At 39.7% G+C, this 118,251-nt stretch overlaps 5 protein-coding genes across 5 annotated transcripts; 3 read left to right on the plus strand and 2 right to left on the minus strand.

The window, feature by feature from the left end:
- Positions 1-956: 956 nt before the first annotated feature.
- aldh1a2 (aldehyde dehydrogenase 1 family, member A2) lies at positions 957-22,720 on the minus strand. Its single transcript, XM_079665536.1, has 13 exons — positions 22,529-22,720; positions 14,043-14,147; positions 13,398-13,538; positions 12,850-12,979; positions 11,055-11,116; positions 10,235-10,363; positions 8,690-8,803; positions 5,964-6,066; positions 4,666-4,850; positions 4,410-4,574; positions 3,488-3,645; positions 2,154-2,228; positions 957-1,912 (listed from the first exon to the last, which is right to left on the minus strand). The coding sequence occupies exons 1-13, from the start codon at positions 22,643-22,645 to the stop codon at positions 1,840-1,842; spliced, it is 1,557 nt and encodes a 518-aa protein (XP_079521662.1). The 5' UTR covers positions 22,646-22,720; the 3' UTR covers positions 957-1,839.
- Positions 22,721-25,856: 3,136 nt separating this feature from the next.
- Positions 25,857-37,124, plus strand: aqp9b (aquaporin 9b). The gene is made up of 6 exons (XM_079666234.1): positions 25,857-26,036; positions 26,853-26,979; positions 30,175-30,312; positions 30,499-30,617; positions 31,519-31,736; positions 34,854-37,124. The coding sequence occupies exons 1-6, from the start codon at positions 25,935-25,937 to the stop codon at positions 35,014-35,016; spliced, it is 867 nt and encodes a 288-aa protein (XP_079522360.1). The 5' UTR covers positions 25,857-25,934; the 3' UTR covers positions 35,017-37,124.
- A 2,201-nt stretch (positions 37,125-39,325) lies between these two features.
- Positions 39,326-50,543, plus strand: lipca (lipase, hepatic a). Its single transcript, XM_079662553.1, has 9 exons — positions 39,326-39,616; positions 41,320-41,504; positions 45,565-45,744; positions 46,285-46,402; positions 46,513-46,746; positions 47,768-48,010; positions 48,181-48,295; positions 48,693-48,911; positions 49,924-50,543. The coding sequence occupies exons 1-9, from the start codon at positions 39,538-39,540 to the stop codon at positions 50,054-50,056; spliced, it is 1,506 nt and encodes a 501-aa protein (XP_079518679.1). The 5' UTR covers positions 39,326-39,537; the 3' UTR covers positions 50,057-50,543.
- Positions 50,544-50,777: 234 nt separating this feature from the next.
- Positions 50,778-75,743, minus strand: adam10a (ADAM metallopeptidase domain 10a). The gene is made up of 16 exons (XM_079666123.1): positions 75,515-75,743; positions 70,301-70,451; positions 64,345-64,463; positions 63,547-63,699; positions 60,244-60,344; positions 59,811-59,969; positions 59,196-59,288; positions 58,777-58,960; positions 56,104-56,267; positions 55,792-55,975; positions 55,555-55,705; positions 55,251-55,434; positions 55,056-55,167; positions 54,682-54,902; positions 54,452-54,578; positions 50,778-53,706 (listed from the first exon to the last, which is right to left on the minus strand). Exons 1-16 carry the CDS (start codon positions 75,564-75,566, stop codon positions 53,582-53,584), a joined length of 2,280 nt encoding a protein of 759 aa, XP_079522249.1. The 5' UTR covers positions 75,567-75,743; the 3' UTR covers positions 50,778-53,581.
- Positions 75,744-79,562: 3,819 nt separating this feature from the next.
- On the plus strand, positions 79,563-102,800 carry mindy2 (MINDY lysine 48 deubiquitinase 2). The gene is made up of 9 exons (XM_079663970.1): positions 79,563-80,786; positions 81,401-81,458; positions 84,485-84,549; positions 92,038-92,196; positions 93,092-93,194; positions 94,836-94,978; positions 96,520-96,693; positions 97,658-97,831; positions 98,608-102,800. The coding sequence occupies exons 1-9, from the start codon at positions 79,884-79,886 to the stop codon at positions 98,869-98,871; spliced, it is 2,043 nt and encodes a 680-aa protein (XP_079520096.1). The 5' UTR covers positions 79,563-79,883; the 3' UTR covers positions 98,872-102,800.
- The last annotated feature ends 15,451 nt before the right edge of the window (positions 102,801-118,251 follow it).

A 118,251-nucleotide genomic window follows, 5' to 3' on the forward strand; every position in this document is an offset into this window, starting at 1 on the left:
TACTTACTTTCTCAGATCTTTGAGATCGACAGCCCTAAATGAAATATGTCGTCAGCCTAAATGATCACGTGACCTATTGTCCCACTCTTTTATTTTACAGTATTGTTCATTTTAAGCAATGGCTTTTGCAGAGTCTACATTTAGACACCAGGGCAGTCACTATAGGGTTCAAGGTCATGTATGTATATTTCAGCAATCTCAAATGTCAGAAGATATTAAGCAACGACTGGTTGTGAAAGCTCGTCCCACTCCCTTCCCTTCCTCTGTTGGTCATGACCCTCGACAACTCATCAGTCTTGTTTGAGTTACCTAAAATACACTGAAACCCTACTTTTTTACTTCTTTAGAACAACCATGTTTCGTAAAGTCTCACCATTGCTTCATGTTTTGTATGGATCGCCAATATTTGATTTTTGTTTTGTATCTGTTCATAGCACTCTTTAGTTAAAAAAAAGAAGAAGTTTTTGCTGTTTTTTCTATCATTTTTGTTTAGAATCAGAATCAAGTTTATTGCAAGGTACGTTTAAACATACAAGGAATTTGCTTTGGTATCTGGTTTAATGTCTATTTTACTTCATTCATGTGAACCTTTTATGCTGTTGTCTTTGCCAGGACTCTACTCTAAAAGTGATTTTGAATCCCAATAGGAATATTCCTGGTAACTTAAACATTAAAGGAAACATCTACCTGCCCAGTAGGTGGCGCTAAACGCTGTCTGAGATTTTATAGCCACTCACTATTTATATATTTATTTCAGTGCAACTTCAGCTTACAATGTTTTCCACATGGACAAATGGTTTATTTCCAAATCAACTACCAGTAACACAATAATAGTTTTGTATGACCCAGGTATAGGACATTTAGTGGATATGAACCAACAAATGGGGCTCCTTAATCAAAATGTGTGTGTAAATAGTGTGAACACTTAGGACAAGGAAACAAACAGAAAGAAACCATTTTCAAGGAAAAAAAGATTTTAATGAAAAAAAACTATGGTCATTTTATAATTTTATATCATATGATTGTATAAACATAAACATAGATGGACATCAATGAAAATCAGTTACATAATGTTTAAAATACATCTACTCCTCTTTTAGCAGGTGAGAGTAAAATGCTTTTAAGAGGTTAAAATCTTCACGTTTACAGTGAAAGGTTGACATACAGTGTTAAGTCATACAAGCTAAAATATAAACAAAGACAATTAGAAATCCATTTTAGTTATGAATTAACATTTCATCCATTTAAATCTGAGGCTGACAACATCAGTGGTCCTGAATGAGCTGACATGCTTGCATAAATTCTACCAAGAAAATGACAAATGAGGTTTTCTGAATGATCTTACCGCACAGTACAAAGAAAAACTGCCTCCCAACACATGACAAGTTGCTAGTAAAGGGTTGATTGCAAGTGCAGCGACTGAGTCTCTGAGCATCCAGCATCTTGGGGGGGGGGGGGGGGGGAGGTTTGGCGGCTGGGAGGGGGTGTTGTTATTGGGGTTTGCAGTCAGAGCAGTCTCCCCATCGTCTCTGTGAGTGCTTTAGTGTAGTTAGTGGAGGAGGTATACATTACAGGGGTACAGTTCAGTGGTGGTCAGTAAGACTGGAGACAGTCCACAAACTCAAGGGAGGGAGGCTGGGGGGGGGGGGGGGGGGGGGGGATCGGCTGACTTTCCGTGGCGAGCGATGCAGAGTTGATAGAGGAACTGGGAGGGCAGCAAGTGGTCACAGCCTGAAGTTACCCAAGAGATAACTAGTTTGGATGGTTAATATGGTTTGCCACTGTGGACGTGCCGACGAGTGATGAGGAAGACCTCCTCCCGAGAGAAGGGTGGGTGCTTTAAGAGTTCTTGGAGACCATCTTCATCGTGATGGTCTTCAGTTCTGAGTACTCTTTCAAGCCGCTTTCTCCCCTGAAAACAGAAAAAAAGTCACAATGCCGCTCGTTTTGTTACTAAACTATATCATGCTGACAGCAGCACTGAAATATAGTGTATACACTGCTAGAAGAATATTGCAATATGCTCTTAAAATAAGATATATGGGATGTTAAGCAATTTTGGAAAGTAGGTTTTCAAAACACACAAGTCAGTATTAGTAATATTGTGGTTAATGTGTGTATATTCAGTGGGCAGGCAGTCAAGTCATACTCACAATTCACGTCCATTGCCAGACATTTTATATCCTCCAAATGGACACTGTGTGCTCAGAGCGTTGAAGCAGTTTATCCTGGGGAATAAACAAAACATTGATCACTATTGTGCTTTTGACTTTTGTGGTTTGCTATTGTAATATTTTGTAGCAAAATCTTAATGCCGTCTGATAATAAGTCTGATTTATTGTCATTTTTGTAGCTATTCATGAAACCTTCTGGATTAAACAACATAATTCCCTTATTGTTTAATAAACACAGCTGAGGGTTGTCAGGCTGAGTATTTGGTAATTTATTAGCTGCTTCAGCCTGGGAAGGAAAGAGTGAAGCTGAGGTAGATTGGAAGTTGTAAAATGTTGGGATTGGTGAAGTTAATATGAATACCATTTAAAAAAAAAAAAAGCAAACTGAGTAAATTTAACAAAGATTGATTAAAGTAATTGTTAAATGAGAAAATGGATTCTACTCTTATGTCTGTATAGTAGTTATGAAGCTACCCACCAGCAGCAGAAAGCTAAGCATAGACACAAACACTGGAAAGAGCTAGTCCATCCAAAGGCAACCAAAACATCAACACCTCCAATGCTCACTTATTAAAACATTAAAAATCATTTTATTAAACTATATAAAGTCATATCTATAAGGAAACCGTTCCTGGTTGTCTACGGTCGATGCCAAAAGTCTCTACGTTGCAAAGATTCGTCGCTGTGGTCGGTATCAGAAGTGAGGTAATATTTCATAGAACAAGCAGGATGTCAAAGAAGAAAATAAGGTAAGAAAAAGGTTTTCATCTTTCTCGAAGAACACAATCCTCAACAGAGGAAGAAAATTGGGTGATGATTGGGCGGCATCAAGAATGAAGGACAAGGCAGAAAAATGTTTCCTCAGCATGCAGAGAAATGCAGTCAAGTATGACAAGTGGTGAGAAACTCTTGGCAGATGCTGTATGTTCGCAATAACTCTACTCCTACTCATAGCCATCTGCAGGTAATTACAAGAGAAACAAAACAGGTTTAGGTAAACTCAAGAACTAACATTTTATGACCATTTCATTTACACAAATGATAAAATTAGGGGTGTCAGTTTACATTTACATTGTGCGTTGCTGTCTTGCCCTGGCACGTTGCTATTGGTATGTTTTTATCTCAAATGTCTGAGCTGAGGGAAAGAAGTGAAAAAAAGGAAGAAAAACATTTCTTTGTGGTCTGTGTAATGATAGTGAAGTGGCACATTGCCAGTTTACAGTTTATGGATACCAGAGTCTGAAATGGTTGATACTTCCCACATGAAAAATATTACTGATTGCAGCTAAAGAAACACAGCAGATGAAACTCACCAGACAGTGCCAGCCTGCATGGCTGTGGAAATGGTCATGGCTTTGTTGATGTTGCTGGTGAATACAGCCGCAACCAAACCGTACTCTGTGTTGTTGGCTCTCTCGATCACTTCCTCGATTGTTTTGAACTTCATGATCTGCTGGACTGGGCCGAAAATCTGCCAAAAAAATATGAATTTGGTTCATTTATAAACCTTATTTCTATGTTTTAACTGTATATAGTGTATAACTGGTCACCTATACAGAGGTGTGAAGATTAGGATTGTGTTTACAAACAATTGTCTTACACTTGAATTATATGATTTTTTTAATCTGGTGGGAAGTAACATGCATACAGTTTAATCAAGGGCTGCACAAACTTGAGGTAGTTGTAGTTTACAACATTATTATATTATGCTACTTTATATCTACTTTTCAGAGGGAATTACTGGATACATTTATAAAATAGATTAAGTTACTACTAGATACAGATGATTCAATGTTTTATAGCATGGAATACTATACAAATTGTTTTAAGACATACTATACTCACTTTCTAGGACATGTTTATCAAATACATTACTGAGACTTTTTTGACATTTTATTTGAATTGTCATAAATGTAGTGACGTAAAATGGGCAATTGCAGTTGAAATAGCGTAACTGGAATAGTAAAGTAAAGGCACATCAAAATTGTAATTGCAGTACAGCACTTGAGTAAATTAACTTAGTAATTTATACCCCGGAAAAATATGATTAATTATTATGAATGAATAAACAATATAATAAAATGAGTATATTTTGCTGATAATATGTACTAGTAGTTTTACTTTTGTACAGTTGTTACTGCAGGTCATTGACTTGAAGGGAGGACGTAATATTCACAGAGGTACATGCATTAGTTTTGCAGGAGATATAAAAATCCCTGTTCTTCATCACCGTACCTCTTCTCTGGCGATGCGCATGTCGTCCCTCACGTTAGAGAAAACAGTCGGCTCGATGAAGAACCCTTTCACGCCCAGAGCTTTGCCTCCGCACTCCATCTTGGCTCCTTCACTGATGCCGCTCTGGATGAACTCCAACACACGATTCTGCTGCTCCCGACTGATCTGTGGAGGAGGAGGACGGACGACATCATAAGAGAGGCCAGGACAGAGAAAAGGAAGAAGACACAGCTTTACAGTAGATCTGTTGACTTACCTGTGGACCCTGCTCAGTGGTGGGATCAAAGGGGCTGCCGACTGTCCTCCTCTTGGCTCTCTCCACACTCCTCCGGACAAATTCATCATAAATGGGCTCTTCCACATAGATGCGAGAGCCGGCCGTGCAGCACTGGCCTGCGTTGAAAAACACGCCCTGGTGGGCCTCTTCCACAGCCAAGTCCACTGGAGGAAAGGGGATTTTAGTTAATCAATAGCTGCATGAAACAGTTTGTTCATTAATAATGCTACACCATGGGAAACATTTATTTTACAGGTTAATAATTAAATAAGAATACTTAAGTCTTTTTCGAAGGTGAAGTATTAAGAACTTTAGGTTAACATAAAGTGTAATCATCACATCTACATGTAAAACATCATTTTGTAAAAAGGAAAACGTGTGTAGTATAGTGTTACAACATTTCCCTAAATATTTATTGGAGCTATCCTGTGCAAATCTGATACCTGACACCTGAGAGACAGGACCCTGCTGTTGCGCACGAAGGGTTAACGGACCCCCGTGATTTATGGGTCTCGGCTGTAGCACCCGACTGAGTCAGGGTCCATTCTCCTGATTTACAGGCCTTAGGGAGCCCCTCTCACGGCTGCTGAAAGCATTTGAAAGCCTCGGCACCCCCAGTTTGGTGAGCCACTTAGAATTCATATGAAACCCATCCATCCACAGGTTTTCACAGCACTACAAAGCTTCTGAGCATTGTAAGACTCACAGTCCATGTGTGTTAATCCACAGACTGGAGGTCCTGAGAATGGGACACACGACTAAAAAAAAACAGTGATAGTGAAGAACCACCAGCCGTGCCAAAAGTATGCGGACCCAGTTTTACTGAAAGTACTGCATGACAAGTAAAAGTCCAGACTCTAAAATGTAAATGTTAGAAGTATTATATGCAAATGTTCTGAGTTTCCCCAAACTTTTTTTTTTTTTTAAGTATTACATTATTGTAAAATATGAATATTCAGTTTTTATCAGTAACACACATAATCTTATAATTTGTCTTATATCATATCATGTGTTACATATATTAAAAGTAGCTTGTGTGTTGTATAATTATTATATTGGAGTAAAAAGAACAATTTTCCCCCTGAAATGTACTGAAGTAGAGGTAGGAGTATCATAAAATATAAATACTCAAGTAAAGTAAAAGTGTATCAAGACAGTACTGACGTACAATATTTGAGCGAACGTCTTTAGTTACGTCCTCCAACTGCGAACCACCTATTGAGGGTAAATGTATCTCTGAATAAAGAGATACATTTAAAAAAAACTTTAAAACGTACAATCAGCATCTGCAAAGATGATGTTGGGGTTCTTTCCTCCCAGCTCCAGCGTCACTTTCTTCAGGTTGCTCTTCCCAGCTGCTTCTTGGATCAGCTTGCCGACCTGGTGAAGGAAACAGTTCTTGGGTTTACTCACAGAAATGCAGGCCCGTGGCCAGATCAGTAAATCAGCTGGAGTCATTAAAAAGCTTAAAGAGGTTGGTTAGCTCCAAACAGGGAATGCTCCGGTAGGCCAACTGAAACATGAGTTCTGCAAACACACAGAATGAATATCTATTACAGGTTTTTGGAGACAGCAACAGGAAAATAAAATGCTGTTTCAGCCGGGAACAGCATCTGATTTCTAATGAAGGGCAGGAAGAAGCAACCACAAGGCGTGTGTGTGGGGATGTGACTATCTGAGGGTGATTTCAAATGGGTCTGGTATGTCAATATGGAAGACCACAAGGGACTCGCTGTGGTTTATCTTTATCTTCCTATCATCCCTATTTCTACTTAATACGACCTAAACAGAATGAAGAATAATAAATAAAGGTTCAAGAACAGCACAAGGTCACTAAAGGGAATTCCATATGTAAGTCATCTTATACATAACAGGGTTTTTGTCAGTTTTAACTCTTTAACAGTAAATCATGTATACTTTTTATTTTTGGTGAACATTTTCAAAAGCATGCTCCAAGTTTATACATTAGTTTCTATGGTTCCTGGGAGCCATTGATTTTCAATTTATTGGAATGAAAATAAATGAGCTCAGCTGACGAGTGAGTCAGTGAGTGTGAATATGTTCCCTAACAATCACTATGTGTAGGTGTAAGGTGAATATCCTGAGGTTACAGAGTGATTAATAACACAACTCATTATTTTATCTTTATTCATCATATGTTGAGTTTTTCAAACTTACTTTCATAATGACGTCATTTTTATTTCAATCAAGATTTTTTTTCCTAATGTTTTCATGAGGCTCATGAGTACAACTGCTTTAACTTCAATTTTTTTAGTGTTGTGAAATAATGTATTATCTCAAAAGATAACAACAAGCCTGAGAAACTTCACACACCCCCCTTTAAAACCCCAACACCCTAAACAAGTATTCATCTTCCTGTTACTCATACAGCCCGTTTTATTTTCCGAGAGAACTGACAAGATAAAGTGGAAAAATCCCCTCTCAGTTTTCAACAGAAAATAACCCCACCTCCAGCTTGGAAAAAGACTCTCTCACTATCGTATCTAGTGTCTGACAGGCTTTAAGATACAGAAAAGCACAGACTATAAGAGAATCAAATGCAGTGCTGCGGCTGGTATAGAAAAAATACTTGGCTTGGTTTCAATGATTCTGAATCGTTTGGTCTGTCTTTGATGAGAATCACAAAGTGGCTGACTAAGGGAGGGTTAGCGTGTGTTTACTCAGTGGTAAAGGAAACACGCTGGGCTGCGAGACACTCCTCCATGTGCAGTCACAGCCACATGTGAGTCAGTACGAGGATGAGCTGTGGTCCTAAAATCCACCTGTAGCTTCACCACTACCAGTAAGAAGATGCGGTGGTGGTGAGTATCCCCCCCGCCCCCCTCCCCCCTCCACTCCAACCCTCTGCTACTAGAGCGTGGTGACTCACTGTCTGGGCATCGGCATTCTCTTACAGCACTGGCTCATTCTCTCAGTAATTGACTCCAGATCACATGAAACAACAGGAAAACTAGTAAAAAAAAAAGCTGAGCCACTCACAAAGGAAATGTTCAATCAAGACGAGATGATAAAACAAAGAAGATGTTTGTGTAAGAAGGTGCATTTGTGTCAGTTTGCGTGCACACACTGATTGGGTGTGTCTGACTGTGTAAAGGGATTGGAATAAAAAAATGTTTGTTTTATGTTATACTTTGCTGGAAAATCATAAAGACAGATACGAGACATACACAGGATAATATATGTTCCTCCTCATTGTGTCCAATTCTGATTCTGCTGTCTAATTCCTTACGCTCTTTTTTTGGCTCATCAGATCCTGTATATACCTGTGAAGGTTATTGAAGATTACTCAAAACATATAAACACACCGCCAGAGTCGAGGCAGGAATCTCCAGAACACCACAAGGCTAATCCGAGCATTACATAAACCTGGCTCATTCATCAAAGATACATAAGAAGTACATGCTCACATCACAACGTAAATTCTACCGGAGGGGCTAGCTTGCAGTTTGGAATAACAGATATTTATAAATGATCTGCAGTAAAATAATCTGCTGTCACTCTGGCTGCTCTCTCTGGCCTGAGGAATGCATTCAGACCGCAACACCTCTGAGCTCTCAACACCTAACATGGTTCGTCCATGATGATTAAGCTTTCCATTAACTGCTCCCCTGTTCTGCAGAGATACAATGATTTATCCGGATAGTAAGTTAAATGGAAGGTGCGTTAATACTGCAGAGACAGCGAGGGAAACAGAAGAGCGGCAGTGTTTTCACAGAGATGTGTTTGTATACTTTCAACGGCGCAAATATGTGCATGTGTGCCAGATAAAATCAAAGCCCCCCGTCATGAGTAGTAATGACAGGGCGCACAGTTAATGTAAAACCCCATTTGTTTGTCATTTAAACTTCAATGCATGCACACAACATACTCTAATTAGCCGGCCTGTTCTTATGGTCTGCACATGTTGGTCACTGTGTCCCTTGTGACAGAACTAAGCAATAGGCAGCTGTTGTTGTAAGCCACGTTATTAGAGAAAGCGTACCTTGGTTGATCCTGTGAAAGCCACTTTGTCTATGCCCATGTGCGAAGAAATCGCAGCTCCTGCCGTTGGCCCGAATCCTGGCAAAATATTGATGACTCCCGGTGGAAACCCAGCCTGTCAAAACAATGAGAGGAAACAAGCTTTAGTTGAGATGACAGCAAAGCCAAGCAAAACTGCAGGCGGTGTGGGGGAATCCGGACGCAACCCAGGGTCTGACCAGCTGAGAACGGAGAGAACATCAAAAAGAAGAAGGCAACAGACAGATAGTCTCCAGAAAGAGACGAGGCCAGAGAGGGCAGGGGGGGAGAGCGGGAGGATGTAGACACTGAGATATTTACAGAGTGATTACGTTTTAATACATAAACATGTTATGATAATTTGTTCCTATCCTTTACATAAGCATGTGTACATCTGGAACTTGAAAGGAACTCACTTCCTCTGTTGCTTTCAATAGTGATGACGTTATGGTTCAACTCCATAAATCAATAAGTCTTATTACATGTTGGCTTGACTTAACTGTACTCTAAATGCAGCTCTGTTGTGTTTTAATCTCTGCTTTGTCTTCCATTGGTCTCTGGAAACGTGTTAGCGCTGATATTCAATCTCCTATTGACTTCTAAGGTTGCTGATTGCAAATGTATTTTTAATTTAAAGAATTGAGGTACCGTAGCTTTAATTTTTGATCACATACAAATTCAAAAGCACGTCAGTACCTACAACATTAAGTGAACACTGTTCTCTATTAGCACATTCAGTCTGTGACTACTATCCAACATTGTGGTAGGGTCTGAATTACTTAAGTTTAAGACTGGCACGGATGTTTATTCCCAATCAGCCACTTGTAATTTTTGGTTTTAACAGTAAGGCAAAAATGAAGCTAAATAGCTCAGTAGCCAACTATTTGTAATAGTAATACAATTCTGGTTGTTTTGGTATATTTCTCAGTCTTTTAATAAGATTTTCACAAGATTAGTTTGTTCATGAATTTAACATCTTTTTTTAATCTCAACAACTATAAAAACTGTTCATAGTCACACATTTACACATACTATCTTGAGCAACCAGAGCACTGCTTCTTTAAAGATATGTTGGGTTTTAAAGTGCAATTTGTTCATGTTGAAAGGGCCACAAACAAATATAATGGCTTTTATGTTATTGGAAGAGCACCAAATCTTTCTACATTCTAAATAAAACGCTGCGAAAGGATGATAAACGTTAGTTTGTTTTTTATTTAGATTGACTTTAACTATAGCAAACGCATTGTTTGATGCTAATCTTAGGCTGAAAATTAGGATTACAGACTCTGGAAAAATGTGCCAGAAAAACCAGTGACAGTTTGTCAAACATCTGTTCTTTATCGCCCTGTGGTTATGTTAATGACGGATTATCCAAATAAAGTGTTGGCCAGATTCACAGTGAACAATGTGTACTTGGCGAACTGAAGCCGTTAACTGATTCTGATATTGGGAGTATTAACATAAGACTGGCCAAAAGAAATTTGGCAGGCTGCCTCATAAACATGTGTGGTTGGATTCTGTCATTTACCTCTTTGACGAGAGCTGCCATGTAGAGGCAGGTGAGCGGTGTCTGCTCAGCAGGTTTCAGGACAACAGTATTTCCACATGCGATAGCTGGACCCAACTTCCATGCTGTCATCATCAGAGGGAAGTTCCACTGTGAGGCACACACACACAAACACACACATTTAGAAAAAAGACATCATGCATCTGACTGACACACTGGGTGGTCACAAGTCAAGCTCAATAATTCATCGCTCTTTAGTCACTTACTCTCATTTTCACTCTGTCTAAACATAGTCAAGTGAGAAAATGTTCTCGGCACTTGTACAGTATTTTCTCTTCCCACAGTATTCTGAGAAAGCCGGGAAATTGCAACACATGTGCAATAGCCCCATATCACTGTACAAAACACAGGCCTGTGTTATTTCTGCTTTACACAGGAGCCCATGGGGCTCAACGCAGAACCACACGCTTTCTGCACTCTTGCACAATCAACAGTGTCTCTTTCTCCTTGATCTTTCCTCTCTTTTCTCACAGTTCTTCTCCTCAAACACACTTTGTTAAATCCCTTAGCTCACTCTTTTGCTTCTCACTTCTCGTTCTCTATTAGTCAAACTCACTGGCCCCGTCATTTTGGGGGCTTACCACAGGATTTACACGAATAAACAGTGTCTGTCAGGGAATTACTGGAAAATGAAAATTGAAATTCAACGAATAGGCCAGAGGAACAACCAACGACAGCTCTTTTAAACTCAGCCAATTCATTGTTGTATGTTATTTTGTTCAAACCTTTATGTCCATTTGTCTCAATCATGCACGTCACTCGTAGGAAGGGTTATACTCACAGGGATAATTTGTCCACAAACTCCAATGGGCTCATATCTGGTAAATGATATATACTCTCCATCTGTGCAGGAACACACGTGCCGCACACACACAGACACAGACACACATACAGACACAGACACAGACACACACACACAATCATACACACACAAAAAAAAACAGAGAGCAGGGTTATTCATTTCTAGCTTTAGTAGTTTAAAGCTTGTAATTGCCTGAAAGACATGAAAAATGTCACCACCTGATACCCCCGGTGTTGTTGACTCAACATGTTAATTTGTAAATGAATCCACACGCAACATTCCTGGTTGCTTTATCCCAGTGAGAGATTACATTTCGTTTGGAGCCTCCTAAAGTACAGGCATGTGTGTAACTGTTTTAGGTCATAGAGATGGGTGTTATGCTGGAAATGTTTGCTCATTCCTCTTGCATTACCAAAGTAAAAGGAGGTACTTGCTGAGGGTGTGCCATGCTTGTTCATATTCAACAAAAACAATTGATATTGAGAAATTTATAGAAATGTGTTAAAACAGTCGTCAGCTGAAACATTGACTCATGTTGCATTTGGACTTGAATGACCGATGGCAGATGACAAGCCGGATAAGCATTTTCAATGGGATGCAGTGGGAGTATGACAATGGACACAAAACTGCAGCACAAGGTCTCATATGTCAACCTTTTTTTCCGTAATACCAAAGTGGATGTTGGGTCTTTCAATACTGTTATTGTTTGGAGAATGAAACTATAAACCTATTAGACATGAGGTTTTCGGGAGGAGCTCAAGTATCTGCCAGGTTTGTTTGAAAGTATGACTCCTGCGAGATGACTTATATTTCAATTTGGAACAAGAAATGTAAACTATACCAAACTGTGTAGCCAAAGGTGCTCCACATAATGTCACTCCCTATTCATTTCACACTGTCTGTGATACAGATTTAACACGATAATCTCAGCAAGACAGATAGATGTAATGGGGTTGTTGATGGGAAAAATCCTGCACTTCATCCCAACTGTTGAACAAACACATGAACGGACAGCCTAACATCATAGAGACTACAGGAATACCCTTGTTTATTTCCACTAGAGCAATAAAGCTTTGACCAAAGCCCTGGCAAAATGCTCACCGAGGTTGGTTTGGCAGCAGTGTACAAGAGAAGCTTTGAGAGGGACAATAAGGTGGTATCAGGAGGTTTCCCATGTCCTCTCTCTTATTCTATTTTCCTTTTTTGTACTTCCTGTTGAAACAGACAGCCAACTTTTCCCTCTAGCAACCCCCAAACTCAACTGAGGCGACACTGGAGGCAGCCTCAACAGGACAATAAATGTTAGTGTTAGGAGTAATCCCCAATTTGATGTCTTACTTTGCTGAGTATAAGTGTGCTTCTCCTACAAAACCTTTTTTTTATTCAACTAAGTGTGTTGTAGGTTTGCTACATTGACTGAAGGTAAAACAAATAAATTGCAATTCATTTGATTACTGATTCATTGTCATTTTTAATGGGATAAATAACAGAAAACCTTGGAAGATACGAAGATTTCCTGTGCTTTTTCAGTTTGATATTATATATAATATATAAAGATATGCGCTTGGAATTATTTTAACAGTATATTTTTGTAATATAGTCTGACGTTTTATAGACCAAACAACTAAATAATTGCAACCCATTTCTCGCTACTATCTTCCTTTGAATCTTCTACTTTTACCTTCATTCTCCAACCACCACTCTCCCTAAACAACAGTCTGCCGTCTGTCCATGTCACTAAAACTATGCCGTCTTAATCAAAAAAGGATCTTACCCATTGGAATAGAAGTGCCGTGGATCTTGTCTGCGTATCCAGCGTAGTATCTCAGTGTCTTTATGGTTCCCTGGAGGTCCACAAACAGGGTGGGCAGGAAAGGCTTCCCACTGTTCAGTGACTCAATAGTCTGAAGAGAGACGGGGGAGACGAAATATGTGATATAACCTTGTGATCCTCACATAATTCCATACTGCTCCAGTCTTTACACTCTCCCGCGGGTGAAATGTGACACTAAGATAACACTTAGCTACAAATACAGCCCCTTAGTTACAGTTATATGTTCCCTTTAAGGCAAAGTAAGTTTATCAGTATTTTCACACAGCGGCAGCTCAAAGTGCTTTGCAGAAAGTATAAAATGAAATGATCAGGCAAAGGAGAAACGGTTATACTACAGTTACAGAGATGTTTTAAATGATTACATTAATAGGGCAGCAATCAAGAAGATAAGACTCCATTTGTTAATAATTGTTATCCATGTGGGAAATAACTCTTCTAAACTGAAAGAAATGTATTAACAATAATTTTGTCATGCCAGTATAACTTACTGCTAGATAGACACTGTCTCTCTCCACCAGGTCGGCCAGTTTGGCCAGCAGCCGCCCTCTCTCAGACGCATCCATCCTCCGCCACACGGAGCCCAAAGAGGAGGCGAGGCGCGCAGCCTGCACCGCTTTATCAACATCCGCCTAAAAAGACAAGACACATCATTATCAACCAGATGCAATAAACAAGTGTCTTTGAAATGTTTCATGCCAGTAGCACGCTGAGTTTTTCAACTTTTTATTTTCTCATAAAAGATTGATTCGTGTTGATCTTAAAGCAACTAATACACATGCATTTAAAGAACTAAAAGCAATATTTAAGCCTCTTGTAAGCCTCTACCAAATACCTTTTTTATTGTTGTTTACTTCGTCTTCACTACATTTTTTAGGGAAACTCTATAAATGTGTTCACTTTTCAGATAAAAATCAGTTTATAAAACATAGTGATACTAATCATGATCCAATGTTATAATATTGTAATACTGACAGTGGCCATTCCGAATGACTTTTGATAAGTTAAGTCCATATTGTCGCACACATTTTAAAATGCAGGATCTCCTGATCCAAAGTATTTTTATAGTGTGTTATTGATAATCATGTTTTCTAGGTGAAAAACAGACAAAAGACGCTGTGTTCTAGAGTATTTACCTTTTCGGCTTCCTGGACCTCACAGATCTGCTCTCCAGTAGCCGGGTTATAGGCCGGAAAGACCTTTCCACTAACAGAGTTGTGCCACTCATTGTTGATGAAAATCTGCAAAGAGAAAATGCATGTTTAGTTTTCCTATTTTCGTAAAGCGATACAATAAAGAATCTATACGTAAAGTCAGGGTCGAAAATCCCTTTGTATGAATTTGATGCAAAAAGCCCAATTCATTTTCAAAACCTATTAAAAATAAACAATTTAAACTAATTATATGTATGTAAATATGTAATTGCACATATATTCAAACAAGCCTAAGAGGAATATAATAACTTCCCTTTGTATTTATATTCCAAATATTTATGTTAAGTAATCACTTCATCACATGCTTGTAGTTGAGGAAAGACTAACAGCCCTCTTCGGGCTCTTGTGTAAGGGATATGGGAGAATCTGGAAATCTGGACAGAGATTCCTGCCTGTCCAGCATTGCTCTCTGGGGAGTGCTCCACCATCCAGACAAAGGGGTGGGGTGGGGGTGAAGATAAATCCCTATCAGACACCAGACCCCCACCCACCAACCCACCCCCAAGCACACAGACACACGTTTCACAACATCTCTGCTCGTTTACGAGATCATAAAACACGTGCCGCGCTTGGTTTCTGTGATGCGTTAAAGCAAGTCTTCCGTTAAACAACCGCCTTGGATTCCAAACAGGACATAGTTGACATCTATTAAGACCAGAAGTAAAATAAATGTTTACACAGTCACAAAGCTGGGAATTATGTCAGAAAAAATACAACACACCCTTTATAAGCTGATGGAAAGTTGAACAAAATGCAAGTGTGATTTGAAATGTGCAAATATATATTTTGAAAGTTCTCGTTGACGTGTTTAGATCTATTAGGCGGACTCCTCACACACGGTTTTTAATGGCTGTCAGTCTGTCTGATAGATAGAGTGCCAGGAGAACATCTGCTGGCACATATCCCTCTGTGTATACATATGCTCTTACCGTCCTTCTACTTAGAGGAGTTTGGATGCAAACCTGAGATCATGGCTCAAGTATCCCACTGGCCTAAGCCTCCCTAAACCCTCCAACATGTTTACCTCAATAAACGGTGGGCTTTAAGCACTATTTAATTGGCTATAAACTATTACCCGTGTTTACTTTCAGGTTGGTATAAAATGCCAGAGAGCCTGAAAACTGTTGGAGTTGCAGCACACACATCACTCTGCCTCCCTCCTCCTCCTCCTCATTCCCACGGCTCGCAGGCTCATAATGTGGCCTCTGCGTATGAATAACTCACATGCAGACGTTTAAGGTGTTCAGTATCTGTGTGTACCACCCCACAGAACCATACGTTATACACTCATTCCTCTACGTTTCCTTTGTACTGGTCACACACACCATCCCCCACACACCTTTACCCACGCACACACACACAAAGATAGACAGGGCCAGAGAGGCTTCTCTCTCCAGTGTTCTCAGGCGCCTCCATCAGAGGCCACCTTTAATCTGACGCTCATTAAGAGCACTTCATAAAATTGTCAGTAACGATAAGGAGCAGAGGGCCAGCTACAAAAACAGAAAGTCCTGTAGAGCACTGAATTAGTTTTTAAATTTATAGGGGCCACTGAAGTGGGGCGCCCTAAATCAGAGGAGCCCCCTGACAGCCTCAACAGTCCAAGCAAGAATGCAGACCATGGGTAGCTTTATGCATGGCGTAACCCCTCTCACAAGACGCTGCTAAAGGAGAACGGATGAAGCACGAGAACAGTGGAGCAGGCCGCCACCTAAATCACAGCGAGAAAAGGACAACTGTCAGCCGCCGTTTGGCTCGGCCCTCTCTCTGGGCTCGGACTGGTGTTACACTTTTGTCTCGTTCCATTGAGAGACTTGATTAAGATGACAGGGCCGAGACGTAAATCAACTCTCAAGGTTTCTTAAAATTGCTTTTAGGATCATTTGGACGACGGGCAAGAACACAAGAATGAAAAAAGCAAGTGCAAGGGTGAACATTTTCAAATGACAAATCGTGTTTCCCATTCCCTGCGGGGTCGTTACTATCCTTCCACAAGATGGTTTTATGTTTATAAAACCACCAGACTGCAGATGACAACATTTTCAAAACAAACTATTTCACTTTCTCGCAATTAATCCTTGCTACAACTTTTAAAGCAAACATTTGTAAAATGTTGTGCCACTACATTAATTAAGAAACGCTTTAACGCGGTCAGAGCTGTGATCTGTGATGCCTGACGCATAATGAGGAGGCCTGATGTGGATTAGAGCTAAGCAGCAAGCATATAGGTCAAGACTTTCTCCATGGGCCACAGGGCAGCTGCAAACATTTAGCAACTCCCAGGCTTTTCTGAAAAACCTGTCAATCACAGCATCCAGACAGAGCCTGGCCATGGAGATAATGAAAAGATGAGACGTGATGAACACGTTTCAACGTTTCTTTTGCTCATTAAGTCGGCCATTTGGTGCAGGTGTCTTAACCGTCGTCATCCGTTACAAAATGTTTTAAACAATTCAAATAAAAATTCAATGTTCTTCACTTTGCACCAAGTAAAATGTTAATTGCTCTTTATATTTGCCATGTTAACAACACTTTGCAAGATTATTTTTGTGATAATAATTCTTTTTTTTAGAAGTAAGCTGTAATGGGAAGTAAGAAATGCCAAAATACTTTCTGCAGCCAACAAAACATCTGTTTGGCTCCCTGTTCTTCTCACAGCTCAGATGCTAACGGCTGAAAGAACATTACATGAAACTCATTTCTTGTCTAAAAGTAAGATCGGTGGGGGCAAGAGATGGGGTTAGTTTAGCGTTTAAACAGGGGTTTTATATATAAATGTGTGTTTATACACAACAAGCCAAGAATCCACAGCCAGACCGGGCACCTGCAACGCTCGTCTGCGCAGGAAGTTTCATATCCTCCCCTATCACAGGACCTCCATTTCCTCTTTGGATGGGTTTCAAAAGTCTTAGAATTACTACTGTTACAAGTGATTGGAGAGTATGTGAAAGTGAAGACCAGCTGGTGTTTTCTGCTCCTACTCCTCTCCACATGTGTGACACCATGGAGCCTTCATGTTTTTCATTCACACTCCCTCAGACAATGCCAGCCGGCGCTCCTGGGTTTGGCGAGGGCGACCTCGCTGTCACTGACTGGCAAACGTCTTTGTATCGTCAATGTATGTGGGCATGTGGTTAAAGTTGTTCATTCTGATTCAGAAGTTATGTGAGAAAAACACTAATTTGACATAAGGTTGTAATTATAAAAACAACTTCTTATTCACTGTTTCGGTTGCTTTAAGCAGGCAGAGAGACTTTGCACATCACCACAGTATCAGACAGCTTATATTAAATACTTTTTTAAGGCTTATATAAATCATAGTTGTTATAATTTTTTCTGAAAACACACAACAGAGGACTTTTGTTTGACATATAAATGCATTGCTTTTGACAAAATTGCTCGGCAGATTCTTATCCAACTAGAAGGCCACTTTGAGAGCGCAGACCTCTGCCAGGGCCATGCCATATCTCACAATGGTAATACGAAAAATATTGTTGTTTCTGCCTTGTGATTAAGATTGACTTTAATTTAACGGGTTATTTCTTGGCCCATGCTACATCCTCCCAACAAGCTATATGAAAATTGGGCCACTATCTTTTCTGTAATACTGCTAACAGATACACAAAAAAACTAAAACCCCTCTTGTTGGCGCTATTAAACTGCTTTCTTAAGTCAACAGTTAGTTAAGTAATTGATATACCCAATGAGCATACGTGAACCACAAAACTTACATTTTCAAATATCAAAAGTGAAGTAAAAGCCAGAAAACTTCTCCGCGCTTCACACAAATATATAAACTTTCAGACTTAAAGGTGGGGTAGGTAAGTTTGAGAAACCGGCTCGAGATACACTTTTTGTTATATTCCATGGAATGCTCTTAACATCCCGATAGCAATGAATATTTTAAGTGCTTTGACAAAAAATCTATACAAAAATATCATCTGTGGAAGCCGTAGTACTGTAAAAAGCACGACCAATCATTTTAGCCGGCCTGGCTAAAATATCTGGATGGCCTACCTGCCTGTCAGCCTTCCATCTGTGCACAAACTTATCTCGTGCCCTCATTGTGTTGGAGGAGGGGCTCTGTAAGGAAGTGGCAGATTTGGTCCAGCTGTATTTTTTCAAATTCTAGCGCACTCGAGCTGGTTTCTTCAAAATGACCTACCCCACATTTAATATACATTTATTTTAAAAAAAATGCATCAGAACTTGATCTACAATTTTGACTAAGTGTTTAAAAAGTTAAAAGACAAACAATAAAATGGACCTCTCCTCTCACTACTGGTGTTATTTCTTTCCTTGGAACATCTGAGGTTTGATGGGTTTCCTGTGTACTTAACCGTTCTCTAATTCTTGAGTCAAGGAGAAGAACAGTAGTTTTACTCGTGGTATCAGTGGACAAAGAGGAAGTCATTTTTAAAGAAATATGATGCTTTTCCACTTCTGTGTCTGCTATGTGTCGTGTTTGCTGGAGAAAGAGCCTATAGGCCAACAGATTTATGAAGCCAAGTGTTTTTCAGAATGACACCGTAAGGATTTACACGTCCCTTGTCAAGAGGGCCGCACACTGAAGGTATGGGAAGTTAACTGGGTAACCTCGCTGTCACTGCTCTTCCTTAAACAGTGATTAAGAGACAGGGGACATGATGTTGACGTCTCTGCTAAGATGATAATTTACACTCGCTACACAAGTAGGCATTTCACACCAATGGACATATTAATGGCGGTGCACACTTACCCTGTCACAATCAAAGAGATGTGTTTTAGAGAGTATGTGGCCATGTGTGTGCGAACAGGGAGATTGTGTAAGCAAAGGCAGAGGAGGAGGGGGAGAGTTCTCGCTGTGCTCGTTGTGATAAATCATTTAGTTGCACAGTATCCCCTAACTTTGGCTCTGTTTGATCTTGATCGCAGTAAGATGGTGGTTTTGAAGTGAAAAACTCCAGAACTGCAGGTCAGCTCTGGCGAGGCAGGGCCACTAACCCACACAGTGAGACAGAGTCATAATTTACACCCCGCTGGACAGCACCTAGCATCGGGGAGCCCCAAGCCTCCATCTGTGCTATCTCAATCAGTGACAGATTGATGGAGCCTCTTATTCATCCAAACTGAGTGGATGTCTATGCGTAGACTGCTTTACAAATACTCGGCAGACAGGCTCTGCAAAGGTTCCTACGGTGTAAGTGCACTAATGCCACCATGAGCAAAGCATCCAAGACAATTTACAACTGCTGATTAGTTTAGGAGATGTGTAACAAAGAAAATGAACAAGGCCACTGATTTAGATCCTACAATCTGGTCCGCTTGGTTAATTTTTATATTTGTGAGACAATTACCTATGTAGTTACACCAGCTCAAAACACATACAAAAATATAGATTTGTGTATATACGGCTAAAGGGCAATCCTTTTTTTAAAGCTTAACATTCACTTTGGTGGAGGGGTTTATATTGTGAGGGCACTTCACTTCACAAACATTTGACAGACTGCTCCTTCAAAGAGAAAGCATCAGAGTTATTTGCATTCCTGTTAAACATGTACACCTAAGTGTATGGTTTAACAACTCATCATCGCCGAACGGTGTGAAAAACCACAAAGGCCAGAAGCATCACCCACTGAAAAGAGCAGGAAAAGTTTATCTGTTTGCTTTAAATATTCATCAAATAAAACTCTTCTCTCCCTCTACCACAAGCGGAAAACATCAATAAATAGCTCTCTTATTTATGACTTCCTTCGTGGTCCTATCAACCTTTAAACTGTTTCTGTCTTGTAACCCAGCTGTTGGAGCCTTCTAGCGATAGACATGTGGGGGTAGGGGACGGGACAACCAAAAGAGAGCTTTCCTTCTCAAGCTCTCAGCTACAAAAGAGAGGGCGTAAGAACCTCACAATGAAGCGTAAGAGGATAACAATAGACTGATAACAGAACTCCAATCATATATAGATGCACACAAAATTCCAGATAGCTTTACTGATAATATCAATGTGTCGCTGACCATGAGAAGTTTATGACTCGGTGAGGGGCAAGGGGCAAGCCTTGACTGCAATCACTTTTTTTATAACATGCTTATGTTATAGAAGCAAACCTGTTGATACTGTGTCAGCCATTTCTCTATCTCCAGGGTTGATATCATGTAATCATTGCATTGCAAAAGAAACCTTTTTGTTTTAGACTTTCTTTTTATGTGATTAAGGGGAAAGTCTAATGCCTTTATGTTACAGAAAAGTGTAATATATAAGTGTAAAACAGTATCTGAGAATAAAATCTGTCCCTCAGCTTGCCGCTCCATCCACTCGCCCTACAGGCCAGTGAACGGCGCTGCTTGTTTCCCCTGCAGTCAGTGGGGTGGAGAACAGGAACAGGGTGTGAGGAGAGCCCACGCCAGGGGTTCCCATAAATCAGGGCCCTTCTGCCCCCAATGTCCACCAAACCAACAGGGACTAGATGATCCAAATTCCTGGGTGTTAATTCACCAAGTTGCTCCCTAAATATCCTCCTGTACACCGTTGTTTGCGAGGCCTTTAACTAACACTCTGTGCTGTGAGGGAATGGAAAGCTTACAACACGACAGAGCCTATACAACATGTACTGTCCTCTTTAGTGAAGCAGCAGCGTGACCTTTGCACATAAAACACAGAGGTATGTGTTAACACCAAGCAATTATAGCACTGACTGAACTTACATCACGCTATCATTAATATGACCTTTAATCTCTGTAATCATAAAAACACTTGTTCTGCCGATAGAAGACCCTTTGAGTGGCAACAAAACTGCAGCAGGCTACCTCCTGGCTACTAAGGCTGGTGACCTCAAACCAAAGAAAATCGCAGTCAGCATTTAATCAGAAGATCTTAAAATAATGACTAAAACTTACTTCAAAGTGTACCAATATGCACATAGGGAAAAAAACGAACAAGGCATTTCCGAGATGTTATAAAACATATGAGAGCTATTTTTAACATGTGTGTAACTGGCTCAAGATTTGTGGTGGCTCAAGACTTAAATTCCAAGCATAAGGCCAAAATACTTCACAAAGAAAATAAGAGACTGTGATTTACTGATTAAGGATTCCTTAAAAAATGTAATAGTATATGTAGTGCTATGTTTTATTATGGTAACAAAATGTGGAAGCACTTAACTACGAATCAAGAACTTACAGTATCCTCACCAGATGTTTTAATCAAATCTCTCTGAAAGCATTTATTTTAGTCGTATCTGCAACATGATTTGTTCCATGGCTCAAATGAAGTTCTTTGTTTAACTCAAGCTTCTTTCTCCAGCTGTTTCTGCATCCCCTTTCTCCCACCCACACACTGTAACACAATCCTGCTCTGATAACACATTTGTTGTTTAACAATCTTTACTTTTAAATAGATTTTTTTCTCTACTAAACAAACTTGCTGTCACTAAATAATGAGAAAATGACTGCCTTAATGACTGCAATCCTTTGGACTTGAATAACATGTGTGTCGTGTCATTGAAAGAAAAGACTTCAAGGCATAAATAAGAGGTGCTATCTTGTTTTTAAGCAAGCTCAGCCTTTGCCAATGATAAAAAAGAACTATGAGCAATTAAAGATTACTATAATTTGAATAAAAAACAAAACACTATTGAAGTAATCATAGTAGAAAAATGGAATGAAAGATTGAGATGTTTTTTTTAAGATGATATTTTGTTAACATTTTCCAATATTACATTTCTTGTACATGTATCAATCTTTTAAATACTTTTTTTAATGCCCCCTTATTAGACGATTTCAAATCAAAAACACATGTTATAATCTTGCTCTCCAGGCAGTAAACTAATTGGATGTTGGTATGTATCTTAAGATGCAATGTAAAATAAAACAAACAAATAGGCTATATTGATAGAAAATAAAATTATTCACTTTGTTAGAAATATTTAAAAACTAACGATAGTTCTAAACTATGTCACACCCTTATTTGCACGTATACTAAAGAAATACTTGCTCAAATAATTTGCAACATAAATTATCAGCGTTTATCTCAGGTTTATGTAGTGATTTAATTTAGAACATGACACTATTATATATTTAATTCAACATTGATTATAAAACGTCTTATGTCGGTTGTTGTTACGTTTGAATTATCGTATCTGGGGGTTATTGGTTTATACATTACAATATGCACTGAGCACGTGTACGCAGAAGAAAGTAAAAGTAGGAATCACTCAATTTATCAGAAAGTTTAGACCGGATAAGTTGCCTCAGCTGCAGCTCCGAGTGAGCTTCTCTATCTGATATTAAAACGTTAGCTGCTGACACACACAAACTGCAGTTTAAAGAAGTTTGGGTTGAAGAAACACACATGATCAAATAAGTGCGAGCAGAGGACACGGAGTCGTTACGCGCAAAGAGAGAGGGTCGGCGGCGGCGGAGCAGAAACAGACCTTGGTGTACTTGATCTCCGGGTTGGGCACCGGGGAGGGCATCAGATGGAGGGATGCCATGAGAGCAGCGGGGTCGCTCTTCACCTCTCCGGGGATCTCGATCTTACTGGAAGTCATCTCGGCTGTGTCTCTAGTCTTCTGCTTGCTGAGCCTCTCGGGGTTTTTTTCTAAAGATTTCTGATTAGGACTTTGGGTTTCTTCCTGGGTTTATAGCCAGGTGTCAGCTGCGGTTCATTTTGATTGGGCGAAGAAAAGGGCTGTCCTTCTGAAAATTAAATTCATGCATTTACATAAACGACCCAACCATGCGTGTTAAGGAGGAGAAACACATCCACCCCACCCACCTCACACTCCCGGTACACTCGGTTTACACTGCTTTTACCCAACAACAGACGCTTTTACGCAGTAATTGATAGTTTTACAACTAAACAAAGAAGAAAACAAACACATTTCCATGACTTATTAAGAGTTTAGATTGGGAGATCATGTAAACCACAGGTATAATGATACTTAAACTAAGGCTTTGAGTGTTTCATGAAACTGAAACCTATTTGTCAAGGTTTAAACACTTAGAAAAGTCTGTAGCCTAGTTCCACAAACTTCCCTTTAGCATCATATAAAGCCTATTATCTTCTGGCAAAAACAATCTCGCCATAAAGTTAATGTAGTAGCGGTTTTAGGCTTTGGATGGATTCACATTCTATTTTTTGTATCTGTTGTTGTTGGATTGTAGAAGTTAATATCTCCATTTTCTGGAATGCCTCCCTCATATTGGCATGAAACTGGAGATTGGAGTTTAATTATTTACCTTAAAGTTAACAAACAATTCACCATAAAGAAGTATTTACTCGTAAGTCTCATTCTTACATCATCATTAGCCATTTCCTAAGTGCCATAAAGGTGTCATCCCACTTTCCTCGGCTCACTATCACCCTGGGCTCTTTATTTGCCTAACACAACCTCCCCACGGTCTAAGATGTTATGTAAATGCGGACTCAAGGGATTGTTGCTACTTGCTGGGGTGTTGTTGGCAGAGATTTGTCCCGCAGGTGATAATTCCCCCCAGCGCCTCCTTTAAATCTCCCAATAAACATCCACCAATTAGCTGCGAGCGAGCCTGTCTCACAAAACTAAAGGAATTAAAGCAAAGCCACGCATGTATTAACACATACACAACAACTGCATTTCTTTACACATGCATGAAGCCACTCAGGTAGAGGGGAAATAAGTAGTTAATTTGTGGTTTAGTCTGTGAAATGAAAGCGAATGCAGAACAATGTATCTTGCATAGGAATAAGAACGTAGTTTGAAAACTCGGAAGTATTGATATCGAGTAATTTTCTCATTCATTTTAGATTTCATAATCTGAGCCTCTTGACAGGACAAAGGAGTGTGGAGACAGATGCAGGCCCATCATTTGCAAATCCCCGCAGGATGCTGTTTCTCCGTCAGCACATCTCCCTTTTTTCACAGCATGGGCGACACTCTCAAAGTGTCTGTTTCACATCAAAGAGGACGTGCCTGAAACGGTGACATTGATTAATGTATTGAAAACATCCCATCCTCAGCCTGTCGCCTCACCTTTTCACAGAGCACAGTGAACGGGAGATAAGACAAACCGGGGGAGACGGTGTGACAAACTGCTGAGCTCAAATGTATTCATGGAGCTCCCTCTGTTGGATGGACCGAGCCTCGGACACTCACACTCACATGCACAGTTTTAACAGTATTTACAAAAGAGCCGTTTGATAAGGTAAATGGGATGGGAATGGTTACAACATAGAATAATTAAGGAAAGGATAATGGAAATATGACTGATAAGTGGAACCACAAAGCGGCAAACAGAAAAGGTGAGTGTGAAAACGTTGCAAACTTTCAGATAAGACAGAACAAAAAAAGTGCCAAAAATGCAACGAGCCCTGGAAGGTGTTTTCCCGGACAAGTTTTTACAAAAATAATACCAAAGTAAGTATTTAAGGAATCATTGAACTGGGGGGTTTATTTAAAATAGATTTGTTATTATTTAGTTCGTTTTTAATTAACGTACAATACAAATAAATTATATATATAAATAGCATATCCAAAATACAAATAGGATGTTATTTTTAGGTCGTCTTGTATATTATCAGCTCAGAATTGTTCTGTTAGGCCTATATTTACTCACATAGTCCATCGTACTTTTTGGTTATGTGTTGTTACCTTAACATGTAATAAGCCATTATAAGACTCGGGTGGATGAGGGCTGCAGAAAAAGCGTGTGAAAACGGATCCTCACAAATATAGCTAGCCTACTTTTTATTGAATAACTTGGCGAGTTTTAGTTTATCAGAAGGCTTACGCAGCCTAAAACATTTGACTATAATTAGGCTATTTAAAAATAATCGTGGGATTATTAAAACGCACATGCCAGTCGATTCATACATTAAAACGTGTTTTACTTTTATAATGACAAAAGATAAAACCTTAAATATATACACACATTTTAAATTAATACATGTTTTATGAGCTCAAACTAGTTAACATAATTGAGACAACGATATGTGTTTATTAAGAACTGTATAATGGTTAAATCATCTGTGATTCATGAAATTGAATATTATCATGGATTTGTGTTAAAAATATACTTTACAGACTGTTGTTTTAAAAAATATATATACAAAACTCAATGTTAACGTTTAATTAGCCTGAATGTTTTTTAAATGAGCTTTACCAAGCTTTAGATTTGTCTTCATCATCCCAAAATAAAATGTTAATAGACTAAAGAAATCAACAGTTAGTCCTATTTTCACTCGACGTGTTTCACTAAGGAAGGTGCTAGTATACTCAATATAAAGTACATTTTGTGATCAGAATAGTGACTGTTGGTTTACAATTTGGAAGGTGATTGTGATTGTTGGTGATAACAGTTATCTTAGTTTACGAGCAATTCATCTCATGTGAGTTGTTTCATATATTTTTTTAATTCACATTTCATATTAAAAAAAAGTCTGCCTGAGAGTTTCATGACTATCATGAAACTAGCTAAAAATGTAATTTGGGATAAATAAGTTCTCACCCATTTTCCAAGGTTTTATTTGCGAAGTTGCATAGGCCTATAGGGCTTTTCTAATTAATTGGTTAATAATGGCATTTTAAAATATTGCATATCTTCCTCGAGTGTGTGTTCAAACTGTATTTTTGTGTGTTACCAAAATCCATACAAAGAGGCCTACTTTCAGCCATGGTTAGGTGTGCGTGTGTCTGGAGCCTTTATTTATAATAAAAAGTAGACCCCTTGTGGTTACAAAGGGAAATAGAAGCTTAGCGCACCGAGTGGGAGGCGGCAACCTGACCGACAATCACAGACTCCTCATAGTTGTTTGTTCTGATCGGAGGAAGACATTAAGGAGCCGCAGGACGAACAAAAATGAAAGATGAGAGCAAGATGAAGATGAAGGAGAGATTTGGCCTGAGGCGGGACATCTTTAAGGAGTTCCTGGCGGAATTTCTGGGGACATTTGTCCTGATAGTGAGTACCTCCCTCTGCACCTGTCATCCAGCTTAAACAGCCGCTTTAAAGCTTGGAACCAGTATGCTAATAATGTGTCAAACTGAGTCTCTTGGGACTCTGGCTGCTGTCTCTCATATGTCTCTATTAACACATAGTATATTCGGGGAATAACAGACTTTCTCTTTGATGTGCTGCAGCTGTAATTTGCTCCTGACAATCATAACAAGATGTGACTGATGTGGGACTGTTTTTTCTTCCTCACAACTCCTCCAGAAGTGCATTGCAACATAAAAGATCAATCATTTTAATGTGTAATAAGTCATTTTCTTGTTAGTAAGGAGATTATGAAAAACAAATGAACATGGGATTACATTAATTATAGCAAATGCTCACATTTCAATACAGAGTATTATAACTGTTTTTCAGTTTTTTTTATAATTCCTTGCCAATAATAATGCCTGCTTTTTAGTTATTCATGTAATAGTAATGTTAATTTCTTATTCTGCACTGTCCTTACCTCCACCTCCTGTCACATCTCCAATTAAATGCCTCAGATGCCACATCAAAAGAGGGATGCAGCTTCCATAATAGTCCTTTTTCATTTTTGGACCCTGCTCTGCTCACAACATTTGTTTTGGATGTAATTACTTCTCCGTTTGACCTAATAAGTGGGGAATTCATTATTTTTCTTTGCAGGCTCCAAGTAGGACAAATTGTCTGTGGGAGTGGGAGGTTGGTGGTGGACAAGAGGGGTAGTGTTAATGCCGATTATAATTGGAATAATTAAAAACAATGAGTCTTTCTACCTCTTTGTGTTTTGTTCTTGTGTCCCAGCTCTTTGGATGTGGTTCAGTGGCCCAGACGGTGCTGAGTAGAGGGGCTCTCGGGGAGCCTTTGACCATCCACATTGGTTTCACTCTGGGAGTCATGATGGCCGTCTACATGGCAGGGGGGGTGTCAGGTAAAAAATAGCAACATGCACAGCTCACATTCATTACAATACAAAATCATGTAATTTCTCAAATATGGCTACTAATGTTTGTTTGCAGAATCAACACATTTGTTGATTAATCAGTCATTAATAGATCGGAAAATTGTTAAGTGGCAAGTTTGTAAAGATCTAGGGTGACATTTATATAATACTTTCAAAAATGTTCAGTTAACAGTTATATATAAATGAGGGCACATATACCAATTCTCACAATTAAGAAGCTGGATCAAAGTGACGTTTTTTGGCCCAGTTGCTTAAAAATTATTATCAATAGTAATTTCCTCAGTTTTCTAGAAATGAAATGATGAAAGAAAAACGAAGAAAACATTCAATTTTTTCATTTTGGCCAACAAAAAGCTGCAAACGGGCCGGTAACAAAGGTCGTCTCACAATATTTGTCTGTGGCAGAGACGCAGTCTTTGGTCATGGATGTCTGTCCGTCTCTTTACTCTTAAAGCAAAAGCAATGATTGTCATCATTGTTTATTGATCTTGATAAAGTGATGGCCTATGAAGACCAGAGTATACTTTTATTATGGACTTCCAGTGTGACATAATGGAGAGCATTCAATAGCAACCTCTTTTCTGGTCTATAAGGCAAGATTTACTGACACTAATGGAGTGTATTTTGATACTTTGTTGTATTACCGTCTCCAATGGGCTGATTTTCAGAGCAAATCAGGGCGCTTAAGTTGTAGAGATATTGTGTCCTGATGTCCAAACGGGACTTTTTCAGGTACATTCCTCCAGGATTACAGCAAGAAGAGCCCTCTGTGTGTTGCCTGCAGTGACAAAGACAGAAAGGTATAGTTGTTAAATGTCACAGTGCTTACCATTGGCATGCTGAGCCAAAATGGTGAGAATCCATTAATCAGCCATCAAGGGATACATTATGTCGAAGGTTACATTTTGTGAGGGCTTCATGGACTGCTGTGAGGTAATTTCCATTACTGCTGGGACTTGAAAACTCATCAAAGAGAGATCGAGCATTTGTTCTCTCCTGTCATGTCTGTTAAACATGAAGTTACAGAAAGTTAGCTTAGCATAAAGACTAAAACAGGGTAATGCAATAAGACCTACCACCGCCTCTAAAGCTAAATAATTAACATGTTACATTTTATCTGTTTAAGCTGTATAAAAAAAAGGATACCTACCAAGAAATATTATATAGAGCCATTTTCACAATAAAAAAAAAACAAGATATAACATGCCAATGGAAAGCTTTAGAGGCACTGGTTGTTGGATTTAATTTTTTTGTAATTTTGTTGTCATCAGAGCTGTAGCTCCGTTTCCAGTTTTCTAAGCTAACCCACTCCCGGGTCCAACTACATGTTCACCCACAGATATTAAAGAGTGGTATCCATATTCTCATCTGACGATCTGCAAGAAAGCGAGTTAGCAAGTATCCACATTTTTTGATCTATTCCTTTCAAAACTTAAAATGTCTGTGCTATACAGACTTTTGAGTTTGACTGAACACTCTCACAATGAAACATATTCTCCTGTTATGTGTTTTTTTAAAGCATGTTTTGAAACCCCCAATGATTTAGGGGGAACTATTATATTTCGTGTGTTTGAAGAGATTTGCAAATATATCATTGAGAAATATAAACCGATAGAGGAGGGAAAAAATCATGGAAGCACTTCAATTCTATCTTGTTGAGGATGGATGGCTGTTGTTGGAGGTCTCTCTGACTTTCTTGTGCTACATGTTTAATGAGAAGAGTAGTAAAGCTTCAGAGGAATCGCTGCAAAGCCTGATGACACGGAGGTTAATATATGGAGAGATTTTGCTGCATGACTGGGCCATTCAACCCCGGGGTCCACAGCTCAGTGGGAAGCTTCTGTCCAACGACATCTCTGAAGATGATCGTAGGTATTGGACTAATGAGCTTTACTGGGGCATGGGTCTCTGGAGAGGAGGAGGGTCAGGTGTGACAAGCCTGGCTTACTAGGCTTCCCTGGCAGGGAGGCCCCATAAGAGAAGAAAACACAATTGTTTTCACTTTGTAGTCTCAGATTTTAGATGACAGTGTACCGTAAGTGTGACACATCATGGTCACTCTAATGACCTGCAGTCTACATGTGCCTTAAGCAGATTCAGGCAGATTATGTCAGATGCAATTCAGGCAGGCCGGTCTGGCTGGTTGTCATGGTCAGTATTTGTGAACAGGACGGGGAGATTAAGAATGGGCGCATGGCTGATACCCCCAATGGTGTTACCACAGCGAGGTCGAAGCCAAGATCCCAGAGTGTTAAATAAATGACCCCACACTGTCATCACAGCCTAGTAACATTTGGCTGGAATGTGTTCAAACACACCTCTGAAGAACAATGTCGATTCTGACGGCACACAAACCCAGTGCTCTTTGTTTGAAAATATCCTGGAAGTTTTGAATGAATGAGTTGTGGAGGGTTTGACAACAGGCTCTAAATGATCAGACAGCCTTTGTTTTAATCCACTGAACTCAATTTACTTTACCTCAGAAGTGAAGACGTGAAGTTTAAAATGCTCGGCTAAATCATCCTTCTCAGTTTGGTCACAGCTGTTTATCAATTGATTCAGAGTTGAAACAATTAGTGAATTAATCAATAGGTCAATCCACAGAAAAATAAACCTGACTATCATTTAAAGGAGATTACACATTTACACATCAAAGGATTTAGGGAGTACTACTGCTTAAGTGAAAGAAATACTTTAATAAAGCTGCAGGAAATCAATTAAGTTGCCTCAATTAATCCCACTTGAAGATTTAAACAACAACTTTGAAAATGAACAACATTATGAGTTGGTTAGTTGAAAGAAGATTACCATCATCGGCAGCTAATTGTAATTGTAAGAAATGTAGAAGCAAAGTTTTGAAAATAAAGATAAAAGCTTGAGATCATTTCTCAAGCAAAGATACGAAATAATTGGTGGTTCCTGTACTTATCAAATGTGATAATGTACTGTGTAATGTAATGTTTAAGTGATATAACAAATAATAAAAGATGTTTCCATATTTCCTGTCGTATTGATAACAAATCATTTAAAGAGTAATTGTTAATGGAAATAATCGGAATTTCCCCCTTTGTTTTATAAATAAAAAATATATTAAGTACTTTCGGTCACCTGCAGTGGTTGTTGTTGCTGATGTTGTTAATGTTGTGTGTATCCTTGTTGCAGGAGCCCACCTGAACCCTGCAGTCTCTCTGGCCATGGTGATCCTGGGGAAGCTTCATATTAAGAAGTTCCCTGTGTATGTGCTGGCACAATTCCTGGGGGCTTTTGCTGGATCCTGTGCTGTGTATGGATTGTACTATGGTGGGTCGTGTAAATGTATAAATGATGTCGCTAGAAGAACACTGTCAGAAAGGATTACTTGATTATCAGGATCATCTTTTTCTAAAGAGACCCAGAACTGCGTCGACTCTGAAACAAAGTCAAGTTATATGTCTAATAAAACACAAATATAATCTTGCCAGTAAAACTTGATTTTCTTTTCCATAGATGCTTTGATGGAATATACCGATGGAGAATTTGCTGTTACTGGTGCAAATGCCACAGCCAACATATTTGCATCGTATCCTGCAAAACATCTCTCCGTCCTAAATGGGTTTGTTGATCAGGTAAGGCTTAAGATTGACGTGCATTTTAATAGTAATTCCCCCTGAAAATGAACCATACATACACCTATGGAATATAACACAATGACCAGTTTAACATAAACTGCCTGAGGACACGACATAATTATGTTTTGAATCTTGGATCAGCTACTATCTTTGGAATATTTTTATTTGAAATGATTGATGTCAGAGTGATTTTCCAACAGGATTCTCTGTATATTGGGGTTACTAGAGCATACAGAGATGTACATGTAAATGGACATGGGAGTTGTTTGCTGATGAATAAACAATTCTGCTCTGATGCTAAGAATAACTCCCATCTGTTTTGAAGAGATGAGAATGTTAGTTAATGTACGGTATTTGTGAGCACATCATTGGTCTGCTGAGTATTTATTTTCTTTTGATTATATTTCAAATAAAATATTATCAAAATAAATATTATACATAGGATTAACAGGCATTTCTGATGTAAACAAAAGCTGAATTATCAGAAACATTAATTATTAACATTACCAGACCTGTCAATTAAATCAAGAAGAAGTAAAGAGGGATATTTGGTAATGGGAATTCGAATCGCAGACAGTTTGCCTTAAGTGGTCCAATTAGAATGAATATAAGTTTCAGATAATTCTGTATGTTTACATGTGAGATGTAGAGCCATATGGGGCTGTGTAGTAAAGCTGCCTTATACAGACTGAAACCAGGGGAAGGGGGAAGCCCAATAATAAGCTTAGGCACATAGGGCAGGGGTCACCAGAGAAAATTAGGTAACTCAACAACAACCAAACCACCTCAACAACAACAACAACAACTACGAAGAGAGTCATTTCCTATGTTCCTTTATGTCTTGGACTTGAATGTTTTGAATATACCTGAAGTTATGCCCGATGCTCTTGTGTTTAAGGTGATTGCCACAGCCGCTCTGATCCTGTGCATCCTGGCCATCACCGACAAGAGGAACATCGGTGCTCCTAAAGGCATGGAGCCTCTCTGCATCGGGCTCATCATCATGGCCATCGGGGTGTCCATGGGTCTGAACTGCGGATATCCCATCAACCCGGCACGGGACCTCGGACCACGGTTCTTCACAGCTGTGGCCGGGTGGGGGATGGACGTATTCAGGTAATTTTACTGCTTGATAAACAAAAATCTACCTGTCATCACCCCCGAAAAAACACATGTCTTTGCAAAACGACAAACACAAAACATGGAGTCTTAAAGTTCCTAATCTAGAGAGCTTTATTTCAGTGTTTTAAGAAAATAGAAGACTTTTTTTTCTCCTTACTGAGAGAACTAGGAGTCCATTATTTACTGCAGCTCTCTCAGCAGGGCCTGAGGCTAGATGGGTTATGTAAGAAACTGCATTTAACCAAGTGGCTGCTCTCTTCTACACCACATCAAGAGAGCGTTTGTAGCACCATCTCTGATCTCTTGACAATCTGAATGAATATTTCATAGACCATTCGTGTTTTTCCGGCATTCTGAAAAGGTCTTTAGGATTTGAGTGAACATGGAGAGATTCCATGCACATAAATATTCAATGCTTCATTACTAGTGGCATCATTTATGTTACTAAGTCTCTTTTTCTTCATTTTCTTCTCTCTTTATTGTTCACACTAACTGATTACAATTCATATGACCAGAGGTACTGTATGTAATGTTATTCCTATTTTATATTTACCAAGCTGTTTCGTTTATGTACAAAGTCTCACTTTTAACTGATAGATGACAACATTTGCTCAATCACTTCAACTCTAAAACAAACCGCATTTTGATCAACAAAAAGGAAAACATCGCACACCAAATGTGCCCCTCTAATGTCCCCAAGTTGTACATTTCAGGTTCTGTCTGCACATTGCAAACAAGAGAGAGGACAAGGTGCACCCCAGTTCAATTTTTACTTTGGACTTTGTCAAGAATGCAAACAAAGCTCTACAACTTCATGTATTCAAACCAAATGGCTCGCAACAGCAGGCTGTGTATACTTTGCTCCTACAGGATACTAGCTGGAACATTTCCAACATCTGCAAACACATATGGATAAGAAAAGTTGTATGACCTCTTCAGTGACTGTGCAGGGCCAACATGTTGTTCAAATGTGCTTCCTGAGGTCAAGTCTCATTTCCAGTATCTTGATTCAAGCTTTAATTACCACTGACTTTGATCCTGTTAAAAGTTGGAAAGCATTTCTCACGTTGCCTTTTTCTGAGGATTACCACGTGGTCGGGGGCTCTTTGCCAGTTGTCTTTTATCCAAAATCGTTGTGACCATGGTGAAGCAAGTGTACTGTAGCACCCAAACATATCAGCACTAGTAGAATTTCACGAGTTTATCTCGTCCCTTTCCAAAGAGGAGATTTCTCACTAACTGATTAACCAGGTCACATTTAGTTTCTCAAAAGGTCACGTTTAGTTTTTATTTGCTTACATCCACAGATGTAATAGTGTTGTACTTGCTGAGAACAATATCTTGTCTTCTGCTGAAAAGACTAGTACCAGAATGCCTCTGAGGTGCTCAAAATATGTTCTCTGTCTGCTCTTTTATAGAAATACTACCTCAGGAATTGGATTTATTTTACTCGTATGTTGTTATAAATAGATTTATGCTGTTTCTGTCATTGTACTTAAAGCCCTGTTTGTCTCTGGCCCTTTCTTTTTAAACCTACCCTCAAAAGTGTGCATTCGACTACTGAAAAACATTCAAGTTGGAGAATGTGTAGACTTCTAACAAAGTACAGAATACAGCTTGGATAATTATGCAGTTTTCTTATGAAGGCAGTTGTTTAATTCTAATAATAGTATTAGTTTAATTTACCTTATTTGGCTTGATAACATAACATAAAGTGGTTGAATGCAAACATAAGTCTTGCTATGGGAAATATACTGTTGCTCTCAGGCTTCGTGTCACAGTTGTAACTATGTCAGATGGCTTATATAACTAGATATATAGAAAGATTGCTTTAATGCACATAATGTAAGCCCTTGGTGCCATCAGGTGCATGTCATGCAAGTGTGTGCTAATTCTCACATAATCTTTTACATTTATTATGTAAATATAGCAGCTTCAAATGCATGCAGATCCATTGGAGAGCGGCACTTGGCTCCATATAAAGTTCACATGGCGTCAGTGTGACCCACTGTCTCCTGGCCTGATCATCTTAACTGTGGCCTTAGATTAGAGTCTGTAATCCAGCCGCTTCCCTCTCAAGTGTACTTCCCGAACGCGTACAGAATAGAAAGATGACCCTGCTCGGATGCTTGTTTAGTTTCAGGGCTGTGTTTCATCTCTGTTAACTGAATCCCTCTCACCTAAAGGCTCCTAACGGCCACATTGACCAGCAGCCCTCTGATCTCTGCCAGAGGTCAGGCAGAGTGAGCATGAGGACACATGCAATCAGTCTAACACTCAGAACTCCTTAAGACTGTAATCCTGGCTAACACGCGTCCTGTAGGGTGATACTGACATAAACAGATTGGAGAAGCCGTGTGAATCGTTTCATTTAAACTGTACCTCAGCATTAGACCTACAAAGATTGGGGGATTTGCAAAGGACAGATTAAAAAAGCATGGTTAAAAGTAAAGCAGAGGTGTCTGATACGAGTCACGCTGAATCTTAGATTTCCCAAAATGTAACTCAAATTGGTCTTTCATTATGTAATATAGGGTAACCACACTATGTTTGAGGTCCAAGTTATAACATGATGAATAGTTGTTTGTTGTTCTTTTGTTGATAAAACTAAACCAACATGGGTGCCTTATGTCAGAGTTATTAGAAGACTAGTTTGATATTTGATAAATAAGCTAATAAGCTAATTCGTGTTCTCGCATAGAGTATGATCAGAGTATGAGTATCAGGGAAATACGGTAAAAGTAAAGCTATGGACAGCCTTCTTTCTGTTAGCTTAGCTAAGCACAAAGAGCACTGACTTCAGTAAGTGACTTTGACTAACCTAAAAGTAGTCCGCAACCTGATCAACTGTAAACGTGCAATTTTAACGCTTTGGTTTTTTGTAAATATTAAACAAACCGGGTAAAAGGATAGCTGCTTACTTGCTGCAATCTCCCAAACTATTCCTTGTCAATGCATGGTATTTTTAAACTTGGCAAGAAGACTCGGTGTTTGAATGGTAAAGATTTAAGATTATAATGTTTAAATAGTGCAAGTTTTAGTGTAAATTATATCAAATTCATTGCTAAATTGTATTTTGTCATTACTGATATGTGTTGGTCCTCTCTACAGAGCCGGAGGGTGCTGGTGGTGGATCCCCGTGGCAGGACCCATGGTGGGCGGAGCCGTCGGAGCAGGTGTTTACTTCCTGTTCATTGAGTTGCACCACACCCAGCCTGAAAAACTGGATGAGAAAAATGCCCAGGACAAATATGAAATTATAACTATGAGTTAAAATAAAAACAAATTAAGGTTGCAAAGCAAAGCAACCACACTGATTCAACAACTCATTTTCACACTCAGAAAGTAAAAAATAGTTTAAAAAATAAATGTACAGTTAGTGTTTTAACACAAAACATGCACCTGACTACACAATTTTATGCAAGATATAAAATATCCAAAATGTTTTATAAAGCCTTTCTTTTGTAGAAAATCTGGTCTGCTTTAGGTTCCGAGTTTATTTGCCTCTGGCTCTTTCATATCAAAAATACTAATCAGATTATTTTATGCCAAGTTTAAACTACCTGAAATGAGAACCTACTTTGGAGATTTTTTATCATTTGCCAAGTTGTCTGTACAGCATTTTGATTTTTACTATTGCCTACCCAACAAACAAGGGCATTACATATATGTAGCACCATGAAACAGTTGATTTATATTATTGATCATTTCTATTGCTTTAGCCAATGTCTTACAGTTATGATGTGTTTAGTGGGGTGACTTCCTTATTCAGTTTCACTTCACCCCTTGCTTACGCGTTAAAAGAGTGGGATTGATTGATTTATCTTTCTTGCAGAATTGTAATTTACACACATTTATGAAGAAAATACAGCCTTAAAGGATTTTTTGGCATTGCTTATTTATCATTCATCTTCATAATTTTGTGTCACACAAACTTCTGTTATTTTGCTGTTTTACAAATTGACAGACACCCTTGATATTGAAAAGCCATAACTTCACATGAGACATGTAAATGTCTGCTTTCTGCAAAGATGTTTATTTTGTTTCCAGCAGAAGCTTTTGCAGAAGTCACTGAGATCCTTGATGGATTGTGTCAGTGCACTTGCTGTATCAGGGGCAATAGGCACACACTGACTGTATCTGTTTACATTTAAAACTCTTCTGAGGTCAGCTAAAAGGACACTGTTTCAAAATGTATGAGATGAACATGCATTTGTACATACACTAATTGTAACACTGTTTTGCATTGGACTGAATGTCTTTTTACAACACAGGCACTTGTTTGGCAACTTGACAATCCCATGTCATGCTTTTCTGGTTATTACCTGTCCCCTTCTGTGTTATGAAGGTTTGTATGCATGTAAACGGTCTGCAGAGTCACAAACCCTCAAAGTACACCCTGTAGCGAGTAAAACTCTAATACAGAAAATACCTCCCCAAAACGCCTCGTTGGAGATACGTCATTGTCCATTTGATTCTTCCGGGTACGCATGATGTCAACCGTACCCGGAACGAAATGGACCAATCCACGGACTTCCTCACACACACACTCAGTGCAAGCAGCTCTGTTGATTTCTCCTCCCTGGCTGCAGGCTGATAACAGACAGTTGGGATTGCGGCGAAATTCTCTCTGCAGACCCATTCTCACAGCGTTTATCAACCTTTTTCTTACTCAATATCAAGCCAAACTTATTGTTTTTACTTCGGCTGTGACTTTGTGTGTGCTCAGTGTGAGTTTGGATGTGTTTCGCTGTGTATCGCTAAACAAGGAAACCACACCTCCACGGAGTTTAGCGCGATTCACAACGTGAACCAACCAATTAGAGCACACTTTGCTCACAGGGAGGGTGGGGGCTGGACCTACTGGAGCTACAACGAGCCGTTAAAGGCAGAGAGTAAAATTCAGTGAATACACGTAGTTTACAGAGATGCTGTATAAGAAACCAATGTGAGTTTGGAAAATTGCACAATATAAATCTATTCTAGTAGACCTCAACAATGGAATTATGATCAGTGGAAATGGCCGTGACATGGGACCTTTACATTTAATTTGCTAGATTTACATTTGAGAAAGAGAAAAATGTGAACAAAGTCAGAGGAATAACTATTATACTTTTGCCCTTGCATGTGTCCTACGTTTGAATAAGAGTAATTAAGCATGTTTGATAAGATGTTGAAGGTGAAGTTAAGTATATTATGCATCTCACTGTTGCAAACTTTGACGTCAGTGCTTCGGTCCTGAGTATTCAGCCAGTCAGGACACTACAGTTTAATCTTTTTTTTTTTTGTTGGTGTTGCTTATTTGCTTTTTATAAAATAAATCTGTATGAATAAAAAAAAAATTCAGTGTATCTCAAAGTTGAATAAAGTTTGTGCAAAGGATTTGTGTGTCCATATTTATCTTAAAAACATTTTACAAAGATATTACACTATGTATTAATATTTGTATTTGCGATTGTGATGATATCAACGGATTAATAAACTATAATCTATACTGTTTTTGCTCTTAAAATAAAAAATGCAGTTCAATGTCAAAAAATGTGTGCCTGTGAAAAAAATTCAGATCAATTGAAGTATGTGAGCTTTTGCATCTTAAACAAAATCGCATATTTTACCAGTTCAGATGTTTGTTTCACCTAAATTGGGTAAACCTAAAAGTAAAAAAAACAGACATTTTATGTTATTCCTCATTCCCAAAAATGTTCCCACTCTAAACTGGACACACACACACACACACACACACACACACACACACACACACACACACACACACACACACACACACACACACACACACACACACACACACACACACACACACACACACACACACACACACACACACACACACACACACACACACACACACACACACACACACACACACACACACACACACACACACACACACACACACACACACACACACACACACACACACACACACACACACACACAGTGCAGCAGAAAAACATTAACATTTAAAACAAGCCGATTGAAAAAAAGCTTACGTATCTTCATTTAGAATAGATGCAGAATGTATTTTTGCAGTTCAATGGCTCTAGGGTTTTCCCCCAGAGTGCATCCTCTCCCTGACTTGAATAATTACAGGTTGCCATAGTAATGGACCACACTTCTATTACACTACAGCAGAGAATTATACTCTTAATTGTGTGTCCACAGTCTGAAAAGGGTTGATTTATTATGATAGTTCTATTAGTATTGTATTTCATTTGTCTGAACTGGATAAACTGTTCTATTTGTGTTTATTTGTTAATGAAGCAGTGATTGGCTGCAAAAACGGCATGCAGAGACACAGAAGCATGCACACACACTCACACATTAACACAGTACTTGGAAAAGCAAGGGTCCATCATGTTTGCTCTTTTAAACTGTTCCTCTGCAGTTTCTACTCTCTAGCTGTGTACTGAAATGAGGCTTTAAAGAACAACACATTTTAAAATAGTATTCTGTTCATGCTTAATGTAGCACACAGAAGAGGACAATCACTGAAGCCTGAACTATAGAAGCTATATATGTGCATGCGCGTGTGTGTGTGTGTGTGTGTGTGTGTGTGTGTGTGTGTGTGTGTGTGTGTGTGTGTGACAGTGTTTGAATTCTGACGTAAATGTCAATTGGAAATTAGAAGAAATGTTTCCCCGTTTTATTTCAGGGATATACAGAAAAGTCAACTGACATTTTCTTATTTCTTAAAGGGTTGCTTTGGTTAATTTCTCAACATTACCATGCAGAAAATCGCCAAAACAAGCGGACAGAAACAGACAAAAGTATTTTATGCCTGAAATGCATGAAATTAAATTTTCTGTGACGGTCTCCATGACTGTTGTGTGACCCTTAACCTTGTATTTGTGCTGTGTTTACCTGCATAATTTACCTAGGACAAACTGATCCACGAAAACAGTCCAGGGAAAAAAGAGAGTTGCAGATTACGATGATTTTAATTAGCAATTACTGGATTAGTCGAACAATAGTTTGGTCCATAAATCTTATCCAAAACGTTTTTGAAAAGATTTCTGTCGATCAACTCATGGATTAGTCAAAGCTGGAAAAGAGTAAAAGTACATATAACTTGTACCATTAAACTCCCTTGTATAAAAACATCACAAACATAAATTATGATTGGGCTTGATTTGATCAATAATCTCCTGAAATCATATGTTGGCAATAATTGATTCTGTTGAATCATTAAACATAACAAAATATAACCTTAGTAAACAGTTTAATGTTATTTGAATGAGTACACTGGGTACAAGAAGTTCTCCTCTTCACCTGTTCAAACATGTTTTGCAGCAATGCAGGAAACTTCGAAATATAAAAACTCAGTAAAACCTTGGTCACTCAGGTTTAGTACATAAACTAAATATAGCGTGAAGCAGATCATTCTGTACAAACTAGACCAAGAATGTCCTTTTTTACTCCTACAGGTGGGACATCTCTCTCTCAGCCACTATCAGAGCATTGTCCCAGATCCCCTCCCAGTTCATACCTTTGCTCTTACACAATTTGTGCGTTTTTCATAGCCCGTCCCCCAGCCAATCAGGATAGGAACAAAAGTCTCCTTATCTACGAACCATTACTCCTGGTGACCCCTCTCTTTATGTGCAGTACAATGTGTTTCACACTAACAGAAATGAGGATTCTTTGAAAGAGCTTCTACTCCTGCAGACTAAAGGATCTCACCACCAGACTCCATATTACCTGCTTTTCCGTCAGGAAAGATTTCAACCTCTGGGAGAAGTGTTGAAAGGGATTACCCAGGTGTCTGTGAAGCACCATGACTAGGTTTAAAATCCTGTGCTGTTTGCTGCTCACGTATCACCTCAATGATGGAAAGAAAATCAAAGGACACAAAGGTGAGTGATAAGTTACGTATAAATTATCCAACAAAGTGCGATCAAAGATATTTCTTGCAACTTCCTTGATTAATTGAAAACCAAAATAATATTGTATGACTCACAAAAAGCCATGTCATACTGTCAGTTCACATCTAATCATGTAATCAATATCACCCACTCTGGTGACAGTTTTGGAACAGGAGTGGCAAAATACAGTTCAAAAGTATGGCCCTTATACTCCTTTAACATATTAAATATCATACTTTGTTTTCTGAAAAAATATGATGCTGATATCATTGGAATCTATGCAGTTTTCTAGTTCTATCTTGTCTTATTGTGAATTTGATTTCTATCGATTCTAAATACATTAATTACCAAACAAGTGATAACATTATCAGACAAAACTCAATAAACAAGGCGGAGCTTTTATCTCCTTGTATTCTCACATCTCTTTCTTGTAAGATTGTAAAACACTGATTTTGTTTTGTGTATACTCCTAAAAGAGTACTGTTTTGGTATCAGGCCAAAGTCAACTGGCAATTCTCCAGTTTAAAAATAAATAAAATGGAAAGGCCAAGGACAAATGTGTGATGCCATTCATGTTTTCAAGGAATGGTGAATGAACTGTTACACAACTTGACACTGTTTTGTCGTTGCTGTAAATAAAGAGGATGCAATAAGCCAACTGTCAAGACGTGTGGCTGGGTTTTAGTTTAAAGTTTCTAAAATAATGTTTTGTTTTTTTATTCAATCTGATTCAACATTTGCTTCCACTATGTAAATGTAATGTCCCCAAAGTTTTCTTCCAACGATTTGTTTCGGTGAACAAACACATGCAAGAGGATAACTTTGAATTAAGAGGAAAGTTTTCATGGCACAGTGCATGCAAACAAACAACACTGTGCATTTGTTGTTTTTACAACTTAATGGCAGAAACCATATTAAAAATAATTACAGTGAGATTTATAAAGTACACTCTTGTGCTCTCTTACTGAGTCAGACCATATTTAATTGCTCTCTATGTTCTTATGGATAAACAGTCGTAAAAGTAAAGAGACACACCAAGGAACACGTGGGATTTAATGAGCAGAGGGGTAAATGATGGCCTGATAATTAGTCTTCATTACTTTCACTGTGGAAATGTTTTCATATCAGCAACCAGAACTCATCAGATGGAAACTGTATCACTGAGCGTTTAGGCGCCTGGGTTTCTAACATTAAAACGATAGAATAATAAATATACTCGACAAGAATCAATGACGAAGCTTAAAGGAGTGGTAGTGATAGATTACCTTTGGAGAAGGATCTATAAAGCTTGTGAGTGACTGTGGGCTGTGGTTTTAAACATGTTAAGGGGGAGGATTTATATAAGCAAATTACGAGAAGAGTCTGGCATATATTCACATGAAGGGAGTTTTTGTGAAGTATTATCTGTGTGTATTTGCCAAAGAGGTCTGCATGGCGGGAAACACAAACCGTTATTTAGCCTGTACTCCCAGTGAGCCTCAACAGGAAGTGTATTCCCTTTAGCTCTCAAATAATTAAATGAATGAATGATACAAAAAAACTCCCCTGCTCTTGATTGGATTTATAATCTGAATTGTCACGTTATTTGTAATCATTCACCTCAGAGTAAACACATGCAGTACCTCAGTATGATCCGATATGCAAAGTAACCACGAAGAAAAAACAGATAACCCCTCTGCTGTTGGATTTCCCAGGAGCAGTGAACACCGGGCAAAGTATAGTCCTGGCGCTGAAAGAGTCCTACGTCACCAGCTCAATCTTTAGGATGTTTTTAGAAGGTGAGGACAACTGCACACTGGACCCTCTGCAGCTGCACACTCTCACCTCCTGTGGCTTCAACAGCAGTAATCCCCTCATCATCATCACTCACGGGTGGTCGGTAAGGTCAACCTTTCTTCCACTTCACTGACTTGAGCCACTGCTTACAAAACATGGAACTCAGGCCAGAGTGGAGGAATTGCTGCTGGCATAGTTTCAGATGTTAATGTTCACATAAATCCACGACATCAATGTGAAGGAAACATTTAAAACTCCTTTAAAAGCACTTTGAATTGCCTTGTGTTGAAAAGTGCTATATAAATAAAGGTGCCTTTCAAACTCATCATAACTTTAAAAGGTCCCCTATTACACTATTTTTCATCAATATATTATAGTTCTCAGTGATATACAAAACATGTTTCTGGTGTTTGGCCCCGTTTCAAAAGTGCTGATTCTCTGTCTGTTACAAAGTTTAGATGAAAATAAGGAGCCACTCCCCACGCCCCTCTGGGAAATATTTGGTCAAAAATAACACAATAGGCGCTTTCCCCGTACTTTTCCCTTTTAGTTCCGATAGTTCCTGGGATTTTGCGTTCTCACCAAAAAGAGAGAACTTAGTTCATGAGAACTTTTCCCCCCTTTTCAGTCCCTACCAGAGAGCAGGTACTTTTCTGGGGAGAAAAAAGTTCCAATTTCTGATTGGCTGGGCGAAAGCGGCTAAGAGGCGCTTTCACACCAAGTACTTTTCCCAGGAATAGTTCCCGGAACTTAATTCCCCGGAACTCTTTAATTCCTGAACTATCTAGTAGATCACGTTCCCACCGGAATAAATCCCTGAGGGAGGATTACGGCCCGTCCACACTACAGCTTCGACAGCTTCAAAAACGGTTTCCAACGCGTATGCCCATTCACTTTGAATGGGGTGACGTCACGTTGCCACGCTTTTCGCCGAACTGAATTGTGGGTAGCAGAGCGGAGCTTTCCTGGTGTTTCAGGCTGCAAAAGTTGAGCAATGTTCAACTTTTGAAGCTTCTGAAGCTTTCGGTGGAAGCGTCAGCCAATCAAATCATATGCCAGTACAAGCTCTAGCCAATCAAACCGCTGCTTGTGTGTCAGGGGTGGGAGATTCATGTGATTGGTTGTTGGTCGAGCTTCAGACACGCCCGCCGGCAAGCTTTTTTTGAAGCTGTAGTGTGGACGGGCCGTTAGGGAAATGAAGCCGCTGACGTCACTTCTTCTTCTTCTTCTTCTGCTTTGGGTTTACTGGCAGGCCGCAAACAACTTCACGGCGTATACTGCCACCCAAAGTCCCGGAGTCCGGCTTCGGGTGGCAGTAAATCGCTACCCGAAGTCCCGGGTAAATCGCCAGAAGCGCCGACACCTCATCACTCCACCGCTCCCACGTTTTATTATGTGTTGCCATAAGTTAGTCTCTCTCCGTTGGTGCGCTGGGCTAATGCTAATGCTAATAATGCTAATGCGAGCAAATAAAATGGCGGCTTCACAAAAACTTTTCTGAGTTTTGCGGGGCGTGGTTGGCAATTCGCCCTGCCAATCAGAAATTGGAACCTTTTCCTCCCCAGGAAAGTACCACCTCTCTAGCATGGACTGAAAAGGGGTTTAAAGGTTCCCGATAAAAAGTTTTAGTTCCAGATCTTTTTGGTGTGAACGCAAAATCCCAGAAACTATCGGAACTATTCCTGGGAAAAGTACTCCGGTGTGAAAGCGCCTAATTGTGCTCTAGGAGGAGATTCAGGTGATAAGGTTGGGCGGTGGGGGGGTTGTTACCTTGGTTGGTTATATCTTACACAGGCTCCGCCCTCTACTGGACTCTATGGGTACAACTCTCAATCACGCTATGCGAACATTCACCCACTGAGATACATGAACTAGCTGGCCAATCGGGGCGAGCCTACCTGAATATGCGCGTGAGCACTTCCAGGCTCACTTCTCTCCACAATTCCACACTTCCCCATAATGGTAACCGTGCTGATTCCCCACTCGCCGCCCCAGTTGTAACTCCAGTAAAGGAAGCAGCTAGTGGGCACACGCATGTAAGGGTGATAAACCGCAGGGAAGGCTGTCAAAGCACTATGCGGGTGCAGGGACATTATGGCCGGCGTTGTTAGGAGACACACCGAGCCTAGCGTAAAAACTCAGATTAATATCTGGGTGAAGGCTGCATTATGGCGGAGCGCACGCTCTCGTGGGAGCGTGCCGCGGTGCATTCAGGGACCTCAGTAGAAAATCGGCCCTTTCTGTGTCAGCCCCCCATGGGCAAAACTTCCTTTCATGGAGAGTTTGGCGGCAGAGTGGTCCGCCAGGGAGTACCACAGCTTCCTAACTTTGACTGCACAGCAATTGCTTGTCCCCTAACACAGTGTTACAGGGAATGGAAGCTCAGCTGTGTACTGACAAAGTGGATGGACAGGACACTGAAACGGGGTTACTCACTCCAGTTTTGCGGCATCCCTTCTCCATTCAGAGGTATAAGAGAGGCAAATCTATCATCCCAGGAGGAGTATAGGTCTCCTTTCAGCAGAGATTCAGGCCCTGTTGCAAAAACAGGCGCTGTCTGTTGTGCACTCTCAGCACAGAGAGAAGGGACTTTATTCCATGTACTTCCTGGTTCCCAAGTAGACAGGGGAATTCAGACCCATTCTGGATCTTCGCAGCCTGAATCAGCACATTGGCTGCAAAATATTCCATATGGTAACTATAAAACAGTTATTGGAACTAGTGCAGCCGGGCGATTGGTTTAAAACCATCGCGCTGAAGGACACTTACTTTAATGTCGAAATTGTTCCAAGGCACAGAAAGTATTTGCGTTTTGCCTTCCAGGGGGATAGCCTACGAGTAAAACAGACTACTACTCCCTATCCCCACACACGTTCAGCAAATGTGTGGCTACAGCGCTTCAGCCGTTTTGCGACCATGGCATGGGGGTTTTCTTTTATCTGGACAACCTCATAGTCATGGCCAGGTCCAGGGAATGGGCAATGTTTCACACAGCCCAATTGATCCTACACCTAACCAAGTTGGGTTTTGCGGTCAATTGGAAGAAGAGCAGTTCCATACCTCACCAGCAGTAGAGTATCTGGGGATGTTGCTCGATGTAGGCAGACTACGTGCCACCCTATCAGAGAGCAGACAGGCATCCCTGCTTCGGGCAGTTTGCAGACTGCGACAGGGGGCAACAGTGACAGCTTTGACCATCATGTAGACTCTGGGTCTCATGGCGGCTGCTCACTTTGTGGTACCGCTGAGGCTGCTGCATATGTGCCGCCTGCAGAGGTGGTTTGCCGGCCTTCGTTTACATCCAAAGAGGCACAAACGACGTCTGGTGACCATCCCCCCCTCAGTGGAGGGCAACCTCCGATACTGGGGGTCCCCAGAGCATCTGCGGAGGGGAACTCCACTGGGGCGAGTGACCTCCTACATCACAGTGTTCACAGACGCATCCGTGACAGGATGGGGGGGGACCTGCCTGAAGAGAGCTATAGGTGGTCGCTGGTCTCTGACAGAGACTCGGCACAGCAACCTTCTAGAGCTGCGGGTGGGATATAACGGGGGGTTACGTATTGTAACCCTAGTTACATAAGCACAGGCGGGGCCCTCTACCTGGGGGCCCTGTCTTTCCTATGCCGCTCGCTGAAGAGGGTGTAGGATGACAGTCAGGAGGCGTGGCCGCCTTATATACTGTGGGCCTGCATGCGCATTCAGGTAGGCTCGCCCCGATCGGCCGGCTACGTTTATGTATCTCAGTAGGTGAATGCTCGCATACCATGGTTGAGAGTAGTACCCATAGTGTCCAGGAGAGGGCTCCGCCTTATATAACTAGGATTACAATATGTAACGTAACCCCCCCTTATTGTCTAATGGTTACACAACCCAAAAAAACATTGGGACATCAGAAATTGGCCAAAATCTGGTCAGGTCATTTTCCGACAGGATTTTATATAAATTGATCAGGACAAGAAGTGAGGGAATCTTTTTTCCTGAAACTTTCAGAATCTCTTTACACAGAGGGGACACATTCATGTATAAAAGACATGACAAAGTAGATATTGCATAATAGGTGACCTTTAACTTTCTTTCACACCACTGTGTGCAGGTCGTTGTGCTGGATGAGGTTTTGAACCTTACAATCAGGAGTTAAACTGTGTCTCGTTTTTCCTAAGGTGGATGGTATGATGGAGAGCTGGGTGCACAGGTTGGCCACAGCCATGAAGTCAAATCTCATGAACATCAACGTGGTGATTACCGACTGGCTGTCCCTGGCCCACCAGCACTACCCCAAAGCTGCACAGAGCACGCGCACAGTTGGAAAAGACATAGCTCACCTGCTGCACTCACTTCAGGTCAGGGGAATGGACATATGTACAGAGTAAAAATCAGATAGATTGGTGCATTTTATACTGAAGAGGCCGCTAAAGGGTATCATCCACAAAATGACCATGTTTATATCAAATATTTGCCTCCCGTTACCTTGAATTCTTGAACAAAACATTGTTTTTGTTGCATGCCTCCACTGTGAAGTTAGAATACACAATAGACTCAAAATGAAGTCTTGATGACTTGAAGGAAATGTGGGCCACTTTTTTAAAACATCAATAATATCAGTTGACAAACTATCACACAACTCGCGAAGTATACAAATATGCTACTTTCCCAGCACATCTATTTTAGCTGTTTATGCGGTAGTGATCAGACTTGAATTAGACTGCAAGCGTTTTGTAAGAGTCTGTGCAACAGATGTTTCAATAAAGTTTTGCTCTTGGCAAACCGAGCCCTCATTTACATACATTTGGTAGATTACACAGTATACCTTTAAAAAAACATTCAAGTACCAGATTTCCGCTGTTGAAAATTGGTCTCTTACCTGCCATAAAACCCAACAGGTACACTACCAGTTTCCATTTAAAAAGGTTCATTTGATCGGCTACAGTCTCGGAGCTCACATCTCTGGATTTGCTGGGAGCAATCTGGAGAGTTCAGAGAAGATTGGAAGAATTACAGGTGTGTGTTTCTTATGGTAATAATCGTGCTCTCTAATCAAACCAAAACGAATTAGTAAAAGTATATTAATATAATATTTTGTAACAAGATTGAATATTGTACCTGTGCAGGTCTGGATCCAGCGGGGCCCCTGTTTGAAGGCATGTCTCCCACAGACAGACTGTCTCCTGATGACGCTGAGTTCGTGGATGCGATCCACACCTTCACCCAGGAACACCTGGGCCTCAGTGTGGGCATCAAGCAAGCTGTGGCTCATTATGACTTCTACCCCAACGGAGGAGACTTCCAGCCAGGATGTGACCTGCATAACATTTACGAGCACATAAGCCAGTACGGGCTCCTCGGTAAGGTAAAGCACACACAACAACACCTTAGTAAAAGAAAACACATAACAAATATCTGACAAAATTGAAACACTAGAGCTCTGCAAGTCGCCCCTAAAAGGCTGTGCTGTTTATTACTCCCTATCGAACCAAACTGGAAAGCTCCTGACAAATGCCTCATGGTGATGCTTTAAGATATGTGTGTCTCATAGTAGTAAACCATTAATTTTGCAATATCTTCATTACAAAGCTAATTTCCCCACATTTTAAGAAATGTGGGGAAACCTTTGCAAACGTTTTTAGGTTTCAGTTAATTCAGCACACCACCCTAAAAATGTTTCTAATCTCTTTATTTAGTGTTTTCTAATGTTGTTTACGATGTTTAAAGAGGCTCTGGTTTAGATCTCAGCTTTCTGGTGGCCTTTACAACCCTGCATCTGTAGAGAAAAAGAAACTCCGTACTGCTTAACTGCTTACTGGTTTGCCTCAACCTCTGCTGTATCATAACATTTTTTTTATTATTTGGTTTTGCCACCTCAAAAACACTCCGATGGGACCAATTCATCTTTTGCTTGTTGACAGTTTCTGGTTTTGTGTATAGAGGAGTTTAATTCCCTCCAGCCTAACACAAGTGGCTCTGAGGTTTATGGTGTTCCTCGATCCAAAACACATCCGCATAATATGACAGTGAAAGCCACATTAAAGCATCTGTCACCCTTAAGATTTAATTAGCAACATGTGCCTTCCTCCGCTCTGTCCATGCCTCTGAGCTGAGCTGCCTCCAGGCTACAAAAGTGGCCTCAGGGAAAAGGCCTCAGAGAAAAGACCAGTGTCAGACATAATGATACGCTTTTAGGAGATGTGACAGAAGGACGGACTGATAGATGCCAGGGTTCGTTGATAATGAAGTCAATCCACATATAATGGTGTGGTTAAGGTTCTCAATCCACAGGAGAATATTTTGTGTGGAAACGATCTGTATAAATGCAAATCAACATTGTTAAATCAATAATAAATCTACCATTTTGATTTCCTCCCACAGGTTTCGAGCAGACAGTGAAATGTGCTCATGAGCGGTCTGTCCATCTCTTCATTGACTCTGTCATGAATAAAGACACGCAGAGCATGGCCTACAGGTGCAGTGGCAAAAGTGCTTTTGAAAAGGGGGTCTGTCTGGACTGCCGGAAGAATCGCTGCAACACGCTGGGCTACAACATCAGGAAGGTCCGCAGGAGCACCAGCAAGAGGCTCTACCTGAACACACGCTCTCGCATGCCTTACAAACGTATGAGGTTGTCCTCTTCATTTCAACCAATCAGCCTCAAGACACACTTATACATCCCTAATAGTCTTATAGACTTCATCACTGTTGGTGTATTTATATCCTTAATATCAGTATATAAGTCTGGTGAGTCTTCTTCTCCTCCTTATCCCTTTCTTTGTTCTTCTCTGCAGTCTATCATTACCAGTTCAGGATCACGTGTGTCAACCAGATGGAGGGGATCGAGCCCTCTCTCACCATCTCCCTTACTGGAACAAAGGAGGAGAGTGGAGACCTCCCCATCACTATGTGAGTACAGTACCACCTCCCATCAGGCTTACATTACATCACATCCACGCTCAGTGTTCTGCCTTTGACACATGCAATATGCAGCTGTGCTCTCAACTCTATAAAGACACACATGGAAACAACTGGATCTGCTGCATGAAAGAGGGCTATAAATGGGAATGATGGAGTGAATAATTTACTCAAGACCCTATTTCCTCACTGTGTTATCCTTCATGTTGTGTGTGTCAAAGAGCCTTAGGCAGACTGGTATAAGAAGAGGAAATGTGCTGCCCTGCTTTAGTTGCAGACCAACATTTTTTTTTGTGATAAAGAAATGTGACAGCCTGCTGCAAGATGTTTCCCCGCTGTAATAATAATCTGTCAGTGTTATTTTGTCTTCCTAATTAAACTCTGACAGCACGGAAAAGATTTTGGGTAATAAGACGTACACCTCCCTGATCACCCTGGACAAAGACTTAGGGGACCTGATGTTGCTCAAACTGCACTGGGAGGGGTCGGCCATGTGGAAGAACATGTGGAACCGGGTGCAGACCATCATTCCCTGGGGAGGCCGGAGGGGGAAGCCTACGCTCACTGTGGGCAGGATCAACGTCAAAGCAGGAGACAGGCAGGAAAGGTATACACCACTGCAATACAAGCAATACTTCAATGTAGAAATGAAAACAAAAATTGCTCAAGAATAGTTTGAAGTTGTTGCATTTGGATGCAAATATTGTATCTTCCTCTCCCCTACATTAGTTTGACAGCTTTAGTTAGCAGAAACTTGCAGATTGAGATTATTTATTCAAAATATAAATCAATTAATCAGTTATATGATAAATGGAGCTAGCCAGCTAGAATCTATATCATTCATTACAAATGGATTCATTTTAATATCAGTAGTTAAACCATGTAGAGTAAAATATTTTCAACAAGAATTACAAATATTCAAAATGAAAAATGGCACCACATAGATTTGACTGTGAATAACAATATTTAAGTTCCATTATGGGAATATTTGTGACTGTTGCCTTAAGATGTTAACAATACACTATGTTATAGCTAGTAAAAGTGGAGAAAATAGTTAAACAAATTTAGTGAATATTGGCATTTGATTACAATTGATTGTTTTGAGAATGCGCACAGCTTATCAGGTTGTGTTTTTTTTATTGAGAATGTTACTCTGCAAAGTAAAGCTGTCATATAAATATTGGAGGAAAGTATTATATGACTTCTATGAGTATAGTGGGGCAGACGTATAAATTAGACATGACAATGTTCAAGTAAACTAGACCTAGAAATTCATAAAAACTGTAGATTGAGAAATCCACGCTGCATAAGAGGTGGATCATTACTGATTAAGGTTTACTGTTAAATGCATATATTTAAGACTGCCCCATATAATTTACTATTTGAGTAAACTGTGGCAGTTTTTAAAGCATTACAATAACATGAAATACACATGAACACATTTCATAAAGAATAAACGGTTTTAGATAGAAAAACATTGTTGCAGTGTCCCTCTCTTGACACCTTCGCAGACTTGTGATGCCACCTAGTGGATTGTTTTGCACACACATAAGTTAAACTGTTTATCATGATGGACTCACCGCACTCTGCTCACTTCACACCCACTTCTGTTTTTCAAGGACGTCTTTTTGTCCGATGACAAACGATGGACAGCAGGTTGAAGTGTCCCAGGACAAAGTGTTTGTGCGCTGTAAAGAAGAAACACCAAAGCACCACAGAAGAAGACACCAAAACAGACACGTGGTTCCTTAACCTGGTGGGAGGATCTCTGATGGATGCCATTACAAGTTCACAATTAGAGAAAAACACTTTAAAGTTAGGCTGTGATAATTGAGTAAATAAGAAATTATAATATGCCTGGAAGATGTGGCACTGAACAAATAATGGTGATGTTTTAAAGAAGAATTCTGGGAAAGTTTTGCTCGGTGTGTTTAAAATATAACATGTTTATGTGACTAAATTATTAAGTATTGCATAATGTAGTTTTAAGAACAATATATACATGTGTGTCTACATACAGGAGAACTTTCAGGGAGTTGAAAGTTAAATTATTAACCAGACTGTGGACACTGAGTCGTTCAATGACCTTTTGATGACGGAGAGCGTAACTGCATGCTTGTGTGTCATGTGTAAAATGACTCATTAACTAAAACGATAGTCTTGCCCAAAAAGTCATATAAATACATTTGTTTTTTCAAACTCAAACCAGAGCAATAAATACAAGAGCCTTTTTTTCTAATCTGTTGTTGGTTTGTTTTTGTTGTCTTTAACCTCAGAAGCAGGATTAATCAAATAAACACAACTTCATGTCAGAGCAGCCTGTCAGGCGATCAGATCCAAAAACCTGACTAATCAAGGCTGTACTTCACTTTCAGGTGTAAGTAATCATGACTGTAACATAAACAAAGTGTATGAGGCAATCAAATCTGTAGAACAATCATAGTGGGCTTTTCAGAAAACAGTAAAGAAAAACTATTGATCAACTCTGGTTTATTAATGCATTTCAAGTAGTTCAAAAGAAATAATATTTTTGCACAATGACTTTTCAAAGTAAGCAAAATGAGAAAAAAGAACAAAAAGGTAAATAAAGACAATTGAAGACACTGTATAAAACACAGGAGACATTAAAATCAGACAGAAGTACTGAATCTAAACCATTTTGCATCACTTACACTCTAGTGCACATTTCATTAAATTCAGAACATTTAAAAGACTGAACAACTTCCAGAGTATTTCCCCCTAACACCCAGTGTTGTCCACATCTTACCATATCAACAACACAAGATAAAGATGATTTTGCAAAGCAGATCACACACGCAGAAAAGAAAATTAAAATGCGCCAAAAATAATGAAAAATACACCTTAAGACCCAATAAAAAGCACTGCCAGTAGCACCAGAAAGGAAAGGAAGTCGGTAAATGGAGCGACACAGGATTGCATTGTAGTCTAGAATGCAGCACAGAGACATGAGTGAAGATTGAACATGGTTATGAAAGCAAGATTATTATTTCATGTACCCATTTGGGATAAAACATCGAAGGCATTTATCTGTGAAGAGGCTAACTTGTTTGCTGTTACTCTGCATAGAATCTATCTGAACGTCAACACAACATCCTGTCTCCCTGCACAGAAAACAACGCCGAGCTGCAGCCATGCTCCATACAACTCTTTTGCAAGGATAAGAAAAAAAAGATCTGTCTTTGCTTTACCAAGTTTATCCCAAGTATACATACATACATACATACATACATACATATATGTATATATACAGATAGATATACATATATATATATATATATATGTATATATATATATATATATTACTCATGCCAATAACTCGACTCCACTCTCATTCATACATCAGTGAAATTAAGTTTAATCTGGTTGGAGGCTACTGAAAACTCCATTTAAGCCGGGCAATAGAAGACTATTATTCAAGTAGATACAAATTAAAATCTCTCAAAAGATCTGAAATAAGTGTGGATTATTATTATTATTATTATAGGAAAATGTGTGTTTGTAACATTTGATTTTCATGCCGATATATGACAATCATCACTTACATTTCCTCTTATGATTACCATACACTGCCAAGCCCTAAACACTTCCAATATGTATTTCCACTTCAGCAGTCCAGGTTGATAACAGTGCTTGGACAAACTGCCAGCTGATGAATGATTTTAGCCTTGATAAAGATCACTGATACTTTGCTAACTTCAGTCACATTGCCCCGAATAGGCACATTTTAAATGCAATTACACAAACCAAGAGGATGTGACAATGGTAACAAAATTCCTTGAGGAAATCAAGACCAGTAGGAAAGTAAAAGACAGAAGAGCTGACACACAATGATTGATCGCTCTGTGAACAGTAGCAAGAGAGTAACAATATAATTAGAAGCTCTACGTTTCCTCAATGTATTCAATTCCTCAACATATACAAATAATCTGAACTGCAAGTAAAATCAATAAAAAGCTAAATCACATTTAAACCAGAAACATTTCTCATTAAGAGGATTCAACTGCTGTTGAGTGGTTTTAACATATTTTGTTATTTCGTAAAACAACTGCCAGTGTGTGCAATTTGAGAGGTGTACATGAAAGAAGTGAAAAGGTGGGCAGGACATTGTGGGACACTTTTTTTCTGTAATAGCTTCTTATATATGCATATCTCTTTGTTCCAAGCGTTACTCACTTTCCTTGTTGCTTCAACTATTCCGACTAGAAAAAAGTTGAGTGTGACGAATCAGAGCCAAAGCAACAAGTCCAGAGAAAACGGCTATGACAGAAAAAAAGCGTGTTCCAATCAGGATGATAAAAGCTATTCTCTCACCATTCTATCCCCAGACTATATCTCTGTGTAAACGCAACTGCAAAACCATATGACACGAATATACAGACCAAGATAATCAATCTCCCCTCCATCGGATAACAGATGACAAAATAATCTTGTTAAGCTTTTTTTACATTCTTTTCATACAACCTGTCCTCTAAATCCTGTGGCAGCTAGCGTGGACCCTTATATACAGCCTTCAGCCAGGAGGGACTTCACCCTGAAATATGCATGCAGCCATCTTCTTCACTAAATACACTTGTTTGCTATTGTTTTATTAATCCTGAGAAAGCGAACTAAAACAGTAAATAATCTTCATTATAAAGAATTTCATTAAAATTCAACTAAAATAAACCTACTGCCACATCTGAACGATTGCACGCTGGAAGAACATGAGAATTAAAAAGAAAACTTGATGGTGCTTTGAGCTTTTTCAATCAATCTATTAACATAGGCAAAAGATGTTATTCTGTTTAAATGTGTCATTGCTGTTTTTGATGGCAGTAAATACCTATGGGACTTGCAGTCCTGCCATCGTGCTGAAGATGGCAGCACTTCAGAGTGGAAGAGCAGGAAATGAAAAAAGAGGGAGCACAGATCAAGGACAGAGGAAGGACTCTTACACAAGCTGCTTCACTCTCCTTCATTCTGATAGAAAACAAAAACACGTTCAAAGATTAAGACCACATAACAAAGATCAGTGAATTTCTGCTCCTGTTTTTCCTTGGAAAAGTTATTTATTTACTATAAAAGCTGTGTGAACCACTGCTATTCTGGCTCTTCGAGCAGAGGTGTTTGTTAGGCCCAAAAAAAACCTTTGGGCTTTGTTCAGTGAAATCGATCCATTTGCAAGATCTTTGAATAGGTTGTTAAGGTAACTCTTTGGAGTGAAGTGCTCCTACTGTAGGCACTAGGAAGACCCAAGACAAAGAGCAGAGCCGGTTCTCAGCGTCTCATTTGGCCCATCTGATAGTTCTCTCTGGGCTGGCGGTGGTGGCGCTGGCCCTGGCCCTGGCCCTGAGACAGAGCCTGCTGCTGCGCCTGCTGCTGCCTCCTCCTCTTCAGCGTACCTAAAGGACAGCAACATCAAATTAATGAAGGTAATACAAAATAGTCTATGTCCTTAAAAGTAACACATCAGCCACAAAGGGACCATTTGCAAATGCCTTACCGCAGTTTTATTCTTAAAGACATTTTTTCCTCGTTTTTTTCCAAAACATGTGCAATTTCATTAAAACCTCACAATTGATATAATGTATATATGTATGTTGATATGTACATATGTAGACATTTGCTATTTCAAACAACCCCTGTGTACTTTTTTGTTTTTTTTATTTTATTTTGACTAATTTTGTTTACTATTTCATTTGTCACTTTCAGGTCTCTAAATATATGATTTGAAAAACTGTACTTGTATTATAATGTGACCCCAAATAAGTAAAGAATAAAAAATAAAAAAACTCAATTTAATTGAATTAGTATATCATATTTTGAATTAAATAGTAAGATTGAGTCTTGATGCATGTGTTGAGGAAGTTTTGAGCATAAGACTGTATAAATCAGATTTGGATGATGGTGTGATAATGTGTTGTATGAGCGTTTCTAAATGGATGTTTTTATCATTATTCATCAAGACTTCTCTTTTTTGATTCTTAAAGGATTAAGGAAATATTTTTTTAAAACTACATTTTCTTCAAGAATTTAACATGACATACAAATGGACATTTAGTTGGTGAAGTATTCTTTTAAGCTGCACTCAACAATCTAAAGTGTGTGCATATTAACATACATGTAAATACAAAAGATGTACTGTACCTGGCAGTGGCTTTGGAGGGGGCAGTTTGGGGTTGCTGCTGGGGGTGTGGACGCTGCAGATCTTGATGAAGCCGGCCATCAGCATAATCAAAGCAATTCCCATCAAGAGCACCGCCCACCAGTGAGCCTGTAAAACAATAATATTTTAAAGGATATCTAAATACAGGCATATCAATAGTTTTTAATGTGTCATTAGGTTGACAAATCGTTGCTGATATCAAGACACTCACCACTATCCACTCTGCAATATTTTCATAGAGTTCTGCATTGAAAATGGCTTTCTTCAGCCTTGCCAGAGGCCCGTCAGCGTCCACCAGACGACACCTCATGAACACATCACAGTAGCCCTTAAAGTCGTTGCAGGGGGAGCCGGGCTGCAGCGTGGTGGTCTTCTTGTTGAAGAATTGGATCCATTTTTCTGAGCCTGTGCTGCTGCAGGTGTTGGGCTTCACTGAGGGCAGAGGGAGAGGGAGTCACCACTGAGATTCACACTCTAACTCTATAAGAATAACTTAAAAATGAAACCTTCATTTGAAATGACCGAGAACAAAGTCATTAAGGTCATATCAATAATACAGTGATTGTGTTCCAGCCTGTCACTTACTTTTATCCATGCAGCACACGTGGCACAGCTCAGCGGCCTCATCCTTGCTTTCTTCCATGGCACAGGTGCAGACCTCCAGACCGTACTTCTCACAAATGGATCCAGAGCACACCTGGTCCAAAGAATAAATAGTTTAAAAAGAGTTCACAAACAGCACATACCAGACACGAGAAAGCAAGAGGTCAATAAACATACCCCATTGAGGCAGACTTGTGTTTCCGAATGGCAGGAGGTGAAGTTAGCCTTTGGTTCGGACGAAGGACACAGAGGAGTAGCTCCGTTGCACGTTCCCTGTTGGGCGCACTCCGACTCCGCTCTGCACTCGGCGTTTGAGCCCTTGAAGGAACACTCTGGTGTGCAACAGGGGCCTTGGCTAGGACTGCGGGAAAATAATTACAAATGTGCAATCAATGCTATGCTGAGAACCCTTACCCTAGCAATACTTGTGCCAAATACACCAACTACAGGCTTGAATACAGACATGCTGATCACAACTGACCTGCAGATTTTGCCAGGTTGGAGTTTGCATTTTTTGCCCTCCCCTTCATTGGCGTTATAGCAGCAGGGGTCACCACACTGGTCACTGTAGCCGCAGTCGCACTCTTCTCCTTCTTCCACTAGTCCGTTACCACAGATCGGCTGACCAGACTCTGCACACACAGACACAACAGCATGAAGACATTATCTCTCTCACACACTGAGAAAGAAACAAATACGATGGTTAGAGAGAACTTACCAACAAAACAGGAATCTCGCTTCTTCGTCAGAACAGCGCTTATATTGCGGATGCTGCAGATAGAGAACTTGTTGTTGTTGAGCTTGTCCCCTGATGTGGCTCTGGCGTACATGATGTAGTTGCCCTGCTCCTTTTTATCCTGCGACTTAGACTCTCCAGGGGTGCATTCAAGCCCAGAGTCATGCTGTGAAACAGGAGGCAGGGAGAGGACAGAAGGCAGAGAGACTTGAGAGACAGAAGAATATATTGCAAAACTTGACATGTGAAATACTTGCACTGACAAAGGCATCTGTTTTAAATCATAGTACTTACAGGAGAGCCAAAGTTGTGCCCAACCTCATGAGCGAAGGTAATGTGTGACACCTTGGGAGGGACGTGGGAGGCGTAGTTCTGCACAGTGATGATGCCAGTGTTCAGAGACTTCCTCTTTCCGTCAGAGTACAGCTTGCTCTTCTCACAGATGCCCCCAGAACTTCCTGTTGCAGGAGAATAAACAGGATATGAGCAAAATGGATTATCATACAATTAAATAATAAACCAGATTTCACAGAGTATCCTTTATAATTGAACCCCTGGTTAATTTACTGTTGTAGATATGGTGTTAAGAGTTAGTTAAAGTTATCATTTAAGTCCTTCAGTACTGTGAATGATATAACATTTATAATGTATTAAATCATTTGAATGCACAATAGAATCCACTTGCAGTCAACAATAAGCATGCCTGCAGTGCTGCAGTGCTTTCACTAATCCATAAAGCCAGTCACAAGGAGGCAAGTTCAGCTTCTAGCCACACAGAAACAAAGACAAGACATCAGAGCACTTAGACTTGGATCAGTCCATTATGTGTAAGTGCACTGAGTATGGATGTACATTGTATGTTGTTCACTGCGCGTGTGCGTGCGTGTGTTCTGGTTTAGCTCCTCTACTGAAGCAACAAAACAGCTGGTCACATTAAATGTGATACACATTAGTTGTGCTCGGCCAGTATCCCTCCCTTTGTTCAGGAAATAGCACACAGCTCACTGCGGCACTTCCTCCTCTGTCTCTTATCCTCAATCGATTCTTTCCGCTTACAGCATTGCCCATTTGTCCGTATTGATCATCTGTGTTTGTTGCTGTATTCTTCATGATGAGAAGGTGGTGACTAAACTTATTCAAAGCAGTAGAAGGGGGAGGCCTACATAACTTTCACACATACATGTTGTGTAGGGCTGAACGATTCATCGATTTTAAATCGAAATTTGAAATGATGCGATTATCAAATCGCAAAGCCTGCCATTTAAAAAAAAAAAAAAAAATCCGTTCTTCTTGTGTGTCAGTCATCCACACCAATCAGAAGTGCTGTGCTCCACATGTACCAGCCATTGTTAACCAATCAGAAGTGGCCCATGATAGAAGGTGATAGACAGATTGATCCAATCCCCTGCCAAGTATTTTTGAAAGTGCCTGCCCTTTTCCAAATGGCTACCAATGGAGCTTTCCTAGATCTGAGTCAGGTTAGTAATGTTCCATCACATGTCCTATATCTATTACAGGGTGAATCTTAAACTGAAGCTTGACTTTAAAGCAACCCAACAGACGTTTCAGGTAAGTTTAGTTCTTTCACTCGTAGCTCGGGCTGCGGGGGTGCTAAGAGACGGGAGCATGTTGATGCGACCTTCCTAGCCGGAGATATGGCCGCATTTTACAATAAACTTCCATTGGGTCGCTTAAAAACAAATATCGCAAATCGAATCGCAATATTTATCAGAAAAATCGCAATTCAATTTTTTCCCAAAATCGTGCAGCCCTAATGTTGTGCCTGTGAGCAAATAACCAGTTTATACAGGATTTTTGAAGCAAGTTCACATTGTTGGTTCTAATGGAGGAGGAGGTATTCACTCATAAATTAAAACATATACAGTATATACACTACAGCATTTAAAGTTAAACTTGCATACTAACCAGTTGTTGGACACTGACTACTGATACTACATTGTAAACTCAGGACAGATCATATACTCATGCCAACGCTGCTTTTTCATTATTCAAACCAAATTCAGGTACTTTAGTTCAGAGGCCATTAAAGTCCTGTTCCTCTCACTGCACCCAACAAAAATAACCAGTTGTTACGACTCAAACATAGACGAAACGTTATCAGCGTGACTGTTTAATCACTTCCTCTTTGTTTTAACACCAAATTATATAATGTTTGTTTTTCTAATAAAGGCGCTCTGGAAGCAAAGGTGAAACGTAATATTTAATACAAATGTATATTTTGGCAAAAGATTAAAACAATATATTTTGTTCATTTTGCAATAAAGATAAACAATTGTTTCATCTCAACTTTCACTTCATTTAGTTGGAGCATGTGTGGTAAAGCATTGGTTTATTAATAGGGGTGCACCGAATGGGAAATTCTTGGCCGAAACCGATACCGAAAATAGGAAACAGTTGGCTGAAAACCGAATGCCGAAAGGCCGAAAATGATTAATAGAAATATATATATATAATGTATACATTTTTTACCAATGTTGTTCAGCTGCCTGATTATGGACAAATAAATGATTATGGCAAAACTTAACTTAAATAATAATCACTAGTATGGGTCCATAAAACATGTATTCAGCTGAACACGTTTTACAAATCGCAATCCGCGCCTCTTTCTCTGATATTTTTAAATATCTCCAAGCGGCAGACATGTTGGCTGTGAGCCAGCCGCGAGCATGTCGCCGCGTTTTGATTACGTCATCACAACAACACGTTAGCTTACCAACGTAACCCTGTTTTCTGACATTCGGTGATATTTTTTCGGTGCTAGAACCCTTTCGGCCGAAAGGGCCTTTTTAACAATTTTTGGCCGATAATTTTCGGCGGCCGAATATTCGTTGCATCCCTATTTATTAATGGATAAACTGAGAAGGTAAGGCCGATTTGGACCTATGAGCATCACAGGAAGTCCCTACCAAGGCTGTATGCGTTAATGTTATTGTGTTGTGTACCAACCTGAAGGAGCTCCGACCCAAGCCAAGCCAAGAACCCCATCATCAAAGTCCCTGTCGGAGAAGACGTAGGCCAGGCAGTAGTCATCGTGGTTCTGCTCAGAGTTAAGCTCCAGAAACTTCTCCACTCCAATGTTGGCAAAGCGAAAAGGGTTAGTTCGGTCTTTTTCATCGTCGGTAGTATTTATCTGAATAAAGAAGAGTTTGAAAATAACAAGAGATAAAGTAAGAGATATAGTTTATAGAGGCTTTAAATGTATAACTATTCACACTGAGGAAAATCTACACCACAGTACTCATGGCTGAGCAGACAGGTTAACAAACCTCAGAATCAGATTACCTTCACTCATATTAGCAGCTTAATTCCTTTCAGGTAAATGGTTATATAAACTAAAACTTCAGCAGATTGCAGATTCAACTCACCCTGATCCTTTTGACCATGAAGGCGATGTTTCGGATGCCCAGGAAGTCTGTGCCTTGGTAAATGGAGTCAATGGCCTTCACATGGCTGGAGATCTGTGGAGAAAGTAATCCTTTAGATATGTAGTAAGGCAAAAAAAATGATGCTAATCTCTGTGATTAACTACCCCAATCATTATATTTATACTAGTATAATTTACTCTTTTTATAGCTCAATATAACATTGTTTTATATGTTGTATTTCGATATGTGTATGACTTGGATGTTTATTTGCAGAAGTTGTTTTATTTTGTGGTATTTTTTGACACTATGTAACACTCGCACTTCTATTGGCCAGAGCTCCTCCAACACATTGTACGTGATAAGGGGCGGGACATTTCCAACATATCTCTAAGCGGTCGACCAATCACAACAGAGCCGGCCAGCTAACCAATCAGAGCAGACTGGGCTCTGGTTTCAGACAGAGGGTGAAAAGAGGTTCTGCAGCACAGGCAGTATGAGAAAAATAAAGCGCTTTTTGAACATTAAAGCATGTAAACATCTCACAGTAGAGGCACAAATATGACCTTAAAAAGAGCATAACATGCGCTCTTTAATATGTACACACTGTGTGCATACCTGGGCAATGACAGCCTCTCTTGTGCCGTAGTATTTGAAGAAGAGGTGGTCAGTCTGGATGAAGAGCTGGCAAGTGTTCTTCTCCTTTGCTGTTGCTCTCTTCCTCCTCAGAATAACAGGACCATTGGATTTATCTTCCTCCGATACACTGCTTACCCCCTGTAAGAAAAACAACCATCAGGATCAGGACACATGGGAACACATTGCCGTGTTTAAAACTTCTAGCATGGCTTAAACATTGCAGGTAATCTGGCGGTGGATGAGAAAGCATGTACACCTGAGCTAAAAATATACACATGCTTTTACTGTTGCTGCAGGGAAGGAAGGTTCTATACTGTATGAGATAAGATCGATTAACCCCACGTCCATCTGTGTGTTTAATTATGAACTACAAAGAGGGGGAGGGGCTTTGTTGCGTGATGCTTGTACTTACTTTTTCTGGCTCCTCTACTCCAGTTGCTTGGTATTTCAACATCCTCTCATACACCGAGTGGTCAGCGCAGCCGCCCTCTGAGCCATACTTATGAGGATAATCTGGCAGATAGAGGGGAGATAAGGCAATGTTATGAACGGCTTACACTGCATCATGCTTCTCTCTCGGATCATGTGTGGTCGGCTGGTGAAGGTGAATCAGGGTGAGAGTAGCTGCTTTAAATAAAATGCTTTAATGATATAGCTTCTGCGAATCATCGCTGACAAATCAGCTTTCTCTCTGAGCAGTAGACCTGCCTCTACTAATGAAAACGTTGATTCTCTATTCTTTTTTTATTTAAGACTGCTGTGTAACAATGTTATCTCAAAGTTAGTATACACACTGCATTTAATTTTTGAAGGGCAAAAGAGAGGGGGCTTCAAATAAATGCATTGGGGATTTTATAAACAATGGATTGCAGCCGCTGATGGCAGCATGAATTGTGCAGCATTTGTTTATCTGCCCCGGTTACGAAGTCCGATTCACAAAATATATTGTGTTCTTGATATTACAGTACAAACACGACCATAACGTTTTGCAGTGTAATTTGCGACTATTCGTGTGGTTAAATATAAATGTTGCCTTTGCACCAAGAAAACAGTAAGACTAACAACGAGGGATACATTTTTTAAATGAAATTCAAACAGCGTGCTACTGATCCTGAAAAAAAAATGCACAGGAATTCCTAAACACATTAGCCATTCAAAAACAAAAACAAAATGTTGGGATTCAAAATAGCGGTCTATGATCTTCAGCCACTAACAACTGACGACGCTGAGGGCTGATGTTTGTGAATGGTCTTTCATTTTGCAATGAGGCTCATTTGCATAGAAATGTCTATTTTGCTGTGAATAAATGCATATTACTTAATTTAAATACAGGCAAATGGCACAGGATTGTTGAGACGCTATTTGTTTGGCAGCTCAGTTAGGGGTGCAAATCATCTTTTGCGGGTGCTTTGCGAAGTAAACTGTTTCTTTATATGTTATTTGTGCATGCATGTCTTTTAAGCCAAATCAAGGTCAGAATCCAAAACACTAAGTAACTTTAAAATAATGAACAATTATGTTTTATATAATTTTAAAGCAAAAAACAAAAAATGTTTAAGCTAAACTAATGAGATTGGATGCTGTTTTCAATCTCTAATCTAATTGGTCCCTTGCAGAAGCTTTTGTTTGCTGGAACTTTGATCCCATTAATAGTATTGCAGGACATAAGCCTGAATGTTACAGGACTTTTGTCCAGTAAAGAGAACCGTCCGGTGCTGGTTACTGAACAGACTGGACAGACTCTGAAACAATGCATTCAAACTCTCACAATGTGTTTTCAGAGAAAGCCCTCTTTGTCCCTACAGTGAATGCTGTCTCATTCAACTGCTAATCAAAAGGCCCTTACAGTGTGGAACAAAGTCAAAAAGAAACCACAAGAAAGGCCAAGAGTCAGAAGTAAGGACGATCACTGATGTCTTTTTCCCCACAGATACCAGCTTCTAAATATCGAAACAAGATATGTGATGTTTTACAACTATAGTGTAATTTGAACACTCAACTCAATATCTCTAAAATGTAAGACCTTTCCAGCTTAATGCACATTAAGGGGACCATCTGAAAAACGCTGATTTATTGTGCATTTACATGTGTTTTTAGGAAAATGTTACAGATGAATTGCCTACAGTACAAACACAATCATACATGTTTTTTAAGGTGACCTGTTTGAACCCTACTATGCAGATATAAGCAGACGTGTCGGACAAATCCGAATTACATGGGAAGATAAAAGGCTGAAATAATACATAACTTCAGTTAATATTTAAATAAAAGGTTGACTAATCCAGCTTCCTCTGTACAAATGACACAATGAAATGCTGTGGGTGGATGAGTTCACAACATAATGAACCACTATTACTTTTTGCTTACATATTCTTCAGTAGATCCAAAGAATCTCCCTATGTATGTTTGCCAGGGTTTCCGTTAGCCGGTAATTACCGGTTTTTAGCTGATAAAATTTAATAAAAACCGGTAAATTCAAAACCTGCCGGTCAAAATGTCCGATGCTCTGATCGATTGGCCACCGATCATTATCGGCCGATATTCACTCTTAATAGTTTGATCTGTGCTCTCTATAAAGGCTGATCAGGAGAGCTGGATCTGATCGATATGGACATAAACGCGAGTGAAGTGTAACCGGACGCGAGAGAGATCAGATCAGCTGCAGAGTCTGACCTGAAGCCCTGCCCACTGTTTAGCGCGCTGCATGAGAAACTGACGGGCTGTCAGGAGAGAGAGAGGGAGGGAGAGAGGAAAAGAGAGGCTCCGTTTCTCCCGTGTTATTATTCAAAGTTAATGTAAACTTTGAAGAATGTACTTCATCTACTACAAGTAGCTTCTTTGAATGTAATAATTATGTTGTTTGTTGTTTGAATGAATCTGAACTTTTCGATCTGTTACGATTTTAAACTGAAGCAATATAACAATGACTCCCATTAACTGAGTTTTAAACATCAGCATATCCGGTCATAGTCCGGTAATTACCTGCTAACGGAAACTCTGCTACACAATTGTTATTATTATTATTGAAACATGACCGGTAAGTTTCAAATTTGTCTGGTAAAATAAATTCTGTCCGGACATTTGACCGGCAAGAAAACATCCTAGCGGAAACCCTGATGTGTGCATGTCTCAATTTATGATTCCTCGGGTGTGAGTTCTAGATAAGTTATCAGCAGTATAGAGTGCTGTGTATCAGCCCGCCAAAAGCCAGGGCGTGGTTCATATCAGACCCACTGCCTGGCAGCTAAATACAGTTCTGTGGGGCAAGAATCAGAAGTTTCCAGTTGCTGGATTCAGTTTCTTAGGAATGGATATGAGTCATAACTTTCGCTTTATCAGGCTACAATACTGCTTCCAGTATAAATAAAGACCAGAGGCAGAGGACCTCCATATCCAACAGATCACAATTCAATTATTCGCAGAGCTAAAGCAATGTTTTGCTCAATATTCCTCCCAAAAGTTAATTATCTTTCTTCACTGCTTTTAAATGCATTATCTTGTTTTTAGCAAAGAAGAAAAAGTCAGTTAAAAAACATTTAAACACTAATGCATTTCAAAAGAAGCCTGTTAAAAAACTAGAAGACACATGTTTGTGGCATGTCTAAAAAGGTATAGCGGTCACAACTTTCCCTGCAGCTGCATATTGTGCAGATTTGAACCACCTCTACCGCACACAGGGTTTTAAATGAAAGCAGGTGCAATGGTAGATACTCACTGATGTCATCCTCGTGATAGATGATGGAGTGGAAGGGCACATCCTTCAGGTACCTCTCCGAGGGTTCAATGTAGTATGTTCCTTGATGGGATTTAATGAAGCCTTCAAAGCGGCCGTCAACCACGGAGCCATGGGTCAGGGTGCCCTTTTCGCCTGAAGCACAACGAGGATGACGATGGGCAGAGAAAAACAAATATATACGGTACTCCAATCGACCAAAGAAACAGTGCTATTTGCATGGAGTATGAACAACGTGGTAATGTTTGTATTTTTAAAGAAAAGTTAACAGTAATACTTAAATTGACATGTCTTTAGTGATATTTTATTTTCAAACTCAAAAGATATTTATTGTAAAATGTCTTCATTTTCTGAGCGGTTTACTTATTGAAAGAGCTTTCCTATGTAAAAATCTCTCTGTTTCTAGGTCCCCTTTCTGTTTGTTTCACAAACACTGATAACAAAAGTTCATTTCAACTCTGCTGGAGACGGGTAGCAGGAAGACATCGAGGAAGGAAAGGGATTAAGGGCAGAAGCCAAAACAGGATGAAAGTTAAAAAAGTTCTTCCTGTGTGTAGGCTTGTGACGAGACAAATACTCGACAAAAACTACTTTTAGTTGTCAACAATATTCCATAATGCTTGACATGAAAGAATTGTCTCCTAGCTGAGCTGATATGGGGGATAAAGTGGGAATGATATAAGGCGACATTTATTTGAAGACCTTACATTTAAATTAAAAAAGCTTAGAGAAACACAAATCTACAAATCTAATGTGTTGTGTGGAATCAGCTGGACTTACCAAAGATTTCTCCACTGTAAATATGTGATGTATCAATGGGTGTCTCCTCTCCAGATACATCAATGATTAGATCTGGGGAAAATGTAGTTGTATCTCTCGTCATCCGCAAGTTAAATTGTCTAAGGAGAAAAAAAGGAGAAATTTGTAATTAACAAAATAATTAAACACTGAATGCAAATTGCACTTTGACATGCTGACATGATGAGGCTAACACAATACACACCCTGAACCCTAGCAATGTTAATGTCATGTTTTCACCATAGAGTTTTAGTTTGAAGGATGGCTCGAACTGGAAACCCGAGACAGCACACAAAGAATTGAGTATAAAACAAGTTCACACATTCTTCCTGCAGCTTCACAATGCTGCTCTGATAGTTGTCTGATAGTGATGCTCAACACTGCTGTGCTTAGTGACTTAGAAGAAGAATTATGTCGAGTAAAAGCACATGAACATTTGTGCACAGCCATATTACTTTTGTATAATCCTCTCATTAACCTAACCATGATTTCTAAGAAAAAATGCAAACATCACATGAGGTGCACATGAGCTAGCTTCAAAGGAAACTGAGTACAAAGTATTTTAGGGAAATACACTCTTTAGTAATCACATGGCTGGATCTCAAGGCAAAGCTTCCTTTAGAGATGACTCATATGGTGTTTACAATGCTACCTCATACGGAGCCCAATATTGATTGCACAATTTTGCAGAAAGCAGCCTTATATATTACCAGAGTTGGCATTTTCAGGCAGGTTACATTTTTAGGAAGCATACAAGTGTACTCACTGCCACAGTGTGATAATTGGTATATTGTCTATAGTAGGGCTGCTCAATTAATTTTAATCGCAATTACGATTATGGCTTGCAACGATTACGAAAACAACGTAATTGAAATAAAACTATTTTTTTATTATTATTATTATTACTTTCTTTTTTTTTCTTTTTTAAATACAATTTTTTTTTTATTGGTTTTTCAGTTGAATTATACTTAAAGTTCAGGGTAATCAACTGTTAAAAACATACTGTTCAACATTTTTTTCTCCAATAAATTGATGTTTTCAAAGTAAAAGGATAATCGTTTTTAATAATCGTGATATCAATTATTGACCCAAATAATCGAGATTATGATTTTTGCCATAATCGAGCAGCCCTAGTCCATAGTATGGGTGAAGCTTAACATAATGAATAAAATAAAAACACTGGACCCATTTCCCAAAAAACATTATACATTTTCTTTGGCCTCTCTGTCTGGTAAATGCCCATGTGATTTAACACAAGCTGTAACATAGGCTATTTTTTGCACATTGTTAGACACCAAGTTTAAGATAAGATAATGTAAACTCATGCACAAAGTCATTTTGTCAGGGTTCATAAGCCCTGCAGAGCCACAGAGGACATCACATGAGTGTTTTTACGTGCCACGAGTAAACTGGCCTTTATTTGTAGACTCGGTTGAGTGGCTCTTATTCATTGTGTGAAAAGAAGAGGGTTGTTTCCCTTTGAGCCGCTCAGGGACAGAGCACATCATTAAAGTCTACCTAAGCCACAGAGGTTTTGCAAAAGCCTTTGTTCATGAGGAGATAACAGCCTAATGACATAAAGATGGACTTGTGTGCTTTTCAAATTAATATACAAGAACGATTGAGCAAACCCAATACAAACTGAGCACAGGAGAGAGATAGAGGAGTAGAACGTTAAATATTTTGGAGAGTGAAATGAAGTTGAAAAGGTCAGACGCAGTCCAGGATATCCCTGTACAGGATGACTCTGACTTTCCCCAGCATTTAGTTTTCCCTTCATCACTTCTGTTCTCATTTCTAATGAACACCTTGTTGCTTTACTTCTGGTAACTTCCATTCTGCAGGTCCCTTCCCCTGCTATAGGGATAAGTCATAAAGAAACCTACATTGTGCTTTTTAGAACTAAGAAACTATTATATTATTGCCTTAGTGAAAACATTCATTCATAACAAGAGATAAGAGGGCAGGAACGTAAGAAAAACAAAAAGAGAGAGAGAAAACTGCTTAACATGTGGAACAAAGATTGCAATACGATCTACTCTTTGAATTCTGGCAAGAGATTACCAATACATGTTCTGCTTGTTATTCATTCTGGCACACCTATTACAGTTTCTTGGCCTCTTTCGACCTTTTTAATGGCCACTACCACAATCAATATGACCTCATGACTCCATCTATGCCCAATCAAAACCTTAGTCAACCCAAAATAAAACCATGGCACGCTGGTAACAGACAGATGAATCCATAAGTAGATTATTCCATTACAGATGTTGCTGCATTATCAGGGTTCTGATTTAATATGGTGTTTTTCTCAAGGGGTTGTTAACTATTTAAATGATAGAGAACCATTTGTATTTAAGTTAAGTTGCATATGTCATAAGTTAGACATACGTTTGAGGTACCAAAGGGCTCAATCCTTGGCCGTTATCATATTCTTTTAATATGAATTAATGATTCGAAGGCTAACTGAAAGATCTTCTGTGTCGATAGGGAACTGTCTGCTGGTTTAAATAGTATCACCCGAATAAGCTAAATGAAAAATAACTTCATGATCTTTTATGGATGATAGAGCTATAAATAAAACAAAAATTCTCCAAGTACCACATATACAATGAAAGGTAATATTGTAGACAGATAGATTCAATTGGGAAAAACGTATGAAGCATGCAAAAGATCCATGGAGATGCTTGGTGAGAAAAGTTCGCTATTCCATCGATCTCCTTATTAAAATCTGTATGGTTATCTCTAAGGAAGTCAGAAACAGCTCGTTTCTTTTTTAATATAAATCACTGAATCATGTTCAACACAAAAACCCAGCAGAAAATAAACATGGCTTACAGACAGGAAAAGCAGAGGCTGTGGATCAGCTTCTCACTGAATCAGTTGACTCATCAATTATTCAGACATTTCCCAAAGCTAAACATACTGTCTCGTTCATCTGACAGTCATACACTTTTCTCAGTAAGCCGGCCATGTCTAAAGAGATAGTATGCTTACAATGAGGCCAATATCCACCCTATATTTAAAACTGAATCTACCAATCAACAATACAAGTATCAATGATATGTTCATGTTGGTGCTTCTGGCCTGTTAACCAAACATAACTGAACATTCACTGTTAAAGAAGTAAACTCACAAGTTAGTACTTGAATATCAGAGAACTGAACTATGATCAGAATCAGATGATTTTTTAAATGTGTCATGGCTTCCTGTGTGAGCGATTAGTTAACTTCAATGAATCCAGGTCTTTCAACACACCTGAACTCTTCATATTGCATAACTTTTAATTTTGTGTTGTATTATAAAGAGGAAAATACACCTCACAAATGAGTATTTGATACTTAGAAAGCTGGAGACTGAACTGAAATATTGGAACTTTATTATAACTAATGCATGACTATATTAAAAGAGCCCTAAGGAGATAACGGTCTGCCCTGCCTTGTCACGTCACCTGAACCAGCAACAACTGCTTATGAGCATTGGGCATATACAAGGAAGCATTGCTCTTAATACAAAAAATGAATGAATAGTATGAATAATCAAATGTCTAGATAATAAAGACTTTATATTTAGTTCCTAAACTGTGTGTATCTTCACAAAAAGGGGTATCTGTCATATTGCGCTCATAAAGGAATTATATATTATTGGTCGCCCAAGTAGCAATGGATTCAGGCTTGATTATTCATTATTTCTTTACTGCTCATTAATGCAGACTGTTCAAGGCGGGTATGTTGCACCATTATTCCGCGACCGGCAGTGTTTATGCAAGGCCAGGAGAGACAGGAAAGAGCACAAAAACACAGGAAAGGAATCTGTTTGCCAAGGCATTGACAACCCTCAACAGAAAGGTTTGGTGAAAACAACCAGCAAAGCCCCTAGTAATACACACACACACACACACACACACACACACACACACACACACACACACACACACACACACACACACACACACACACACACACACACACACACACACACACACACACACACACACACACACACACACACACACACACACACACACACACACACACACACACACACACACACACACACACACACACACACACACACACACACACACACACACACACACACACACACACACACACACACACACACACACACACACACACACACACACACACTTAATAACTGTGCAATATATACCTGGCCTTATAAATCCTAAGAACTGTTACAGGATGTGTATTTTGAAAATTGTGTAATTTATTTTTATTATATTTTGTATTACAACATAACTCTTTTTTTTTACTTTAATACTTTTTAATGCATGTAACTTTCTGCTGTAACAACGTACATTTCCCCTCTGTGGGACTAATAAAGGTATTCTGATTCTGAAACAGGGAAAGCCTTCTGAAAAAACAGTGCTCCTGATATTTGCTCCTCTTCAACACGGCACAAAAAGAATAATAGTAATGATAATAATATCAAAGAAAATGAAAGGGAAAAAATCAAATGTAAATGTATACAAGACAGAAAGGGACAAATGGAAAGTCATTTCCCATTGGTAGAAATAGCCCCAGAACTGCGCTGGCAACATATTAAAATATAATCTTCTGTTTGTGTTCATACTGAAGAATGATATTGTGTAAATAAAGAAAATAGATTAATTTTGTCAGTGGGAGTCCCAGCAGCTTCTACTGAAGCCAGTCCCCAACTCCGGTGACTTCCGGTCGGGGACTTCTGGTGGCAGTATACGCCGTGAAGTTGTTTGCGGCCTGCCAGTAAACCCAAAGCAGAAGAAGAAGTGCTCAGCGGCTTCATTTGCCTAATCCCCCCCCAGGGACTTATTCCGGTGTGAACGCGATCTCTACTTAGTTCATGAGACTAAAGAGTTCTCATGAACTAAGTTCTGATTAACCTTTGTGGGAAAAGTACTGCGGTGTGAAAGCGCCTATTGCACTGCATTGCTCAAAATAAAATAAAAAGTGTTTAAACTATGTTAGGTCAGAGCAGCAGCCACAATTTTTGACTAAGTAAAGTATAACATTTAATTTTTTGGTAGAAATTAAACATCAAAACTATTTCTTGTTCACCACTTATTTTCAAATGCATTATTTACACACATTCTGCGGCTTAAAGTCAACTGTCTACTAAGTGACAAGAACAGGCATGGCACCATTGCATTCAGACTATTTATCCCTGACAGGGGCTCACTTGGAAATACAGGTCATTTAAAGAGAATATATGGGACTCGACTGTCAGAGGTAAAAAAATTAAAAAAAGGGTAAGGAATTTACTACGAATAATGAGGTAAGCCTCTTCATAGTTTTAAATAACCACAATTTGGCCGCAGGTTCTCTCCGAGAATCATGGACAATAGTGTCAGGTATGTTTTTTTCTATCAAGTGTAAAAACAACACAGGATCAAACTTCCACACATGTTGTCTACTGCAAAGAAAACAGCTCAATATGAGCAACAGGCCAGTGTTATGTTACAATGGATTTTTGTCTTTGGCTACAGTTTATGACCAAATGGATCACTAAGCAAATAGTGTAATCATGTCATAAATAATAAGATATTTCAAATCTAATGGCACTGTGGGAACCAAACAAACATTGACATATCCATCTCGCATTCAAATGCATTGCCCGCCAGATGTTATTTCAAAATAAGACATATCTTGTGTTGATGATGATGTTTGAACACCAGGAAAAGCGCTTTATAAATAACATGTACTATTATTATTATTATTATTATTATCATTATATAGTTATGAGATAAATCATTGCAATCATTCTAATATGTAAGTGCATAGAGTAGGACAAATAAGCACAAAAAGTTCATGCAGTATTGTTTGAGGATAAATTGGAAGACAGAAAAAGAGAGTGAATAAATGAAGAAACATAGTGAGAGTGTGTGTGTGTGTGTGTGTGTGTGTGTGTGTGTGTGTGTGTGTGTGTTTAAACTGACCTTCCATGTGCATGGAAGTCGAGCTGCACGGTCCTGTCCTGAGGAGAGAGGGCCCTCTTGGCTCTCTGGTGACTGTTGTGCAGGGCTTCGATGTCATACGATAATCCCTCATAATGGCGAATATATTTATTCAAGGGTTTCTCGAACTGACCTGAAAGAGAGTTCAGTGGCTTATCAATACTTCATACATTTTCTGCAAGGGCAACATTTCAGTTTCACATTTTATTAGACATTTCGGGTTTAGTCATTAGTCTGAGATGTGTATTATCATTATCAAGTTTGAGAACAAATAAAAACAACAATTTAAAGTGTTGATCCTTTTAGTAAATCTACAGTTATAGTCAAAGACAAATGTATGTTATCATTAACCTGGGCCTTTGTGAGTTATCAAAGGGTCTTTCATGAAAAAAGGCCTATGGAGGGAGGTCGGTAAAAGAGGATGAACCTCTACCAGAGCAATCAACTATCCTACAAGCTGTCACTCATTAGACATGCTTAACAGGCTTATTCAGTTTATAGATGTGACCCCAGAGAGGTAATCCCACCAGCTTTCATACTGAACATTCCTTTGTTCTTTTTACAAAGACAAAGAAAGTCATTTTAAAGCGCAAATGAGGAGCACATGATGCAGCACATCAGGTGACGGAGGTTCTGTTTCAGTAGTACTGTATGTCATTGTGCAAAAACAGTGGCTGATTTGGCTGAAGGCTATTTAAATGCTAATTTACATTCCTGAGGGAAACACAGAATGCTCTTAATAAATATCCATCTGGAGTTTTGGGTTACAAAAGAAAATGCTCTGTTGTTGGCTAAAATAGTAGCCTTAGTAGGTTCATTAACAGGGGCTCCATTGAAAGTGCTAGGACTGACAGCTCTGAGTTGTTGGGGTGAAAGATAGACAGACAAGATCCAGACAAGACAGCCCTAAACAGGGAGTGGCTGTACTAGGCTGGTAGCAACTTGTCCATGAATGCAGCGAGAACATATTCCAATCACCAGCTTTACCAACAACAAACTAGACACCCCAACAATCAGCCTTAGAAAAATCAATGGAATAGGTTTTTAACAAAAACAAACACTGCCAGCTCAGATTGCCCAGATCTGCCTGCTCAGTAGGACCTGACAACTCCACATAGCTGATTTATTCAAATACAATGGTTGTGTTACGACCCGCTCCACTCCACTAGGGGTCTCTGCATTTGTGTTCTGCTTGATGGCTCTTGTTTGTGTTTCAGGTGATCAACCTGATGAGCCACACCTGGGCCGTCAACAAAAGACCAACACCATGCCATACTGCCGGGCACTCTTCTGTTGGACACGGCCATGTCTTTGTTTCTGCACATTTTCACACACCCATACACACAATCATTACTGATATCTGACTTCCATGTTTGCTTAGGTTTCTTTGAAGTCCTTTGGTTTTTGTTATATCGTAAGTAAATATGTATCTTGTGACACTTAACTTGTCTGGTTTCCCATCTTTGTTGCAGCCTATGAGCCGGGCCGTAACAGCTTGCATAATAAATTTGCAGTTTCTGATCAAATCAAAACATTTAGAAATTTAAAAAAAGGTCAAATACCAGAATAAAGGCTCTCATCAAAGTGACAGATTCTGATAAAGATGTCAAGGTTCCGGAAGTGTTCCATGTAAACATCTCCTCCAGAGTATAATCATAACTAACGTACCACTGTGCAAGCAAACATTCTCAAATAGACAAAGAGCTCCTCAACAGTTGTGTTGAAAATAAAATAAAAACACTGGTACTCCCAATTTAACTGACATGTTTTGAATACAAACAAAAAACCAAAAATATGGTTTGAACCAGATTTGTTCAATTAAAGCTCAGGGAAACTGGACTTTTCCCTGAATGTGATGGTGGTGTCAGGATATTTGTACTCTTTATTCTCAACTACGGGGCTTAACTGGTGTTACAACATTCCCACCAGACTGAACAAAGCATTCACCTTGAATGGCTGCCCTCACAACCACTGAACTTAACAAGACCATATGTCAGCATTAAACTCATATCTTTCATGAAAACTTGTCCTTGTCTGCAATGACGGGTTAAGAATTCCTGTAAAAAGCTACAGCTACAATACACACACAAAACAATTATTATTAAAAAAAAAAAATCTTAATTAATTTTAATACCAAACATCATTTTGAAAAGTCATCCTGCTTAAACACAGTGTTTCCCCTATATACATTCAGCAGTGGCGCACAAAGCCAGGTACCAAAAAGGAGGCTGTGTGCTGAGCGAGCGAGACAAAGAGAGAGCACACCTTTATCTATTTAATATAGTTGTACAAAATAAAGTAAGAAATCATTCCAATGTGTACTATAGGACAGTACAAAAAAACAGTTTAAAAAAGGGGAGTGATTAGTAAAATATGCATAAAGAAAAAAGAAAGAATACTAACTAGGTAACATAAGATAAGAATAAACCAGTTTAAATGATTTGTTATTGGTTATGATCATATTCTAAAGATGTTTGGATTATTGAAAAGTATACAGCTCCCTTTCATATGAGTGTTGAGAGCTGTATCCATAAATTCATTTTGTGCTCAAAGCACACGGGATTGATGCATTTAACTTCAACATTTAAAAAAAAAATGCCCCCAGACCCCCCCTAGAGGATGTGAGGTCCACCCCCAAATAAAGCAGGTTAAAATAACAACCGGCAGCTCGGGGCAAGTAAAATGTCTCAATGTACTCAACTGGTGTATCATTGAGGTCCTGGAAAATAACATTAATACTAGGAGTTGCTAAAACCTGCAGGTCTAGCAAAGATTGCCCAAACACCTTCATGCTACATTACTCTGCAACATACCATCACTGTGCAGGCCAAGTAACAGCAGCAGCAATAACAACAGTGAGATAACCTGGTTTAACTGAAAGACTGACTTCCTCAGCAATGTTTAAAACATGCCCAATTCATATTCAACCAGAAGTAGCTTTTCCAACGTGCCTGTGACATTGATGATCATATATTTCAGGGCATTGCGAGGTTTGTGAGGACTTGATGCAGCTTAAGCATCATTATGTTTCTGTCTGGTCAATAAAAGGAAAGAGGTTAAGTAAAAGCAGACAAGGAACAGTTTTTTTAACTCAAGATCCACTTCAACTTCTTCACTGCAGAATAACTTGCTACGGTTGCTAATTTGACAGTCTAAATGCAACAATTATGTTGCAGCACTTTTATCAATCGTGCCTGTACAGTGACAGACACAGTGACCGACACAGTTAGTGTGTTTAACTGATAAAGTAAGCTCCATGAAACAAGCCATTTCATTAGGTTTATTTTTTATTTTTTTATTAATACTAGTTATAGAAAAGCTCTATCTTACAATATGTGGTGTTTGGGTAAAACTTCTCCAACAGTAAAGCAGCACTTTCCTGGAAGGCAGCATGCAATATTTAACCTCACATCTCATAAGGCATTTAATGCAAAGTGATCCAGCAGACATTCAACAATGTTCATTTAAGAATATTTGTTTGTAATGTTGGATCTGAATATGAGCAGAATCCTTTTAAAAACCAAGGTGATATCATGTGTTATACATTTTGTTGATTAATTTGCTTCATTTTAGCACATTTCTGTGACCATATTGTTTAATTTTATTTCTGCACAGACTACACAGGATGAACTAGCCCTTTCAGCAATTGTTTTCGATTCCTCAATTTAAAGGTTTTGCTTTTATCATTGTGATTATGAAGCAGTTTGGGTGGTTAACCTATCAAATCTCTATACACAAATTAAAAGAAGAGAAATCTTAATGTCAGATCAAATTACTTTCATTATGATTTCATCAACTAAAAATACAGTGGAAATGTTGCTCGTTTTTTGCTTGTTTGACTAATGTTGACTCACTGAGAGCAGGAAGCGGTATCTACTGAAAAGACCGCAAGCTTTTGTTTATCAAAATAGACCTCAAAGCACTTATATGAGACAGCTAAGATATGATGATACTGTAATTAAAGAACATTTTAGGTAAGCATTCAATTAAATATCTGTAAGGTGGTTAAACAGCATGACAAGCACCTAGTCATTTTTAAAAAAGCAATGAGATTTCCCCATAGACCCCCTCATAACTTTTAGCTGTGAACTCATCCCTGGCAAGAATAGGAAAGGGATATCAAGTTGTTGTGGACAACGCCCGTGGACCAAATCACTTTTAAGTTAGGGTAATTAAAGGTCAATAGTGGGAATTTTTGTATTGAGTTTTCAAATTGCTTCTTGTGGATATTACAACCGTTAAGGGAGTGCATCATTATACATGTTTACGCAAGTCGCCTGCCAGTTCAGAGTACTACAGTAGCTAGCATTATTCGTTGAAATGATTCAAACAGGGATAAACATTTATGTAACTTCCGAGCAGCGGTTGACTACGTATATTTAGTCAAGAACTGTTCTTAATAACAATTTTGAGGCACTTGTACTTCATTTGAGCATTTCCATTGTATGCTACGTTGCACTTCTACTCCACTACAATTCAGTGGTACATATTTTTTTTTTACTCCACTACATGTAGTACCTTTTGGTTACTTCGCAGTTATAAATAAATGATCAAAACACTTCAAAAACACTTTAGATAGACCTGGAATAAATTCACAATTAGTTGAAAGAAGTTCCACCTTTGATAAACACATTAATGCATACAATTATAACCAAAACATATATTATAAGATTCTGAAATGGGACAATCAGCATAATGAGTCCTTTACTTTTGGTACTTTAAGTATATTTAGATGCTAATACTTTAGTACTTTTACTTGAGTAACATTATGAATACAGGACGTTTACTTGTAACAGAGTATTCATACACTTTGGTATTTCTACTTTTACTTAAATGCAATATTTGAGTACTGCTTCCGAGTGTATTTATAAGCTAAACCGTCGTTATTCAAAGTGTCTGTTTGTGGACGTTAGCTTCAGTTTACCCCCCATGAACTGCCAAAAAACAGGCTGTTTATCGTCAGAATACTCAACCTGTATCCACCAAACGTAATTTACTTCATAAACTACCAACCCCATCCTGTTAATCACGGGTTAGCAGCCCACAAATCAATACATTGACTACTATTAACATTAGCCGGCTAACGTTAGCTAGCAAGTTCGATAGCCAGAGTACAACTGCCTGATCCGATTAGCGCTAGCTCGGCTGACGATCACTGAGCACTTTCCTCTCCGTGTGAATCAATGGAAAACTTACCTCTAATATCTTGTAGGCAGCAAAGCAGGATAATTATATTTAAAAATATCATATCGAAATCCCCCGGTAAACCAGCTAAGCGTCTCAGCGAAACCAGCGAATTTATCTTGTTTCGCTTCTTTCACTTAAAGGTGTAGTCGCCCTTCCTAGTTAGCTAGCTCCCATCACAACACAGCTCTGTCTACCGCAGCCCGACGTCAGACAGAAGGACAGACAAACCCTCCTTTCCGGTGTGTTTTTTATGCCCATGGCTTTTTTTTAAACCCGGACACACCCATTCATCTATGGGCATAGGTTAAGGGACTTAAAATATGCTACAAATCAATTTAAAAAAAAACACCATTCAGTTTAGCCCAAAACAACAACAAAATATCGGTGTTAATGGCAAAGATAGCAGCCTGAACACATGCACAAAACTAGTGTTTAGAGGCTGAAAGTTGTTTACTTCCGCAATTCATGACTTCCTGAACCAATTTTTTTTGGGTTGGGGTTTTTATAGTGTCGAATTTATGGAGATCTTCAATTAGGAAAAGGGTGTATGGTAGACAAAATCATAAATAAAAGAAAATAGACAAAAACATGATAATACACATTTTTGAGTATGCATACAATGTTATACATATACTGTATATTAAAATATAAAAGCTATATATCTAAAAGGCAAACACTGATATGCAAAGGTGGAAGAGGTACTCAGATATTTTCCTTAAGTAAAAGTAGATTTACCAGAGTGTAGCGATACTCTGACAGGTAAAAGACTTGCAAACAAAAAGTTACTCAAGTAAAAGTAAAGAATTAGCGTCGAAATATACTCTTAGTACCTAAAGTAAAAGTAGTCATTATGCTGATTGGCCAATTTGAGAATAATATATATATTTTATATTCTTCATTGATTATAATTATTAATGCATTTAAGTGTTATCAAAGCTGATAAAGAAGCTGCACATTTTAAATTCCTTTGTATGCTGAGTGGTAGATTGTGAGAAGTACTCAAGGTGAAATAGTGTTATTTAAGTGTTGTTTATTTCACATCATGATTCCAAATCTGTAAAGTAACTAAATGTATTAAATGTAGTGGGGTAAAGTACACGATTTACATCCTAATTTTAGTAAGCTAGAACTACAAAGTAGCAACAATGGCAATATTCAAGTAAAGTAAAAATATTCCTCGAGAAGTACAGTACTTGGCTGTTGAATTTGGCATTGTCTGGACCCTCAACCTAATTTACATATCGAGTTGATAGAATCAGGGCAAAGGTTTAGTGTTCCCAAAGGGGGGACTAATAAACACAGCTTATCCTTTGTTTCATCTGATTTTTGATTTTTGTTTCAATAGCTATAACTGGATGTTGCATCTCCTTTCCATAATTTTTAGTGACACAACACACTAAATGATACAGTATACATACTGTGCTTTGTATGGCGTGTTGTATTCATTAGTATGGACTATTGTCTGTTAATAAACTTGCCCCCAAGGTGCCTTGAAGTTTTAAAATGTTGACTCATAAAAATACATTCGGACTAGCTGCAGGTATCGATTGCGTGTTTTCAAAAGCTCCCGTCTTTTATGTAAGCTATACAACTTATTAGGTTTATGTTACAATTATAGCTATTGCAACATTTGACTTATGATTTATAAGATTATTTTTTGTGATTTTGCCTAAATATTTTTATATTACACTGATAAATTCATTTCTGTAAATGGTATGATACTTTAACATAGACAACATACATACAATAAACTAGGAATAAGGTTATAATATATATATAGAATATATACAGTCTATGGATTGAACCCACCACCTTCTGAATCAAATGAAACAGCTCTTCTTCCCAGCCAAGCCATATTGTTGAGAAAAGATGAAGTCATAGCCTGAGTGTCCCAATCGAGATAACCGTTTTGTTGTTAGAATTTAATTTAACTTAACTAGTTAACTAGGAATAAAAGTATATACATACCGATACATACCCATTCTAATGAGATGTTCAGGAAACCCGGCTCCAGATGTGCTGATAGCCTTTGACAGTCACTCGCTGTGAAGAGTCTAAACAAATGTGCTTAACAATATCTTGTCGTCCCCTTATAACCCTAATAAATGTAGAAGACAATCCTGTACAATTTGACTGGAATATGTACTGGTGTCTTTGGCTGAATGGGTAAACGGATGCCTAACGACCATGGGTTGGTGGTTTGATTCCTAGCATGGCAAAATGAAGTGTTGTGGGAGGCAAGATGGCATGTTGAAATGACAGGTTATTATTATTATTATTTTTTTAAGTGTCTGGCCATAAAACATAATTGAAAGCTCCTTTGTATATTCACAAAAACTAAGCAAATGTAATTAAAAAATAAAATATTTGATGCAAAAGCCTTGATACCTTAAACAGATGTTATTAATGTAGTAAAACCATAGACTGTATATGTGTAAAACCACCGGGGGAAGTGTTAGGAGATGTGTGGTGATGAGATTTTGGTAGAATTTGACTTTATGACAGGGACGTTATTTAATATTGCGTTGCAGTCTGCTTAATAGTTAAAGAAACAAAACAATTTAAATGGATCTACACAGACTTGAGTGCTACAATATTTATTGGAACATTAGAAAAAAGAGGATTCGTGATGGTGGATGTATTTACAGTGTTAGAAATAAAAATGACACATTTAATATAGTTTTTTTTTAACCTTTTCCTATTGGTCGGATCCAGTCAGCTGACAGATCATGTGACCCAGCTGATGTTTTGACAGGAAGACATTTCCAAACTTTTCCCGTTTGCTGTAATTTAAATCTCTGTTTTTTTACATTATTTATTAAAAGTTTACTAACATGTCCAAATTGCACATCCTGAAACTAAACCAGTATTCTTTTTAATGACATTTCTTTGTGCATGCTATTTGTCAGAATATTTATAAAATGTACTTTTAAAAAGTGGTGTGGACAAAATTGGTCATTTCAAAAAGTGGTGGGGACATGTCCCCAGCGCCCCCAGCGCAAATGACACCTATGGATGCATTAATCATACCTTACCCTAACAATTAAATGCATAACACATATTTTTCCTTGGCAGCATATCCTCTGCACTGTCACTGCCTACGCCTACGGTATACCTATTGTCAACTCCCAACCAACAGCTATACCAATCAAATACTTTGGGCTATGGGTTATCATGGTTAGGGGAAACTAGATGTTAATGCAGTCTGACTCTGATAGTACATCTGCCTGAAAAGCTCTGTGGCTGTGACGACCTATTCTGTTCGGTCGGTTAACTGCTGCCATCTAGCGAACACTTACTGCATATATCTGTCAAATACTGCAGATCTGTCAAATACTATGTATTGCCGACACAAGGATGGCTTTTCCTGCCACAAATAGTGTTTATATCATTTATATAATTTCATAGTACAAGTATTTTTAGAGCATGGTGGTTGAATGTTTAGTAAGATATACAAAGCGTTCACAACCTAACCTTAATAAAGGTTGGGTTTTTTGCACCCAAAGAAATAAAAACACATTTGTTTTAATGTGTGTTCGAACGGTTCGAACCACGATGTGTCTCACATACTGCAATGACTGCGGAGGATGAATAAAAATAAGAGTTCTACATCCATGCTGCCACATATTTTCCAAGTCTCGTTTGTCCTGCCAGTAGTACTGTGATCTGACAACGCGAGATTTGTATGGTCTAACAAACGCGCGAGCTCCTCGTACGCAAGATGAGAACGGTCACGGCGTTTCTGTTCAGGAGTCCTCGTAAAAGTGGTACTTTTGAACGGTTTACAGATAAAGCCAGCCATACACCATACAAACAAAAAAGACAAGTACAAAGTACAAATATTTTATATTCTATATTTTGCCACCTTATGGTGGTGGTCGTACAAATACAACTTATTATTTTTTAATGACTCTAATTATTGATACTCTACTTTGCTTATGACAACAGCCAAAGAGTCAATTAAACATGAAAAACAAAACTTTATAAATAGAAATAACACATAAAAACAAAACAATAAACGTTTTTATACAGTGAATTGTGTATTATTTTTAACGATGATAATAGCCTATGTATAATACAAATTCAATATTCCTATTCTTCAATGCGCTTCAAGACAAGTGTCATTTGGGGTTTTAAGGCATTTCAAAAAAAGGGGGGAATGTTATAAAGTCAGTATACATTAATATCTGGGATGGCTCACCTGTTTTACGCGAGGGACAAACTGAAGAATACGGGCCCACTCAAACGCATCACCCCCTTTGCTCGGCCTGAAAGCAATTCACTCTGATGACGTCACTCGCAGAGTTGTCATGGCGTCTTTGGGACTGAAGCTGCTGCTGCAATTTAGCTAAAATCGGTCGACAGTCTGTAAATCGAAATGGAGAAAAATGCAAGCCTGCATCGAGACACTGACGGGAGCACGCTGTGTGCCACGATTGCAGGAGAGATGGGCGATGTTACGGCTGTCGGTGGAGTAAAAGGAACAGCTGATCAATGCAAGAATAGTGAGGCTGCTCTCAGTAGTTTGGTCAACGTTAGTTGTAATAACAGCATCACAAATGTGAGTGCTCCCGGCGCAGTTAATGTCATCTCTAGTGCTGGGAAGTCGGACGTGCTAGAAGTGATCCAAGTCCTCCCCGTGCAGGAGGATAAGAAGAAGAAGAGGAGCGAGTCGGGGTCCGGGGATCAGATCAGTAACGGGATGGGGCATGACTCGGTGCTGGCTGCAAGAGATAAAGAGGGTGGTGCCTCAAAGTTAGTAAACAACACCTCTGACGGCCCGTCCTCACCTCCCGCTAAGGAGGGCGCAGATGTGCATGCTGAAGTGTTGACTTGTGCAGAAAGTGAACCGATAAAACTTGCCAAACCGACTCATCTTTGCACGGACAACGCAATCACGGCGCACGTCAGATCGGGGCTGCCCGGTGATCACACCTTATCGGAGGGATTGCCGAGTGGGAGTGACCCCGATCCCAGCCTCGGTGGAGAGTCCCGAAGCATTGATTCCCTGGAGTCTTTCTCTAACCTCAACTCCTGCCCCAGCTCCGATCTGAACAGCGAGGGGCTGGAGGACCGAGGACTGGCCCTGGCGCTGCAGGGCGAGTACGAGGCCGATGGGACAAAGACAGCCTGTGCGAAGGAACGGGCCGCCGCCGGACAGTCTCTATACCACATCAAGTGGATCAAGTGGAGGGAGGAGAACACGCCGATCATCACCCAGAACGAGAACGGCCCTTGTCCATTACTGGCAATCATGAATGTTCTTCTGCTTGCATGGAAGGTAAATTCAAATTGATATCTTTTTAAAGCTCTGTCAGCAGCTGTTTTATATAATCATAACTATAGTACATTTAGACTCATTTAACACTTCACCTAACACTAAGTCCTGGTGCCTCCTCTACCCCTCAGCACTTTCTGTTGGGAAGATTATTTCATTTAGTATTGTATATCAATGATATGAGGTTACAAACTGTAACACATGGGTCAAACATACTAAATTGTTTTGTATTGTTTTTTAGTTCACTTGTGTTTCAGTGCTTTGCTTGATGCATGGGTTCAGAATTAATGAACAATGATACAACTGCAACAGTTAAGTGACTAATGATTAGTCAATCAACTATTGTCAGTTATTTTCAACATCTATACATTTTTATAACTATGCATACAAAGAGGGATGCTTTTCTTTGTTTTATATCCAATACAACTGAACAAATTTAGAATCAAAACAAAACAAGACATTTAAAAACATCACATTGTAGTTTGACAATATTGGATATAGATTGTTGACTATTTTCTGACATTTTACAGACCAAACAATAATCGATTCATCTGTAATTGATAGAATACCTGGTTAAACTGCCCTAAACAGTGGGTTTCCATGTCTCTCTGTTGCAGGTTAAGATGCCACCTATGATGGAAATTATTACTGTTGAGCAACTGATGGAGTATCTTGGTGAGTGTCTATTAAAACGTATTAAACATGAGCAGGTCGACGCCACATCACTGATGAAAGGGCAACCTCAGTGAATATGGCTCTCTTCTGCTTTTTTCCTCTGGCTTCACATTGACAATAACAAACTGTGTGTAATATAATCTGTTTTGTAATTTGCAGAAGATAACATTTAGAAAGTAGTTTTCTCCAATACTAACTTGTTGATCTGCTTTTACGTAGCATTGCCCATGAGTGCACATACCAGCCAATAAAGCTGCTGGCAGTGAGTTCGAACAGACTAGTAAACATTCTTAGGTTTCACGTCCTCTCAAATTCTGGCGGATGCATACTTTAGGTCAGAGATATATATATATATATATATATATATATATATATATATATATATATTCCAGTCAACAGAGGAAGAGAGCAGAACAGGGGAATCCCCTTGATTAAATCTTCTGCTGTTGCAAAGGAAACAGGAGCTATCTCTTCTCTCTGGCTGTCTCCTGCCCTTCATAACTTTAGAATATCAAAGTCGAGGGAGTCTTATTACTGCAGGGGTTCTCTAGAGGTAGAGCTGGGCTTCACTAGCTTCTCCTCTCCAGTATCCACTGCCATGAGTAGACTAAAGTAATCCACATCCCAGAACTGTATGTGAGCTATTTTATAGTAGATTTTCCCCTTACTTGGACTCTGTATAGGCATGAATCAGGATACAGGGTTTCAGTTCAATAGATTGCAATTCTGTAAGAAAGACGATACATTGTTTTTTACAAATATAATTGTAAGAAAACTGTTATAGTTTAAAGAAGACATCGCCATATGCATACAATCTGGGTAAACATTTTTACATTTTTATGCAATCAGAACAGTTGGAGCTACATGCTGTCCCTTTAGCATCATTTTACTACTCATTGTGCAATATGAGCCACAGTTTGACCCTGGTCTTTGCATGTAAACTATTATTTATAAATCTAAACCATGCTTTTGAGAATCGATACAATAGTCCAAAACATAATAAAGTGACACTTAAGTGTACCCCTGATATGGATTTTTGAACTTGTTCGTGTCCAAACAGTGCTCTCATCTCTATTCAATTGCAGTTAAGTAATGAAGGAATTCAGCATTGCACTAAAAAAGCACTATGTGTAATCTCCAAAAGTGCTTATTTGGGTGGAAACCTTGTGCTTGCATTCAATAACAGCACACAACATGAATATCTTATCACGTCCAGGGGCTGCTAGATACTTCTAACCTCAGCAGCAATTGTCAAAACAAACAGACACAAGGAGTGAGGGTAGGTGATGTGTAGTTTAAAGCGTGTGGTGGTCCTCGTCAACAGTATGCAACGTAGCATGGCCAGTGATCCAGACGCATTGGGGCAGACAGACACAGATATTAGTGGAGAATCAGAGTTCAGTGAGTCCACAGTTCAAGTGAATACAGAGCAGCGAGGGGCTTTCCCTGCCGTCCACATGCTGGAGTAAATCCACTCCGCTAGCTGGCCCCCTGCTGGAAAAAATGATTGAATTAAAAAAAAAATACAAACTGGTATTTTTGCCTTTGCCTCTTTACGATCAAAATACAGTATTAGCCCACTATTACCAACTTATAACTGAGTTGTAATGTAAAGTGCTACTGTTTTTTAAAACTGCAATTAGTCTGTTGTTCATTCCAAAAGCCTTGATAGTTCACACGTTTGACATAGTCTATGAGCCTGGTTGGTGTATCCGTTTGCATTCACATGAAGAAATCATCGTGCCTTTCTAGGACACTCATTACAATTATTAAGCACAAATTCCAATACAAATACAGGCTGTTTTTCCCACTTAATCAACGCCATTCATTCTATTTGCTTGTGCAAAACAACAAAAGTGTTTTTTCTCCATGTGTAGCTGTTTTCACTCAGTGTATCTGTTGATGACAAGAGGTCCATGGCATTCCTCTGAGTAATACTCAGATCAAGTATGTGTTGACAGTGCAGCGTGGCTCTCTTGCCAGTTCCCAATAAATACACGAGTCTCTGTGAAGCATTTTGTAAAACACTTATGCATGAGTTTAAAAAGTAAGGACTGCATTTAAGCTTTTGCAGCAATAACAAAAATATAATTGCATGGGTTCCTTAGCCATTATATAAATGCGATTTACAGAAAAGGTTTCTAATAACACAAGGAACAAAAAAAAAATGTACAAGCAATAAGTCTGAAAGATTTCAAAAGAAAATGTAATCACTTTATTTTTTAAGGATTTGATGTTGCAGGGAATGATCATTTTTAAATCATTATCTTAGTTTCTATTAAAAATACTTTAAAATAATCATGATTTATTTTTGTGACCAACTTTTTATTGTTCTTTTTTATTGCCCTCACAGAGGGACTTATATACACAGATACAAATTATATAGACAATAATACAAAAAGAAAGACAAAGAAAAAATATAGGGAATCCCTTTCCCATGCCACCCTGTAGAAACTCCTACCTGATGTTTGTTAGCAATTGTCTGAGTTCATATTATATATATTATTTATATTATAGCATAACAATTTATCCACATCAAATACATTCATACATTTTTTTTCATGACATTTCACAATTTCTGGATTTTGAGAACATTCTGATTCATGTTCTGCCTTAATAAGCTCAAACTGTTTAAGAGAGAGGCAAACTACAACAAAATAAACATGTGGCTTGAGTTGTCCTGCTCAGCTGTGTGTCTGCCCTCAAAAGAACAGCATACGCCTGATGTAGAGTAAAGTCTAGATTTGGTGTTCTGTGTTCATATGAAACATTTTGTTTGTAGCGCTGAGAGCTACAGAGATCTCAGGTGACGCCACAGAGGACAGAGACTCTACTGATGCTGCATGTTCGGTACAGCCTCCACTTGGTAGAACAGCTGGCCAGTGCTAAACGCTCCCAATGGCTTTTCGAAACATCTGAAACCATCTGTCTTCTTCTATACAAATGCTTGATATAAAAAGCTATCTCGATAATCAGTCATGGTTGTTTCGCTCTGTCATCATCTCTTTCCCTCTGTCCCTCTGCAGGAGACTACATTCTGGAAACCAAGCCTAAAGAGATATCAGAGGCTCAGCGGCTAAACTATGAGCAGGTAAGGCCTGCTTAATCACTGATGAATTATTATTAAACAGACATGTGTTTCTGCTTATGTGTGTGCATCAGTAATCTGCTGACTGTTCGTGGTACCTAAGGAGAACAGGGCTTTGGGCACGAACACACTCTCTCTTCCTCTGTGCTGAAGCCAGTGTTTGTGAGTTCAAGAGCTCTCACTTCTCATCGACACACTCAAAATATACCTCCGCTTGATGTATTTTCACCACAGTACACAAAGTGAGGTGCACACTTTGCTCTGATGTGCATGCTTACACTAAAGCCGGTTTTGTACATTTGCATTAAGGTATCATTTGCCTCAGCGGTGTTTCATAATATGGAAATAAGCATCGAGGTGATGACAAGCCAGATGAAACTGAAGCTTAGCTTTTTTCCATTACTCTATACGTTACATAAGATAATATGTCTCAGAAGGGGGTCAGGAGTGTCAGATTATGTTGTTTCACATGGCTGTAAATGCTTATAGAGGCATGGCTGAGTTCAGCCCCCGTGTGTGTGTGTGTGTGTGTGTGTGTGTGTGTGTGTGTGTGTGTGTGTGTGTGTGTGTGTGTGTGTGTGTGTGTGTGTGTGTGTGTGTGTGTGTGTGTGTGTGTGTGTGTGTGTGTGTGTGTGTGTGTGTGTGTGTGTGTGTGTGTGTGTGTGTGTGTGTGTGTGTGTGTGTGTGTGTGTGTGTGTGTGTGTGTGTGTGTGTGTGTGTGTGTGTGTGTGTGTGTGTGTGTGTGTGTGTGTGTGTGTGTGTGTAACTCACCATGAGAGGCACTTGGAGATGGAGCTCCAGCTACCCAGCTTCCTCCCGTCTCCACTGCCTGCCGAGTGCAGTGTGGGAGGCCCGGCCTCTCCTCCTCTTGCGTGGCAGAGCACCAGCACATCTGTGAATAATTTGAAGCCACACTTGCCCCTCATTCAAAGAGGAGCAAAAATAATGTGCAGTCTCCTCATAGAAGCTCCCTGCAACGCTCTTTCTAAATTTAAGTTGAGCAGAAATACAACCTCTTCAATAAATCAGTGGTGGCCTCAGCATGCACAGTTAAAGTAAGGGAGTGGTATGAGTTTGTGTTGCATAGTTATTATGGAAGTCTAATTCTAGTTACTGGCCTGAGAGCTCTTTACCGAGGCTGTCCTCATGTCCGTGTGCTTCATGTGTGCACCACCAAAGTGGGAAGCTCTTTGAGATCCAAGAGAGAAAGTCTGAAATGTGTTTATGTGCATGTTAAACAAAAGGTGTCCTCCTCTTTATATCTTGGAGAGCTTTCATTGCTTATTGGATTGTTAGAAAATATAACTCAAGCTACCTTGTTTTTGAAAAGAGCAGTAGGAGTTCATAACAGGCGTAGTTCTATTCATAAATTCCGCTTAAAAACATCATCTGCCACAGGAGAGTATGAGGATTAAAGTAGCATTGGCACGGTGGCTCTTTTAGCTATTGTTAAATATTTACTCGAAGGAGCAGTGGAAGTGAGAGTGAAGCCTCTTTCACAAGGCAATTCATCCATATGACTGTTGAAGGCAATGGGTTATCATGTTTGATAAACCTTTTTTGTGTCATTAAAAGTTCTGGTCCTTGTTCCTAAATTACCCTTTTTCTTTTGGTTCTGAGTAAAGCAGATAAAATGCAAACGTGGGAGTTAAAAAGCATAGTTGCGTATGTCCCTAACCCTAGCCGCTTTGATGATGAACGATGCACTTTTTTCCAACCAATCTGTTTAGTAAGCTCCCTGGCAATCAAATGATGGGTCCTCTGAATAGGAATATACCTCAAATTGACATTCGGTGATATGGAAACATGATGAGCAAATACTGATGGTGATGTCAGAGACAAAGCAAGAACCATAAAAGCTCATAGGTGGATGGGAGAGACTGTTATACAGGTTGTGATGTTGGATACATATTTAATTCAAGCAGGATCTATCTAATTATATAATCAGAAAATATGCTTTGCACAGGGTTATCAGTTTGATGGGTACACGTTTACAATTTAATGCAATCCATTACAAGCTCCAGTGCACAAGCATGTATCGTTTTATGAATCCTATAATCAATTTATGATGAGAAGTGTTCTGTCCTCTTTATATGTGAATGTGGCCTGACAAATGCTAGAAACTTTGTATTAGCTTGATGATGCATCCAACAGAAAAGTAGAGCAGTGACAGCTGCGGATATGTGCCAGGCTTCATACAAGTATGGCCCACATTATGGGACATTACAGCCTAGTAAACCATTTTTATTATTTACAGCTCCCACTGATGGGTTGTGGTGTTATGATATCATTTACTTTTGTCCTGCAGTGATTGATATGAGGTTAATGGATATGTTGTGTTTAACATCCCCTAAAAAGCGCGGCATGTTTCTTAACGGCCAAACATCCATTATGACTAAAGAAAGGAAAGCTTCGTAGGAACACACTCCTTTATCTTGGTACTGTAATGTCCTATTGTGTCAACTACCAGTTAATACCATCTGTTTGGATTTAGTTTTTAGGTACATTTGAGGTTTTTAGGTACATTTATTAAATTCACACCTAAGCAGAAGAGGGAAAGTAACTATGCAGAAAGGCCATCGCTAACGTTACTGTGGAACTGCATCCAACACACGCACAGATGAATGCCAGTGATGCTTTGATAATCATCGCCAAGCGCTCATCTGCTGTTAGATCCCTCTGCCCTAAAGTGAAGAGCTGTTGTCCATTACACAGCCCTGCTAATCCTGCCATCACTGCCGCTCATAAACGCCCTAATCCACACACTGAGATCATCAGATGGCCCGCTGAAGGCTTTTCACCTCAGCTCTCCGCACCAAAGCTGCAGTAGCTCACCCTCACTATAACTATTACTTTAAAAAAATCATTTTATTTTATGATTTGACAGCAATTATACTCTTCAGTGGAAAAGAAACAGGTTATAAAGTATTTATTCAGAAGCCTTTGAATCTGTTTGCTTTTTGGGATTTGAGACTTCATACTAGAAAAACCTTAAAATGATTGCAATACATCATGTAAAATAAATATTCACATTTAAAATAATAAAAAAGAGCTGTTCGATGTTGTAGTGAAACAAATATTATGCTGTTCAGAATATTTTAACATTGTCACGTGTCAAATAAACAAAAGGATGTGGAGTGCATTCAACCGTGTTTCACTGTTTTAATTTAGACCAGATAAAAACTTAACAAGTGTTTTTATATAAACACTTTTATAACTTGACATAATATTTATTTTAAAGCTATACAAAAAACTTTCAGACTTTTCAAAACAAAAGTACAAAGAATTTATAAAACAAAAAAAAAATGGCAGACAAAATTACTAAATAATAAAAAAAAAATGGTTAAACAGGATAACATCTTTACACTAGAAGACAGTGGTCGTTGAGCCTCACCCACCCCCATCACTCTGTGTGACTCCCCAGTAACTGCTGTGAAGTCTTTCCGCTTCCTGGGCACCATCATCGCCCAGGACCTCAAATGGGAGCAGAACATCTGCTCCCTCATTAAAAAAGCACAGCAGAGGATGTTCTTCCTGAGGCAGCTGAAGAAATTCAACCTGCCAAAGACGATGATGGTGAACTTCTACACCTCCATCATGGAGTCCATCCTCACCTCCTCCATCACCATCTGGTACGCTGCAGCCACAGCCAAGGATAAGGGCAGGCTGCAGCATGTCATCCGCTCTGCAGAGAAGGTGATTGGCTGCAATCTGCCATCCCTCCACGACCTGCATGCCTCCAGGACCCTGAGGCGGGCAGGGAAGGTAGTGGCAGACCCCTCCCACCCTGGACACAAACTGTTCATCCCCCTCCCCTCTGGCAGGAGGCTGCGCTCCATCGGGACCAAACCTCTCGCCACCTCAACAGTTTCTTCCCCTCCGCTACCGGTCTCTTAAACAAGGCCCGGCCCCCCCACTGACACTTTACCTCTGCCACATCATAGACTATATTCATTACATTAATCTTATTTCACATTTCATAGTTTATATTCTTAAATTCATTCATAGCATTCTATTTCCATGTAAATTACTGCTTTATTGAATTTGTATTACTATTTAACTGTATTTTATTACGGTATAAAATATGTTTTGTTTTATATTAGATTTCTTGTTTTTTATATTTTATGTATGCACCATGACATGAAGTCAAATTCCTAGTATGTGCGAACCTACCTGGCAATAAACCTGTTTCTGATTCTGATTCTGATCTAGCCATACTGTTAGGTGGTTGAATCTTCTGTTTGTTATCGAGGGTTTATTGTTGTGGTATCTGTAAACTAATTGGCTTGGCTTTTGGCTCATTTGACTTGTATCTCTGCTGTCACTAGTCATTTATTGTTGGAAGAATGAGAGGAAATCACTCGCAACACAAACACAACAGAGTTGAAGGGCTCAGCTGCAAGGCTTAACTTGATCCCAGACTGTAATGGCAGCAGAGGTTTGGAGCCAGCTGGGAAACATTGCCCTGAGCTCTGTTTGGTTCTCAGGTGTGTGGATGCACACGTGAGTCATATATCTATAGATATATATGGCATATATATGGTGTTATGTGTATATAAAGTCTCTAGGGTGCATCTTTTACAGTAAGCGATTGGATGGTGGTCATATTGGAAATGGTTCTCTTCAATCGTTCAGTCAGTGAATTATAATAATTTCTCTCTACATTTGTCAAAGTCAAAAACTAGTTCTGATTCTTCCATCTCACAAAACACAGCTCTAATCTTTTCTAATCAGTGTGAGAACCAAAAAGGGTATATTTCTCAGCTCTGTTTGGGCCACACCAGGTGAAATCCAATTAAAATGGAAAAGAACTGAGATTCGTTTTATAAAACTATTAAACACCCTGCAATTAGTGAAGATATTGTTCTTCTCGAGGACTTTAAAAGCTGCTTTAAAAAAGACAAACCTGAAGTAGGATATATCTGATAATTGGATTATATTTTAGGGAAGTCACAATAGCAACAACAAGCATCTGCAATTATGTCCTCCTAATTGTAAAACATGTATCAAATGCTGGTATTAAAAGGTGGTAAAAAGCTGTCTGATTTTGAGTTCATACTCACTGCTGAAGGCAAAACAGAAGTCAGGCAAGTTGAAGCGATACTTTCTCAGGGTCTGTGTGAAACCGACAAGCTTTTACCATTTTGACCAGACTGCTGCTTTAAGATAGGTCCGGGGGTCTGACTTTAACATGATGTTTTTGCTGAAATATACCCAGAGCAGCTCTTTTGGGTTCTGTGTTCTACTCAGTAAATGCCCCTGGCATCTCAAGGCCTTGAGGCTTAGTTTTGTGTAATGTTACTTCCCTGTGACGCTGCATACTTTATATACATCAGCTTGATTTCTGTGTACATTTCAGTGTCCACAGACCGCCCACTGTCTCGCACACTGCATGGGGCTTTACAGACTTTGAAGGCCTTTGTTTTTAAAAATAATTATTGTTTTCCTCCTAGTATCAGGGCTGAGTCTGTTCATTATGAAGGGGGCTGGTATCATGTGAAAAAGTGACGTCAATGCATGCCTTCTGCTACAGTGAGTCATCTCCCATCATCTGGACAAAAAACACACAACGATGTCGAAGCCATATAAAGTTGTTGAAAAGGTTTTCTAAGGTCAAGCTTTCTTTTTTATCTTTATATTATGACACGTGCTTTAAATTGCTGAGCTGACCCATTCTCTCCTCTAATACATGTCATTGTACTGTTGACCCTGTATTAACCTACTATGATTAATAAAGTTAAACTGAAACTAATTATGGCCAACACAAGAGGTGTCAGTGAGATCAAAGCTGTTGGATGATCTCTGTGGTGGTTTGTTATAATGTTGAATCATTCTGTGATGCACTGTTTGAGCCTCGAGAAATATTAAACAGTGGGCATTGGGTTTTTTTGGACATACAAACAAAGTAATGCAATCAGTGTTAATGCATCTTTGAAAAAGGGAATCATCTCTGTACTGAAAATATAACATATTAGGGGCAGCTGTGTGAGAAAGAGTACAAGTTGCTGGACATGTAGTCAAAGCAGCCCTTTTAGGCTTTTTCAGAATTTAAAACATACTTTGATGCTAAAGCTATTATTTACGCAAAATAAATAAAAATCCCACATTTATGTTTATTCATATATTCATTTTAACATTGAGATGCATATCGTCCTTTTTCGTCTTCTCTCTGTTACGTCTTTAACCCTTTAACTACCAGACCAAGAAAAAATCAATAGAAAAATTATTTGTTTGCATTTTTTGCAAACACAGTTTTGTTTTTATGAGCCTCTACCAACTGGTCGAGCTGGCCTTTGATGGAAAAAGTGCATTTTCAACAATCATCATATACAGTACAGTATTTGTATGCATCAAACTCAAATAAAACACAAACTGAATTACATTTTTTTCTTTTATGGAAAATGAGCAATATATACAACCAGATATATTCATAAAAGATAATAAATTATAATTCTAAAAATGAAAAAAAGTAATGTTAAGTGTTTTTCATAATAAAAAAAAGACTTGCTCATCTTACTGTATGCTGAATTGGCCTAACAAGAAACCACTGGCCCAACAGCAAATGTCTATATCCTGTGTTGGCCTAACTTGCTTATCTGTGTGCAACTTTGCGCTGAATACCATGCATGAAAGGTGACCAAAAAGAGTGATTTCGTCAGCGGTAATTTTTAGCATGCCAACTTTCTCAGTGGAAGCTAGCTGAAGGGCATTCTGTTCGAACCACAGTGACATCTAGAGGTTGTTTTGTGCATAACATGTTAACCAAATGGTAGAGCTGGCTAAATCAGATGGAGTTAAACTTTTTAATTATTTTTTCAACAAGATATCAAGACACAAAATGTGCTCTACCAAATGGTGGCGCTGGCTGTTAAAGGGCTAAAGTAAAAAAATGCCCCAAAAAAACACAGGGTTAATGGAATGCACTATATTGTCGAGTGTTCCTGATATTTTGTCCACCCCTTGGTAATATTACCAAAGGGAAATATCAAATTTCTCTCAGCAATGAGTCTGAGTGCTCACTCAGAAATATATTATCAAATGATTTCCTGGCAGCGACTTCCATTTCCTCCTGTGGTCGTGGGATGATTGACAGTAAGCAGAGCGAAAACGAATAAGTGCTGTAAATATGAAAACTCTCAACTGAGTCACAGGAAAGTGTAAAGCAGAACTACTTGATAAAACAAATTTGAGGCACAAATGTGTGGAAACAGTTTTTTTGTAGTGTACAGGAATAAATGTCAGCTAATGGCTTCTCGTAAGTGTAGAAAAATCCATCCAGCTACACTGACTGTGCGCAGACAAACAGGAATAATGAGACACACAAAGGCACATGCAACAGCTGGACAAGGCACAGCTTGTTTAATACAAAAATATAAAATACAAACGTTTTATTAAAGATATTTGTTAGTACATTGTATACAGTATTTATGCACTTTGCTGCATTGTTATCACACATTTCCTAACATAGCATCTGATCTCCTTTTTTCCTAGAACATGAGTGATGCCATGGCGGTGTTGCACAAGCTGCAGACGGGTCTGGATGTGAACGTGAAGTTCACAGGGGTGCAGGTCTTCGAGTACACCCCAGAATGCATTGTGTTTGATCTGCTCGACATCCCTCTGTACCACGGCTGGCTGGTTGACCCCCAGGTGAGATGGACTTCACTGCTGCCTCTCTTTACCTCCCAGAAACAATATTCTTTTATTGCTTGCCTTTCTATCCTCAACACGTGTCCTTAGAATTCATTTCCAAGTATTAAAATATTCTACCGGCCAGTTTTTCACGTTTTTCTCAGGTCGTTCTCATACTAGTTATTGTCCGTTTTGTGCTAACCCTAATTTATGACAAACAAACCAAGAGGGGTGATAATGAAGTAATATACGCAGACAGGAAACTCTCAGAAATCTTTGCTCATCCTGATTTATCAGTGATACATGAACTTACCTGGCTGAACTTCAGTGAACCTCAATGTGCCTTATTAATCTTCTGTAGAGTGGCTTATAAAAAAAGATAGAAAGCAGGATGAAAACCTGACGTCATGCACCATATGGTATGAATACCATGCTGTAGAAGAGTGGGGCCACACATTTTGCTGAGTTAACTGCCAATGGCTACCAAATTATTTTTGGAAAACCATACAGGCAATCAGTGCCTTGACATTTCCCACATTTAAAGATTTTAGCGTTTGAATGAATATCAGAATCAGAAACAGGTTTATTGCCAGGTAGGTTTACACATAAGAGGAATTATTAATGTCATATAAACTGTACTGAGTCAAACTTCTGTGGTATGTCCTTTATGCGTTCAGAGTTCTCTTGGAAGCAGAGCGCTTCAATGATATCGTTCACACAACCCTAGATAAAGATGGTAAACATGAAGAGGGATCAAGTTTACAAAGTGATACTAGTTTCAGTATGAACCTCATTTCACTACAACGTTTCTCTCTGTTCTACATTTTGTATAATTTGATTGTGGCTTTCATTAAATCAGCTTCAAAGCTTGGTGAGTGTTCTTTCCCACAGTTTTTGCTGTTTTTGTTTGCAGATGCAGGACATTGTCAAGGCAGTGGGAAACTGCAGCTACAACCAGCTGGTAGAGAAGATAATATCCTGCAAACAGTCAGACAACAGTGAGCTGGCAGGGGAAGGTGAGTGCTCTCCTCTCGCTCCTCTCCCCCTCTGCTGTCTGACCTGCCTGACTCCTTCCTGTCACCCTCAGCTCCTCTCCCTCCCTGGGCACTTGGTGGTGGAGAAAACAAAACTAAATCATGCATTTTTGGGACATTTTAAAAGTGAAAATTAGCTTCTAAGGAAAAATACATTTTTGATTTAAAAAAATCTTCGTTCTTTTAATTATACTATCTTTGTTTCGTCCATATCGAGCATCACAAGTAGAACTTGTTACTGGAAAAAACATGAACAGCAGTGTAACTTCATTAAATGATATGTGTTTACTGTCCAGGGCAAGCCAAAAGCAAACCAGGACATACATGTGTCCTTTCACTAAATAACTTCCACAGCTCACACTTTTCTTACCAGCGGTTGGTAATGCCTCCACTGAAGATATTTGCTCATTCAACACTGAGCTTCCTGAGTGAGCTGGTCTGCTGCAACATCAACACATGACAGCTTTGAGCCGAGTGTGATACGGACCTGGTACTTTACTCCTTTCAATAATATTTCTGGATTTGTAGCTTAGAAATGTACAATTAGGGCTTATTGTAAGTGACATATATGCTGCTCATCACTACTTGAATAGAGGAATTTTCTTCTTTAACTACAAAGGTATCATTTTAATATCCATTGCTATCCCATTGTTGCCTTGAATTCTTGGATGAAACCTTCACATTGACCAAACAATGTAAAAGAGGAGCATAGCAGTTATTCATTTAAGTAAATGGATAACATGTTTTACAACAGAAAAACTACATCAGTATCGAAAAAAGACCCCTTAACTTGTGGGGAATAACCAATTATTCTCCTTTATCTAGTGGTATGCTCACGAGGCTAACTCGTGCACACTATAATGTTACTATGTAATACACTACAGCTTGCAAGGACAAGTAGTAGGCAGGCCCATTTATTTAATTGGATCTAGAATTTGCTGTTTTTTATTCTTCAATATGTAAATGACCAATTTGTGGGAGAAGTTTCCACTCATATAAAACTCTACTCTTAAAAAAGGACTTTAGTTGTCATGCTTTAATGTACTTTAATACAAGTTTCTTTTCTACCAGCCTCTAAAAGTTATTCTCGGCTGGAGTGTTTGTTTGACTGCCTGATTTCCCGGGGATTTGCTTAATGCCGCTCTATCTTACAGATCCCTCACCATCTGCCTCTCAGCCTATATTGAGTTCACTATAGCAACCGTGACCATTTCCAGCAGCACAAAATCTGTGTTCAAATAGCTACAACACACATTACAGCGGGGTTTCCAAATAGCGACCCATGAATGAGTAAGAATCGCTGCAATGTAACGCAATTGACTCATCCACTGGTCTGTGGGCTAATAATGCAACATAAAAAAGCTATGTTACTTTGTAAGTAGATTTTTAACAGGTGAAGCTCATCCAAATGAAATCAACATTGACATTATATCACTCATTTTTAAGTGAATCGTAAATCTGTCTGTATATTCTGTGAAATATACGGATTAAAAGTAAGATAAGATAAAGTATTCAACTGACACTGATCTTAAGTCCATGTTTCTGCATTTGCTCATCAATCACAATTTCAATCTCTCCTTCTTTGTCTCCTCTTTGGTCCCTCTTCCCCTCCTCTCGCCCCAGGCATCGTGGCAGAGCAGTTTCTGAGCAGCACAGCCACTCAGCTTACGTACCACGGCTTATGTGAGCTCACATCCACCGTACAGGAGGGAGAGCTCTGTGTCTTCTTCAGGAATAACCACTTCAGCACCATGATCAAATACAAGGTGAACGCTGTAAATTATACCTTCACCTTAAGTGTAGGTATACTCAGATTGAGACTCCAGTTTGGAGCTTACTTTAGAAATTGCGGCAACTTAAAAGAGGTTGTTTTATTAACTGTCCCCCCCATTGAGTGAGAAGCAGCTTGAGGTCCTTTACTTTAAACGGACATTTACTGTGTTTTCTCTGTATTACTCAAATGGGTATTCTGACAGAATCCTCTTAAAGGTAAAGATTTCTTTCTGATAACTGTTCATGTCCATATAGATATCAGCAAAACTACCTTTAAAATCTGAAATGGAATGTCCTTTATTTTGTCCGTAAACTCAACATAATGAACTTGCTTTAATGAAATATTGTTCTGCAGGCTATTCAGTAAGAAATCATTCTGGTGCTTTCTTATATTATTTGATGAATGGTTGATTTTTATAGGGGAGTCTTTTGGTAATATTTAACTGAATTGTAATAAATGTAACTAGTAATTTACAGTAGATTAAGATAAATAACTTACTATCAAGTCTTGCCCTCTACCGTTGGAAGCACTCTATTCTCTATGACGTCACTTTGTCTTTCCATTTGCCTAAATTTATATTTTGCTGTACTGTTCACACAAGTCCTGCTATAACATGTTCTAAAAACTGATGAAAGCTTGGTATTTATGTATTACACGTGTACAATATTACACCAATCACTGCGACCCTTTAGGCGCCTGCCCACAGCTGGATTACTATATCGCTGCCGCTCGGACAGACCTTTCCTGTTGTCTGCAGGATGGGAAGTTGAGCCTGCTTACTTAATTTTGAATAGTACTCCAGTGTAGCCAAAGTAAGCATAGCTGTGTGTATCACTCAGCAGCCGGAGTTATTTTGCAATCACTGAGCTGCACTTTTACATGTACACACAGTTACAATCATTTATGATAAACAACCACATAAACATTGTTTGTGCTTACGCAGGGTTCCTATGCTTCTTTCCTTCGAAAACCTTGAAAACATCTGGCCATATGTTAGGTCATAGGACACAGATGGAAATGGGGGTTAAAATAAATCTCCTTTTTGTCTATAGGCAGTCTAATAGTGTTTAGTTTAGTCCTTTTTGTTAAGTTTATGTTCTTGCTAGCTAATTTTTCCTGCAAAGGGTTAAGGTATGCGCAATAGTTTCAAATGTGTGATGCAATGCTGCATTGTTATGTTTAAATTAAGCTTTGGGGTAGCAGATTCACAATAAAGTAAAGTGCCGTTCATCTGCAGGTATGTTTGCAATATTCTATGACAAATTTCTCATAATCTATTAGCATTTTAGAGATGATTTCATTGATAATGTCCAGCCATAGTCTGCGCTGTCTTTTAAATAAGAGTTCAATAGGGAGAAACATATTAGTGTATATTAGTGTATTAGACCCTTGTGCATCATGCTAGCTAGATCATCACAGAAAATGTCCTGTCAATGTCCCTGGAACAGGAGTAACCATGCAGTCTTGCATGTCTGCGTGCGCTGTGATACTGATTGGATGTTTGTATGTAATGCACGCCTGCTTGTTTCCCAGGGCCAGCTGTACCTCCTAGTCACAGACCAAGGCTTCCTGACGGAGGAGAAGGTCGTCTGGGAGAGTCTGCACAACGTTGACGGAGACGGAAACTTCTGTGACTCTGAGTTCCGGTTGCGGCCTCCGTCGAACCCAGAGACTGTGTACCGAGGCCAGCAGGATCAGATAGACCAGGTCTGAGCACTGATGCAGGCAAGACTAGACGAACCAGAAATGATCCACTCCAAAACCAGGATTGATGTATAATCACAACGTGGTTTTTTACACCATGAGACAGAATACAAGACCAGTAAGGTCACTGTACTTCTCTACAAACATTTATAAAAAACACTGGAGGAAAGGAGAGCCAGAAATAAAGAAACACATAACAAAGATTTTAGGAAGCCATGTACAAAAAGATCTACTGTGCACCATCCCAGGCTGAAGCTAAAACAGGGAGGTTCCTTAATAATAGATGCCTCCCGCACGCGCCTACCTCTGTTCTCATCCATGATTTGCTGTAGCACATAGTCACCAAATTGGACCATAATGCATTGGGTTTATGTCTCCCGGCTGCTTTCACAGCTGTCTGCTCATTGGTCGGCCACAGCGCTCAAAACGCTGATAAATTGTCTGCCTTCGCTCCCACACACACAGACCTCCACGAGCATGGGGGCTATTACTTTTTATTTTCGTTGCTATTTTCAGGCCCACTCCTTTTCTCCGAGATGGGGTTGGTGAAAAGAAATCCATGCAGGCAATGTTCTGCACTCATAATCAATTCCATTATGTTGCAGAAAAGGTGTAATGATCTCAGGGGGAAATTGGGTCTTTGTCAGGGACAGAGTACATGAAATAATATAAGATACTGAGTTTAATACCATGGATAGAAGCAGGATAAAGGACATTTTAAACCAATTAATACAAAGAGTAGAATAAAGATGGTACAGCAAATACAAATTAATGGACTAACACTAATGACTCTATTATTAGGAAAGCAATAGTGTCGTGGATTGGTCTGTTGGTATTATAGGCTGAGGAATTACAGCTGCTGCATAATCACAGCACAGTTTAGGCATCACATTGACACTTTTGCTCATAAATTATCAAGTCTTACTCTCTTTGTGCTTGTGTGTGTGTGTATGTGTGTGTGTGTCAGGACTATCTGATGGCGCTGTCGCTGCAGCAGGAGCAGCAGTGCCAGGATGTGCAGTGGGACCAGCTGCCCGAGGGCATCAGTGACCTCGAGCTGGCAAAAAAGCTCCAGGAAGAGGAGGACCGGCGCGCCTCCCAGTACTACCAGGAGCAGGAGCAGGCGGCGGCAGAGGCACAGGTGGGGGGGAGGGGAGGAGGTCTCTAATGTAGCTCAGAGGGCTTTTGGAAACAGATGGATGTCTAAATCAGAGAGTTTGAGCTATAAAAGAGGAATTCCATTTCAAAAGAGATAATGGTATTATTTTTTCTTGTAACGCAGCCTCCTTTCACTGTGAGGTCCAGACACAGGCGTCGCCCCTCAGACTGCCCTTATATCAGTTATTACACCTTACAGATATGTAAGATATACCATAATGATTCAATTATTTCTGTAAACGACAATGTGGCACTCCTTTAAGTACCTCTTGATTTTTGGTAACAACAATAATAAATTATATAACACTTTTTTCTAACAAATATGCATATTTCTTACCTAAATCCCTTACTTCCCCTTTCCTTCACTTAATTCCTACTTTTCTTCGTACTTATTTTTCACATAGATGCCTATCATTGACATATACAAAATTAAATAAAAATAAATATATATATTTTAACACCTTAAAAGGTAATACTATATCTTAAAATGTATGCTATTTAAACATAAAGTTGGGAAATGTTTCCCAACTTCATGTGAACTTAAAGAAAGATTGATAGTTTTTCTAGATTTCTGCATAAACATATCTCAAAGTAGTCTTTTTTTTTCAAAGCCTGTACAATTCTTCATATTTTCTAACCAAGACCTTAATATTTGCCTTATCACTTAATTCCAGTTCAGAACACTATAAGTAGCTTTGCATGAAACATGCTCATACCTATGAATTTATACCCTTCTGCCCTTCAATCCTGTTTTCGCAGCAGGACCAGCCAGATCCGGCCGAGGGAGAGGAGGTGGACAGAGGAGGAGCAGGAGGAGGAGCAGCAGGAGGAGCAGGAGGAGCAGCAGCAGGAGGAGCAGGAGGAGCAGGAGCAGTAGGAGGACCTGGAGGAGGAGCAGCAGCCGGCACTGGGACGGCGGCAGCAGCAGCAGGGGCCACACCCAGCCCGGGAAAACAGACCTCTAATGTGGAGCGCAAAGCCAAGAAAGAATCCAAGGATAAAGACAAATGTATGATTTTGTAACATACAAAATGTATGAGTGTGAGTTTAGTGCATTTGCTTTTATGGGAGAAAGGGGACTGCATTTGTCTCTCCATGTACTGGATACTTGGACAAACAAGGGAAGGAGACGTTATGAGGAGAGATGCGTAGAGACTAACAGAGGATTTGCTGTTCCCACACCACTGGTGCCTGCTATCCTCTATCCTCAGTGGAACCTGGACACCGGAGGAAGGGACACTACAACGACCCCTTACCTTTCATACAGTCGGCCAAACTTTGTTACAAGTAGCACAGTGCACTATATTTGTGATGTGGGGTCAAGTTTATTCGGGGTGGTATATTTTATAGCAAAAGACATAATCTGAAGAGACAAAATGTCACCTTCTCTCCATTTTACTTTTCCCAAAAAGTTCAATCATTTCACTCATGTGTCATTGCTGCAGCTTATAAGCTTTTTTGTACGTATCAATATTTACAAAATGCGTTTTTTAAGTTGATGCCAAGATTCACTTTTTATTTATGTATCTGTGTAAGATACTTTTTATTTTTCTGGAAGCTGAGATGGATTTGCTCATAATATTGCCTGTAGGAATTTGGTGTAACACTATTTGTGTCCCCTCTGTAACACTATGTACCGAAGGGTTCATTAATGCCAGATAGCTGCCAGACTCTGTAGCTACGCAACAAAACTCATCACAGTTTGCTCTGTTCAGATTTGCCTTACCAGAGTATGGCAGTGTTTTATTCTGAACGTGAGTGTGTTTGTTTTGTGTGTATTGTATGTACAGTTGACTTGTGGTAAACACATTTACTGAACATCGCTGACGCTGAAGTTTAGGTTTGGAATTAGACAAATCTTTTTACGCCGTAAAAGTTCAGAAAAGGATTTGTCTTTCCTTTTATGTTGTGATTTTATTTTACCAAATGTATGTTGAGGCAGTCAAACTGAAAAGAAAGTTTCTGGTTTAAGTTGTTTCTGTGAGAGACCCAACTTTCTTTTGGAAGATTAGATTTGTATTAGATTGCACAAAGTTTAGATTGTGTGGTAGTTCTCAAAGGCCTGTTTCTTACCCACAGTCCCTTGCAGTTTCCTGAAGAGCTGAAGTGTGTGTGTGTGTGTGTGTGTGTGCGTGTTTGTTTGTTTGTTGTTTGTTTGCAGGCACTATCATAATCCCCTGTGTTTAGAAGTTCCTCTGCAGTCACGCTTAAAAAGAAATACTGCAAAACAGTTATTTGCATGTAATCTTCTTGACATGGAAAGTTCATTTAATATTTCTCAACAGGTTATTTTCCAGTAACCTGAATCCAAAATATGTGACACACAGATTTACAACTCAAGTTCAAACTCCAGTTACAAAGTAGGGGACCTGACTTGTGTCATGCTGCTGTTTTCTCAAATGGACATTTCCTTTACCGTTCTCCACCAGTGTACATTCAATGTATTTTTTTAGCCCCATTCTGGGTAAAGGTTCTCAAATGTCAAATTCAAAGAGGGATACATTAATCAGTTAATTGTTGAACATTAGGTTTCTTTTACAAACTAAGTTTTCCTGGGGGCATACGATATACTCTGAATTCTGTAGTATGGACTTTTTACTTGTGTGCATTTCACTGCAGCGCACAAACACGTGATGTACATATTGACCTAATGCATTCTTATAATGAATCTAGCTGGTGGTTTGTGCCATTATTGTACCATGGGACTGCCTCCCGAGAGACTTTTCTATCTATACATTCCAAGTGGATGCCTTGACTCTAGCCTTCTGTTACAGACTGAGGGAGACAGTTTTTGCAGTGCTTGTAAAGCGGTCTCCATTGTTGTGTTCTGTGAGAACGAGTTCACGGCCAGGATAATTACATGGAGGCAGCAGGCTACCTACTGTGTGGGAAACCCTTTCTGGTGGGCTCCATGTGACGGCTGGAGATTGAGCTCCATGTTTGTTTGGCCCTAAGGCCGCATTTTGTAAATAATTAAACGCCTTACAACATTTCAACACATTTTATAGGACAAAAGGAAGCAGGTAGATTTCCAGAACAAGACAATCCATGCATTTTTTCACATCAAAAATACTCTCAGGCCTTTTGTGTAGGGACATATCCTCCAGTGTCTTTTATGTATTGGCACAGTTCCTCGGCCTATAATCACTTCCTAAATCACAACCTTAATTTCTGCGTATGTAAACGCACAACTATTTTAAATATGAAGGACACTATATTATTTAAGACTCTCGTTGACTTTTACACTAAAGAAATGAATAAAGCTGCTGCTCTTGTGTAATTTTTGACTACCTGAAAGAAACAAAGACCTTGGACAGGGTAAAGAAACATTGTTGATTATATATATTTAACATCGACTCCTTAGCTGTTTATTGTTTTCATTGAGCTTAAAATAATTACACATATAAGGTGAATGCAAGAAGGCAGCGAGGAAGTGTTTGGCAACATTGCTTCTCTTTTTGTCCGTCTTTTCAGAATTTCACCTCATTTATATCTCGGCACATCAAGTGAACATGCTGATTAAACATTCTTGGGTGAATATTTAATAACTTCACTTGGTGTCGTTTAAAATAATATGGGAAGTTTTATTCTTGCCGGTGTTTGTATGAGTGAAAATAGTGTGAAGTGACACATGCCACCCATTTTAATTATTTTAGATTTACTACTGTGCATTAGCTTGCTAGCCCTCATCATTACTATCAGAATTTGATATTTTGTTGTAATGTGTTTGTTTCACCCTAGTCCCTAAGACGATTTGATCAGAAGGATATTGTGTGTTCAATGTCTCAAAGTGGTTTTTATTGTATGCCTTGTAAAAGTGATGGTGGGGTAAATGCTGTAAAATGTGTGTTTTGACAAGGTGGTCATTGAACAAATAGTCGTTGTAATTGGTTTTTGCACTGTTACATTAATATGCACTAACAAAAGAGAAACATACCTCATTTTATACAGAACATAAATTGTGCAAGAGTGCTATTGTCCTTTGGGTACTTAAAAAAAAATGGAATCATGGCCAAAAGGATTAACTCAACATGGTAGCGGTTTCTTAAACCAGCTGAATAATATTAATTTGTAAAAATTTGAAAGGGCTGTTACATTCTTTTGGCTTGAAATGAAAGTACATTGGTCAAAACAACTAGTACCACTTTAGAGGAACTTGCTGCAGTTTGATATATTCAGGTTAGAGGTACACCTATACCAGACAACAGGATACCAGTACAAGGCCTGAGTACCAGCACAGAGCTCAAAGACGACGAGGGACATGTGAATTACAACACAAGACCGATGGGTTTCATTTGAATGGTCCAACAGAGGCAGTTTTTCTACAAAATACAGAAGAATATATGTAGACAACCCAGGTACTCGACTCAATCAGCAAAAAATGGTGTAGGTGCACCCCTAATTCAGGTAGTTATTCCAGGCCAGAGTCCATCTTTTAACTACACAACTTACTCAAATATGCTCACACCTTGACAAACAAAAAAGGGGAAAAGGCTGATTTCTAAAGCTTAAGTGTCATCTATGTAGCAAAAAGAAGGACATGTTCATTCTTGTTAGAGACACATGCAGAGTGCTGAACAATCTAAAAGGGAGCATTTCTTTAATGCAATATCAAACTCCTTGATTGTACTTTGTGGTGCATTTAGTGTGGACTTAAATACTAGAAAGAGTAACGTTTTATTAACTATCCCAACAAATATAATTTCCACTGTATGGCCCACTGTTTATATTTCACATGAAACATTTTTCTGAATATGGGAGGTTACTCATTTGTGTTGATTTCAATGTTCATCTATTTACATAAATGACCAAATAATGTATGTAGCCTTTCACATCAGTCACATAATGTATATGGTGATATATATATATATATATAACAAAATGCCTTATAGACGAGGGACATTCAACCCGATTAGAAGTACCACCAGGATAATAAAAGACTAAGATCATAAGTTGTTGTGTTGTCATTTGTAATGATAATAACAATCACTTTAAATGACCCTATTGATGACAATTCAACCTAATCACTTTGAGGATCAGATGAGCCTGATGACTAATGTATTTAAAAGGCAAGATGATTCCAAATCAAACAGAAAAGGCCTCTAATTTGTACTGTTTTTTCAATCTAGATTGTTTTGGTGGGAGTTGATGAGTGTTGGCAATATTGTCTTTAAAGTGTCTGGCCTATTTAGAATGTAATGAAATCATGTGGCATTAGGCTTGTGGTTTTAAAAGGGTTAAATACAAATCTGAAATCATAACCCGGCTACTCAAGATAATCCACAGGCCTTGTTGTGAGCACTTTCATGTAGGAACTATTTTCTTTCTACCAAACTACACCTATACTGTATCACTGCACAGAAGGAAGCTGAAGCCGGTTTGTCTTTAAATCTGGAACATAACTGTGTGAACGAGACAGTGATGTTGAGTTACTCAAAAAAAAATGTTGACACTTTAACATGCCAGGAAACATCTAGTTCAATAATATTGAAGCAAAGGCAGATATATCTCTACGGTCTATATCACCAACACTTGTCTTACAACTAAAACATCTGAAATTATGAATAGCTAAAGGCAAGAGGAAAAATACTAACACTACATTCTCCCTGTGATTATGCACTTGATTGCTAACAATGGTGTGTGTGTGTGTGTGTGTGTGTGTGTGTGTGTGTGTGTGTGTGTGTGTGTGTGTGTGTGTGTGTGTGTGTGGGGGGGGGGGGGGGTCAATTAATCTGGTAATGGCTGAAGGCAGGGCCGCCTTAATGCACGGGCTGACCTGGGCTGAAGCCCAGGGGCCTACGGAGATCGGGGGCCTATCATGAGCCAATTAAAAAAAAAAAAAAAAAAATTCTTTTTTTTTTTATTTCGGGTGTTTGTTTGTTTTTTTAAATAAACAAATTCTTGGTTTTCAGAATAGGAAACTTTCATTTACAAAATCACACGATAAATACATTTTTGAATCTTGTAAAGGGAAGACGACAGCTCTCCCTCGCCACTCTGCTGTTCCACAGCGCCGCCCCCCTCCCTCCACTGAAATTATTATTGTAAGACGTAGAGTAATGATAGATAACACAGCAAGGTCCGTTACAGTTTGTTTTCATCTGATTTTAAAAAAACAAAGTCTTGGCTTTCAGAATATTAAACTTGTTTCGGCAAATTCAGATGATAAATACAACTTTGAAGCATGTAACGGCATAATTACAAGCGGAGAACGGAGTAACTTGACGTCACAGCAGGCATAACAACAGCCGATGTTTCTCGTGAGGGTTTTCCCCGGGAAACAAACACAATACACACAAATGCAAATATACACAAACACACACACACGTCAGAATGAGAATATGTTTCACATGTGACTTATTCAAATTGCGAGTGATTGAGTGAAAAAAAAGTTTGAGTGGCGCTCGGAAAAGGAAATTGTTGAGGGAAAAGGAGTTTCGAGACAAGCAGCTATTACAAAAAATGCCGACGCTTACAGGTTATTTTAAACCTGTAGGCCAGGATGAGGAGGAAGGACAGATGAGTTCTGTACCGAGCGGTAGCGGTGCCGGCCGCGGGGCCTCGGAGACAAGTAGGCCGTCTGGTTCTGATAGCGATGGAGTAGCGGGAGAGGAAAAACAGACAGGAGGGACATTATCTGTTGGAGGAGATGGAGAGGACGACGAGGACTTGCTACGTGGAGGGGAGCCAACGGCAACCGGACAAATACATGAGGGAGGCCCGATACGTCACTCATATGGAGGAGAGGACCAGGCGCGTGTAGAGCAGAGTGGAGAAGTGCGATCACAGAGCCTGCCGAGGCTATAAATGACTTTGATTTGTTGTTTAAATAGGGGGCCTACAAAAACTATCAGCCCCAGGGCCTGATGGCAGGTTAAGGCGGGCTTGGCTGAAGGGTACACAATAGCTGCACTTTAGTTCCTTAGTTCCGTTAGTACCAATAATGTCGCGTTCACACCGCCGGGACTACTCAGTGCCGGGAACTCTTTCGGTCATTTTCAGTCCATGCTAGAGAGGTGGTACGAACCTGGTGATAAAAGAGTGCCAATTTCTATTCTATTTCTATTGGCTGGGCGAATTGCAAACCACGCCCCGTTAGACTCAGAATTTTTGTTTGTTAGGCAGCCATTTTTTTCCTCGCTACAAAACCACATCCACACCTGAGCGAGTAGTTTTTTTGTACTTTAAAGCAGTTATGACCACACGTACTACCACACCGGAGCGGTGGAATGATGAGGAAGTGTCGGCGCTTCTGGCAATTTACTCTGAGGACGGGATGCAGCAGCTTCTACAGAAAGCAGTTCCCAACTCCAAATGTTTTGAGCGATGTTCGCAAAAGCTACTTGAGCGGCGTGATGCCGTTATTGTTATGTCTTGACTGTGCAATAAAACAAATAAACTGGTTAAGCTTTATTTATTGTGTCCCACCGGTCCCACCCAAAATTTGCCGAATACAAGAATGTGAGAGCAGACACGTGTCGGTGGTTGAATTTATCTACAATGTGGCAACCTTGTGCAGCAATGGCATGGCCAGAAACACAACTCTTACACACATAAACACAAGTAATTTATCATGTCATTTGTTTTAGATAAATAAAGGAAAAACACCAAACAACGGTTAATGTCTGTTTCATTCTTGCCCCTCATATTACAAGAATGGACAGTTGAAGCACTTTTAGCTGCTTACACTTTATTAAACTTTTACATAGAACGTAGCATAACATTTACACCCTGGCTTCATCCGCATGCCTGCTCCGGTGTGTGTTCCCCTCAACCGGGTCCGTGTGGAAACATATAACAACTATTGTAACATCCTTTTTCTTTTTCTTTTTAAGTGTAGGTACAAAATCACTTATTAATTTTTTTCCTTAAATACAAATTTCAAAATACAATTTTCACTCAACATTTTTTCTTTTAAATCCCCCCCAAAGTCTCACATCACATCACATCACATCAATCACATCAGTGACCCCATATCAGTGTGCATAGTCCTGCAAGTACTGTGGCCTAACAACTGGTCGGCCAGCTCTGGTAGTCACAGTCTGTTGTGTGTCACACATGACTCTGTCAGGGGTTGTAACAGTTTCTGGAGTCGTGTGAGTGTCAACAGTCACCGTACGGGCTGTCACACTCGGTACTGTGCCCTGGTCCCGTCTCAGGTGACGTCGATTCCTCCTTAGAACACCTCCATTCTCCAGCTGCACCGTGTAGGACCTGTGGTCAACAGGCTCCACCACAGTAGCCGTCCTCCAGAACGTGTGTGGTTCGTAAGGCTGAACTCTCACCCGGTCTCCCTGTTTGAGCATGTCCATGTCCTTAGCTCAGGGCCGGCCCAACCCATTAAGCGACATAAGCGGCCGCTTAGGGCCCCGCAGCCACTGAGGGGCCCCCTAGCAAAAAAAAAAAAAAATTAATTTTTTTTTTTTTTTTTTTTATCTCAGTACACCGTTGCTCTACTCTAAAGTCGCATCTAAAACGCGATCTGATCTAGCTGTGTATATTTTGTTATTTTTGATTGTTATATTCAATCCAGTGTTCGAAATGGGGGGGAGCCAAGGGGGAGCTTGGCTCCCCCGAAGAGGGAGGGAGCTCCCCTGAAGGCCGACTTTGAGATAAATAGGGGGAGCTGCATATTTGTGTCACACAGATTAGAAATGTTGAGTTTCTGTAAATAAAAGTTCTTGAAATAAATAATAGTCATTGTTCATTACAGTTTCTGAATATTTGTTTTATATTTGTGAATATTTCTGGGTGTTGCCATCTGTACGTGGCGGCGCTGCATTCTTTACGCTACTTACGTTGCTATGGTTACGGCGGCGATGCCGGCGGCGTATTTGAAATGTTCATAAAAAATATGGCGAAACGAAATCAGTCAAGCCTCGCAGCTTTTGGATTCACAAGCAAAGAAGCGAAGGATTCTAAAAATGACAACGTGAACGGAACAACTTTTAGCTAGCCGGCTGTAAGCGGCGTTAGGGTCGCGTTTGACAGCTCCACACCGAGGGAGAGGCTTGCCGATGCGGAGCCTGAAGAGGCTTCAACAACGGCCACAGCCGCCGGCGCCACCTGTACTAGCAAACCTGACGATGCCCATGACCTGCCTTTTAACTGGACACAGAAAAGATGGAGTGAGTGGAATGAAAGCTATCCATGGCTTTTCATTCCACTCACTCCATCTTTTCTGATGAATGTGGATATGAGATTTGCAAAGAGGCAAAAAGTATATTGATCTCTCTGCCGCTCGCAGAAAAATCCACCGGAGTGCACCTTTCACAAGAAAGGATTCAGGGAAAAGTCAGCAGTGATTAAAAGAATAACCTGCGGAAAAAGATTTATAATCACCATAAGGGCCAGGCAAACGAAAAAGCGATCGAGATTTCGGAGAGGAGAAAAAAAGATGTCCTACCAAACAAGCTATTGGCGATCAATGTTGACCTAATGCAGGAAACATATAGATCTTTCAGGTCTGCCTATATGATTAGCAATAAAATAAATAAATAAGGGAGGATGACAGCTCTCACTCGCCACTCTGCTGTTCCGCAGCGCCGCTTCCCCTCCCTCCGCTGAAATGATGAATGTAAGGTGTATAGTAATCATAGATAACACGGCGGGGTCCGTTACAGTTTTTTTTCATCTGATTTCAAATAAACAAAGTATTGGCTTTCAGAATATTAAACTTGTTTCGGCAAATTCAGATGATAAATACAACTTTGAAGCTTGTAACGGCATAATTAAAAGCGGAGAACGGAGTAACTTGACGTCACAGCAGGCATAACAACAGCCGGTGTTTCTCGAGTGTTTTCCCACAATACACACACACACACACACACACACACACACACACACACACACACACACACACACACACACACACACACACACACACACACACACACACACACACACACACACACACACACACACACACACACACACACACACACACACACACACACACACACACACACACACACACACACACACACACACACACACACACACACACACACACACACTTCCCCCAGACCAGTAATCCAAACGAAAATATCTTCCCTCCGTACTATTTTGATAATTTGCTCCGCTAATAATCAATCAGATTGATCCAGAGAAGAGGAAACTTTGAAGGCCTTTTTCTCAAAATGATGACTCTGTAACAGTCATTATATAATGTGACATATTTTGCTTAATATTTGGAGTACAAAAAAAATCGTCGTGGCGTAGGTGTTACTCTCATCTATCTCAGATAGAAGATATGATTGGAGACGACCAGCCAATCAGAATTGACCTTCTCGAGTTCTCCGATTGGTTGGTTTTGTGGCACATTTGTAACGCTGTGACAACTTGAGCGAGCAGGCAGGCAAAGCTGAGCGCTCAACTGTGGTGCCTTCAGTTTGCATGATGTCTGGCAAAAAAAGGACATACGCCTCTGGTGATCAAAAACGAAAAAATAGAAAACTTAATGAAGAAAAAAGGCAAGACAATAAAGGTATGTAACTTCATATTATGGCTCTGTCTCCTGTCCTGTGTCCGACTAACAATAGTTGGATAACTTGGATTTGGGAGTATTCTAACTTACTTACTACTACTACTTACTTTCTAGCTAACGTTACAGCTAGCTAACTAGCCAAGTTATCATTATTATCTCAGCCTTTCTGTAGAATAATGCGATGCTATTAACGTTACTGATTAATTTACTTTAGAAAAGTTTAGCTCAGGCAGCAAGTCACACTCGTAGCTAATGTTAGCTAGGTATATGTGCTTGTTTCATATTTTGACCAAGCAAACCAATTTCCCCTGGGATTAATAAAGTACTATCTATCTATCTATCTATCTATCTATCGAACTATCCAAACATCATTGTGTGGGTTCTAAGTTCATGTAAATGCAAGTATTCATTGGCTGAATATTGAATTAGCTATATAAAGCTAGTATGTTCCATTTGATGTTCCATTTCAAGTCTGTTTCCATAAAGCTTAACTCTGTAACATACTCTCCTCAGGAGCACTTCTGAAGTACTTTGGAAGCCCACAGCAGGTGCCAGCACACACCACAACGTCCACTGAGGACACTGTTGGTGAGTTCAAATGGGCCCAAAGTGAGAGCTTTCTGAATTTGGAATATTAAGTCATTACATTACGAATCATATATTTCTTTATTCCATAGCAGGTCAATCAACCTCCACCGCTGCTGTTGGTGAATGTGAAACCACAAGGTCAGCTGTTGGCACCAGTGACTCCGATGTCATCCAAGAAACCGCCTCAGACAATGCTGGTAAATGATGTGTTAAGTGTATAGATTAAGCCCATAGAGCTAGCTACAATTGTCATTTGTCGAAGTTCTATTGAGCAAGCTCGCTGTTCATTGCTTATAATAAATATCTGTCATGCATGGGGCAGGAGTTTGATGATACCTGTTTTTAAGGACTGATTCTGGATCAGCACTTTGGAGCTATCTCAAAAGCAGCGCCATAGTGGTGAAAAGACAGCTGATCTAGAGACAGTCCTATAGTCATATATTAAACAATGATATACTTCTTTATTCCATAGCAGTTCCATCAACTTCAATCACTGAAGAAACCACCTCTGACAATGCTGGTAAGTTTAGGCCTACATCAAAGAGACCTTAACTTTGTTTGTCAAGAAAAGCAAAGCACTATATGTCCAATCAATCATGGTATTATTATTATTATTATTATTATTATTATTATGAATATTATTATTACTATTGTGTTCAATCATTCAACTGTGTTGTTCATTGCCAGGAACATCAACTTGTAAACATGTCAAGTAACAAAAACTTATTTTTTAAAATTAATTTTCCAATAGGTATTTCTGTACCCATTGAAGTTGAGAGCAGTACCATTACGCCTACTACACCTACCTCTGTAACTTCTACTCCTTTTCTCTCTGGTTCACCAATGGATCCAACTGGGTGGCCATCAGTACTTAACGATCACGTACGTACAGATCTGGTGATTAGGGGGCCAGTACAGGTGGACAGAGATTTTGTATTCCCGAAAACACCAAACAACAGAAGCTTTCATTATCATTACATGTTTAGAACACTTGTAAATGGTGAGAAAGTTAAGCGAAGCTGGTTAATATACTCCAAGAACAATGATTCAGTCTACTGCTTTTGCTGCAAGTTGTTTTCCAAGAAATCATTAAAGCTCATAACAGAGGGACAACAGGACTGGGTGAATATTGGCGCATTACTGAAGCTACACGACAACAGCCCAGATCATGTGAAAAGTGTGTTGACTTGGAAGGAACTAGAGCTCCGTCTTAGAAAAGGGAAGACAATAGACAAAACAGAGTTGTACCTCCTGGAGGCAGAGAAGAAGAGGTGGAGAGAGGTGCTCATTCGGTTGGTTTCCATCATCCAATCTCTAGCAGAGAGGAACCTGGGACTTAGAGGGACTGTTGACATAACCACAACAACGGGAATTTCCTCAAAGAAGTTGAGCTAATTGCCAAGTTTGACCCTGTTCTGAAAGAACACAGACGCATTGACAGTGGAGGAAATTACACTACATACTTGGGTAAAACAATCCAAAATGAACTCATGTCCTGTATCAGTGACACAATACTTGCAGCAATGGTGGCTGAAATCAAAGAGTCCAAGTATTTTGCCATCATTTTGGATTGCACCCCAGACGTCAGCCACCAGGAGCAGATGACTGTTGTGATTCGAACAGTGAGTGTGAAGAAAAGGACTGAGATCAGGGAGCACTTTCTGGGGTTCATCATAGCCCCTGCATCCACAGGGCTTGGTTTGTCTACACTCATTTTGAACAGGCTGGAGGAGCTGAAGATCCCCTTTGAGGACTGCAGAGGACAATCCTATGACAATGGTGCAAACATGAAGGGCAGAAATAAAGGGGTGCAGGCCAGGCTGTTGGAGAAGAATCCTCGAGCTCTGTATGTTCCTTGTGCAGCCCACATACTGAATTTGATGGTGGCGGATTCAGCCAAAGGATCAATAGATGCTACTTGCTTCTTTGGTAATGTTCAGAAGCTGTACACCTTGTTTTCAGGTTCTCCCCAGAGGTGGACCATCCTGAAAAAACATGTGGACATCACTCTCAAGTCCTGGAGTGAGACGCGGTGGGAGAGCAGAGTGAATAGCATCGAGCCGTTGCGCTACCAAACGGATAAGGTCAGGGAGGCTTTGCTAGAGGTGAGGGAAAACGCAAATGATCTCATGGTCAGAATTGAGGCCCAATCCCTGGCAGAAGAAATTGGATCATTTAGATTCCAAATCTGCACTGTTGTCTGGTATGATATTCTGTCAAAGATCAATACAGTTAGCAAGCTCCTTCAGTCTGTCAACATGCAGCTGGATGTTGCGGTCCGTCTCTTAGACAAAACCAAAGCATCGCTGGTAACCTACAGGGCCACTGGGTTCACAGATGCTCAGGCCACAGCAAAAGAGCTCTGTGGAAATATGAATGTTGAGGCAGTGCTGAAAGAAAAGAGGCTGCGGAGCAAAAAGAGGCATTTTGCCTACGAGGCAGCTGACGAGGCAGTGGCTGATGCCATGACGAGACTGGAAACAGGATTCTTTAATGTTGTGGTGGACTGTGGCATCCAGTCTTTGGAGGACAGATTCAAGTCCCTGGGGGAAGTAAGAGACAAGTTTGGAGTGCTTCACAACTTCCATAATCTGGATGATGAGTCACTTACGTCTGTAAGATGAAAAGGAAAAGGATGTGCCCTGCTGTGCCCTGCTGGGAAAAACATTGACCTGTGGCGAAGAGGCAGACGTTGACTGGAGAGAGCTAGCCATGGAGATGCAAAGCCTTCCAGAGCTTCCCAAAGAAGATATGACCACATTGGAGATGCTCACCTTCTTAAATGAAAACGAGCTGTGTGAGATCTATCCAAATCTTTGGATAGCGCTGAGAATAGCCTGTACCCTTCCAGTGACAGTGGCGTCCGCAGAGAGATGCTTCTCGAAGCTCAAACTGATAAAAACATACTTGAGGTCCTCCATGGCCCAGGATCGCCTGAGTGGAATGGCAATAATCAGCATAAACCACCAGATTGGCAGCCAGATCTCCTATGATCAGGTCATCAATGACTTTGCCTCCAGGAAAGCAAGAAGAGAACAATTCTGACTGTACGTACGAGAGGAACATTTGTATTTGCATTTGTTTTTTTACATTTCATTTCATTGTTAAGCAGTTTGTTTTTGCACATATTATTTAATCCTTTAAAGGTATTTTTGGATCTATTTATATATTCTATTTAGTGTTGAGTGTTTTTTATTAAAAATATCTATTTTTGAACAGTGATGGTCACTTTGTCAGTCTTTTTATTCTGTACTGTCAGTTCATCAGTGCTATCTGATATGACTACTTTATTCAAGTTTATGTTCATTTGTCAGAGTACTTTTGATCCCCTAAAATGGGGGATCAAATGTAATATTGGACAAATTAACATACACTTCAACAAAGTAGTCATATTTAATACTTGGTCACAGTATGCACTTTAACCTCATAGTCCTTGTTTCATTTCAAATCTAATGTGCTGGAGTACAGACTCAGAGCCACAACAACAAAACATATGTCACTGAGGACTGAGGAGTTTCTATATTTCTGTTCACTGAGTTTATATAGTCATTAGTTATAGCCTAGGTAGTTATTTGTAATCAATTTAAAGACTGTGCTGCTCTTCTCAGGTCCCACTTTAGTGTTTACATGCTTATTTGTAAAATATGTGTGCTCATACTAACATCATAAGACAAAAGTTGGTTCCGTGTTGTGTGTAGTGAGAACGCGCTATAGTGAGGGGGGCCCCCAAACAAAATCTTGCTTAGGGCCCCCAAAAGTCTAGGGCCGGCCCTGCTTAGCTTATATCTAGCTGTTGTAGTATGTGGCTTGCTTCTCCTGCCTGTCAATCCGCTCTCGTGATGTCTGTTTCACCTCGGGTTGTAGGAGACTGTCCCGAGCAGGTAGTAGAGTTCTGCTCCTCCTGCTAAGCAGTCCCTGAGCCGGGCTTGTAGTCAGTCCTTGAGTAGGTGTGTTGCGGTGATCCAACATAGCCAGGTACGGGTCCTGTCAGTCGCATCAGTCGTTTTGCAGTTTTCACAGCGGACTCGGCCTTCCCGTCGCTCTGTGGGTATCCAGGAGACGACGTTTTGTGCTCGAACTCCCACAGCCGACTGAAACGCTGGAACTCTTAGGACGAATACTGGGGCCCATTGTCCGAAAAGAGAATAAGCGGAATCCCCTGACGGGAAAAGTGAGCTTTCAGCTTCCTAATCACAGTACTTGACTTTGTATCAGGTAGGTAGTCAACTTCCCAAAAGTTGGAATAGTAGTCCACTGTAATGAGGTAGTTCTTATCGTTAAAGGTAAACAAATCTGTACCAACCTTGGCCCATGGTCTGCCTGGTACCTCATGTGGATGTAGTGTCTCTTTTTGTTGTTTCGTGTCAACTGATCTGCAAATGTCACATTTCCCTATCAACGTTTTTATCTGTTCATTCATTCCCGGCCAGTAGACACATTCTCTGGCACGCCTGAGGCATGCCTCCACACCCAGGTGAGAGGAGTGGATCCGGCGGGTGATGTCCCTTTGTAGTGAATATGGGATGACAGCTCTCTCCCCTCTGAAGATGATGTCATCCTGTATACTCAGTTCCTCCTGGAATGAGTAGTAGTGCATAATATCTATCGGTGTGTCTTTCTTATGTTTAGGCCATCCCTTCTGAATGGTGTTGCTAAGTAAACAGCAACAAGACAGCAACAAAACAGAACTCCTCCTAATTGGCTCCAAATCCACCCTCAGCAAGGTCACTAACATAACACTCACCATCGATGGCACCATTGTTTCCCCCTCCAATCAGGCACGCAACCTTGGCGTAATCTTTGACCCCACCCTCTCCCTCGAACCTCACATCCGCCAAACAGTCAAAACCTCATTTTTCCACCTCCGCAATATTGCAAAAATCCTACCCTCTCTCACCCGCCCCACAGCCGAACGACTAATCCATGCCTTCATTTCCTCCCGCCTTGACTACTGCAACTCAATTCTTTACGGCATCAGCACTACATCCCTCAACAGACTCCAACGGGTTCAAAATGCAGCTGCACGTCTCCTCACACATACCAAATCATGGCATCACATCAGCCCAGTCCTCAAAGAGCTCCACTGGCTTCCTGTCTCCCATCGCATCAATTACAAAATGATGGTCCTCACCTACAAAGCACTCCACCATTTGGCCCCCCCTTATCTCACAAACCTTCTCACTCCTTATCAACCCCCACGGTCCCTCAGATCCACCGCAGCCGGACTCCTATCCATTCCCACATCCACACTCTGCAGCTTTGGGGACAGAGCCTTCTCAGTGGCAGCTCCTAGGCTCTGGAATTCCCTCCCCCAAGATCTCCGTGACTCTGAGTCCCTCACAGTCTTTCAGTCCCGCCTCAAAACACATCTTTTCAACTCTGCCTACCCATAAGCCCCCCTCCTCTCAATCAATTTCCTCTTGACTGCCTTATTATTTATTTTACTATACTTACTTGTTTGCCTGTCCTTGTTTGTCTACCCTCCCTCATATTGTAAAGCGTCTTTGAGTCGTGAAAAGCGCTATATAAATAAAATGCATTATTATTATTATTATTAAGTGTCTGTAGCGTTTTGTCTCCTTGTGTAGCAGAGCGGATTGTGCTCAGTCTCTCTTCAGAGATCGGCAAGTAGGCCTGCAGATGAGCTCTCTGGTAAGTATGCTCTACTCAATGTATCTGCAAGTAACATGTCACGACCTGGGACATAAATCACATCAAAATCATATCTCTGAAGTCTGAGCAACATACGTTGGAGTCTCTTTGGTGCACTTAACAGTGGCTTCTTGACAATGTTCTTCAACGGCTTATGGTCACTCTGTACTGTCACTTTCCGGCCATACGTGTATTGATGGAACTTTTCCATGCCATATAGACAATAGCTAAACATTCTTTTTCTATTTGGGCATAGCCCCTTTCGGTTGGTGTCAGTGCTCTGCTCCCGAATGCTACAGGTTTCCCTTTTTGAGTCAGTGCTGCTCCCAGCCCCGTTTCTGAAGCATCACACTGCAATGTCAGTTCCTCTTGTGGGTCACATATTTTCCTTGTGTGTGAGCTGTCTCACAATCTCACAATCATCTGACAGGTGTTTGTAGAATTTAGAGAGATAATTTACCATGCCCATCAGTCTCTGTACACCCTTCACGTCAGTTGGTCTTGGCATGTCTCTCACTGCCCTGATCTTCTCGGGGTCAATTTTCAGTCCATATGCTGTCAGCAGGTGTCCAATATATGGCACCTCCTGCTGCCTCAACCTGAATTTCTCTGCATTCAGCTTGATATTCTTTTCTCTGCATCTGCTTAGAAACTGTCTCAATTTATCATCGTGGTCTTTGAAGGCCATTTCTTGTGTGTCACCTTCTCCTGTGATCAATACGTCATCAGCTATGATGTAGATGCCTGGCAGACCCTCCAGTGCTTGATTCAGCATCCGCTGGAAAATCTCAGGTGCTGGGCTGATTCCCATAGGCATCTTGAGCCACCTAAATCTGCCAAACGGTGTAGCAAATGTTGTTAGATAGCTTGACTCCTCCTCCAATTTCACATGCCAAAAGCCATGTTTGACATCAAAAACTGTGAACACCTTCGCTCTCGACAGGTCTGGAAGGATGTCATCAATGGTAGGAAGTGGGAAATGGCTCCGCTTTAGAGCCTTGTTCAGTGGTCTTGGATCAATACATATTCTTGGCTTGCCATTAGGTTTCTGCACTGTGACAAGACTACTTATCCAGTCTGTGCTTTTCTCCACAGGTGTGATGATCTCTCTCCTTTGTAGATCCTGCAGCTCTAACTTGAGGAGTCATCATGGCAACCGGGACTCGTCGTTTGGGGAGTTTCACTGGCTCCACCCTCTCGTCGATCTTGATCTTGTACTCTCCTTCCATGCAGCCATCACCTGTGAACACATCACTGTACTCCTTCTGTATTTGTTGCATGTGTAGACCACCGTGGGCTGATTTCACTTCAGTGACAATACTGTCAAGAGCTAGTATGTTCTCATACTGTACTTTGATGAGTTTCATGGCTTCGCATGCCTTCTTTCCCAACAGTGGTCGTCTACAGTCCTCATTCACCACCTCAAACTCCAGGCGGTACTGTTTTTGGTTCCTTGGGTTTCTCACCTTCACCTTGCATTTGCCTAGTGGATGCAGCCTGGTCTTGTTGTACATTACCAGCAATGTCTTAGTGCTCTCCAGCTGAGTTTCAGGGCTCAATAGATTCACAGGGATGACATTACAGCTAGCTCCACAGTCTATCTGAAACTTCACCAGCTCCTTGCCGATTAGCATCCCTGCGAAAAGCTGGCTGTTCTTGGCTTTGTCCTCCCCGGCCTCTTTACCAGTCACTGTCAGTATCTCTGCAGTGGTGACACTCAAGATGTCCTCATATTCCTCACTGTCCTGTTCAGTCATTTGGTGTACTTGTCTTCCTCTCTTGTCTTTATCCTGTGTGGTTTTACATTTGACAGCAAAATGATTTTCTTTACCACATTTTTTGCAGCGCTTTCCAAAGGCTGGACACTTGTTCTTGTCCCTCTCATGTGTAATCCCACAGAATTTGCATGAAACTGTGTTTGTGTTCTTATCCTGCCATGCTGTCTGTTTCATCATGTGCACCTCCTCCACTGTATGTCTTGCAAGGGTTCTACTATTTTCACGTGACAGTTCTGTAGCCCTGCACAACTGTAGGCAGTTGTCCAATGTCTGGTTGTCCTCCCTGAGTAATCCCTCTCTCAGTCCTGAATCCATAATGCCACATACTATTCTATCACGAATGAGTGAGTCTCTTATTTGTCCAAAGTTGCATGTGCTGGCTAACATTCTTAGATCAGTGACATATGTATCAATGTTTTCATCCTGTCCCTGATTTCTCACGAAAAACCGATATCTCTCCACTGTTTCATTTACCTTGGGGTTGCAATGTCCATCGAATTTTTCAATGATGTTCTTCACTGTCCTCCTCGCTGTAGTCACATCACTCATCAGAGTTTCACAAAGTTCTCTACCAGTCTCTCCAATCAGGTAGTAGAACAATTTCACCTTCATTGTTTCTTCTGCCTCTGGCAAAGAAAGCTCCAAGTAAAGTGTAAACTCCTCTTTCCATGATTTCCATGATTTCCATGACTTCGCAAGATTGCCAGAGACCAAACACAATGTTGATGGGGGTTTCAAACCTTCCATGGCCGACCGACGAGCGTCTTCCCCAGCCCACTGCTTGTTATTAGCTACAGGCTAGCTGGTTAGCTGCACAGCAAAAGGTCGTTTTTTTAATCTTCTTTTGTACTGCTCTCTTACTTCCAAGTTTCCAATTTCCGCTGCCACCATGTTTCATTCTTGCCCCTCATATTACAAGAATGGACGGTTGAAGCACTTTTAGCTGCTTACACTTTATTAAACTTTTACATAGAACGTAGCATAACATTTACACCCTGGCTTCATCCGCATGCCTGCTCCGGTGTGTGTTCGCCTCAACCGGGTCCGTGTGGAAACATATAACAACTATTGTAACAATGTCCTTTTCCAAAATCGGCCTGAGGGGGTAATATATAATAAATACATAAAGATAAAGTCGATTGTTATAATGGGGTATTTTATTTGTAAATTACCCTTATAACCCAGCCTCATGGTGCACATGATTCTTTGCTTGGACATTTTGTTGGTTTGAGTCATTTGAGCTCGGATTCTAGTAGGGACATAAAGTAACACGTATCTTAGGTAGATAAGAACTTCATCTTGGTGAAGTTGATGCTGAATTCACTATTTAGTAGATAATCATGTGACACTTTATCTTTGCACTACGGTCTTTCTGCTGAGCCTACCTATTATATATATATATATATATATATATATATCATGTACAGCCATGTTGCCAACTCCATAGTAAGGAAAGAAGTCGCCAGAAGTCCCTAAATGACGTCATTGCCTAATTTGCATATCATGTAATGGCGGTAAAAAAACGTTCCACCCCCTTCAAGCATCAAAACTTGAAACCAGAGTAAATCCAGACGACAGTAGTAGATCAGAAATGTCTCTATTAGAAAAAGTAGAAAGTAGTTTTAATAGTTTTTAGTAGAAATCTCCCTTACAATAAAGGCAGTATGCCCGTGTGTCATCTCCAATAAATGGGTTCAACCATCCTTTAACTCAGGGTTTGATTCCCATTCCTTTCTGTACTTTTGTGATTACAGTTTAGACTGTAACATGATGACCTACTTGAATGTTTAGCTTGTCACAGAGAGGCACACACACAGTGGACGAGGTGATTAAGTGACTGAGGCTGTGTGAGTCAATGCAAAGCAAAGACAGTTATTTATTATAGTGTGACAGTGAAGA

Source organism: Notothenia rossii (genome assembly GCF_949606895.1).
Source record: "Notothenia rossii genome assembly, chromosome: 2".
NCBI lineage: Eukaryota > Metazoa > Chordata > Actinopteri > Perciformes > Nototheniidae > Notothenia > Notothenia rossii.

Bases quoted from the DNA above. Each gene is read 5' to 3' on its own strand.
- aldh1a2 (XM_079665536.1), bottom strand. From the start codon at position 22,645: ATGACTTCCAGTAAGATCGAGATCCCCGGAGAGGTGAAGAGCGACCCC. The intron at 10,364-11,054 runs GTGAGTATAACC...TGTGCCTCACAG, and splicing joins TTTGTGGACAAATTATCCCT to TGGAACTTCCCTCTGATGAT. The intron at 4,851-5,963 runs GTACGTTTTAAA...CCTTTCCTCCAG, and splicing joins CATCTTTGCAGATGCTGATT to TGGACTTGGCTGTGGAAGAG.
- aqp9b (XM_079666234.1), top strand. From the start codon at position 25,935: ATGAAAGATGAGAGCAAGATGAAGATGAAGGAGAGATTTGGCCTGAGG. The intron at 26,037-26,852 runs GTGAGTACCTCC...CTTGTGTCCCAG, and splicing joins TGGGGACATTTGTCCTGATA to CTCTTTGGATGTGGTTCAGT. The intron at 26,980-30,174 runs GTAAAAAATAGC...TCCTTGTTGCAG, and splicing joins CATGGCAGGGGGGGTGTCAG to GAGCCCACCTGAACCCTGCA.
- lipca (XM_079662553.1), top strand. From the start codon at position 39,538: ATGACTAGGTTTAAAATCCTGTGCTGTTTGCTGCTCACGTATCACCTC. The intron at 46,403-46,512 runs GTGTGTGTTTCT...GTACCTGTGCAG, and splicing joins GAAGATTGGAAGAATTACAG to GTCTGGATCCAGCGGGGCCC. The intron at 48,011-48,180 runs GTATGAGGTTGT...TCTTCTCTGCAG, and splicing joins CTCTCGCATGCCTTACAAAC to TCTATCATTACCAGTTCAGG.
- adam10a (XM_079666123.1), bottom strand. From the start codon at position 75,566: ATGATATTTTTAAATATAATTATCCTGCTTTGCTGCCTACAAGATATT. The intron at 55,976-56,103 runs GTAAGTACTATG...CCTGTTTCACAG, and splicing joins GGCACAACTTTGGCTCTCCT to CATGACTCTGGGCTTGAATG. The intron at 55,435-55,554 runs GTCAGTTGTGAT...ATTTTCCCGCAG, and splicing joins CAACCTGGCAAAATCTGCAG to TCCTAGCCAAGGCCCCTGTT.
- mindy2 (XM_079663970.1), top strand. From the start codon at position 79,884: ATGGAGAAAAATGCAAGCCTGCATCGAGACACTGACGGGAGCACGCTG. The intron at 81,459-84,484 runs GTGAGTGTCTAT...GTCCCTCTGCAG, and splicing joins GCAACTGATGGAGTATCTTG to GAGACTACATTCTGGAAACC. The intron at 94,979-96,519 runs GTGAACGCTGTA...CTTGTTTCCCAG, and splicing joins GCACCATGATCAAATACAAG to GGCCAGCTGTACCTCCTAGT.